The sequence below is a fragment of the Muscardinus avellanarius genome (genome assembly GCF_963383645.1).
Source record: "Muscardinus avellanarius genome assembly, chromosome: 10".
NCBI lineage: Eukaryota > Metazoa > Chordata > Mammalia > Rodentia > Gliridae > Muscardinus > Muscardinus avellanarius.
In genome coordinates, this window is record NC_137796.1 from 1,822,263 (window position 1) to 1,945,965 (window position 123,703).

Consider the following 123,703-nt stretch of genomic DNA (forward strand, 5'->3'; position numbering starts at 1 on the left):
CCCTGTGAGCCAGGCAGGAAGCTGCTGGAGAGAGAGACTTCGGAGTGCAAGGCGTGTAATCCCCAAAGGAAGCCACTGATAGGGTGTTAAGAAGCCAGGCGACAGCTGGGCACGGTGCTGCACGCGTATAAACCCAGTACTTGGGAGGCTGAGACAGGAGGATCGCAGGTTTGCAGCCAGCTTCCACTGCTTGGTGAGGCTCTCAGCAACTTAGCAAAACCCTGTTTCCAAATAAATATAAAATAGGTCTGGGAGTATAGCCCGGAGGTAGAAAGCCCCTGGGTTCCACCCCCCAGTACCACCAAAAAAAAGAAGAAGAAGAAGAAGAAGAAGAAGAAGGAGAAGAAGAAGAAGAAGAAGAAGAAGAAGAAGAAGAAGAAGAAGAAGAAGAAGAAGAAGAAGTCGTCAGCCGGGCATGCTGGCCCACGCTTGCAATCCCAGCATCCGAGAGGTGGAGACCAGAGGATCACGGTTCATGGACAGCCTCAGTTACTTAGTGAGGCTCTTTGCAACCCAGTGAGACCCTGTTTCAAAATAAAGAATAAAAAAAAAATAGGGATGGGGGTGTCTCTTGGAAGTAGAATGCCCCTGAGTTCCATCCCCAGTACTGCAAAAAAAAAAAAAAAAAAAAAAGGGCTGGTGTTCCCGCCCAGCACAGCCCAGGAGGGCCTCTCCCCCTTGGCTGGGCTGCTCCCCTGCCGGCCACCAAGGGCCAGATGAACTGTCCTGCCCCTGTCTCTGGCTTGAGGAGCCTCCCAGTGGCGGCCACCCCTTCCCAGCCCACCGAGCTACTTAACACTTGATAATTAAGGGCCTCCTCCAGGCCAAGGAGGTCACTCTGAAGGCAAGACAGGTGAGAAGGGCATCCAGGTGTGCGGGACGAAAGGGAACAGGCTTCCCCTAGGATAAACCTGGAAGGGAGCAAGTGACAGGAGGGAACCCACAGGGCCAGAAGCCTCCGCCTTGCAGACTGGCGGCTTTGTATGCGGTTTCGGAAGGGGAGGGCAGGAGCCGTCGTGTGTCCTGATCATTGGTGGGCTCCGCACCGGGCCAGATTTTGCTAAGTCTGTGGGCTTGGAGGGGGGTTAGGGGCATTTCTCTCTTTCCCATTTTTCTTGGGTTTCTTTGTTTTCCATCTCCTTGGGCAAGACCTCACACTGCCCACACTGTGGATGCTGGGCGGTCCAGGGCGGCCAGCGTCATGAGCCAGGCACCTGCAGCCCTGGAAGACGGGTGCACCCATATGGCTGGGCAGGGCCACGAGGCCCAAGCAGGATGGGGCGGGGGGGCTGGGGTAGGGGTTTGTGTGTGTGTGTGTTAGGGATTGAGCCCAAGGGCATTCTACCTCCGAGCTACACCCTCAGCCCTATTTTATTTTTATTTGGAAACAGTCTCACTAGGCTGATGAGAGTCTCACTACTTGCTGAGGCTGTCCTTGAACCTGTGACCCTCCTGTCTCGGCCTCCCAATTACAGATGTGTGCTGCAACACCTGAATGAGAGGCAGGATTTTGCCTCAAGGGAGCCAGCCACATTGCAGGAAGTCCCAGCTCCCGAGTGCGCAGAGCAGGGCGTACCCTGGGCAGCAGGAGGAGGACCCTGTGCCATCCCCATGACAGGTAGAGGCAGGACGGGCCGGGACTCACCCAGGCCACTCTGGAACAGGGACGGCTTGCAGCCCCTGCCGCCCAGCCGGGCAAGGTTTCTCCCAGGCCTCGCTGGAGCCAGAAAGTCAGAACACGACAGCGAGCCTCACGTACCCGCGGTTGTAGCAGCAGTGTACAGTCACCAGATTATGGAACCAACACAGGTGTCCATCAGCAGGTGAGCAGATAATAAAACGCACACCGTGGGATTTTACTCAGCCATAAAGAAGAACAAAACTCTGCCATTTGCAGGGAAACGCATGGAAGCAAAGCCTGTGCCAAGTGAGATCATCCGGTCTCAGGAGGTCAAGGCTCATACGTCTTTCTCATATGAGAAATCAGGAGAGAACGCAGGCCAGCCGTAGCAACTTAGTGAGGCCCTCGGTGGCTTAGCAAGATCCTGTCTCAAAATAAAAAATGAAATAGGACCGGGAGTGTAGTTTGGAGGTAGAATGCATCTGGATTCAATCCCCAGTGCCAAATAAATAAATTATGAAGCCGGGCATGGTGGGCACGCTTGGAATCCCCGCGCTTGGGAGGCGGAGACAGGAGGATGGCGCAGGTTCGAAGCCAGCTGCTCTGGCTTAAGAGACCCTGTTTCCAAATAAAAGTAATATACAATAGGTCTGGGAGTGTAGCCCGGAGGCAGAAGGGTTTCCAGGAACCCCAGTACCACCAAAATAAAAAAAATTATGAAGTGTCAGAGGATAGTCCAGTGTAACAGGGTCAGGTGCTCCCGGCAGGCCCTCCTGACCCCCAGCGTGCGTGTAACCATGACACTGGCCCACGCTTCCCCGCCATCTCTCAGGCTGACCGTGAAGCCTCCCTCGCAGGCAACCTGTCCTCGCCCCGCCGTACAGGTGAGAGGCAGATGCCCAGAGGAGCTGAGCTTCCTGTCCAGGTAGAGGGCAGCGGGCTTGACCGCTCACGGCTGGGCCTCCTCTCGTGGTGCAGAGGAGCAGATGACCCGCGGGACTCAGGCCCGAGTTCCGCTCATTTGTTCTCCTCTGTCTCTGTCTCTCTGTCTCTGTCTGTCTGTCTGTCTGTCTGTCTGTCTGTCTGTCTCTCTCTCTCTCTCTCTGTTGTGCTAGAGATTGAACACTGGGGGCACTCTACCTCTCCTGGCCCGATTTAAATGTTACTTTGTTTTGAGACAGGGTTTCACTAAGCTGCAGAGCGCCTGGCTACGCTGCCGAGTCTGGCTGCAGAGCGGGATCCTCCTGTCTCAGCCTGCCAAGTCCTGGGGTTACCGGTGTGCACCACCGTGTCCGGCTAGGCTGTTTATTAATCCATAGTTGGCCCGAGTGAGGGGCAGCGTAGATATTAGCTGGTAGTGGTGAGGCCTCAGGAGACCCCACTTCCCAGGAGGGACAGGAAGATGGCTGGTTGGACCAGGGCTTCCCAGCAAGCAGGCTGCATAAGCCACGCAATGGCGGGACCGTGGATGACGGTGACACCTGCCACGCCATGTCAGGCAGCCCCTGCACGGTCCCTCCTGATCCTCACAATAGCCCGAGACGTGGGGCCTGGTGTCTCCCCCACTTTACAGCCAAGGAAACAGGCTCGGGGCGGCAGCTGTAAGGGCAGCGTGGGGAGGCCACCGGAGTCAGGCCTCACCTGCTGGTAGGGAACGGGGCCGCCAAGCTGACGGGCACGGTGAATGTTCGGTGCTCTGGCACAGGTGGCAGGTTATGTAACAAGGGGGGGAGCCGAGCTGCAGCTCAGGTCAGCAACAACGAAGCAGTCCACAGTTCTCGTCTGGTGGGTAGCGTCCAGCGCCAACGGCCCGTCAGGGCACAGAGCTGGCGGCCACCGGAGAGGCCAGGCTGTGCTGGCCGGAAGCGGCAGCGCACCCTGCAGGGCTGGGCACGTCTGCTGGTGGGGAGCAGCGGGCAGGTGGTGAGCTGGCCCCGGGCTAGGCTCCTCTCCTCCAGCAGGGGGACCACAGGAGGCCACAGCGAGAGGGAGGCGCAGGCTTTGGTCCGGCTTCTCACGCCTGCCCATAAGAAAGTTTGCTCACCAGAACTGGGCCCTGCCTGGCCCCAGGAAAGTTCCTGTAGTCACTTAACAAATGTTTACTGGGCACTGTGATGTTTAATTTTATGTCTTCTAGGAATGGAACCCAGGGACATTCTACCTTCGAGCTAGACCCCCAGCCCTTTTTTAGTTTTCATTTTTATATATTTTTATTTATTATATTTTTTGTGGTACTGGGCGTGGAACCCAGGGGCATTCTAACTCTGAGCTATACCCCCAGTCCTATTTTATCTTTTATTTGGAAACAGGGTCTCACCAAGTTGCTGAGACTGTACGTAAATCTTAGATCCTCCTTTCTCAGCCTCCCAGGTACTGGGATTACAAATATGTACCACCATGCCTGGCTTATTTTTTATTATTTATTTGTTTTTATGTTTGTGGTACTAGGGATTGAACCCAGGGGCAGTCTACCTCCAGGCTATATCCCCAGACCTATTTTATTTTATTTGGAAACAGGGTCTCACTAAGTTGCTGGGGCTGGCTTCAAACCTGTGCGATCCTCCTGTCTCAGCCTCCCAAGTACTGGGATCACAAGTGTGTGCCACCACGCCTGGCTTTTTATTTTTAAACAGGGTCTCGCTAAATTACTGAGGGTCTGGCCAATTTATTGAAGCTGGCCCCAAACCTACAACCCTCCCGTCTCAACATCCCAAGTCCTGGGGTTACGGCCATGCACCACCATACACAGTTGTCCAACATTATTCTGGATGTTTCTGTGAGGGTAACTGGGGCAAAGCTTAAATTTTAAATCAGTGCACTCTGGAGCAACTTCCCCCACAATGTGAGTGGGCCTCACCCGGGCAGCGATAGCCTGGATAGGCTGGCCCTCCCTGTGATGCGCAGGGACCCCCGCGGCGCCTCCACACCTGAGCTGCAGGACCGGCTCCCCTGGGTCCCCCTCCACATCCCCATCCCTTGAGCCAGTCCCTCAAGGAAAGTCTCTCTCTCCACACACACACCCTTTGTGATCCTGCTTCTGGGAGAGCGCTGACTGCCGCGGGTGCGGCTGCCTGAAAGGCTGGCACTTGGGGCCATCTGGGAGCCGGCAGGCCTCAGCAGCCCGGTCTGTCAAGGGCTTCGCGATAGCAGAGCTGCAAGGGGGTTGTCTGGTGAGACAGCAGGCGCCCCTAAACGGCTGCACGCCTGTACCAAGAGATCCCGGCGCTGGGCCTCGTCCTCCGTCTGGGTAGGGGGTAGCCACTGTCGCACCTGGGGGTGGTCCTGCAGGAAGGACCAAAGGGAACCTGATGTCTGTCCAGATCCTAGAGCTGTGCCCACCCATAGGACGCTGAGACACTGCATCTGGACGCAAATCTACGCCCCCAGGACCCCACACAGAGCTCCGCCCTCTGCATGGCAGAACCCACCTCCATGGGGTCACGTCTCCGGGTGCCTGGTGGCACAGGCAGGCTTGGGGACCGGCTCTGCGCTTACCGAGGGCATCTTGGGGTCCTCCACGTACTGGTGGGGTTGCACCCGCTCCACGCAGGCCTCAGCCCTGACGCAGCTCCCAGGTCCGTGAGTTGGATTGGGACATGCACAAACACTGCTTGACAGTGAGCTACCTTGTTACTTCTCAGACTGACACTGCCTCGGCCACCATCTGCCACCCCACCTGTCACCTGGCATGTCCCCACGCTCCTGCCAGGATGGGGCAGTCTCCTCCCTGCACCAAGCACCTGCATCCCACCCCATGGGCTCCTGCTCTCCCACAAGACCCGGACCCAGTGGAGACACAGGGATGACGGCAGCTGCTCCGGGGGCTGGTTCTCCCACCACGGCCCCTGAGCTGGACGTTGAAGACACGTGTATATGTTAGAGCAGTAACGGAGCTGCGGAGAACCGATTTGAAATGGTGCCCCAGGCGCCTGCTCCGCCCAGCAGCTTCTCTCCCCTCCCTTCCTTCCTCCCTTCCTTCCTTCCTTCCTTTTTTTCTTTTCTTTTCTTTTCTTTTTTTGGCAGACGGAACCCAGGGACATTCTACCTCTGAGCAACACCTCCAGCCCTATTTTTTATTCTTTTTTTTTTTTATGGTACTGGGGGTGGAACCCAGGGGCTTTCTACCTCCAGGCTATACTCCCAGACCTATTTTATATTTTATTTGGAAACAGGGTCTCACTAAGTTGCCGAGGCTGGCTTCAGACCTGTGCGATCCTCCTGTCTCAGCCTCCCAAGTGCTGGGATTACAAGCGTGCGCCACCGCCCGGCCTTTATTCTTTATTTTTAAACACAGTCTCACTGAGTTGCAGAGGGCCTAAGTAGCTGAGGCTGGTCGCGAACCGCGATCCTCCTGTCTCAGCCTCCCGAATGCTGGGATGACAAGCGTGCGCCACCACGCCTGGGTTCGTGCCAGAGCTCTGGGTGTGTCCTGGCACCCGGCACAGCTGGGAAGCCATCTCCCAGACTCATCTGCAGCCGGGCAGGGCCACGCAGCCCCGCAATTCCAGGAAGACCGTGAATCAGCGGGGGCTGCGGGAAATGCCCGCCCCTCGGCTGGCGTCTGGAGCCGCTCTCCCGGCCTGGAGGAACTCGCCTCCTCTGTGGCAGGGAAGCTGCCTCTTGTGGCCATGAGGACAGGAGCGGCCGAGGTCACTTTGCCAAGGTAGAACTGCTGCCCAGCCTGGACTGCCGTCAGGACGTCACAGGCCCCAAGAGGAGCCCTGCCCTCGGCACGCTGTGGCGAGCCTTCCCGCCCAGCTCAGCCCTGCCCAGCTCCCGGCACCTGGCACATCTCAGGACACCTGCTTCTCCCTCTCCCTCTCTCTCTCTCTCTCTTGTGTGTGCTCGCGCGCGCGCGCATGTGTGTGTGTGTGTGTGTGTGTTTGTGTGTGTGTGTGTGTGTGTGTGTGTGTGTGTGTGTGTGTGGTATTGAACACAGGGGCATTCTACTTCCAAGCTACCCCAGCCCTTTTTATATATATTTTTTAATTTATTTGTTTTTAGGAACTAGAGACTGAACCCAGCAGCACTTGACTTTCGAGCTATACCCCCAGCCCCATCTTATTCTTTCTTCTGAAACAGGGCCTCACTGAGTTGCAGAGGGCCTCACTAAGTAGCTGAGGCTGGTCACAAACCTGCGATCCTCCGGTCTCAGCCTCCCTGCGCGGGGATGACAAGCTGCCCACCACGCCGGCTCCTTTTTATATTTTTATTGTGAGACTGGATCTCACTGACGGGCTGAGATTCTCGCCATGCTGCTGAGGCTAGCCTCAAACCTGCCATCCTCTCATCTCGGCCTCCCAAGCAAGCTCCAGGTGTGGCCACCACTTGAGTCTCTCCAGAATCCTGGGTGGACTCGCACACGAGATTGTAGGTTGTTTCTCTTTTCCACCAGGTGACATTCCAGGGCATGCACTGGCTGCTCTGCCCCCAATTTCTCACTACGCGATGTGTGTAGACACCGCCCTGCGGGGGACCCGTCTGCAGTGGCTGTGGCCGCCATGCGAGTTCACCTGAACCGCTGGAGGCGGCCCCCAGAGGGACCCCAGGCTGTTTCCGGTCCTGATGAGCAAGTGCTTGGGCCCAAGAGTCAAGGATGATGGAAAGACTGCGCGGCCCTCTGAGCGCCACCGGAAGGGCCAGCGCCGTGGTGGCGGCCATGCCTGTCGTCCCCGTACTTGGGAGGCTGAGACAAGAGGATTGCAGGTTCAAGGCCAGCCTCTGCAGCTAGGCAGACTCTCAGCAACCTAGCAAGACTCTGTTTCAAAACGAAAGATTAAAAAGAGGCCTGAAGCCGGGCGTGGTGGGCACGCTCGTCATCCCCGCACTTGGGAGGCTGAGACAGGAGGATCGCGCAAGTTCGAAGCCAGCAAAGACCCTGTTTCCAAATAAAAATATAAAAATAGGTCTGGGAGTGTAGCCCGGAGGGAGAAGGGCTTCCAGAAACCCCAGGACCACCAGAAAAAAAAAAAAAAGAGGGCTGAGGGTGAGGCTCAGAGGTAGAATGCCCCTGGGTTTCATCCCCAGAACATACACAAAAAAAAAAAACCAAAAAACTCAAAAGCTGCTTTCCTCCATTGGCCTTAGTGCCTTTCTCTTGGGGGCCGCGCTGGGTGCCCTGCTCTTCCTGCAACTATGTGGCCCGCTGGACGCCGCCCTCCCACTAGCCCCGGTGCAGTGCAGGTCGATCACCTGGAACTCCCAAGGAGCCGGCGCGGGCGCACGCCTGCAATCCCAGTGCTCAGGAGGCTGAGACCGGAGGATCGCGGTTCACGGACAGCCTCGGCTACTTAGCGAGGCCCTCTGCAACTCAGCGAGACCCTGCTTCAAAACAAAGAATAAAAAGTAGGGCTGGAGTGTAGCTTGGAGGTAGGATGCCCTGGGTTCCATCCCCAGACCCCCCCCAAAAAACTAACAAAAACTTCCAGGGACGTCACCTCCGGGTAAGGCCAGCTGGCTCAGGGTCCATTCTGCCACAGACCCAAGCGGCTTCAGCCACCCGCCTCTGCAGACGCCTGCCCTGGAGGCGCTAGACGGCCCGAGCCATCCTGCCACACCGCCTGTGTCCTGTCTACACTGCATGTCCCGACCTATGTACACTGCTCTCCTCTCCCTGTCCACACTGCCCTCTCCCCCTCTACACTGCCCTCCTCCCCCTGTCCACACTGCCCTCCTCCCCCTGTCCACACTGCCCTCCTCCCCCCATCCACACCGCCCTCCTCCCTGTCTACACTGCCCCCTCCCCTGTCTACACCACCCTCCTCCCCCTGTCCACACTGCCCTCCTCCCCCATCCACACCGCCCTCCTCCCTGTCTACACTGCCCTCCTCCCTGTCTACACCGCCCTCCTCCCCCTGTCCACACCGCCCTCCTTCCCCCATCCACACCGCCCTCCTCCCTGTCTACACCGCCCTTCTCCCTGTCCACACCGCCCCTCTCCCTCCTGCCGCAGGCCCGGCTCGCTGCTCCGGTGCTTCCTCTGCAGGCAGCGCGGTGGCGCTGTGTGGACTGTGCGGCGTGTTGCCGCGTTCCTCTGGTCTTCTCTTCCTTCTGTAATAATTTGAGGTCAGACTTTGTGCTTCTGTCCCGTAGTGGAGGAGGGGGGCTGTTTGCGTTGCCCCCCGGGCTCAGCACAGGGGACCTGCTGGCTCAAAGAACGCACAGGTGAGCGGGCCAAGGAGAGCAGCGAAGTCCCGGTTTCCATGGCGATGGTGAGCTTAGCCCTGGGCACAGGGATGGAGAAGGGCGGGTCCCGGTGGTAGGACCATCACAGAGTTCGGGACAGAAAGGATCTGGGTCTCCTCTGGGTCAGTCTTCCCAGGGGCCACTGGCACTGACAGGAGGTGCTCCGGATTGACATTTGGTTTGAGGGGTAGGGGGCTTCTGTCACATAGTGGATTGAAGCCAGGAATATTGTAAAACACCTACAGTGTACCAGTCAGCCACACTGTTTATGTGACAAGAATTATCCAGACCAAAATATCAGTAGTGCCATGGTCGAGAGGCCCTGATGGGTTCAATCCCCGTTCCAGTGTCGGCAACTTGGCGAGACCCTGTTTCTAAATAAAAAATAAAATGGGGCTGGGGATGGAACTCAGGCAGAATTCCCGTCGGTTCAATCCCCAGATCCCTTCCCCTGCACACACACAACAACAACAACAGTAATAATAATAAAACAAAAAAAGCTAGGGGTGTAGCTCAGAGGCAGAAGGCCCCTAGAGTCAATACCCAGTACCACACACACGCATGGATGGCTGGATGAGTGAAGGAAGGACGGGCGGATGGACAGGCGGGTGGGCGGACGGTTGGATCGTGGATAGATGATGGGTGGATGGGTGGATCGATGGATGGGTGGATCATGGATGGCTGGTTGGGCGGGTGGAGAGTGGATGAACAGGCGGGTGGGCGAATGGTTGGATCATGGATGGATGGATGGATGGATGGACGGGTGGGTGGACAGGCAGGTGGGTGAATGAATGAAAGGGTGGATGGTAAATGCATAGGTAGATAGGTGGGTCAATAAATGGATGCACTGATATGTAACCAAGCAAATATGGACATTGTTGGTAAAGTCCCATGGCGAAAGCCAAAGATGAGCAGCCAGGCTCTGGAAGGCGGCCTCCCTCCAGGTCGCCTGGCCAGCACAGCCTGGGCCGGGAGTCGGGGGCGTCGGCTGCCCACAGCGCCATGTCCTGCAGCCCCTCCAGGACCCAGGCCTTCCATGTGGTGCCAAGGGCCGCGGTGCTCCCTGCAGCCAGCGGTGTAAAGACTGTGAGGCTGGCTCCCCTAAAAGCAGCACAGCACAGACGCCCCCGTGCCGAAGAGAAAGCACCCGCAGGTTTCCAGGTCCTTCTTGCCTTCTTAACTTCCCTGGTGGCAGGATTCCTTTTGCAAAAAGTACAATTCACCTTCCTCAGTTCCTTTCAAATGTGTACCTTTTCTTTCTTCTATTTTTTTTTCAGTACTGAGGATGGAACCCAGGGCCCTTCTACCTCCAAGCTACCCCTAGCCCTATTTTATTTTATTCTTTATTTTCAAAGGGGTCTCAATAGCTGAGGCTGTCTGTGAACCTGCAACCTTCCTGTCTCAGCCTCCCAAGTACTGGGATTCCAAGTGTGTGCCACCAAGCCCAACACGTATCTTTTCTTAAGACACCATGGAATTTTTTTTTTCAGTACTGGGGATGGAGCTCAGGGCATTCTACCTCCAAGCTACACCCTAGCCCTGTTTTTCATTCTTTATTTTGCAACAGGGTCTCACTGAGTTGCAAAGGCCTCACTAAGTAGCTGAGGCTGTTCGTGAACCGTGATCCTCCTGTCTCAGCCTCCCAAATGCTGGAATTACAAGCGTGCGCCACCATACCAGGTGGAAATTTCTTTCTAACATTCTCCTCCTCTGGGCAGTGGGACATTTACAGCCCTTGAGTCCAGGAGTCTGGGAGGACATCCAGGCTGCAGGTGGCAATAGGCCCGGCCGCCCTGGCCTCCACAGCTCAGGGCTGGTGTTTGGCTTTCTGTTCCACCTGGGAGGGAGACAGGGCTGGCGCTGAGCCAGCATAGGCCTGCCAGGGCCACTAGGACCTTGGCCAGTAGCCAGGCCCTGTCCTGGCAGTTTCTGTGCCCGCCATGTCCCTGGGGTCCAGCTGGCCAGGAAGGTCATGCAGGGTCAGGCTCTGTAGTCACCAGGCATCCAGATGTTTTCCTAAAAGTCCTGTTGGGATGGGAGATAGAGCTGATACCCAGCTGTGCGTAATCACAGCCCTGGCCAAAGCCTGAAAGCGGCCTGGCAGGCCTGCCCAGGGAGGACAGTGGCCCACTCGCCTCCCGGCCCGGGCCCTGGCACCCAGCCCACTGCTCCAGTCTCCTGGAACAGCATGCTGGCCAAGGTCACAACCAGGACAACACTCAGCCGAGAAGGGAGGAGACCCCCCCGAGAAGGAGCAGCCCTCCACGCACACAGCCCGGAGCCCATTCCTGCGGGGGGGGGGGGGGTCTCCAGCTGACACATGGCCCTTCCGCATCTTAGCCATAGGAGGAGACACATGGTCTTAAGAGTTCTTACAGGGAGGGAATTCGTTCACTACATTAACATGTGGAGGCCCTCTGGTCTGTTTCCCAGTTGTAAACCGCGAGGGCTGGGCTCTAGATCTGACTCAACCTCACCTCTCACCTGGAAACAGGCCGTCTCCGGGCTGGCACCTCCCTTTTCTAACCTTAGGTGAGTAAAGAGGCGACCTAGCTGAGGGGCTGGGAGGGCAAAGGGAAACTTGCTAACGCTCAGGGCGGGGCACGTCCAGGACACGTCAAAGTCAGTCACCGAGCCCCACATTGGGGGGGCTCGATGAGTGACCTGTGTCTGGTGCCTCCACCATCTTGTACCTGATTAAGATGTGTGACTACAGTGCGCCAATTAAAAAATAAATAAGAAAGTAAAAGCCATGCTGGGCGTGGTGGTGCACGCTTGTAATCCCCACGCTTGGGAGGCTGAGACAGGAGGATCGCACAGGTTCAAAGCCAGCCTCAGCTACTTAGCGAGGCTCTCGGCAACTTAGTGAGACCCTGTTTCCAAATAAAGTATAAAATGGGTCTGGGAGTATAGCCCGGAGGTAGAAAGCCCCTGGGTTCCACCCCAAGTACCACCAAAAATATATAAATATAAATAAAAAAATAAAAGATAGCTTGTAATCCTAGCATTTGGGAGGCTGAGACTGGAGGATCGCGGCTTGCGGCCAGCCTCAGCTACTTAGGGTCTTTGCAACTCAGTGAGACCCTATTTCAAAATGAAGAATAAAAATTAGGGCGGGGGGGTGTCACTCAGAGGTAGAATGCCCCTGGGTTCCATCCCCAATACTACAAAGAAAGGAAGAAGGAAGGAAGGAAGGAAAGAGAGAGAGAAAGAAGAAAGAAAGAAGAAAAGAAAAGATAGAATAAAGCTGAGGGTGTGGCTCGGAAGTAGAATGAACTTGGGCTCAACCTCCAGTACCAAAAAATTAAATAAATAAAAGCCGTTCGGTTTAGTTTGTGCCCAGCTTGTGCAGAGGGATAAAGTCGCCCTCCCCACGTCGCCCGAGGGCGCCATCCTCTGTGCCCCCAGGGAGCGGCCGCTTTTCCCTGCACGGGTCCCAGCCACCGTGACCACGCCGGGAGCTGGCCTCTTCCCCACTGGACTCCGTACTGCTAAGCGCCATCCACGGACTTTCAAAACCCTGATAAACACCACTTACTCTGGCAACACTATTTTTTATTGCAAAATAATTATTTTTTCTCAATGTGAAAGTAATATTTACTTATTGCAACATTCATGAAATAAAGGAAAGGAGAAAAAAAAACGCACGCTTGTACTTGGAAGGAGGCAGGAGGAGCGCAGGGTTTTTTTTTGTTGTTGTTGTTTTTTGGTGGTACTGGGGTTCCTGGAAGCCCTTCTACCTCCGGGCTACACTCCCAGACCTATTTTTACATTTTTATTTGGAAACAGGGTCTCCTAAACCAGCGCGCGCGGCTGGCTTCGAACCTGCGCGATCCTCCTGTCTCCGCCTCCCATGCGCGGGGATGACAAGCGTGCCCACCACGCCCGGCCGGGAGCGCAGGTTTAAAGCCAGCCGCAGCGACTTCGTGGGAGCCTCTGGGACTTAGTGAGAGCCCGCTTAGGAAATAGAAACGAGACCGGGGTCATCGGGAAGTGAGACTCTCCTCCACCGAGACAAGACCCTGTTTCAAAAGGAAAAGAAAGTAGGGCTGAGGTGAAGTTGGGAGGTAGAATGCCCCTGGGTTCAATAATTCCTGTACCACACGAAGAGGAGAAGGGGGGGGGAAGGAGAAGGAGAGAAATAAAGAAGGAAAGAAGAAAGGAAGAGAAAGGGGGGGGGAGAGAAACGGAGCGAGGAAACGGAGAAGAAAAAATAGTCCTCTAACCTCACTACCCAGGATCGTCACTGTGAAGTGGTGCTGTCCTTGCCAGACCACAACTGTTCTGAAATCTCTGCATAAATGTGTTTGTCTGTGTATTTGCAACCTTAAGATCCTACCAACATCTGCCTGGTGTGTGTGTGTGTGTGTGTGTGTGTGTGTGTGTGTATAATGTAAATTTTCCCGTGGACACCTCCGCCTCCACCAGCCACTGTTTTGTTTGTTTTGGTTTTGGTACCAGGAGTTGAACCCAGGGGCACTCTGCCTCCGAGCTGCACCCCCAGCCCTATTTCATACTCTTTATCTTGAAACAGGGTCTCCCTGAGTTGCAGAAGCCTCGCTAAGCAGCTGAGGCTGGCCACGAACCGCGATCCTCCTGTCTCGGCCTCCCAAGTGCTGGGATACAAGTGTGTGCCACCACGTGAACATTTTTGAGGAAACAAAATTCAGCCCACAACACCCTCTAGTAAAGCCAGGTGGGGCTGGGCGAGGGGCCTGTGAGACCCCAGTGCCTTTCCAGAATGCCTGCACCATCAGCCGGTCCTCCCAGGACCCCCTGTGGTAGAGACGATTTGGACCCACCCCACTTTGTAGAGCGGGAAGAGGCCCCGAGAGGCTCGGCTCTTGCCCGATGCCACACAGCCTGGGTATGGTGGAGCCGAACGGGTGGGCTGTGTAGACCCCACGCCCTGTACCCTGTGCATTAGGATGGGCTCTCTGTGCCCCCTACACCGAGGTGGCAGAGGCGGGGAACTTTGGTCCCCACGAGAGACAGAGGCACCGGAGTGATGATGTAGCCTGAGGCTCGGTGCAGCCCAGGGAGCCTGTCCGCAGGCTGGCTGGGCGGGTGTGTGGTAAGCGCAATGGCTCATGGACATGGTGCGTGGTGATGTTTGATGCAGCCCGTGGGCATGTCCCTCTTCCCCACAGCCACGAGCTTGGGACCGTGGCCACTGGTTTGATCGCTGTGGTTTCCAGCCCCCAGTACACAGCAAGGCCTCCAGATGCAGGGCACTCTGAGGGAGGGGCACTCCAGCCTCAGCCACGCAGACCCTCTGGCTCCCCCCCAAACTGCCCGGCCCCGCCACCTGCTGGACATCCGGAGAAGTGCAGCAGGTACCCAGGTTCTCTGAGAGCCAGGGGGCGCAGGGTCTCAGCCTTGGGTTGTGCCCGCCCCTCAGGGGCAACGACCCCAGGACCAAGGGAGTTGGGGAGCCCCCTCCTGTGCCCACCCAGGCCTGGCTTGCCACCTGTGGCAGGGAGGGACCCAGAGAGGAGCCCATCTGGGCAGTGGTCCAGGAATTGCCTGCATCTGGGGAGCCAGCATCCCACAGCCAAGGCGCGAGTCCTGTCCTCAGCACCCACAAATGCCACACACATGCATCCACACCCACATGCTCGTGTAAACACACTCATCTGCATACACACACACACACACACACACACACACACACCTGACCCTGGCCCTCACTTTGAGGGGTACGCACTCAGGAGTTGAAGGAAGAAGGATGGAGGATGGGGGAGGGGGTGACCAGCTCCCGGTCCAGCTCAAGACCCACTCCTCCGGGGTTTTCATGCTGCCTGGAAGGAGTGGGACCCCATGTTCTGTTCTGGAATTCCTCAGCAATCCTGGTACATGGCCCGTGGCACCAAAGACCCCACAGCACACACTCACCATAACTAGTTATTCATTCTGCTGGTGCCTTTGGTGACAGCGGAGGGGGTGGCCACGGAGGGTCCTGCCCAGCCTCCTGCTGGCACTGCCCCAGAGCTGACCAAGTGGCCTCTTGCCGTGCCCTTGCCCCCTACCCGCCTGCTGGGAAGTGGAGTCCAGCAGAGCAGGACAGCTGCCCGTGAGATACAGAGCACAAGCCCAGCGTGGTGGTGCACACCTGTGATCCCGGGGAGGCTGAGACAGGAGGGTCGCAGGTTCAAGACAAGCCTCGGCAACTTAGTGAGAGCCTATTTCAAAATTAAAAATTTTAAAAATGGGGCTGAGGGTATAGATTCGAGGTAGAATACCCCTGGGTTTCATTCCTAGTAACACACACACACACACGCACACACACACACACACACACACACACACACTATTGTGGCTTGAAGGTGACCTGCTGTTGGCACTCAGGGCCTCCCAGGCAAGTGGCCAGCAGTTCCCTTGGCCTGTGAAGCAGGCCAGGCATCCCGCTCATGAAGAGAGGGCCTCCGTCCACCCCAGCAGGGGTGTGTGGGAGACGCCGAGCCCATGGCAAGCCGAGTCATGGCTGTCACAACTGCCACTGGAACATCTGGGATCACACAAAACCAGAGCTGAGCCGGGCGTGGTGGCGCACGCTTGTACTCCCAGCATTTGGGAGGCTGAGACAAGAGGATCACAGTTCAAGGACAGCCTCGGCTACTACTTAGTGAGGCCCTTTGAAACTCAGTGAGACCCTGTTTCAAAATAAAGAAAAAAAGTCGGGCTGGGGGTGTAGCTCGGAGGTAGAATGCCCCTGGGCTCCATCCCCAGTACCAAAAACAAAAACAAAAACAAAGCTGAACGCGCCCTTTGGGTTCTAGGAAACCAGGACCTTGAGGCCCAAAGACGGTGGGGACTCGCCAAGGATCACAGGATAGGAGCAGAGACAAGCCTGGAATACGGGCCTCCTGACTGGCGTCCCCACGCTAGGGAGCGGCAGGCCCATCCCGGGGCGATGGCAGCATATCGTGCCTGTGGCCCTCCCCTCGAGGGGAGACTAGGTGAAGATGTGCCTGCAGACAATGGGGTGGCATGCTCTGGCTCATTGTACAAGACTCCATCCTAGAAGAGCAGGGCCTCCTGTCTGCAGCCACAGCAAACAGGACATCACAGAGAGCGCAGGTGGCAGGAAACAGGACCAGCCCCCAGGACCAGACGGTGGCCTTCAGCTGACAGCCAGGACCTCATCCCTATAACTGCAGGAAATAAATATGCCAAGAGCCTGAGTGAACCTGGGAGCAGATCCCCCAGTCGAGCCTACGAATGGGAGCGCAGCCCTGTCCCAGCCAACACCGCTTTCGGCCTTGAGCGGCCATGAGCAGCAGGCCCGGTCAGGCATGCCTGCACCCCTGACCACAGAACCCTGAGGTAACACACAGTGCTGTTTCTAGCACTGGGTTAATGGTGATTTGTTAGGCATCACACAGAACTAATCCGCAGGGGATGGCTCCGGGTGCTCTTGAACCTCAAAGAAACATCCCGCTCTTCCTGCTCATGTAGGCGTTTGGCTACTTAATCAGGCACCACCTACTGAGCTCTGGGCCAGGAGCACCAGGTGTTTGGTTTTCCCTTGGCCTCCTGGTAAGAGGACCCTTGGCTTCTAACCAGGCCAGCACTGCCCACAGTAAAGACGTGGTCCCCCAGCCTCCCTCCTTTGTAGGAGGGGACACCACGCACAGCAGGCCAGGATGGGAGGTGGTAGAGATGATCAGGAAGCCCAGAGAGGCCCCCGGCCACAGAGCTCAGGCCGGCACCTCAGAGGACTCACTCATCAGAAGAGCCTCAAACCCTTAGTGCCGAATGTTGGAGCCGAGTTCCAGTTAATACCAGTCATACGTAAGCGCGTTTGTAAAGCTTGCCGGTGACTGGACGGAGTGGTTTCTACAGAGGTGCCTAGTGCACACCAAGGTGGGTCGATGGAGGGAGAGCACACGCTGTCCGAGGGTGGCCACGCAGCAGAGGACCCAGGGCCCATGCCTCCTGGGCCTGTGGCACGGGGCTGGCCCCTTCTGTGGGCGCCCGCTTCTGTAGGGAATGGACCATATGCTGCACATCGGGGCCCTTCAGACAGTCTAGCCCATTTCAGGGAGGTGCCGGGAGACAGACGGGCATTTGTGGACACCGCCCTCAGCCTTTGCCACCTGGAGCCCCAGCTGCGAGCAGCTTCCTACTGGAGGTGGTCAGAGCAGAGCTGGCCTGGAGTGCAGAGCAGATAATGTCCGGCTCCCTGAGGATTCCTGGATCCCTTTTCCCCCATTTTTCTGTGCCCAAAGCTCCGGCACGTTTGAGCCTCTCACAGCTGGCAGCTGTTTTCTGGAGGCTGTCTCTGGGCCCCAGGGAGGCCTCGCCCCTCTCAGGGGCAGAAACACCTGGGAGCCTTAGACCAAGCCAGGTGGGCCCGGAGGAAGGTAGGAAGGCCAGGTCTCTGGGCGGGACAGCCCTGGGCCCAGCTCCCGCCGCTCATTCCCCCAGGGTTGTAGCTAACATCACAGGCTCTGGGCAGGCACAGCAGCCTGTACTCTGGCTGCCCCAGGAACTTTGCATTCTGTCTGGCTTTGTAATGATATTTATTTCTGTGTTTACTTGCTTGTTTGTTTGTTTGGCTACTGGGGATTGAACCCAGGAGAATTCTGCCTCTGACCTACCCCCGAGCCCTATTTTTTTTTTTTTTTTTTTTTTGCGGGTCTGGGGATGGAACCCAGGGGCATTTGACCTCCAGGCTACACCCCCTGCCCTATTTTTTATTCTTTATTTTGAAACCGGGTCTCACTGAGTTGCAGAGGGCCTCACTAAGTAGCTGAGGCTGTCCGCGAACTGCGATCCTCCAGGTCTCAGCCTCCCGAATGCTGGGATTACAAGCGTGCGCCACCACGCCCGGTTCTATTTTTTTAATTCATTTTTGAAACAGGTTCTTGCTGGGCGTGGTGGGGCACGCTTATAATCCCAGCACTCGGGAGGCTGAGACAGGAGGATCGTGGTTCACAAACAGCCTCACAACTCAGTGAGACTGTGTTTCAAAAAATAAAAGACCGAAAAATAGGGCTGGGAGTGTAGCTCAAAGGTAGAAAAAGAAAGAGAAAGAAAGAAACAGGGTTTTATTAAGTTGTGGAGGGCCTCACTAAGTAGCTGAAGCTGGCCACAAACCTGTGATCCTCCTGTCTCAGCCTTCCAAGTACTGGAATTACAAGAGTGCGCCCCACGCCCGGCTCTGATTTTGTGTTTAGAATGTTTAGAAACCAGGGAGCAATGTTAGAAGCAAGGCTTGGTTGCTAAGGAGGGGTCCCTGGGGTGCGGCCTGGGGGATTATATAAGGTCTTTCCCCGCATATTCTCTCTCTCTTCCTCTCCCCCCACCCCTCTCTCTCCTTGCCTTACTCCCTCTCTGCGTTCCACCATGTCCTGAGCTCTGCAGACCCGGCCTGACATGAACTGAAACTCTAAAAAAAAATCTCCAAAAACTGTGAGGAAATAAATCTTCTTTCCTCTGAATAGCCAGGTGGAAACAGCAGCATCTGAGGGTGTGTTCCTAGAAGCCTTAGCACAGGAGAGGAGCCTGAGAATTGCCTGACCCCAGCATACACAGCCGAGGCAGGCAGCTGTATGTGGCCACCAAGAAAACACTGATGGAGCTGCTGACGGGGGGACGCTCTCGAGTCTGGAGCTGCGTGAGACTGCTGCGCCAGGAGTCCCTGCTCCCGGTCTGGGTGAGGAGCGGGGTCTGGGTTATCAGAGGCGTCCTCGGGCTGCTCACCTGAAGCTGTTCTCCCGCACACACCCACCCCGTGACGGAACCCTGCCTTCATCCCTGCGCCTCTGCTGGCCAGGTGAGTCCTGGGCCCTGGTGGAACGGGCAGCCCTGGAGCCCCCGCTGGCCCTGAAGCTGGGTGGCTGAGCCACATCCCTGTTGCCGCAGCAACGCAGACACAATGCTTCTGTGGAGTTCGGGCCTATAAATACTTTCTAGATCAGCCCAGCTGAGATGTGAGTGGGGCGGGCTCCGCAGGGCGGTTCACGGCCCAGACGCAAGGTCTCAGCTCCCAACCCTGACTGAGGCTCTGGGTGCCGGCTGAGCAGGACCACCTGGCTTGGGCGGCCGTTTCTGCTCCTGTGAGCGTCCCACCTCATCCGGCTTCCCTGGGCTGGAGGGGTGGGGGGCAGAAAGCCCCTCCTGTGACTTGCAGACTGGGGAATGCTGGCTGGGAGCTGACAGGTGTCTGCAGTGTCCAGGATCACCAGGAAAGGCTCCCGCTCGGCCTCTCGGGGACTCTGGACGCACAGGACGGGCGGGAGGACCCGGATTCTGGTCTCTGGCTTCTCAGGAACAGACAGCAATTTCTGACCACGTTTTAAGGGTGCCTGGTCATTTGGCCCTCTGAGCCCTCCGCCCCTATTTTCTTGTTCTAACAGCTTCTAGGGAAGGGCTCAGCTCTGCAAATCAGGGGCTAAGAAGCTGAATTTTGTGATAAAGGCACCCGTCAGACAAGCGACCGCAGCGCTTGTCTGACGGGCCTGTGTTGAGCACCGGCTCCTGCAGCGTGCCCACCCGGTCACACTGCATGGCTTGGGGACCCTGAGGCTTCAAGGCAGGAGGGTGCCAGGCATAGCCTCTGGCAGCACAGAGATGCCAGCGCCAGCTCTGGCCCGGCTGTGGCCGCTCCTGGTGCAGCAGTCCTCCTCCCTCTGGGCGGATCCTTTCTGCCTGCTGTTCCTGCACACAGTGCAGAGGCGCAGACAGCCGCGTCCCGCCCCGTTTATTAATAGCGAAGACTGAACAACAGCCTGGTGTCTCCGGCCAAGAGACAAGTAAAACCTGTGTTCGCATCCCAAGCTCCGGGACGCAGTCAGGCCAAGGGGATCCGGGCTGTGCCCTGAACGGAGCTGTCTCCAGAGAAACCCAGGAGGAAGAGGCAAGGGCGCCGGGGTGGGCTGCCGCCGTGTGTTTCTGTGATAGGAGTAAGTATTGTATCCATGCACGCTCAGTGTGCCGACCTGCCCATCGTGTGCATGGGCACACACACACCCACAGCCAGAGACAGGGCCTCCGCTTGCCTCTGGGGACGCAGTGTCAGAACCTGAGGAGGTGGGGTGGAGGGAGGTGGCCGCGTGGCCTCCTTTTCTGTGTTGTCTAGTTACTTTATTTGTTGTTTTACATTTGCACAGGTCAGTCCTCAAATTTAAAATGCGTGCGTGCGAGCCATGTGGTGGCGCACACTTGTAATACCAGCATTAGGGAGGCTGAGACAGGGGGATCGCGGTTTGAGGACAGCCTCAGCTACTTAGTGAGGCCCTTTGCACTCTGTTTCAAAATAGTAAAAATAGGGCTGAGGCTATGGCTCGGAGGTAGAATGCCCCTGGGTTCCACCCCCAGTATCGCAAAAATTAAATAAAAAAGAATGCAGCGTAGGAGGCCGGGACGGGCCCTGGGGGCTTCACCTTGGCCTCGTCCACGTGGGAACTCTGCTCACCAGCTGCTGGTGGACTCAGGAAGCGGGGAAGAGTCTGGCTGGGGAGCGTTGTGGCTACAAGAGCCGGGGAGCCTCTGGGTTTCCTCACAGTTGGAGAGAAGTTTCTGAGTGCCAGGAACATTTTCCAAAATGCTGACGCTGGGCTTCACCACCACAGGGGACGACCCCGGACAACTGGACGGGGTGGGGTAGAGACTGAACATCGCACCTCCACTTGCCCTCTCACGCCCCTCTTTTTATGGCCTGCGAGGTGCTTAGGACTCTGGCACTGGAGGGCAGATATGTGCCAGCCCCATCTGCTTCGTGAGGCCCTCTGCAACTTAGTGAGACCGTTTCCAAATAAAGAATAAATAATAGGTCTGGGGATGTAGCTTGGCAGCAGAATGCCCCTGGGTTCAATTCCCAGTACTGCAAAAATAAATAAATTAATAAATAAATATGAAACTTATAAAAAATATACACCACAAGAAACACCCCCAATCAGAACCACCTCCCAAGTTTCCGCTGCCTCCCCGTAGCTTGTAAATTATGAGCCGGCCGCTGGGCTCCTCCACCGCGCAGATCAGAGCCCTTGTGACTCTGTCCTCTCCCAGGGGCCCCACCTCCGGACACTGCTGTACTGGGGACCCAGCCTCTAACCTGGGAGATTTGGGGGACATCTTGGATCTACACCATAACACCCCCCATCCTGCGTGCAGGAAGATATTAAGCCACGGCTCGGTTTCATTAGTGGTTACAGGCCTGCTCCGATTTTCACCTTCTTGTTGTGTCAGTATTTTGCAGATTCCTTCTTTATTTATTTATTTATTTTTTTGGTGGTACTGGGGGTGGAACCCAGGGGCTTTCTACCTCCGGGCTATACTCCCAGACCTATTTTATACTTTATTTGGAAACAGGGTCTCACTGAGTTGCTGAGAGCCTCACTCAGTAGGTGAGGCTGGCTTCGAACCTGTGCGATCCTCCTGTCTCAGCCTCCCAAGCGCGGGGATTACAAGCGTGGGCCACCACGCCTGGCTTTATTTATTTATTTATTTATTTATTTATTTATTTATTTATTTCCAAGAAGGATTGGGCGCCTCCTTTGGTTTCTGTTTCCCGCTCCTCCCTGGCTTGGAAAAAGGACTTTTCCTACCTCCTTGATCTTGCCTTTCTGAATGGCCGTGGCGTCTCCCGGGATCCCACGTCCTCCCTGCCCCCCGCCCACCTCGGCATTGGCATCGGGGCTGGCAGGGCATTTGGCTAGCGACGGCTTGCACAGACAGTGTCTCCGCCATCTCGTGGAGGCAGTTCAGAAGCATGCGGCCGGGGCTGGCGCGCTAGCACCACGATGCTGCTGGGCACCCAGACTCTCTGCTCTCTGGTTTGTTTCCACGGCGCCATGATGGTTGCTCAGTTCTGGCCATCATGTGGTGTGTGTGTGTGTGTGTGTGTGTGTGTGTGTGTGTGTGTAGGAACATGTCCAGCAGAGAGGCGTCTCCTCCTTCTCATTGCTTCTATTGGAAAGAAAGCTTTATCCAGAGGTTCCCCCGCCTGGCGGATACCCCCAGGTCCTGTTGGCTATGGCCCCACAGGGAGCCAGGGATGGCGAGCCGGCAGTGCCTGCAGACTGGACCTCGCTGTCCGCTGACCCCTCCTGATCCCTCTGGCCAGTTGTCACTGGGCCTGCGTGGCAGAACACGCTGGGACCTGTGGTGTGCTGGCAAATGTTTAACAGCCAGTTCCTGGGGCGCAGGTTTGGGGAGCTGGAGGTTTGCTGACCTCCAGCTCCCAGCGTGGGGTCACCGCTGTGCAGTTGGAGGGGTGGTGCACGGTCTCGGGCGGGCTCGAGCCAGTGCCAGGGCGCCCGACCACAGCTACTGTGGTGTATGTCTGAGCTGGAAGGAGGGCGTCCCTGGTCCTGTCCAGTGCCCGGCGAAGGCATCAGAGAGGCTACCTCCAATGAGAGGCTGTTCGTTGAATACCCACCACGGCTGGTCACCTGCAAATGCCATCTCCGCCCTCCAGCCAGCATGTGTTTGGAGACCTCAGAGAGGTTCAGGCACACCATGGCTCACAGAGTCAGAACCGAACCCGGCTCCATCTTCCCCCAAAGCCGGCATCCTTCCCCCTGGAGCAAAGGTCCAGATTCACGTACACTAGCTCTCGCTCAGCCCCTCTGCCATACATGAGAGGGAAGCGCTGGGCCAGGCGTGCTAGTACACACCCGAGTCCCAGTGCTTAGGAGGCTGGAGCAGGAGGGTCTCGGGGTTCAAGGCCAGCCTCAACAACTTAGCATGACCCTGTTTCAAAATAAAAATAAATAAATAAAAAGGGCTGAGGGTAAAGCTTGGAGGTAGAATTAATTCCCCTGGGTTTCCGGGCGTGGTGGCGCACGCTTGTAATCCCAGCATTAGGGAGGCTGAGACTGGGAGGATCGCGGTTCGCGGACAGCCTCAGCTACTTAGTGAGGCCCTCTGCAACTCAGACCCTGTTTCAAAATAAAGAATAAAAAAAAAGGGCAAGGGGTGTAGCTCGGAGGTCGAATGCCCCTGGGTTCCACCCCAAGACCCGCAAAAAAATAAAAATAAAAAAGAAAAAGAAAAGAAAAGAATTCCCCCTCAGTTCAATCTCCAGTACCAAACCAAACCAAACCAAACAATGGGCCTAAAAGGATGGCTTGTGGGTCCGGCCATCTCAGAGGACACGAGGTCATGACCAGTGCTTGACCAAATAGGTCTGCAGCGGCCCACACAGGCACCTCACTCGGAGGCTCAGAGACCGCGGGGCCCACAGCGTGACTTTCCAGTGTGCTGAACAACTCCTAGTGAGCTTCCAGACAGAAGGAACAATCTTCCCATGGTCACGTGGAGGTCGAAGTATGCGCCAGCTATGCAAAAAGCAAACAGCGGGAGTGGACTTCCAGGTCCATCATTTGCAAGAAAAGTCTGGTGACTTCCAGGCCGCCCCTAGGGGGCAGCACCACCCGCGATCGGGAGCCCTGGTCTCTGCGATTCAGTGTGTGTGGGGAGAGGTAGCTGAGGACTGAACACAGAGGCATTCTGTCTTGGTGCTGAACTGCAGCTTTATTTCATTTTTCATCTATTTATGTATTTTTGGTGGGGCTAGGGATTGAACCAGGGGCGTACGTTCTACCTCCAAGCTATATTCCCAGCCCTATTTTATTATTTTATTTTGGAACAGGGTCTCACTAAGTTGCAGAGGGCCTCACAAGTTGCTGAGGCTGGCTGCAAACCTATGGTCTTCCTGACTCAGCCTCCTGAGTACTGGGATTACAAGTGTGCCCCACCATGCCCAGTTGATTTTTTATTTTATTTTTATTTATTTATTTATTTATTTATTTATTTATTTGGTGGTACTAGGGGTGGAACCCAGAGGCTTTCTACCTTCGGGCTATACTCCCAGACCTATTTTATATTTTATTTGGAAACAGAGTCTCACTAAGTTGCTGAGAGACTCACTAAGTAGCTGAGGCTGGCTTCGAACCCGTGCAATCCTCCTGTCTCAGCCTCCCAAGCGCGGGGATTACAAACGTGCGCCACCACGCCCGGCAATTTTTTTTTTTTTTTTTTTGGTGTTACTGGGGTTCCTGGAAGCCCTTCTATCTACAGGCTAGACTCCCAGACCTATTTTATACTTTTTTATTTTTAATGTGGAAACAGGGTCTCTTGAGCCAGCACGGCTGGCTTCGAACCTGCGCGATCCTCCTGTCTCCGCCTCCCAAGCGCGGGGATGACAAGCGTGCCCACCGCGCCCGGCCATCGTTTTTTATTTTGAACAGGGTCTTCCTAAGTTGCTGAGAGCCTCACTAAGTTTCTGAGGCTGGCCTCGAAACTGCAGTCCTCCTAGGTCTCACTAAGTTGCAAAGGGCTTTGCTAAAAGTTGCTGACGCTGCCCTTCAAACTGCGATCCTCCTGTCTCAGCCTCCCAAGTGCTAGGATTACATGCGTGCGCCACCACGGCTTGTTGGGTAATTTTCAAGGTCCACAAAGTGAGGCTCAGGGAAGGGGACAGTGCCAGGCGTATCACACAGCTGTGTGGTGCGTTACCGTCTCTCTGATCTGAGTATCCTCTGTGAAATGGGGTTAATGTTTGCCCCGCTATGGGGAGTGGCGGTGCTGATGAGGAAGGTGCGTGTGAGCCGCCTACACACAGCAAGGTGGCAGTTGTGATGGAAACTCCCAAGCAGCAAACGGCAGAAGCTTCCATAAGCATCCCAGCCTGGAGGGAGAGGCTGGCGCAAAGAAAGCCCCTTCCCTACGCTCCTCTTCTTTGCTCTGTGTGTTTTCCAAATCAGTGGTTTTTAGTCTATTCACATAGTGGTGCAACCATCACCTCCATCTATTCCAGAACTCTCCCATCACCCCAAAACAAACCCCATACTTAGCAGACACTCCATTTCTTCCTCCCTCCTCCCCCGGCTGCCACTCACTGCCTTTCTGTCTCCGAGATTTGCACATTGTGAACCTTCTAAGCGAGTGGTGTCCCGGGAGCCCTGGCCTCGGAGCCTGACTTGCCCTCTGCGTCACATCCATGGGTTCGAGGTTCATCTACAATACAGCAAGGATCCAAACGTCATTCCTTTTTGTTGCTGAGTAATACTCCATTGTACGCACAGGCCACATTTTGTTTATGCATTCCTCAGTAGACGGATACTTGCTTTCTCCATCTTTTGGCCATTATGAATAGTGCTCATCCTTCCTTCCTTCTTCCTTCCTTCCTTCCTTCCTTCTTTCTGTACCAGGGATTGAACCCAGGGCTTTGCATGCAGAAGAGAAATGTTCTGCCACTGAGCTGTACCCCCAGCTTGGCTCAATGCTCTTTTTTTTTTTTTTTTTTTTGATGGTACTGGAGATTGAACCCAGTGTCATTCTGCCTCTAAGCTATCCCCAGCCCTTTTCATTTTTCTTTCTTTTTTTTCTATTTTTTGCGAGTCTGGGGATGGAACCCAGGGACACTCTACCTCTGAGCTGCACCCCCAGCCCTATTTGTATTCTTTATTTTGAAACAGGGTCTCAGTAAGTTGCAGAGGGCCTAAGTAGCTGAGGCTGTCCACGATTTGGGATCCTCCCGTCTCAGCCTCCCGAATGCTGGGATTACAAGCGTGTACCACCACGCCTGGCTTTTATTCCTATTTTTGAAACAGGATCTCACTGAGTTGCTGAGGTGAGCCATAAACCTGAGCTCTTCCTGCTGCAGCCTCACAGGTGTGGTCACAGGTATGTGCCATTGACCCGGCTTGGGGCTTGTTTTGTTTTACTACAATTCCCTCTTCTTTGGTACCTTTTCTTTATGTTACAGGTAGAGCAGAATATTACTTTTTTGGTGTGTAGGAGAGTTGTTTTCTATAAATTTTATTTCCAAATACTATATGAAGCATCACAAAATATTTGTTATAAAAAGGGCATTAGGCTGGGCTTGGTGGCACACACCTGTAATCCCAGTTTGTAAAATTAGGAGACTGAAATAGGAAGATGACAGGTTCAAGGCCAGTCTCAGTAACTTAGCAAGGCTCTCAGCAGCTTAGAGAGACCATGTTCCAAATAAGAAATTAAAAAGAGCGGGCATGGTGGTGTGGTGGCACACGCTTGCAATCCCCGCTCTTGGGAGGCGGAGACAGGAGAATCGCGCAGGTTCGAAGCCAGCCGCGCTGGCTTAAGAGACCCTGTTTCCAAATAAAAAAGTATAAAAATTGGTCTGGGAGTGTAGCCCAGAGGTAGAAGGGTTTCCAGGAACCCCAGTACCACCAAAATAAATAAATAAATAAGTAAATAAATAAATAAATAAATAAATAAAAGGCTGGTCCTCTGGTCTCAGCCTCCCAAGTGCTGGGATTACAGGCATGTGCCATCATACCTGGCATAGTTCTTAAACAACTACAGAGCCGGGTGTGGTGGCACACGCTTGTAATCCCGGCATTTGGGAGGCTGAGACGTGAGGATCACGGTTTGCGGACAGCCTCAGCTACTTAGTGAGGCCCTCTGGAACTGAGTGAGACCCTGTTTCAAAATGAAGACCCTCTTTTAAAAAATAGGGCTGGGGGTGTAGCTTGAAGGTAGAATGCCCCTGGGTTCCATCCCCAGTACTGCGAAAAACCCACATTAAATAGCACTGGGGAAGGGTAACTTGGAGGTAGAATGCCCCTGAGCTCAATCCCTAGTTCCTCAAAACAAAAAGGAATATTGAAAGCGCCCGGTGCCTGGTAAACGATCGCCTGGCATCCTGGCACCTGAGTCCCTGAGTGCCCCGCGGGAGGTCACTGGCAGGGCTCCTCACGAGGCCGCCCCAACCTGGCTCATTTCCTTTCCCTTCGAAAGAGACAGAAGCCGGCGTCCCAAAGCGAAGCTCTTGTGCAATCTTTGCGCTTGCTTCCCCAGAACGTTTTGTTTTGGGGTTTTTGTAGTGGAAGGGAAGAAAATAAGGATGAGCAGCGTTTCAAGGAAGCCCTGGCTCCCTCTTGGAGGACAGTCCTTCCTGTGGAAGACTCCTCCCCAGGCTGGTCCTCCGGGCCTCTTCTCACTTAGACGCTCCCCACCAGAACGTTCTGGTGGGGCACCGCCTTCCCATCTGCAGGCAGGACACACTGTTCACAGGGCTGGTGTCAGACGGGCCTTGCGGAACTGGAAGACGTGCCCGTGCCGGGAGTGTGGGAGAGCAAAACTCAGAGGGGAGAGGGAGAGGCTCCAGGGGCCTCCATCAAACCAGGCACGGGCAAAGCAGAGACCTCACTTGGAAATAGGTTCTTTTCCGATGTAATTAGTTAAGATGAGGTCAGGCTGCCAGGCATGGTGGCGCACGCTTGTAATCCCAGCACTTGGGAGACTGAGACAGGAGGATCGCGCAGGTTCGAAGCCAGCCTCAGCTACTTAGTGAGACCCTGTTTCCAAGTAAAATAGAAAATAGGTCTGGGAGTATAGCCCAGAGGTAGAAAGCCCCTGGGTTCCACCCCCAGCACCACCAAAAAAAAAAAAAAATGAGGTCAGGCTTGAGCTGGGCAGGGTGGCACACACTTCTAATCCCAGTGCTTGAGAGGCTGAGACAGGAGGATCGCAGGTTCACAGCCAGCCTCAGCTACTTAGGGAGGCCCTCTGCAACATAGTGAGACCCTGTTTCAAAATAAAGAATAAAAAATATGGCTGGGGGTGTAGCTCAGAGGTAGAATGCCCCTGGGTTCAATCTCGAGTAACACACACACACACACATACACACACACACACACACACACACACACACACACGGGTCACAGGTTCAAAGCTAGCCTCAGCAGCAACTTAGTGAAACACTCAGCAATTTAGTGTTTAAAAAAAAAAGAAATAGGGCTGGAAATGTAGCTTGGAGGTAGAACACCTGTGGTTCAATCCCTAGTATAACACACTAGCACACACAGGCAAAAAAAAGAATATAGATGAATATATACCCTACAGTCTAGTACATTAATAACATTATTAATAAAGAGAATGCACATCTTATTTTTTCTGCTTTTATTGGTGCATTATGGTCTCACGTCATAACGTAAACCACGTTGACAGCGGCACACGTGCTCACGCTCTTGGTGCCCCCAGGATATGCATGTTCTAACAGTGATGCTGTCCTTCAAACAACAATTATGTTTCGTTAAGTATTAGATGCCATTAAGTTACAAGATATACCATCATATTAAACACTACTAAAGAATAAATAAAACTGTCGATTAAATATGTCATGATTAAATATGTCATGTATTTAATTATATATTAAATACATGTATTTAATATATATTTAATATATATTATATATTATATATTATGTATATTATATACATAATAATATACATATATTTAGTATATATATGTGTATATATATATATATATATATATATATATATACTAAAAATTAGATTGGGGGTGTAACTCGGAGGTAGAATGCCCCTGGGATCCATCCCCAGTACTGTATAACAAAAGAGCATAAACATGCGTTACTTTTCAACCTAGCTGGATTGCTGAGGTGTTAAAGTGCTGCTCTCAGAAGCAGCGCAGTTGGTGTTGACGTCACCCCGGCTTACGGATAAGGACTTTGAGGCTAAGTCCGCACAGTTATTCAAGGGTAGAGCCAGGATTGCTCCTCCCGGGCCCAGGCACCTCACCGCCACACCATGCTGACTCTCCTCTTGCCTCTCCCTCCCCTTCGGCCATGCCCACCGGAATCACCCAGTACCCATCCTTCTACTTTCTTTATCATCAGAATCTGTGAGCTTTCCGAAGGGCCCAGCTGAAAACTACATTTCCCAGCCTCCCTTGCAGCTAGATGTGGTCCTGGGACAAACTGGACCAGAAGCAAAAGAGTTCAGTGCAACTTCTGACCTCCGACCTTATATTCCCATTTCCTGGCTGGAATGTAAACGTTCTGGCAGGCGCTGGGGCAGCCAGCTGAGATCTTACGATGGAAACCACGTATCGGGGTTGGCTGGCCAACAAGACAAACAACGGAAGAGTGGCTGGAGCAGCCTGTTAGCCAGGATTGCTCCATCTCAGGCTGTTTCATAAGAAAGAAAGACACTTCTATCTCGCTTCAGCCACTGCCAGTTTGGCCTTTGCCCCAGCAGGCAGAATGTCATCCTACCGAACACGCACCATTGTGAGGCTGAGAGCGCCCGTGGCCTCACGCGGCTCGGGCTCTGCGTAAGCATCAGCTCTTGCAGGAGCAAACACTGCGAGTTTGGGTTCCTCTTCTTTGGCTTCTTCCACTCCTACCATGTGTAGTAGGAAAGATAGCACAGCTGTTTGTTCTGGGTTCCCCTTCCCAGCCCCCACCACCCACACCCTAACAAATAAAATGTTTCCTCAGTAGAACAGATCACAGCAGGCTGGGCGCGGTGGGCGCTTGTCATCCCAGTAATTGGGAGGCTGAGACAGGAAGATCGTGGTTCGCGGACAGCCTCAGCTACTTAGTGAGTTCCTCTGCAACTCAGTGAGACCCTGTTTCAAAATAAAGAATAAAAAATAGGACTGGGGGTGTAGCTGGGAGGTAGAATGCCCCTGGGTTCCATCCCCAGTACTGAAAAAGAAACAAACAAACAAACCAAAAACAAAAACAAAAACAAAACACAAAAAACCAAGCAAGCTCTAGATCCGCCGTGGGAGCTGCGCGAGCCGGGGGCGATGCTCTTTCGCCTCCATCTCACAGATGCATTCGGTCTGAGGTGCAGTGTTGGCTCTACCCTTGAATAACTGTGTGGACTTCGATTCCTTATCCCTAGATGCAGAGTGAGGTCAACGGGGGTTTCACTGATTCCAAGGGTGGTGTTTTAACATTTCTAAAGACGTGTCATTACCTGTAAACACAGCCTTATAATAAGTACCTTATACAGGAGAGCACAAGGTGGGTGCTCCTTGTCCTGCTTGGGTGCTCCAGCTCTCTGGTCACCATGACGGGTTTAGGAATGAGTCCATCCCCCAGGCCGGGTGAATTTTTGACTAAGAATTGATATGTGGGTGTCAGGAGAGTGACGGTCGACTTCCTCAACTATAACCTTGTGCTACAGGATGAGAGCGATTGTAGTCACTAGGGCCATGTAACAAATAATACCAAAATTTGGTGACGCAAAACATCCCTGAACATGCTTACGGGTTCTGCAGGCTGGGCTGCAGCACAGTGTGCATGGCTGCCCTGTTCTGCAGCGTCTGGGGACACGGGTGGGAGTCTTGAACAGCAGAGGCTGGAATGATCTGAAGGCTCAGCGTCACACAGCTGCTGCTGGCGAGGGCCCCACCGCCCTCCGCTGTGTGGGCCTCTCCTTGTGGCTTCTCTGCAAAGGTTGGCTTGGGCTTCCTCCCAACATGGCGGCTGCTTTCCCAGGCTAGTGTTCCCATAGGGAGTGTGGCAGGCAGAAGATCCAGTCTTGGACGTTACGTGATGTCACTGCCACTCTTTCTCATTGGTCCAGGAGGTTCCAAAGAACAGTCGAGGTCAAGAAAAGGGAACACAGATTCTACCCACACACACACACACACACACTTTTTCTTTAAACTATACTAGGGATTGAACCTAGGTATGCTCTGCTACTGAGCTACACCCTCAGCTTAATTGCCCAGGCCAACTTTTGGTCCTCCTGTCTCAGCCTCCCAAGTACTGGGGTTACAGGTATGCACCACCAGGCCTGGCCTGAACTCTGCTCTTGAAGGAAGTCTCCTGCCTTTATGCTTTAGATGGGCACATGAATGGGACGTACTTTGATGTGACCAAATCTGGAAAATATAACCTGTCACAAAAACCTACAGCTACCATCCTCCTTCCTCAAGGAAAGGAGCTATCGGTGGCGCTGTCTACTGAGTACTACCTCCACACAGAAGAACACAGCCAAGAGAAGGCACCACTCGGGCCCTTGTAGCCAGACTTTTCTTTTTGTGGCACTAGGGATTGAGCCCGGGGTCATTCTATCTCCAAGCTACACCCCCACCTATTTTTATTTTATTTTACTTTATTGAAACAGGGTCTTGCTACATAGTTGAGAGTCTCACTACTTGCTGAAGCTGTCCTTGAACCTGTGATCTTCCTATCTCAGCCTCCCAAGTACTAGGATTACAGGTGTGCACCACCATGCCCATCTTTCCTGTTTGTGTGTTGGGGGGATAATAGGTACTAGGGATAGAACCCAGGGGCATTCTACCTCCGGGCTACATCTCCACACCTATTTTTTTATTCTTTATTTTTGAAACAGGGTCTCACTAAGTTGTGGAGGAGCTCACTAAGTAGCAGAGGCTGGCTGCAAACCTGTGATTCTCCTGTCTCGGCCTCCTAAGCACTGGGATTACAGGCATGTGCCACCATACCTGGTTCATGGTTTGGTTTTAAGTAGCCACAAAGTTTCTTTCTTACCATCAGGGCAACACAGCATCCATTTTTACAGCATCTGGGGAGAATGCCCAGATCCAAGCAATGGCACCAAGAGAGAGGGCAGCACTCGGGGGCTGGGGCCGTCCTCCAGGCTGGGTCTCAGAAAGGCGCCAGCCCCTGGAGACCTGGCACATCTTTATGCCAGGACTGTCTTCTGTGCACAGCCCTGTGGGGGAGGGGGGAGGCTTGTCCTGTGGTACAAAGAAGGAACCTGAGGTAGGGAGACAGGCACACGTTGCCTGAGATCTGCAGCCCGGAAGCTGTGAGGCCAGGTGTGTGGAGGGAGTTCTTTCAGGCTGAGCTTGGGAACCTGGAGCAAGGCAGGGTAGCTTTGACCTCAGGTGTGTGCCAAGGCCGCACCTCCAAACGGGGGGTTGGCCTTTGATAAGAGACTGCTGGCACACACCTGTAATCCCAGTACTTGGGAGGCAGAGACAGGGGGGTGAAAGCCAGCCTCAGCAGCTTAGTGAAGCTCTCGGCAACTTAGTGAGACCCTGTTTCCAAATAAAATATAAAATAGGTCTGGAGGTGTAGCTTGGAGGTAGAAGGCTCCTGGGCTCCATCCCCAGTACCACAGAGAGAGAGAGACAGACAGACAGACAGACGCACGCTGCTAGTTAGAGATTGCCAGTTAAAGCCTGCCAACTAGAGGCTGTGTGTTAGAGTTTTCCAGTTAGAGGCTGTGGGTTAGAGGCTGCGGGCTGTCTCGTGTGCCAGCCTCTCCCTTTGGCACTCGGCTGGGTGGACCAGTGAGTCATACTCCCCTCCCCCTGACCGGGCGCAGGCGGCCTGCCGCTGCAGCCCTGTGTCATCCCAGCAAACAATTCGTGGCCCCAGGGGTCGTGATCTGGGAGGCAGAGCCTGGGTAAGGTGCTCTGGTGTAAGGGCCTGGTTGCTTTGCAGGGGCGCCCTGGTGGCCTTAGCCCGGTCAGTGCGCCATACTGGCTGGCAGCCTGAGTTCCTCCATTAAAGGGAGCCATGGGTCCCCGCAGAACCGCCTCCCTCCAGGGCGGCCCTGAGAACCTCTGGCCCCCAAGGAGAGCGGAGCTCCAGCTTCCTCAGCTCTGCGAGGCGAACCTCGTTTCAGGACCTGGCGCACTCAGCCAGAGCGGGCTGTGGCTGGCTCCGTGTCACCGCCCCCACTGCCAGCGTCCCTGCCCTAAGCCTGCCAGGGACGAGCTCCGCCTCCTACTCACGGTGCCCCCCCACGCCAGCGCCAGCGCCAGGCAGAAGGAATCCACATTGGGGGCACAGATCCAGCGCGGGAAGGGGCGCCCCAGCCCTCGCTTCAGTCGCAGTGGGCGCGGCCACAAGTGTCAGAGCCGTGGGAGACGCCCGGCAGGATGTGATTAAGCGGGCAGTGGGTGTGACTGCCACACGCCTGCCAGCCCCGGCTCCATTGTTACAGCACACACCCCCTTTCCTTTCACCACCCACCAGGGCCGCCCAGCCCCCTGCGTGCCCGCCCAGGCTCTGCTCCTCCCTCCAGGAGCACCGATCCCGTGCCAGCCACTTAAAAATAGCATCCTGCCTGAAATGTGGGCGCGGAGCGGAACTCCAGAAAAGGAGGCAGCGTTCCTCTTGTGCCTTGGTGCACGGGATTCGCGAGCAATCTGTCCCCGGTGCTGGGAGGAGGGTCTCTGGAGGCGTCTTCTGCTCCCGTGGGGAGGGAGGCCAGAGCGCGGTCAGCGCCCCCCCCCCCCCGCTATTCAGGGCCAGAGAACTGTGCCCCCTTCCTCGCCCTCAGTGTCCCCTCGGTTTCAGCCTGGAAGGAAATTGGAAGGAGAAAGGCTGGCCGTGGCCTTAAGGGAGCTTCAGGTCCCCAGCCTCCACCAGGCCGCCCGCCGCCTACAGGTCCCCAGCCGCCACCAGGCCGCCCCGCCGCCTACAGGTCCCCAGCCGCCACCAGGCCGCCCCGCCGCCTACAGGTCCCGCCAAGCCTTTCTTTCTTCCTTCTTTCTTTCTTTCTTTCTTTCTTTCTTTCTTTCCCTCTCTCTTTATTTCTCTCTGTTTTTCCTTCCTTCCTTCCTTCCTTCCTTCCTTCCTTCCTTCCTTCCTCCCTTTCCTTCCCTTCCCTTCTCTTCCCTTCCCTTCCCTTTTCTTGTTTTACTGTACTGGGGATGGAGCCCAGGGGCATTCTTCCTCTGAGTTACACTCCCAGCCCTATATTTTTATTCTTTATTTTGAAGCAGGGTCTCACTGAGTTGCAAAAGACCTCACTAAGTGACTGAGGCTGGTCGCGAATGGCGATCCTCCTGTCTCAGCTTCCCAAGTGCTGGGGTTACAAACTGCTCCACCACGCCCGGCCCCGCCAGGCTTTTTCTCCTGCCTTGCAGTTAATAGTGCGAGGACAAGGACTAGCAGAAGGGCCCAGAACTAGAGAGAAATTGAGGTCTGGACGGTAGCAGCCAGCAGCTCCACGTGGGCTCACGCCCTGTGCTGTGGGTCTGTGACACCGTCGTTGGGTATCTGTAGTCTAATCCATCACCCCCATGGGGGGAGGAGAAGAAATAGCTGGCACATTTCTTTTGATATTTTTTTTTGTAGTGCTGAGGATGGAACCCAGGGGCTTTCTACCTCCAGGCTATACTCCCAGACCTGTTTTTTAATATTTTATTTGGAAACAGGGTCTCACTAAGTTGCTGAGGGCCTCACTAAGTTGCTGAGGCAGTCCTTGAACCTGTGATCCTCCTGTCTCAGCCTCCCAAGTACTGAGATTACAAGTGTGCACCACCACGCCTGGCTATTAAAATGTTTTTTTTAACTAAAAAATGTATTGCTAGCTGGGCTTTGGCATACTTGGGAGGCTGAGACAGGAGGATTACAGGTTCAAGGACAGCCTCAGCAAGTAGTAAAACTCATTAACCCGGCAAAACTGTTTCAAAATAAAAATAAAATAGGGCTGGGGATACAGTTCAAAGGTAGAACCACATTAGGTTCAATCCCAGTACTGAGGGAAAAAGTGGTTAAGAAACACTGCAAGCCGGGCGTGGTGGCGCACACTTGTAATCCCAGCATTCGGGAGGCTGAGACTGGAGGATGGCAGTTCACAGACAGCCTCAGCTACTTAGTGAGGCTCTTTACAACTCAGTGAGACCCTGCTTCAAAATAAAGAATAAAAAATAGGGCTGGGGGTGTCATTTGGGGTAGAATGCCTCTGGGTTCCCTCCCCAGTACCACAAAAAATAAAAAGAAAAGAAAAAAGACACACTGCAGCTGGGCATGGTGGCAGTGCACGCTTGTAATCCCAAAACTTGGAGGCTGAGACAGGAGGATTGCAGGTTCATGGTCAACCTCAGCGACTTGTAAGGCCCTCTGCAACTTAGTGAGACTCTGTTTCAAAATAAACTTTTTTTTTAATGGGGCTGGGGGTGTAGCTCAGAGGTAGAATGCTCCTGGGTTCAATCTCTAGTACCACAAAATAAAACAAACAAAAACCACTGCCTTGCTGGGCAGGGTGACACACACTTATATTCCCAGCAGCTGGGGAGTCTGAAGCAGGAGGATGGTAAGTTTGAGGCCAGCCTGGGCAATTTTGAGAAACCCTGTCTCAAAACTAGAACAAAAAGAGCCGAGCGTGCTGGCTCACACCTATAATCCCTGTACTTGGGAGGCTGAGACAGGAGGATCGCAGGTTTAAGCACAGCCTTAGCAAGTGCTGCGACTCTCAGCAACCCAATAAGACCCTGTTTCAAAACAAAAAACAAAAAATTGGCTAAAGGTGTAGCTCAGAGGTAGAATGCCCTTGGGTTCAAACCCAGCGCGCGTGCGCGCGCGCACACACACACACAAACAGATGAAGAAAAAGAAGGAAAGAAAATAAAACTTTAACGCACATACACATGTAAACTGTAATCACTGGCCCATGAGCAGGCGGCAGGAAGGTGCACCCTACCCACCGCAGAGGCAGCTGGGAAGGGAGCCTGGGCAGGCTGGCTGGCCCTGGCCAGCTCCTGGCGTTAGAGAGCCTCCGGTCTGCTCCTTTGATTGTCTTTGTGTTTTTCTGATTTCTCGATTTTATCATCGACCACCAAAACGACCGTAGGGACCACTTCTCTCCTTCCTCCGGCGGCACTGGCGCTCAGGGAGGGTGAGTGATCTGCCTAAGGGCACACAGCTGTGCCGGCGCAGCCGGGTTCCAAGCCTGGTGGTTCTGACTCCGGAAGAGAGGCCCTTCACCAGGGCGCAGAGATCACCGCCACAGAGAGGTTTCCTAGGGCCGCCGAAGGGTCCGTCCAGGAGGCGCAGCCCCCGGCGGCCCGAGATGCTGCGTGGCGACCGCGCGGTGCCTCGCCGCTCTCCCCAGAGGCCCCGAGCTGGGGCTGAGGACCTGCAGGTGGCCTGAAGACCACGAGTTTGCTGACCAGGGCCGGGGAGGCGGCCAGGGAGCGGCCGCACACGCCAGCCCGTCGACTCAGCGCTCGGCCTCTCTGGGGCGCCAGCTGCGGCCGGGTACCAAGTGCCGAAGTTCTCCCCGCGGTTGAGTCATGTTTTCCGAAAGAACCCGAGGAGCGATGTTCCTAAGGCCGCAGCTTCCAGGCCAGGCGCAGCTGGGCACCTTCCCCACACAGGGGGGCGCGGTGTTCTGGGCCCTTTACTCCAGGAGACCCCAAGAGCCTGTTCAAAGAGACAAGGAGGCTTCTGGGAAGCGGGTAACCGGGAACCTGGAGGGACTCGGGAGGTCAGCACGGCCTGGAAGGAGGGGACGGCGGCTCCTGGGTCTGGTCCTGGGCACCGCTGCCAGCAGCTGGCTCTGCACACCCGAAACAAGGCCTGTGTGGGCAGACAGTGCAGGTGAGCTGGGCTGCAGGGCCCACCCGAGACCCGGGGTGAGCCCGAATTGCACATGGTTCTTTTTTTTGGACCTGGAATTGAACCCAGGGGCATTCTATCTCCCTATCTCCGAGCTACACCCTCAGCCCTATTTTTTATTCTATATTTTGAAACAGGGTCTCACCAAGTTGCAAAGGGCCTAAGTAGCTGAGGCTGTTTGCGAACTGCGATCCTTCTGTCTCAGCCTCCCAAATGCTGAGGTTATAAGCTTGCGCCACCACGCCCAGCTTTATTTTTAAAAAGTTTTTGTGTGTGTGTGGTGCTGGAGATTGAACCCAGGGGCATTCTACCTCCAAGCTATATCCCCATCCCTATTTTATTTTTTTATTTTGAAACAGGGTCTCACTAGGTTGTGGAGGGCCTCGCTAAGTTGCTGAGGCTGGCCACGAACCTGCGATCCTCCTGTCTCAGCCTCACAAGCACTGAGACTATAGGTGTGCCACCGCACCAGGTGGCTCTCTGCTTTAGGATGACGTGCCCACTGGCATTGCCAGGTGAAATGTACGTGAATTCCGGGAGCTCCAGCCATATTGATGCCCTTTACTAGGAATCCCTGCGCACTCACTGCCCCCTGCCCCGGGCAGGCCACACTTCCCAGATGGGGTGAAGCCCTGTTTCCACCTCTCCAGATGCCCCCGAGGTTGGGAGGTGGCCCCAAGCGCCTGTGCCCTGCAGCAGCATGGTGTCCTTAGAACCAGGACTCCCCCTACGCAGGGGCCAGGAGCCAGAGCCGCCCCTACACATCTGGCCATGAGCTCTGAGACCAGCCTCACCAACTCCCCCTGTGCCTCATCATAGCCAAGAGGGGAGACTCGGGGAGCAAACGCACCCATAGGAAAGTAACAAACTGTGGACGCCCTCTCTGCAGGACAGCCTGCACCTGCCACAGGAGCACAGAGGACTTCATGGCTGCTGTCCTCTTCTACACCCTCTTCTCCATCCCCGAGATGTGCCAGGTGTACGGGCCCAGGACGTGACGGAGCAGAGGCGCGTGCGCTCTGTAGACACCGCACTTGGAGGCTGACCTCTCCCTGGCCAGCGCTGGCCCAGCGGTCCTGTCACAAGAGGCCTGGCGTGCATGCCGAGCCTCAGGGGCGTGAGCGGCACGCTGGGTGTACGCTATTTCGGTTTAGGATGGCGAGGCTGGACGCAGCCTCCTCGGGCGGCTGACTGGGCTTTTCTGGCAGCCAGAGGACGCGAATTCCTTAGTTAATGGTCACTAAGTGTCCTGACCTCAGGTCCCATCCATGAAACCTTGCCAGCAGATGTCTGTGCATCCTTAAAGGTAGACATCAGTGCTCCCTCTCCTGATTATACACGGTCATTAAGCCTTTATAAAAATGGAAATTCTTAAGTGCTGAGTTAAAGATTAGACAAACCCCCTTCTGTAGCATCTTGCTAGGTGTGAAGGTTTCCGTCAGTACTAATAGCTTAAGGCAAAATAGGCATTTCAGGTGAGGATTATAGTTAAAAATAGTGAAATTTCAAATCTCTTTTTCAAGCAGACTTCTTTTATTTTGAAGGGAGAGACAGGAGATTGAACATGGGTATTCTACCTCTGAGCTACACTCTTAGCCCTATTTATTGTTGTTGTTGTTGTTGTTATTGTTAATTATCTGTAGTACTAGGGATTGAACCCAGGGACAATTTCCCTCTGAGCTATACCCCAGCCCTATCTTCCTTCCTTCCTTCCTTCCTTCCTTCCTTCCTTCCTTCCTTATCTATTCTTTCTTTTTTTGGTGGTACTGGGGTTCCTGGAAACCCTTCTACCTCCGGGTTACACTCCCAGACCTGTTTTTATTTTATATAACAGGGTCTCTTACGCCAGCGCGGCTGGCTTGAAACGTGCACGATCCTTCTGTCTCCGCCTAACAAAGTGCGGGGATTACAAGTGTGCGCCAACACACCCGGCTATTCTTTATTTTTGAAACAGGGTCTCGCTAAGTTGTGGAGGGCCTCACTAAGTAGCTGAGGCTGGCCATGAACCTGAGATCCTCCTGTCTCAGCCTCCCAAGTACTGGGATTACAAGTGTATGCCACCTGAATTTTGTGTGTGTGTGGTACTGAGGATTGAACCCAGGAACATTTCATCTCAGAGCTACACCCTTGGCCCTGTTTATTAATTTATTTATTATGGTACTGGGGATTGAACCCAGGGGCTCATTTTACCTCTGAGTATACCACCAGCCCTATTTATATTTATATATATATTTTTTATTTTGCAGTACTGGGGATGGAACCCAGGGGCATTCTACCTCCAAGCTATACCCCCCAGCCCTATATTTTAGTCTTTTTATTTATTTTGAAACAGGATCTCACTGAGAGGCAAAGGATCTCACTAAGGAGCTGAGGTCCACAAACCGCAATCCTCCGGTCTCAGCCTCCTGAATGCTGGGATTACAAGTGTGTGCCACCACGCCCGGCCTATATTTTTATTTTGAAACAAGGTCTCACTAAGTTGCTGATGGCCTCATTAAGTTGTTGAGGCTGGTCTTCAACCTGTGTCTCAGCTGCTCATGTACTGGGATTATAAGTGTACGCCATCACACCTGGCCCTTTTGATTTTTTATTTTGTAACAGGATCTGGCTAAATTGCTGAGGCTGGTCTCAAACTCTCGGCCCCCCGAGGTACTGGGAGTATGGGCATGCCCACTTTGCCTGCCTTCCATCTCATTCTTAGGGAATAATTTGGTGTCTTCTTTCCTAGCACCTTGGTCCTCAGCCGATCAGCTTCTCTGGGGCACGGCCCCACCCGGGGCACCCAAGGCACGGAATGTTCAACACAGACTTACTCACCGCAGCGCAGGCCTGCTCTATACCAAAGCAGCAGTGGATCAGCGGTCCCCAAACACATTCACATCCTCATTCCCAGAGCCTGTGGGCGTGACCCTGACATGGCGAGGGGGACAGTGTAATTAAATTAGGAATGTTTAAGCCGGGCGTGGTGGTGTATGCTTGTAATCCCAGTATTTGGGAGGCTGAGACGTGAGGATTGCAGGTTCCTGGTCAGCCTCAGCTATTTAGGTCCTCTGCAACTTAATGTGATCCTATTTCAAAATAAAGATTTAAAAACAGGGCTGAGCAGCCAGGCGTGGTGGCGCACACTTGTAATCCCAGCATTCGAGAGGCTGAGACAGGAGGACTGCGGTTCGTGGACAACCTCAGCTACTTAGTGAGGCCCTCTGCAACTCAGTGAGACTGCTTCAAAATAAAGAATATAAAATAGGGCAGGGGGTGTAGCTTGGAAGTTGAATGCCCCTGGATTCCATCCCCTGTACCACACACACACAAAAAGAACCATATGAAAAGGATGGCCTGCGTTCTGTTTTGCCTGATCCAGTCACAGGAGTCTACCTTTTGTGTGTGTGTGTGGAGTACTGGGGGTGGAACCCAGGGGCTTTCTACCTCCGGGCTATTCTCCCAGACCTATTTTATATTTTATTTGGAAACAGGCTCTCACTAAGTTGCTGAGAGCCTCACTAAGTAGCTGAGGCTGGCTTCAAACCTAGATCCTCCTGTCTCAGCCTCCCAAGTGCGGGGATTACAAGTATGCACCACCACGCCTGGCTTATTCTTTATATTGAAACAGGGTCTCGCTAAGTTGCTGAGAACCTAAGTAGCTGAGGCTGGCTTTGAACCTGTGATCCTCCTGTCTCAGCCTTCCAAGTACTAGGATCACAAGCGTGTGCCACCATGCCCGGCTGGTGTTTCCATATTTCTGAGCCTCCGGGCTGTGGCAAGAAGCATTAGAACCTCGCTGTAAGGCCTGGAAACAGCAGCTCTTGTTGTGTAGCTAAGGTGACGCAGGGTCCCTAGCGTGCGCACTTTATGATCTGGTGGAGACCTAAGCTCCGGGGAGTAGGCACAGTACCCCAGGCCTCAAGCTCCACCCCACACTCGGCTGCTGATCTGGGGAGACTCTGAGGTTCGCAAACTCTATTAGATTAACCATGGCTGCAACAATACCAGGTTAGTGGTCGCCGCAAGACAGCGGCCGCTGATTCAGCTAGGCTGGCTCCTCGGGACTGGTGCCTCTGCGGGATGCCCCACCAGGCTGGGCGCAGTGGGGACAGCTCGTGGTGTCTCGTGCTCCCCGGGGTCAGAGCGGGAGCGGGGTGGGCACAGAGAGCAAGCCGTCACAGCCCTGGTCGCTGGGGAGGGGTTCCTGAGGGTGTGACCTTGAGGACTGCATAGGCACCCCTCCTGCCCGTGCTCTCTCCTCTGCTCCTAGCCCCACGAGGCGAGAGCAGAGTCCCCTGCTTCGTCTCTCTGCACCCCACCCCACACCCTGAACTTCGCCCAGCTTAAATGACTGAGAACTCTGAAATCTCCAGAACTGTGAGCAAATAAATCTTCCTCTAAGTTGTGCTCATCGGGTATTTTGGCTCACAGAGAACCAAAAGACGATGTGGGCTGAAACGGGAAGCCATTGACACAAGGAAGAAACCTACTAGAAGGCTTCTGGGGAGGGGAAGAGCACCTGCTTTTCCTCACATAAGGAGCAAGAGCTGGTGTCACCTCTCCCTCCCTTTATCCTACACTGAACACAGTGTGGTCTCCAGGGCTTTGGCAGCCGTATTGCTACCATAGGAAGGGAAGAGAGACGCACGAGCACTGTTCTCAACGTGGGCTGGAGGGCTGGAGGTGCAGCTCACCAACAGAGGTGAGTATCGTGGGCGAAGCAGCCCCGGAAACCACGGGAGAAAAATTGAGCTCTACATGTTCATGTTAATTACAGCCAAGGATATGTCTCCCTAAAACCCAGACGCAGCCAAGCAGGGTGGCCCAGTATCTGTGCTAAGTGGACCTTTGGAATCAATCAGAAAGTAGCGCCCTGCATTGCAACCCGAGCCTCACCAGCACTCATTAACGAATGTGCCCTGATTACCCTCATATGCTCAGTCACCTTGAGCAAGCCCAGCCGCCGCCTGACCTCTGAGAGCTCCTCTCAGCTGGTCACACAGACAGGTTCACCTTCAGAGACAGGAGGAGGAACAGTGTCAGACCGTGTACCGCACACGCCATCACAATCAGAACACAAGGGAATTTTGCCAGGTACGTAATTGAATCTGAAAAATCTGAAAGCCAGGTGTGGAGGTGCACACTTCTAATCCCAGTACGTGGGAGGCCGAGACAGGAGGATTGCAGGATTGAGACCAGCCTCAGCAACTTAGTGAGACTCTGTTTCAAAATAGAATAATAAGCTAGGTGTGGTGGCGCACGCTTGTAATTCCAGCATTTGGGAGGCTGAGACAGGAGGATCCCAGGTTTGAAGCCAGCCTCAGCTACTTAGTGAGACCCTGTCTGAAAATAAAGAATAAAAAACTAGAGCAGGAGGTATAGCTCAGAGGTAGAATGCCCCTGAGTTCAATCCCCAGTACCGAAAAAAAAAAAACAAAATAAAAATGGCTGGGAATGTAGCTCGGGGGTAGAACAACCCTGGGTTCAGCCTCCAGAACTAAATAATAATAATTTAAGCTAGGCACTGTGGCACATGCCTGTAATCCCTGTACTTGGGAGGCTGAGACAGGAGGATCACAGATTCAAGGACAGCCTCAGCAAGTAGTGAGACTCTCATCAACTTAGTAAGACCCTGTTTCAAAATAAAAATAAAATAGGGCTGGGAGTGTAGCTCAGAGATAAAACGCCCCTGGGTTCCATCCCCAGTACCGTACACACAAATAATAATAATAATAATAATAATAATAATAATAGTAATTTGCAATACTGAAAAATTGAACCCAGGATCATTCTACCTCCAAGCTGCACCCCCAGCTCTTTTTATTTTGAAGCAGGGCCTCACTAAGTAGCTGAGGTTGGCCGCGAACCTGTGATCCTCCTGTCTCAGCTTCTCAAGTCCTGGGATGACAGGCATGCGTCATGATGCCCGGCGACTCTGTGATTCCTTCTAGACAGTGATGGTTTGATGGCCCGTGCAGCGTCCCAGTGGAAAGCCCCTGAGTAGAGGGGACCGTGTGGAGTGCAGAAGAGATTAGAAGATCCGCACAGGCAGCACGCAGGCCGGCGGTTTAAGAACGCCTTAGGGGCCATGGTGGCGCCTGCCTGTGATCCCAGTACTTGGGAGGAGGAGACAGGAGGAGTGCAGGTTGCAGGCCAGCCTCAGCAGCTTAGCAAGGCCCTCTACAACTTCGTGAGACCCTGTCTCAGAATAAAAAACAAAATGGGGCTGGGGGGTAGAGCTCAGAGGTAGAATGCCTCTGCGTTCAATCTCCTGCATCAAAAAAAAAAAAAAAAAGGAGAGCAATTAGGGGCAACGCCATCACCCAGAAAAGTCTTGAGCTGAAGCCAGAAGCATCCACGCAGGTGTCTACTGTACAACATGCATCCAGCGCCGCTGTGGCTCACACACCAGGGCAAAGGTCCCCGCCCGGTCAGTGGGTTGCCGGGCGTTGGTAGGGGACTGAGATTTGAAAACCGAGGAGACCCGCTCGGTGCTGGCCAGCTGTGAACACTGGGCGGGTGATTTCCCCAGCTGGCTTCTTCATCTGTGGAAGGACAGAAGGATGTTCTGCCCGCAAGGCCTGGGTGTGCCCAGAGCCGCCGGCGCCCTGGCTGTGTGGATTGAGGGCACCGAGCCGTGGGCCCTCCAGCCACACACTGGAACCCCGACCCAGCTCCATCTCCAGCCTTGCTGGGGCGCAGAGCAGCAGGACCTCGGACCAGACCTGGGCCCAGCCCAGCGCTGCACCCCACAGGTGAGCACAATGGTCTATTGATTTCAAAGCATGGCACCGGGTGAATGAGACGGGGAGCTCTGGCCCGCATCGCCGTCCTCCCGCGCTGGGCGCCAAAGCCCTGAGCCGCGGGCCGGGCTGGAGGTGCACTGAGGCTCTTGCTGGCTGCCGGTTCTCAGCAAGACACTCGCTTCTTTCTGCCCAGCATCATCCTCAGCAAACGACGGGAGTGCATGGTGCGGGCTTCTCTGCCACGGAAGCGAGGACCTACTCCCAAGAGACCCAGCTTCAAATAAATAAAAAGGGCTGGGGCGTAGCTCGGAGGTAGAATGTCCTGGGTTAAGTCTCCAGTACCCCCACACAAAAAAGCAAAATGAGAGGGAGAGGAGAGAAGAGAAACAAACGTATGAGTAAACTCCAACTAGGTAAGACATCTAAATATAGAAAAAGAGGCTGGCGTGGTGGAGTATACCTGTAATCCCAGTCAGTACTTAGGAGGTGGAGACAGGAGGATTACGGGTTCGCAGCCAGCCTCAGCAATTTTGCAACTCTCAGCAACCTAACAAAACCCAGTTTCAAAACAAAAAGCTAAAAAAGAAGAGGAGGGTAGAGGTGTAGTTTAGAGGTAAAACACCCCTGGGTTCAAGCTCCCAGTGCTTGGGAGGCTGAGATAGGAGGGTCGCAGGTTCAAAGCCAACTTCAGCAACTTGTGAGGCCCTCCACAAGTTACTGAGACCCTGTTTCAAAATAAAGAATAAAACAGGGCTGAGGGTGTCGCTCAGAGGTAGAGTGTCCCTGGGTTCAATCCTCAGTACTGCGAGAAAAAAAAAAACACCCTCGGGTTTAATCCTCAGTATCAAAAAATACACAAATACATATAGAAAAAGAAAAGCCCGTAAGTAGTCGGAGAAAACCTGGGCTAATTGCTTTACTCTCTCTGTGTAGGGAAACGTTATCTAGCTATGACTCAAAATTCTGATGCCATAAAGGCAAGATCAATACATATAATGATGGGAAAATAAATCTTTTCATGGTACAAGTACCATCCACAGAGTCAAACGGCAGTTGACAAATGGGCATGATTTTTTTTTCTTTTGTGGGTCTGGGAATGGAACCCAGGGGCATTTGACCTCCGAGCTACACCCCCTGCCCTACTTTTTATTCTTTATTTTGAAACCGGGTCTCACTGAGTTGCAGAGGGCCTCACTAAGTAGCTGAGGCTGTCCGTGAACCGGGATCCTCCAGGTCTCAGCCTCCCGAATGCTGGGATTACAAGCGTGCGCCACCACGCCCGGCCCTATTTTTAATTTTTATTTTGAACCAGGGTCTCACTAGGTTGATGAGAGCCTCACTACTTGCTGAAGCTGTCCTTAAACCTGTGATCCTCCTGTCTCCGCCTCCCAATTGCGGGGATTACAAGCGTGTACCACCACGCCGGGCCCTTCTCTTACCATTTTTTGAAAAGTAGGTGTGCATAAACCTGGATGTGGTGGCGCACACCTATAATCCTAGTGCTTGGGAGGTTGAGCCAGGAGGATTGAAGGTTCAAGGCCAGCCTCAGCTTCTTAGTGGGGTCCTCTGCAACTTACTGAGACCCTGTTTCAAAATAAAAAAATAAAATAGGGCTGAGGGTGTAGTTAGAGGTAGAATGCCGCTGGGTTGAATCTCAAGTACCTCCAGAAAAGAAAAAAAGGATATGTGCAGAGATATTTATGAATATAAAAGTATCCAGAGGAATATATTTTAAGATCGGCAATGACAAGCCGGCTGTGGTGGTAAATCCCAGTACTTGGAGGATGAGACAGGAGAATCGGTCGACATCCACAGCTTAGCAAGACTGTCAGCGACCACCCCGGAACTTGTTTCAGAGCAGAGAAGTTTAAAAAGAGCTGGGATGTAAGTTGGCAGTAGAGTGCCCCTGGGTTCCATCCCTAGTCTTTAAAAGGAAGACAGAACTGGCTGTGACTGAGAAACGAGTGTTTCGTTCTTTTGCCTTTATTTTATTTTTCAGTGAGGTATAATCTCTTTACCAGAGAGATCACACATATTACCTCATAAACAAACAGAATGCCGGGCGTGGTGGGCACGCTTGTCATCCCCGCGCTTGGGAGGCTGAGACAGGAGGATCGCACAGGTTCGAAGCCAGCCTCAGCTACTCAGTGAGGCTCTCGGCAACTTAGTGAGACCCTGTTTCCAAATAAAGTATAAAATAGGTCTGGGAGTATAGCCCGGAGGTAGAAAGCCTCTGGGTTCCACCCCAGTACCACCAAAATAATAGTAATATTAATAATATTAAAAATAAACAGAATAATGCAATAATTCAGATAGGTTTTGGAACTCCTAGCTTATTTGCTTGAAAGCACTCTAGAAAGTAAATGTGCGCACACCAGGGCAGCACAGTGTTAGCCACGGATGAAACTGGAAACGGCCGGTGCACATCTGGGTCGCTGCTACTCAGGAGGCTGCTGCAGGAGGATCCTTGAGCCGGGAAGTGGAGGCCGGCCTGGCAGGAGAGCAAGACCCTGGACTTTGGGGTACGTTTGAAATTTTCCAAAATAAAGAGTAAAAACAAGCCGAGTGTGGTGGCAGATGCCTCTAATGCCAGTACTTGGGAGGCTGAGACATGGAGATCACAGGTTCAAGGCCAGCCTCAGCAACTTAGCGAGACTCTGTTTCAGAGAATAAGAACTGAAAAGGGTGAGGGGTGTTCAATCTCCCCCTCAAAAAAAAAAAAAGTAAACCCCAACAAAACCCACAAAGCCCAGCACAGCCGTGGGTTACCGGCCGGCTGTCGGCGGGCATCATATTGGTAATAGAGTAAGCAGGGAGACGGGGACTAGTCCTCAGGCCGCAGGCCGGCGACCTTGGCTGGTGACTGAGCCTCACCAGCTCCGGTTCCCCACCTATAGACAGGCATGCGGACGGCGCACTTCACCCTGCCGCCCGAGGCTCGCCGCCCAGGAGGCCGGAAGCAGGAGCGCCAGGCCCCAGGGCCCTTTCCAAACTTCAGGGTGCGAGGGGGCCACCAGGTTGCTGGTGAAAACCCAGACTCCAACTTGAGCCGGACTTCCCACTCTGTGTTTTGTCTGTTTTGGTTTTTTTTTTTTTTTGGTGGTACTGGGGATTAAGCCCCGGGGGGGCGTTGTACCTCTGAGTTATACCCCTAGTCCTTTTTGTTTTTGGTTTGAAGTGGGGTCTTGATAAGTTGGCTAAATTGTTGAGACTGGTCTCGAACCTGTGATCCTCCCATCTCAGCCTCCCAAGTACCTGGATTACAGTTAGGCACCAGTAGGCGCAGCAGGCTGAGACTTTAACAATATAGGTTTTCAAGTCTCCTTCTAGGAGACTCGAGTGTGAAGAGTGTGAATGCCCCAAGTTGTGGGGCAGGACATCTGTGTTGGGAAATGGTATGGCTTCTTGTGGGTTGATTGGTTGTAGTACTGGGGATCGAACCCACTATGTTCTACCATTAAGCTGCACTCCCGGCCCTTTTAGTGTGTGTGTGTGTGTGTGTGTGTGTGTGTGTGTGTGTGTGTGTTACTGGGGATGGGACCCAGGGGCATTCTACCTCTGAGCTACACCCCAGCCCTATTTTCTTTTTACTTTGACATAGGGTCTCACTTGCCGAGCCTGTCCTGGAATCTGCCATCCTCCTGTCTCAGCCTCCCAAGTACTAGGATTATAGGCATGCGTCACCTGCTGCCCAGGAGCGCAGGCCGAGCTAGCCCAGCACCAGACACTCCAGAGAGCAGGGCCTGGCCTCACGAGGGGACAGTTACCTCGCTCCTGAGACTGTAGGTGGACTCTGTCAGCAGTCATGGTTCAGGGAAAGCCAGCAGTAAACACCTGTGGAGTCTCCAGGTTTAGACATAGCAAAGAAACAATATGTCACAGCTACGATTTCCTTCTGGGAGGGACAGAGTCCCTGAACGACCGACTGAGGTCACACTCTAGTTCTTGTTTTTTTATTTTTTATTTTTGTACTGGTGATTGAACCCTAGGGCATTCTACCTCGGAGCTACACCCCCAGCTCTATTTTATTTTATTTTATTTTTTAATTTTTAATTTTTTGGTGGTACTGGGGTTCCTGAAAAGCCTTCTACCTCCAGGCTACACACCCAGACCTATTTTTTATTTTTTTATTTAGAGATAGGGTCTCTTAGCCAGCGTGGCTGGCTTCAGACCTGTGCTATCCTCCTGTCTCCGCCTCCCAAGCGCGGGGATTACAAGCGTGCGCCATCACGCCTGGCTATTTTATTTTATTTTAATTTTGAAACAAGGTCTAAGTTGTGGAGGGCCTCACTAAGGAGCTGAGGCTGTCCTAAAATCCCCAACCCTCCCATCTCAGCCTCCCAAGTACTGAGATTACAAGCGTGTGCTACCATGCCTAGCTATATTATTTTTATTTTGAAATAGGGTCTAAGTTGCTGAGGACTTCACTAAATTACTAAGGCTGGCCTCCATCCTCCTGTCTCAGCCTTTCAAGTACTGGGATCACAATCCTGGGAGGCCGAGACAGAAGGATAGCAGGTTTGAAGTCAGTCTCAGCAAGTAGTGAGACTCTCAACCTAGGGAGACTTGGTTTCAAAATAAAAATACAGTGGCTGGGGTGTAGTTCAGAGGTAGGAAGCCCCCCCCTCAGTCTCCATTAGCACACACACACACACACACACACACACACACACACACACACACACACGGTGAGGGGGATGCTACCAGCTCCTTCAGCCCTGCAACTTCAAATGAGGAAGGAGGATAGGAACTTACTATCAACGGTGAACTCTAGTAAGTCAGCCACCAACGCGCGGGGCCGGGGGCACCAGATGGCTTCCTGTGGTTGCCCTAATGTCTGACCGCAAAGAAGGGGGGGCTTAGAGAAGCAGCAGTGTGCCTGGCACAGCTCCGCAGGACAGGCAGCCCGCCGGCTCCCGAAGGCCGGCTCCCTCCTGCTCCATCAGCTCGGGGGCCCCAGGCGCCCCGCCAATCTCTGCCTCCCTCCCTCTCTTCCTGGCCTTTGCCCTCAATCTCTATGGGTTCTTTTCTGTCTCCTGTGAGGACCGCCCTGGACGTTTAGGGTGTTTCCTAATCCGTACCTTGATCACTTCTGCAGGGACCCTCTTTCCAAACAAGGCCACGCACTGAGGCTCTGGGCGGACAGGAATCTGGGGGGACGCGTCATCCCAGTGCGGCATCGGACAGCCTAGGGGAGAAGGGACACACATCAGGCCCGCATCGAGAGGCCGGCATCGAGAGGTCACAAGCCGGCCGGGCGTGGTGGCGCACGCCTGTGATCCCAGTGCTTGGGAGGCTGAGACCGGAGGATCCCAGGCTGGAAAACCAGCCTCAGTAACTAAGACCTTCAGCAACTTTTCTTTCTTTCTTTCTTTCTTTCTTTCTTTCTTTTTTTTTTTGTGGTACTGGGGATGGAACCCAGGGACATTCTACCTCTGGGCTACAACTCAAGCCCTATTTTATATTTTTATTTATTTAATTTTTTGCAGTGCTGGGGATGAAACCCAGGGGCAGTCTACCTTTGAGCTACACTCCCAGCCCTATATTTTTATTCTTCGTTTTGAAACAGGGTCTCACTGAATTACAAAAAGCCTAAGTAGCTGAGGCTGTCCTCAAACCACGATCCTCCTGTCTCAGCCTCCCGAATGCTGGGAGACAAGCACGCGCCATCAGGCCTGGCTGACCCTCATCAACTAGGTTGGCCCTGGTTTAAAATAAAAAATAAAAAGGGCATGGTGGCAATAGTTGGGAGGCTGAGACTGGAGGATCACAGGTTTGGAGCTTGCCTACACAACTTAGTGAGACCCTGTTTCAAAATAAGAAATAAAAAGGATTGGGGGAATAACTTAGAGGTAGGATGCCCCTGGGGTTCAAGCCCCAGTACTAAAAAAAAAAAAAAAAAAAAAAAAAAAAGTAGCAAGATGGTGGCTGGGAGCCAGGGGCCTTCACTCCAGTGGTTTCTGCAGCTGGGCCTCTGCTGTCCCGGGTGCCATTTCTGACTACCGTTGCCAGTGGGTGGCCAGGTTCCAGGCGGCCTTTTTCTGTGGCCGAGAGAGGTGGAGTGAATGGGCCGGGTCACAGGTGGCCAGAGCTGGGCCTGGAATCCGGAGTGTGTGTGGGGCGGCCAGGGCCAGCCTGGAGGAGCCTCCAGCACCGGGAGGGGCCCGGGACCCTTCCCTTCTGAGCAGTCTCCACTTCCTCGGGTCTTAGGTTTTGGAACTCAAGGAAATCTTAGGGACCATCTCCCTGGGATCCCAGGAAAGAACGAGACGGGAGGGAACGGGGGTTACTGGTGGGAATGGGCCTGCGGGTGGGGGCTGGCAGGAGGCTCTGGCCTGGGGCGCCCGGGGGTGCGGTAGGGGAATGGCAGCCCCCAGCCTCTCTCCCGGCTCTCTCTCGGCAACACTGGCTGTCAACCTTGAGGGCCAGAGGCCGGAGAACACCGGCGGGAAGTTTTCAGCACCTTGGACCAGAACCTGGAGGCCCATCCTGTTTAGCCAATCCCAGGACCAGGCTGTGAACCCCGCGGGGAGGGTCGGCCATCGCGCAGGCGGCCCGGGGCTGGGGGCTGGGCTCGGCCAACTGGCCACCGACCCGCGGCCCGCGCCTGGCCCGCGGGGCCGCAGGACGCCTTCCAGGCCCGGGGCGGGAGGCGGGGCCGCCTGGCCGCAGGTCCTCGACCGGGACCCGCAGCCCCGCGACTCGGAGCCCCCCCGGCCCGCGCCGGCGCTCCGCAGACCTCCCCGGCCCCGCTCCTCGGGCCTGCGTCCCGGGAGCCCAGGAGGTGGCCGCTGGGAGGCGGCGGGCTGACAGACGACTGATGGGCTCCATCTGGCCAAGACTGCCGAAGAAGGCTGGCTCCACCCACTGCCCGGCCCCGGGCAGGCCGGCCGCCTCAGAACTGCGGGCGCCGGCCCTCTGTGAGCTCACGGCCGTCTCACGAGCCCCCGAGGCCGTTATCATTACCCTCATTTTCTCGGGGAGGTGCCCCGATCGCAGAGAGGCCAAGTGACTCGCCCAAGGTCACACAGCTCAGCCGAGACAGACAGGGGTGGACACTCGGGGCTCCGAGCCCCGCTCCGGCAGCCCTTCCAAGACGCCCGCCGCCTCCCCGAGACACAGCTCGGGAGTAAAGCACGCAGGCCCAGAGCCCGGCGTCCCCCAAAAACAAGGCTCCGCGCAGATCTGCGGGAACAAAAGCGACCCAGAGTCCACCCCGGGTTTTCCGCCTCGCCGACCGCGACCGACCAATCGCGCGGCGCCGGCCGCTGGGGGGCGGTCCCGGCGTGATGGACAGCCCCGGGAAGGCGTGGCCTCGGCGCGGGCGAATCGGACGGCGGGGCCGGAACAATCCGGGGCCGAGGCCCGGCGGCCGGACCAATCAGCGAGGGGGGCGGGCCCTGCCGGCCCGGGCTGTCGCGAGAGGCGGGCGCCCCGCCCACTTGTGCTGGCCGCGGCGCCGTGCGCGGGCGCGCTCTCCTCGGCTCCGACGGCCGGCGCCCGCGCTCGCCCGATCCGTCCGCCAGCGTCGCCCGGCGGATCCCTCCGCGCCCGCGAGCCCGGCGGCGCCGGCCCAGCTCGAGGCGGCTCGCCGCGCGGCCCGGGAACGGCCGGCATGGCCGGGGCGGCTCCGGCGGGGGGCGGCCCGCACTGACAGACCCTGCGGCGCGCGGGGAGATGGGGGCGGCCGCCTCCCGGGCGACGACGACGACGAGGAGCGGCCGCCGCGCCCCGGCCGCCGCTGGGCACGGGCGCGGGCGGGCCGTCTCCCCGTGAGCGGGGGGCCCGCGGCCGCTCGCCGCCCCCGGCCGCCCCGGCCCCGGCCGCCCCGGGCCCCCCCGGCGCGCGCGCCCGCGCCCGCCCCCGCCCCGGCGCGCGCCCGGCCTCGCCCGGCCCCGGCCCGCGCGCCCCCGGCCCCGGCGCGCCGCGGCCGCGGCCCCCCGCGCCCCCCGGCCGCCCCCGCGCGGCCCCCGGGCCCGGGCCTCGGCGCGGCGCGGGCGGCAGCATGGTGGAGAAGCGCGGCCCGCTGCAGAGGGACGGCGTGTACCGCTGGTTCTCGGAGCTGCCGTCGCCGCAGCGCGTGGAGTTCCTGTGCGGCCTGCTGGACCTGTGCATCCCGCTGGAGCTGCGCTTCCTCGGCTCGTGCCTCGAGGACCTGGCGCGCAAGGACTACCACTCGCTGCGCGACTCGGAGATCAAGGCCAACAACCCCGCCGACCTGGGCAGCCTCACCAACCTGACGGACGAGGTGGTGCGCAGCAAGCTGCTCGTGTCGCTGGCGCTGCTGGGCTCGGAGCAGCGGGAGGCGGCGGGCGTGCTGTACCGCACGCTCACGCACATCGACTCCATCATCCACAACTACGGGCTGCAGCTCAACGAGGGCCGCACGGGCGATGAGTTCCTGCTGCTCTTCACCATGGCCTCCAACCACCCGGCCTTCAGTTTCCACCAGAAGCAGGTGCTGCGCCAGGAGCTCACGCAGATCCAGAGCAGCCTGAGCGGCGGCGGCGGCGGCGGCGGCAAGAGCGCGCCCGGCCCCGGCGGCGCGCTGCCCACCTGCCCGGCCTGCCACAAGGTGCGTGTGCGCCCGCGCCCGCGCGGGGGAGGCGCGCCCGTTCTGCACCCCCGGTCCGCGCCCTGCGCGCCCCGTCTGCCCCCCAGGCCCCAAGCCCCTGGGCTGCGTCCCCCCACCGTAGCCCCAGGCCCGCACCCAGCCCGCACGTGCACTCCCAGGTCGGCCGGCAGCGGGAGCTCCGGGCCTGAGCCCTTTCTGGGCCCCAAGCCTTCGTGGCCCACCCGCGCCCCAGTGGGGCTGGAGGCCGGCGGGGCAGGGGGCGCCCGCGGCCAGAGTTCGCGGCCCCTTTGTGTGTCCTGTTTCCACCTCTGTAGGCTGGAAACGCGATAAGCCTTTGTCCCCTTAATCAGCCTCTTGGGTAACAGATAACAATTAAACATTGTGTCGCCTGGGTTTCTCCAAATCTGGTGTTTATCACCAGAAGAGGAAGGAGTCTGGGCCTTGCCAGAGGTCAGGGCGCGGGGTAGCCGAGAGGGCGCGGGGACTTGGGTGGCGGCGGAGCCCTGCCCCTGCACGGGGCCTGCGGGCACAGGTGTCCAAGCCGGGTAGCAGGCCGGCGCACAGGTTGTGGCAGGTCTGCGTGAGCACTGGTGAATACTCCGGAGTACTGTGTGCACTCACAGGACGTGTACGCTGATTACTAGAGTGCATACATGTGTATGTGTGAGCATGTTTGTGTGCATGCTGTGGACTTCTTAAGAGCCAGGCTACTGTCACAGAAATTTCGGGAATCTCTGCTCCTACCTGCGCAACAGTTACTGTTGGCTTTCTCTGGAGAGGAAACCCAGGCCCACCAGGGCAGGATCTCCATGGACGAAGGGCAGCATGGTCACCCGTGGAGAAATGCTAATTTCTCTATAAGTGTTTCAAGAGGATGTGGGCAGCAAAGGCTTGAGGCTCACACGGTTTTCCTCGGCCCCTGGAGCCCAGAGCCAGGATCTTGCTGCAGGAGCCTGGGCTGGGTTGGTGGGGAGGTGGAGGTGCGGCGGGCGCCTGAAGGGGCCTCTTCCCAGTGCCCGGCACTTTGAAGTCAGAACTGTGTGCTCTGCGAGCTGTCGGTTTTCATTCTTTTAAAGGTCTCTCTGAACGCTGGGCTGTGGCTTTTCCTCTGAGAAGTGGCTGTGGTGTGGAGATTGGAAAAAGGTGTCTTACCATTTCGGTGGCGTTTCCACTGGAGACAGTGGTTTTCTTTGAAGTTTCTACTCCCCATTTCATGGTATTTGCTGGGCAGGAAAATGTTTCTGCTGTAAGAGAGGAGAAAGCCGGGCGCAGTGGTGCACACCTGTAATCCTCAAACCTGGGAGGCAGACAGGAGGATTGCAAGTTTGAAGCCCGCCCCAGCAAATTAGTGAGACCCTATTTCATAACTAAGTGATTAAATAAGTAAGGCTGGGGTGTGGTTCAGGGGTAATAAGCCTCAGTACAAAAAAGAGGAAAAAAAAAAAAAAAAAACAGGAGAAGCAGGGCCCCGGAAATACAGTGTGTCCCCAGATTGCCACCTGTCCTCACGCCGTGTGCGGGCGCTTTGCTCTGTGCAGAAGGTGGTGATTGTTGTTATTTCTGTGGGCCAGTGAAATGGACCTTTCAGGAAAGAGGAAGGGCTCCTGGGACCTTGGCCACAGTGCTGCCCCTGCTGCTGGGGTCCCCACGCCGACGGGCCTCCCTGCTGCCTGGCGGTTTCCAGGGGTCTTATCAAGGTGTGTTTTGCAAGATGGCTGTTTGTCTTGATACACGTGTTGTTTTCTACACTTTTTCAGCGGTTGCTTGGACCGGGAAGTTTTTGGTTCATCTTTGAAAGGTCGGGGAATCAGTCCTGCTTGACCCTTAGTAGTGAGGGTGACTGGAATGAGTGACTGGGACTTCGTTTACTTGTTCCAAAAAGATGTGGTCTCCTGCACGCCCTGCTCTGGCGTTGACCAAGCCTTGGCTGCCTGGAGCAGAGCTGCAGCTCAGGTGGGATCTAGCACCCTGCCTGCTGTCTCAGCCTCCACGTCCCCCAGCGGTGGCCTCCCCAGGATCGGTGGCCTCCGGGAGGCTGCCCCACAAGCTCCGTTTGCACGCCTGTTGTAAGCTGTTGTGCTTTGTCTGGAGCTCTTTGAGCTTAGAGACTGTGTTTTGGTTTTTTTTTTTTTTTTTCAAAGATGTGAAGTGCTTCTAAGATTCTTTGTCCTGTTTAGATTTTTATTTCTTTTAACTATGTTTTCTGGGATACTCATTTTCAGTTCTCCAAAATTCCCCTTTGCTATTTACACATTCTTATCTTTTCGAGCACTTCTAGAAGTTTAAGCGTGTGGGGAGATTGGGCATGGTGATGTATGCTTGTAATCCCAGTACATGGAATGCTGAGACGGGAGGATCACAGGTCCGGGGGCAGCCTCAGCAACATAGCCAAGACTCAGCAACCAGGGGAGACCTGACTTCAAAACAGTAAAAAGGGCCGCGGTTGAGCTCGGAGGTAGCCCTAAGGTCTAATCCCCAGTTCCTCCCCGCCACACACACACAAAGTGTAGGGAGTATTAGACGTGTTTTGCTTTAAGAAAGGAAAGTTTTTGTGATAATAAAATTGGTGGTTAATGGGAGTCGTTTTACAGTGCCCAGATCTGCTGTGTGCTCCTGACTCACTGATGGCTCGGTGGCTTGTTCCACACCCCGTGGGGTTTGTGGAGGCTGCTGGCTTTGGATTCACTGCCTGTCTTTGCAGTTTACTTAAGTACAAAGTCGTAGTTTTGGAAATAGTTTAAAATAAGACCTCTGAGCGGGGCATGGTGGCACACGAATCCCAGTACTAGGAGGCTGAGACAGGAGGATTGCAGATTTGTGGCCAACCGCAGCAAATTGTGAGTTCCTCTGCAACTTAGTGAGACCCTGTTTCAAAATAAAGAATAAAAAGTAGGCCTGGGAGTGTAGCTTGGAGGTAGGATGTCCCTGGGTTCCACCCTAATACTGCAAAATAAATAAATAGAATAAGACTTCTGTAAACTTCTGCGTGGGTGGCAGCGTGCCGTGGCATGGGGGTTCCCACACTGCGCGCTCACCGGGCATCGCTGCTGTTGGATTTTCTGTCAGTGCGTACCCCTCCACAGAAGCTCCGTGGCCGAGCCGTCGCACCCTCTCTCCCGCGCCCCATCCCGACAGCCACTGCTTTCTGTCCCTCTACGTTTATTTTATTTTATTTTTTGTGGTGCCGGGATTGAACCCAAAGGTATTCTACCTCTGAGCTATACCCCTAGCCTGATTTTTTTATTCTTTTTGTGTGTGTGTGTGTGGTACTGGGGTTCCTGGAAGCCCTTCTACCTCCAGGCTACACTCCCAGACCTATTTTTACATTTTTATTTGGAAACAGGGTCTCCTAAGCCAGCGCGCGCGGCTGGCTTCGAACCTGTGCAATCCTCCTGTCTCTGTCTCCCAAGCACGGGGATCACAAGCGTGTGCCACTACGCCCGGCCTATTCTTTATTTTTGAAACAGAGTCTCACTAAGTTGCGGAGGGCCTCACTAAGTAGCTGAGGCTGGCTTGGATTTAGCTTTTCTGGTCACTTCGAATCAGTATATTTTCCCTTTTGTGACTGGCTTCTTTTACTCAGCCTCATGCTCTTAAGGTTCTCCACTGTGGCATGTGTCAGTACTTAACTCTCCCCCCCCCCCTGTACTGGGGATGTGAATTGCTTCTAAGATTCTTTGTCCTGTTTAGATTTTTATTCCTTTTAACTATGGTTCCTGGGATACTCATCATATATACAAGCTACACCCCCAGCCCTATTTTATTATTATTATTATTCGTTATTTTGAAACAGGGTCTCACTGAGTTGCAAAGGGCCTCACAAAGTAGCTGAGGCTGTTGGTGAACCATGATCCTCCTGTTTCAGCCTCCCAAATGCTGGGATTACAAGTGTGTGCCACCAAGCCTGGCTACTTTGCTCTTTTTTTTTTTTTTTTTTGTGGTACTGGGGGTGGAAGAGGCTTTCTACTTCTGGGCTATACTCCCAGACCTATTTTATATTTTATTTGGAAACAGGGTCTCACTAAGTTGCTGAGAGCCTCACTAAGTAGCTGAGGCTGGCTTCGAACCTGTGCGATCCTCCTGTCTCAGCCTCCCAAGCGTGGGGATTACAAGCGTGTGCCACCACGCCCGGCAACTTCACTCCTTTTTACAGCTAAATAACTCTCCATTCTGTGGGTACAAACACACATGCTTTGCTTTTTTGTTCCTCAGCAGTGGACAGTTGGACTGTCTCTAAGTGCTTGTTTTTAGGTCTTTTTCCTCTCTACTAGCTTCCTTATGCCTAGCACTCAACAGGGGGACCCCCTTCGACCCACACTCTACAAACGGCTCTTGGATGGCCGGGAGTGTGGGCTCCTGAGGAATGCCGATTGGCCCTTGCCTGACGGGCTGCTGGACAGACATCCGAGCCCCTCAGCATGCTGGGGAGGCAGCGGGGTGGGGACCCCCAGGGTGGGGCCAGGCTGGTGGAGTTGGTCTTAGGCCGGGCCTCCTGTCCGCCCACCTGTGTGTTTCGGCACCTCCCTGTGGCAGTAACAACTACTGTTTCAGTGAATGCTGAAATGAGTTTTTCAGAGTGCTTGGTGCAAAGGACTGTGGTCTCTGGGTGTAAGCCCTCCGTGGCTTATGCCGTGTTGGCCTCGTGGGCGCAGTGTGGATTTACACCATTACTGTAAGCAAACCTGCCAGCAACCTCTCACGCAAAGCCCCAGGGCGCAGGCTTTCCTGCTTTTCCTGAGCTGTTGAAAGTCCCAGTGGTTCAAAGGTGAAGTCCTCTGGCTGTCACGTGAGCTGTGCGTGGCTTCCCTTCGACCACGAGGGCGCAGTGGAAAGCTGCCCAGTGTTCCACGAGAGTGAACAGCGTACGTGTTGCCACCTGCCCCCGAAGCGCGCAGAGCACTGGGGCCGCTCTCTGCAGGAGGGGTCCCATGCTGGTCTGTCCTCGGACACCTCCTGTTTGGCCGCGGAGCGTGGGACTGGGCATCGACTGCCCTTGGAGGTATGTCCACCAGCAGCCAAGCCCTGCGGGCCAGGTGGACTTACCTGCTGGCCTCTGCCCCGCATCAGGCCAGGCTACCGCCGCGCAGCCATCACGTGTGCCCTGTGTTCTGAGGGTCGCCTGTAGAAACCAGCAGTTTTTGCTGGGTGTGGTGAACTCAGGACGGGAGTGTGTCCGCCAGGTAGCAGTCGCTGGCTAGCTGGTTTTGCGGTCATGCGCACTCTGATTCTGGATTTTTATTTTTGACAGTACTGGGGATTGGACTCGGGACGCTTGACGGCTGGTCTACACCCCCAGTGCTTTACTTTTTGGGCAGGGCCTTGCTCAGTTGTCGAGGCCAGCCTGGAGCCTGCAATCCTCCTGCCTCTACCCCCCAAGTCCTGGGATGACAAGAGTGCACTCAGCAGCTGTCCCATGCTACGGGTTCCGAAGCTTTCCTGGGCTTCCTTATGCCTGGCTTCCTGGGTGCTGTTGGCTGGTGGGGCTGGTTTACCTGCCGACACATTTGCACAGGGGTTCACAGCTCTGAACAGAGGCTGCTAAAAGCTGGCAGATTGTGTGCGTTGACTGTACATGTACAGCCTGATAGACCGTGAGGAGAGCAAGCTAAAGTTTTATGCCTTGGAGAAGTGATTTCTTCCTTAGTATCTCACCCGCCACACTTGAGATTAGATCTGACCCCCCACAGGATTCGATCTTAGAGAAAGACCCTTCTCCCGGGAGCCAGGGCCTTGCCAGCCTGGGGGTGGCTGTTGCTGCAGCCACGGGCAGGGTCAGCAGGGGACTCCCTCTGGACTTCAGCCTTGATAGCAGGGGGTTAGGAATTGCTTTCATCGAGGTAGCTTTTTCTCCAGTCTCTTGGAACACGGCCTAGCAAAAGTGAAGAGGCGTGGGTGTGGTGGCACACGCTTATAATCCCAGCGCTTGGGAGGCTGAGACAGGAGGACCACAGATTTCCCACCAACCTCAGCAGCTCAGCGGGACCCTCTGCAACTTATTGAGACCCTGTTTCATAATTAAAAGGCCTGGGAGTATAGCTCAGAGGTAGATGGCTCTTGGGTTCCACCCCTAATATCGAGAGAGAGAGAGAGAGAGAGAAGAGGAGAGGAGAGGGTCACTAACTAGGTAAAGTCTTAGCAGCCCTGTTTTGTTCTGGGTTAAAAGATCTGAGGCTATTTATTTAGTGGTACAGGGGATTGAACCCTGGGACATTCTACCTCTGAGCTATACCCCCAGTCCTCTTTTATATTTCAGTTTGAAACAGGGTCTCACTAAGTTGCTGAGGCTGGCCTTAAACCTGCAATCCTCCTCTCTCAGCCTCCCAAGTACTGGGATTACAGGTATGCGTCACCACACTGGGCTCATCTGATGTTATTAAAAGCAAGGCAGGGACAAAGGTGAGACAGGATGTGTTCCTAGCGATCAGTATTCTAGCAGCTCTGGGGAGCCCTGGACTGGGCAGGACAGGTGTGGAGCGCGGCGTGCAGAGCCCGTGGGAACAGAGGTGCACCTGCACCTGCCACGGCTCACTCGCCTGCTAGCTTGTCTGGGTCCTTTGTGGCATTTTGCAGCCCCGGAAAAATCCCAGCCCCAAAGCATCTTCTGCGCACCCCTGTTCCCCTTGCGCTCTCTTGTTCCCTGTTGCAGGCCAGCCCGGCTCTGTGTGTGGGTCCTGTGCGTCCCCCCCGGGACGTTGTGAGGTCAGATGCCTGAGGTCCACCATTTCCTGTCCCCTCCTCCCCGCCACCGGTCTTTGGCCTCCACTGCTTTCTTTTTGTCCCACAAGCAGGTCCCTGGCTCTCTGGCTGGCTTTTTACCCAAGCAGACCCAGCCCCGCTGGCCACCTCTCCCTAGAGTGCCTTCCCTCCTACCTCCAGGCGTGCGCATCTCAGTGTGGGCCACACTGCCCTTAAGCGCGCAGTCGGGAGCGAGCCCTGCCCAGCCGCTGCCTCCTCCGGTGCTGTCCTTCAGTGGTGCCCAGCCTCCAGGGCCTCCCTGGGCCTCTTCTTTTGTATTGGTGATTGAACCCAGTGGCATTGTCTCTCAGCCACACCCTCAGTTCCACTTTTATCTTTATTTTGAAACAGGGTCTTGATAGGTTGCTGAGTCTCACTACTTGCCGAGGCTGTCCTCGAACCTAGGATCCTCTTGTCTCAGCCTCCCGAGTACTGGGATTACAGGTGTGCACCACCACGCTCGGCTTCCCCTCAGCCTTTCATCTCTCCAACTGGAAGAAGTTTTATGAAAAGATATTCAGTAGAGTCTTAAGAAAAGTTTAAGTGGGTTATAAGGGGGTAAGGAGTTGGAAAGGTGGAGGGGGCCGCGGGAGGGACGGCTGGGCGCGGCGGGTGTCCTTACCTCTCACTTCCCGCGCCAGCCCCTGCGCTCTCCCGGCCAAGCCGGGGGCAGGTGCCGGCCGTCTTAATGCGGGTCGCGGTCAGTCCTCCGCGTGGCCGCGCGGTGGGCGTGTGCTTGGATGGGTCCTGTGCATGGACTCAGTCCGTGTACTGTAGTGAACAGCGTGAGCCACCGCCGTGGGACGTGCAGCCACGTGCCATGCACCTGCGGATGCCGTCGCTGGCGTGGGACCCTGGAAGTGGCGTCCGGGCACCTGGCCGAGCCCGCGGGCCGCCGGCTGGCGGACCTGTGGCCTGCGCATAGCCGAGCGCCCGCCCCACTCTTGGGAGGGCGGTCTCCTCAGGTGGCCGCTCCGTGGTCTGGGGCGAGTTCTCCTCCCGCTCATCTCTGCCGGGCTCGGGTCTCCAGGCATTTAAGTCTCACAGGAATTGTCCTTAGCAGGAGTTGTGAGTACTTACTTTCCAGTGTTTTATCTTCTCTTTGGACTTCGCCGTACAGGTTTTTAATGTCACATTTAAGAGTCAGTTTTTTTTTCTTTCTTTTTTTTTTTTTTTGTGGTACTGGGGTTCCTGGAAACCCATCTGCCTCCGGGCTACACTCCCAGACCTGTTTTTATACTTTTTTATTTGGAAACAGGGTCTCTTAAGCCAGCGCGGCTGGCTTCGAACCTGGGCCATCCTCCTGTCTCCGCCTCCCAAGCGCGGGGATTACAAGCGTGCCCACCATGCCCGGCACTAGGAGTCGTTTTTGTGTGACCTGGAGTTTGTGGCATAAGTAACTCATAGATGCACTGCGCATGTACGTGCGTGGAACCTGCTGTTCGCGCACTGCAGCACACGGACAGTCTCTTGTAACGTCTTCTGCTCCGGGCTTGTGTGGTGCCTTTTTCCTGGGAGACCGGTCCCTCTGGAGTTTGGTGTGAGGTACAGAGCTGGTGTGATACCTTCCAGGTGACAGTCCGTCTGTCCTGCTGCCCTGTGTGGCTGAGGCCCTGCCCTGCGTCTCCAGAGCGCGGGCGCACGTCTCGTGCCCTGCTCCTCGCCCCCTTCCTTTTCCTGGGTCTCCTGCACAGAGCAGAGGGACTGCGGACACTTGGACTTGCCCTGAGCGAGTGCGGCTGCCGAGGGCCTCCCCGGGTGGGGCCATGTGGGTCTCTGCTGCTGCCTTTCCCAGCTTCCCTGGGTGTTTATTTTCCACTCTCACCTGCAGAGTGTGTGTGTGTGTGTGTGTGTGTGTGTGTGTGTGTGTGTGTGAACACCTGCAGCCCTATTTTTTTTTATGTGGAAACAGGGCCTAGCTTAGTTGTGAGGCTGTGAACCTGGCTGTGAACCTGCGCTCCTCCTGTCTCAGTCTCCCAAGTTCTGGGATCACAGGTGTGCACCACCACGCCCGGCTTTCCTGTGTGTGTGTGTGTGTGTGTGTGTGTGTGTGTGTGTGTGTGTGTAGGGGGGTTATGGAGATTGAACACAGAGGGTTTCTGCCTCAGAGCTATATATCTCTAGCTCTGTTTTATTTATTTCATTATTATTGTTTTACTTATTTATATGTTTTTGTGGTGCTGGGCGTTGAACTCGGGCATTCTACCTCCGAGCTTCACTCCTTCCCCTAATTTTTATTCTCTATTTTGGAGCAAGGTCTCACCGAGTTGCAGAGGGCCTCCCCAAGTAGCTGAGGCTGGTGGTGAACCTGCAGTTCTGCTTCAGCCTCCCACTGGGATTACAAGTGCACCATTGAAGCAAGGTGTCACTAAGTTGCTGAGTCTGGCCTCAGACTTCCTATCCTCCTGCCTCCGCCTCCCAAGTACTGGAATTACGGGCTTTTTCCTGCACTTTTATGATGGGATTCCTTGGATAAATCTTTTTCTGCTTTTTGCTTTAGAATTCCTATTTTCGGTTGCAATTTTGTCAGTCTCACTGATGAATCAAAAAGTGCACATGCCCAGGTGGCGCAGTGTGGGCAGAGGCGCCAGCCTAACTTCAGTCCATTTTAATTAGCTCGCCCAGAAACGTCAGTGCCTAACCCCCTCGGAGGTGGTGCCCACAGTCCCTTCTTCCGGGGGGGGGGCGCAGCCTGCATATCACTGTCTGGGTGCCCCAGCGCCTGTAGTCCAGCGCGTGCTCACCCTAGGTGTGCCGAGCGTGTGAGCACGGCTTCCTGCGTGGTCTGTCTGGAGCCAGGGACATCTGTCTCCTCGCTGCTGGGCTCGCAGCAGCAGCGTCGCCGGCACCCACGCGTCTTTCTGCTTCACCTTGCACGGCGGCTGCTTCTGCTGTGCGCAGCCGGGCGTTCTCGTGCACTTTCACATCTGCATTCTACTTTATCTTGGACTTGAAGTCTGGTTTTTGGCAGCTGGCCTGCAAAAGGTCCACTGCTGTTTCCTGTGAGGGCTGGCCCACGCTGTTGGTTGTCTTGAGCAGGGTGAGCGCGCCCTGAGCTGGGGTGCTTGGAGCCGGGTCCTGGAGCCAGGTGCCCGTGTCAGTTTGTTTCTGAGGGTAAATGGTTTGTTTCTTCTGGCTCCTTTTCTGGGGCTCCTGGGGGATAAGTGGCTTGTTGTGTCAGTTCCTTTAGTGCTGACCAGCCTTAACCTGAAGCTACCTGCTGTGGTTGGCTACAGGATGGCTGTCAAAGGCCCGTCGAGGCTTGGCTTGTGCTGGCGAGGAGAAGGCATTGTGGGATCACTTCCTGACTGCTGGGGCCTTTGATGTGAAGGTATCAAGAGTTACTAGAAAGCAATTGCCCCGTCCTCCGGTCTCTTCCTGACCGAGCCCAGGGCGTCTGCAGACCTGTGGATGGGGAGCCACTTCCCCAGCGGTCGTCTAGAAAGCTCAGCAGAGTAGGAGAGATGTAATTCGTGGCGAGGAGAAGCAGCCCCTCCCCAATCTCGTTGAGCGTTGTGATAGAATTTAAAGGCATGGCGGATGCTGGCGCTCGGCAGCAACACCAGAACCCTGTCCGTGCCGGCCTGGAAGCCATGGCGGCTTCTGCAGGGCCGCGGCACTGCCCAGCCGCCCAATGGTGTTTAGTTCAAAAGTACCATGCTCTGGTTCAGAAACACCCAAGTTTACCACTCCTGCCTCTTCCTGGGAGCCTCACTAGCGCAGGGGAGTCTCCTAACCTCCCGAGCCTCTCCTGGCTGCTTGGGAAGACTTGCCTTGTGCTGCCCTCCCCCAGCTCTTCCTCCTCGCCTGGGTCGTGTTTTGTTTCTTTATAGGTTTGGTAATTATGGGCTGCTTTCTGGAGCTGTGCACCTCACGTGGCAGGAGCTGTGGATTCTCTTGTCCTTTGGGAGAACAGCGACGCTGATGTGGGCTGGCTTTAGCAGGCGACAGCAGGCGCCTGGGCTCTCAGGCTTTACTCCCTCCCGCTGGTGGTGGTCAGCGGCTAGGGCCTCCCCCCGCCAGGGTCTGGTCCTGCTTGTTGTCTTGGCGCCTGCTCTGTGCCTGTGTCTTGAGGATCACACAGATGTGCGTGCGGCTCACAGGCAGCCTCACTGTCCGGCTCCGGTGCCCCGGCTCCTGCTGCGCCATCTGCCCCTCTGACGAGGACTGGGCCCTGCCTGCAGGACTGGCCGCACGGTGCTCATCCTCCACCAAGGGGAGCCCGCCTCCAGGCTCTGCCTACTCTGGGCCCTCGCAGCCTGCTGTCCTAACACCTGCAGGAGGACTGGGCCGGCTGCCAGCACTCAAGGTGCATCAGCGGCCGTGCCCACGTGTGGTGGCCACTTGCACGCAAAGAGGATGAGGAATGGCAGGGAAGCCATGGGCTCCAGTGCCTGGACACCCACTCGGAGAATATAAATTGAGCTGGTTATAAGTTGCATGCCCCTTACGGGTGCATAGCCGCGGGAGTGAGTCAGGTATTGGGGTGAACTTCCAGAAGTGGGCTAGCAGCCTGGGTGGATTTATCCATAGTCCTGGGATCCATCCGAGCAGGTACCATTGACCATTTACATTGTGGTGGGAGATGAGTTCTGATTTTGTGACTGTCCCGGACAGTCCAGTGGAGCCCTGTCTGGTCATCTTTCCTGCCCAGCCGACCACGAGAGGTGTGGGCTAACTCTGAGCAGCTTTGGATGTTTGCCACCGTGGCCGTAAGATCCATCCAACAGTCCCGCAGCTCTAGAAACCACGCCCAGGACCACTCCCCTCTTGCTGCTTCGTGCTTCCTACCAGGAGGCCCCTGGAAAGGCTGGGCCAGCTCGTGCTGCCCCCCCCCCCCGCCCAGGTCTCCTAGTCCCCGGCTGTGCACTTCCCCAGGGGCTGCTGTATCTGGCCGTCCCTTCCTCCAGCAGCCCGGCCCGCCAGCACTGGGTGTCTGGGGGACGAGCGCCCAGGCCTTGTCCGGATAGCTGCTGCTCAGCCTCCTGGCCTGCCCAGGCCCTAGCAGGGCCCTGGCTGCTCTGGGCTAGAGGGACAGCCGGAGCAGCTGTCAGCCTGCTTGGTGGGAGCTGGTGTCACGTTCTCTCAGTCTATGAAGGGCTGGGCGTGGAGGTGCACGCTTGTAATCCCCGCGCTTGGGAGGCTGAGACAGGAGGATCGCACAGGTTCAAAGCCAGCCTCAGTAGCTTAGTGAGTTTCCAAATAAAGTCTAAAGAAGGTCTGGGAGTGTAGGCCGGAGGTAGAAAGCCCTGGGGTCCACCCCAGGACCACACACACAAAGTTATGAAGTTGCCATCCTAAGCTCCCTTTTTGGTATTGAGGAGTGAAACTGGGAGTGTTCTACCTCTGAGCTACACCAGTCCTTTTTGATTTTGAAACAGGGTCTCACTAGGTTGTTGAGTCTCACTAAATTGCTGAGGCTGTCCTCAAACCTGCAGTCCTCCTGTCTCAAAGGTCCACTACCAGGAAGACTGTCCTTAGCCCCCAGGGCCCTGACTTCTGAGACCTCGCTGCTTCTCTTTTGTGTCTACACAGTGGGCACCCTGTCTGGGTCCTGCCCCTGATGAGGGCGGGCGGGCGGCCATGCTGCGGGAGCTTTCTCCTTTTCTTTCGCGTGCCCGGCTCTAGGGTAAGAGCAGTAAGAGGAATGTTTTCACGTGGAAAACTTTTTTGGTTAGCGTTGGCTTTCGCTTGGCCTAAGTCAGCAAATAGCTTTCACTATTCAACTATCTATTTTTCTTATTCTGGTTTTTAGAGGCACATAATGACTATTTTAGTAAAATGCTTACAAGTCATTTCTCTTTTTTATTTATGCCTTTTCTTTTTTACGTGACTTCAAAGCTTTTAACAGCTGTTGCTCCTTCCTGTTCATGTCGGGCTCGTGGGAGGCAAACTGGAGCAGGCCGGGCCCACCGGCAGGCCTTGTCTGCGTGCTGGGTCTCCCCTGGACCTGCTGAGCAGGCTGCCACCTGCCCTGCGGAGTGGGCTGGGCGCGGTGAGGCCGGGGCAGTGGGGCCTTCCCTGCAGTGTGGCTCCCAGGAGGGGCTCAGATGGAGCCTTCCAGACAGCTTTTCCTAATTCTACAAGTTGTGAGTGTTGTAGAAAACTTGGAAAGGACACAAAAGTCAAAAAACTACAAAAGTCTCCTAGACAGAAGTCCTCCACTGTGGGAGGTTAGAAATGCCCGCCCCGCAGGGACCCCGAAATGCCCCCAACATGGCCACCCTGCCTCAGTGTCCCAGGTAAAAGAAGTGGGAAATAAGATTCTGACGTAAAGGAAGAATAATAATCTGGAAAAGTTGTAAAAATTAGGTCGGAGGGTTTGCATTCCACGCAGGTGATTGGAAAGAGCTGTTTGTAGGTATCAAAAAAAGGCCTGCAGGTAGCGAGGCCGGCCGGCGCCACCCAACACTGGCTTTGCTCCGCCCGGTGGAGACGCTCACACTGGCCCGCCTCCTGTGCAGTGTGTGCGCAGCCGTGTTGTGTATAGCTGCTCTGAGGACCAAGCGGGCAGAGGCCCTTGGGGTGTTGGTCGAGAGGGCCAGAGGGAGGCCTGCCAGTGCCTGGTGGGCGCCTGCAGCCCCGAGTTGGTGGGGTGTTGCTTCAAGGCCACGGTGCTCCGTCTGGGGCTCTCGGGCACAGACGGGGAAGGCCCGCCGCCTCTTTTCCTCTAGCCTGGAACTGGAAGTGTAGCCAGACCGACCCACATCAGCCCCACGGGTGCCTGTCACTGGGGTCAGCTGTGCGAGACACCGCCGGAGTCCTTAACCACAGTGCTGCTTCAAAGTGACCTGGGCCGGCGCTCTGTCGGGGAGGCCTGCTGGTGCCCATCGGTGGCAGTTTCAGTGCAGTGCCTCTGCTTTTTTTTTTTTTTTTTTTTTTTTTTTTGCGGGTCTGGGGGTGGAACCCAGGGGCATTCGACCTCTGAGCTACAGCCCCTGCCCTATTTTTCATTTTTATTTTGAAACCGGGTCTCACTGAGTTGCGGAGGGCCTCACTAAGTAGCTGAGGCTGTCCGCGAACCGGGATCCTCTGCTCTCAGCCTCCCGAATGCTGGGACTACAAGCGTGCCCACCATGCCTGGCCAGTGCCTCTGCTTGCAGCCTCCACGTTGGTGGGAGGGCTCAGCAGGTGTCCTCAGGCTGCCCGGGGGGTGGCATGCTGCCCACCCCGGCCCCAGCCTCCCGGTCAGCTTTTCTGTTGTGGTCGGTGTCTTCAGGCTCCAACTTAATCTGACTCCCTGTTAGCATGTCTGGTTTGAAAATAAAATATTGTCAAAAATTAACTGTATGGCCGGGCGTGGTGGCGCACGCTTGTACTCCCCGCGCTTGGGAGGCTGAGACAGGAGGATCGCACAGGTTCAAAGCCAGCCTCAGCTACTTAGTGAGGCTCTCTGCAACTTAGTGAGACCCTGTTTCCAAATAAAATATAAAATAGGTCTGGGAGTATAGCCCGGAGGTAGAAAGCCTCTGGGTTCCACCCCCAGTACCACCAAAAAAAAAAAAAAAAAAAAAATTAACTGTCTAAGCCAGGCGTGGTGGTGCACACTTGTAATCCCAGTACTTGAGAGGCTGAGACAGGAGGAGGGCAGGCCCACAGCCAGCCTCAGCTACTTAGCGAGGCCCTCCGTAACTTAATGAGACCCTGTTTCAAAACAGAGTTAGAATACCCATTCATGTTAAAAACATTGCAGAAAATTGGAATAGAAGGAACTTACCTCAACATCATTCAGACAGTATATAATAAGCCCCAAAACCAACATCATATTGAATGGGGGAAAACTGCAGGAATTCCCTTTAAAATCAGGAACAAGGCAAGAATGCCCACTCCCACCACTCCTTCTTAATATAGTCCTTGGGACTCCAGCCAGAGCAATAAGACAAGAGAAGGATATCCAAGGAATTCATATAGGAAAAGAAGAACTGAAATTACTTATTTTCAGATGACACGATCCTAATTTTAGAAGATCCAAAAAACTCAACCAGAAGACTTCTAGAGCTGATTGGCAAACTCAGCAAAGTAGTGAGATACAAAATCTGATCTAAAAAGGATCCTTTCTATATGCCAGTTATGAGTCCACTGAAAAAGAAATCCAGAGAACAATTCCATTCAGAGTAACTTTGAAAGCAATAAAATACCTAGGAATAAATCTAACCACGGAGATAAAAGACCTCTACAGTGAGAGTTATAAAACACTAAAGAAAGTTGAACATCTTAGAAGATGGAAAGCTCTTCCTGCTCTTGATCAGCAGAGTAAATACCAACACAACGGCCATTGTACCAAAAGCGGTGTGCAGAGTCAACGCGGCCCTGTCAGAGTGCCGCTGCCGTTCTTCCCAGACCTGAGAGTCCGTCGTGAGTGTCACGTGGGGACACAGAGGCCTCTGCAGACAGCCAGCGCAGCTCTTGATGGGCACCGCACGGGGGCGCGGTCCCGACCGCAGGCTCTACTCCAGGTCTGCAGTAGTGATAGAGTTTGGGCACAAAAACAGACACATGGACCAATGGAACCGAAGAGAAGGTACAGAAACAGACCGCACGCCGAGAGCCAGCTGAGTTACAAAGGTGCCAGTCACATGCATTGGAGAAAAGACCACCTTTTCAACAAATGGTGTTGGGAAAACTAGTTAACCATTTATAGAAAAATGGAGTGAAGTCCTTATCTCTCACGCTGCGCAGGAGTCAACTGGAGATGGGCCGAAGACCTGGAGAGTAGACCAGAGACTTTGAAGCCTTGGAGGATCGCATAGGCCTGCCTTCCAGCATACAGGCACAGGTAGAAACTTCTCAGCAAGACCCAGAGCTCAGGGAGCTAAAGCAAGAATTAGTAAGTGGGGTGCAGTAAACTAAAGCTTCTGCTATCACAGGAGACTCATCGTGGGTCTAGGGAGAAAGCCTAGAGAATAGGTCTTTGCCACATCCCTGATAGAGAGCTAACGTGTAGAACATACCAAGAACTTACAAGACGTCACACACATACACACGCACACAAATAATTCAGTCAAGAACTGTGCATTTGAACTAAATGGTAACAGACATCACAAAAGAAGAGGTTCAGAGTGGGGAGGAGTGGCGCCGGGACACGTTGGCACCCAGGATGGCTGCCTCGGGTGTAGAGAGAGCTCCTGGCGGTGGTTCGTGCCTGGCCTGCTGCGTGCACTGCCACGCCCGTGGCTGTTACCTTCACCGAGACTGCACTTTGCTTGGAAATAGAGGCATCCGTTTATTCTGGACGCCTTACACCAGGAGTTCGGTATTTTGCCGGATGCTGGCGCCCACTTTGCATTGTGCCTGTCCGCGGTGTGCCTCGTGGAGGTGCAGTGGCTTGCGCGTGCAGGTGGGCGGCGTGCCCACCGCAGCCCAGGGCACTGGGCGGGCGGGCGGCTGGAGGGGCTCTGAAGCCCCCAAGCCGGCAAGGTGGAGTCTGGTCTGTCACTGGAGGAAGGCGCCATTGGGAGCCGTCAGGCCTGTCTCCTCGTGCACATCCAGCCCCGACGGGCCGTGTGGGCGAGCATGAGTCAGAGCATCTGAGTTGAACTGCGCAGGCCACGTGGGCAAATTAACCTAGCCAAAAATAACCCCAAAACAGTATTTCTGGGAACCGGAGGCAAAGGCAGCTCTCAGTGTAAACAAAGGGGCAGAGCAAGATAAAGGCCTGGTGCACTGGGCCTGGGGAGCCGGGAAGGAGCGCCACCGACCTGCGAGCGCTCACTCCCTCCCTCCCTCGGGTCTCAGTGAGGCCGGCTTGGCTTGGGCAGCTCACATTTTCCCTGGCTGCTTGCTGTGGCCACTGCCCAGGGCAGGAGCACCTCCCGCCGCCTGGCCTGATGAGGTGTGTGGGGCCCTGGTGCAGGCGCAGTGGGCCCAGAGCTCCCTTTCCCTCATCAGGGAGGCCTGGGGCCAGCTGGGGCGCTGTAGGCTCGCCCAGAAACCTCCTAGTTAGACATGTTTCTGTTGACCACTGGTCAGCCAGCATTCCTGTTGTTGGTCAGGACAGCCCCACTTCTTGGGACAGAACTTAGAATTCCATGTCACGGTGTTCAGGAGCGTCTGGCGTTGCCAGCCAGGCAGCCAGGATGGTCCCACTGAGGGGAAAGGTCACCTCCCAGCCGGGCGTGGTGGCACACACTTGTCATCCCAGTACTTGGGAGGCTGAGTCAAGAGGATCGCGGTTCGCACCAGCCTCAGCTACATAGTGAGGCCTTCCGCAACTTAACGAGACCCTGTTTCAAAATAATAAAATAAAGAATAACAACAAAAATAAGCAAACAAATAAAATAAATAATAAACAAAGAATAAAAACAAGGGTTGTGGGTGTAGCTTGGAGGTGGAATGCCCCTGGTTCTATCACTAGTACCAAAGAAGAAGGTCGTCTCCCGAGGCGACGCCCAGAACGGTGCCCATGGTTTGCGTCTTACTCGTGACTGTCCTGTTGTCTTGCTTAGTGGAAAAGAAAGTCATTTTTGGAATATTCTAGCTATTGATGAAACATTGCTAATTAAAGGGAAATCACCCAATTTAGTGGCATTACAAATAGGAATACATTTAAAGTTTAACTTTCTTGATAATGTCTTGGTAATGTTACCCAAAGAATTGGCACACTTAGTATCTGGGTTTATTCTGAGGATAGAAACTTCCAGATCACTGACCTGAGCTGTGCTGCTTCCTCAGCAGGTGCCTCCGGGCCGCCTTGGGCACCACGAGCACCGTGCCTCTCTCTCACAGCCCAGCCGGGGCTCCTTGCTCAGGCTGTGATGGCTGCTGCTAGCGCGGACGCAGGTGTGGACTCGTGTGCTCGCTGTCTGTTCCTCAGAGGACGTAGGTCCAATCCTGCACGGCGGCAGCAGCCGGGCCCCTTCCTCCTGCCCCTGCCTCTGCGCCCCGAGCCCTGGGCCAGCCTTTGCATGGCCGGTTACCACCTGCCACCACACAGGGAGAGAGTGGCGTGTCGTGGACACGCAGGCCAGAGTAGCTGATGGTGCCTGTCCCCGCGCACCAGCTGCCCCGCAGAACCGGATGGACAGTGGGTTGTCCTTCCAAGTGCCCCCATAGACCACACCTCTTCTCCAAACTGCCGGTCTCAGGCCTCGCTCTGTACAGTGTGGGGTCTTGAAAGACATTAGACTGCAAAAAACTTTAAACATGCTAATTGTGTTTTTTCTAGATAATCCATTTTGGCTGTAACTTTTCGAAACACCAGCAGGGGGAGAACAGAAGTCACGTGACCTCCTCCTTCCCGCCTGCTTGGGAAGTCTCCCCGCAGCCGCCAGGGCTGAGCTGGGAGCTGGCCAGGCCCTGTGGTCCCTTTCTGTTTATGTACTCGGTCTCCTAAACCCGAGGAAACCAGAGGGCGGGGTGGTGCCTGCGCTTCCTGGCTGGTCTCTCGCCCTGTGTGTTGCGAAGCCATCACGGTCCTGCCTTCTGACGACCTGCCACAGGCCGTCCTTAGCTGTTCTGGGGTATTTGTCAGGTCTTTGTTGGTAGAAATTGAAGGTATCTCGGGTTTTCAGTATTGGGAGATACCTTAGTGAGGGTTCCCCAGCCCCAGAGCCCCTTAGATCCATGCTTCCTATGATGAGTTCCTAGAAATTGCGTTGTGTTGTAATTTTAGAATATGCTTGCTCTAGCTGTACCCTAGATAGATTCAGTGCTACTGTTCTTTACTGTTGGTTTTAGAGCATTTTGTTATTTGAAATTTATAGAAGGGTAGCATTAAGATCTGTCACGTAATTTGTTTTAGAGGGAAGCATTTGGTGTTAAGAAATGCCAAGCAAGGTACCTCGGATGCTGTCTGTAGTCCTCGCGGGACTGAACATCTCTGCGCTGACCTGCGCTCCCGGGCGGGCGGGCGGGCGGCGAGGAGGAGGGCGCCTGTGCTTCTCAGGAAGTGCTCACTGTTAGAGCAGGAGTCGAGGCCAGGCCTGCGGGCATGCCTAGGAAGGAAGAGCATTGCCTGTTAACCTAACGGAGAAAACGAGATGACTGTGTTCTGCCCGCAGATGGCTCCCAGAGCCGAGACCCCCGGCCCCGGCATCGGCAACAGCTTGGAGGAGGCGCTGCACACCTCGGCACACTCCACGGAGGGCTCGCCGCCCAAGAGGCCTTCGGGGAAGCACGGCAAAGGTGGGTCCTGTGGGCGCCGAGGGCGGGGTGGTGAGTGAGGCGTGTTGCCGTTCTGGTTCCACAGGCACGTGAGTGTATTTCTCCTAAGAAATCTCAGGCATTGGTCTTCATTGAGGGACAGCTAAAATACTACGCTCCCTCCCCTCCCACGCCAGAAGAGGTGCCGAGTCCTGGGGTGGTCTCGAGGACATGGTGCCTGCGGGTGCCGCCGAGCCGCTGTGTGGTGGTGGGCGCTCCCTGTGGGCTGCAGCTGGGCCATGCCTTGCGGGGCCCTCGGCCTGCCTGGCTCTGCAGTGTGTGGACGAGTCAGAGTCGAGTTCCTGTACTTGATGGAGACCGCAGAAGGCAGTGGTTCTCAGCACTGGGTGGAAGAGACGTTCCCCTGGGTCTCTGCCGAGGCACTCGGAGGAGATGAGGCTGCGCTTCTGCTGGGTCCCGTCCCGGCCCTTCTGTGCGGACTCTGTCCCCTCTGTCCCTTACTTCTGTCTGGAGGGCAGTGAGAGGTCAGAGTGCACGCTTATCTTCCCCGTCCCCTGGTCCCTGGTGTCCTGTCTCACAGATGCTTGATAAGCCCTGCCTTTCTAGAGAAAGGCCTGTTCCCTCCCACCTTGGAGAGCCAGCTGCTCTGGCTGGGGTCAGAGCTCAGGGGAAAACCAGTTCCTTAAACACTGTCCACGTCCGTGTCTCGAGCTCGTGATGGTGGGTGGTGGTCCTGACCCCGCCGCCCTCGGCACCCGTGAGGTTGCGGTGTCTGTCTGTGCAGGGCAGAACCCAGGCCCTAGTGTATGCCAGGCAAGCGCTCTGCCACCGAGCTGCGCCCGGTCACTGGGCACAGGCACCTCTGAGTGGCCAGCCCTTCTGAGAGGCCAGGACCCTCCTGCGAGTCTTTTCCACCTGGGACCGCATCCTGGAGGAAACGCCACCATGAGCGTGGCTTCCTCAGCAGACAGGGCCGCTCTGAGCCCGAGGCACAGCCACCTCACACCCCAGTGCTTTCCCTGAGGCGTGACGAAGGTCTGTGATTGTTAGGATTGTCAGTATTTTGTATAATTTCAAAGCACGTGGCTGGTGCCCGGGCACAGAGGGCGTGGCAGCGCAGGGCGCCATACTCCCTACAGAGCTGCTTCCGCGAATCCCATGCGCGACTTCTGTGGTCTTTGTAAGCACCTGGCAGCCTTTGATTCTGCCATTCGGTCCCCCAGGAATCCCACGAGGAAGTGGCTGCCCATTGGGTAGGTAGAATGGGGTCACAGGAGCGCTGGGGCCCAGGCCCAAGGCGGAAGGCGCTTCGCCTGCGCCTGTGGCTGCACATGTTCCAGCCCAGCACACGACATCCTGTGGCTGTGCAGCGGGGCCGTGGCGTGTTCAGTCCTGGAGCCCCGCGGAAGTGGCCGGGAGGACTTCAGAGAGGACCACCTCTGTCCCCAGGCCTGTGCTCAGTGCTCACTGCCGCCGAGACTCAGACTGCTGGGGAAACTCAGGCAGCAGGCACTGTCCACTGGCCGCTTCAGCTGCAGGGCGTTGGCAGCAGTGCCCGGTCCTGTAGTCTCAGGCCCCTTTGCCCTCTCAAGGTGCGTTCCAAAGGATCCCTCTGTGTCTTTCTGCACTATATTTGGAGGTCCTGACATAATTTAAAATGGGGAGGTTTTAGCCAGGTGTGGTGGCACACACTTACAATCTCAGTACTTGGGAGGCTAAGACAGGAGGATCACAGGTTCACAGCCAGCTTCAGCTACTTTGTGAGGCCTTCCGCAACTTAGTGAGACCCTGTTTTAAAGTAAAGAATAAGAAATAGGGCTGGGTATGTAGCTCAGAGGTAGAATGCCCTTGGGAATTCCATCCCAGTACCCCCACACACACACACAAAAAAAAAAGCGGAGAGGCTTTTTATTTATTTATTTATTCATTTTTCTACCCTCAGACTACACTCCCAGACCTATTTTCTCTTTGGAAACAGGGTCTCACTAAGTTGCTGAGAGCCTCACTAAGTAGCTGAGGCTGGCTTGGAACCTGCGCGATCCTCCTGTCTCAGCCTCCCGAGTGCTGGGATTACAAGCATGCGCCACCACGCCCGCATTTTTTATTCTTTATTTTGAAACAGGATCTCACTGAGTTGCAAAGGGCCTAAGTAGCTGAGGCTGGCCTCTGAAATGCTGGGATTATTCTATGGTACCAGGTATTGAACCTAGAGGCATTCTATCTCCAAGTGCACATCTAGCCCTGTTTTAATTTTTCGTGTTGAGAGGGTCTCCTTAGGTTGCCGAGAGTCTCTTAATTTCTAAGCTGGTCTTGAACCTGTGGTTTTCTTGTCTCGGCCTCCCAAGTACCAGGATCACAGACAGGTGCTACCATGCCTGGCTTTACTTTTTACTTCTTAAACATACTGCAGTTCTGGAGGTGGAACCCAGGCATTGCTGTGATGCTGAGCAAGTGGTCTGCCAGTTTTTAAACTGCCCACGGCCTTCCCCAGCCAGGAAGGTGTTCTCACTTGACCACTGGACGCTGAGTTGAGTGACCATTTCCTCAATTTCCCTAAAGAGAATGGGAATGAAGTTACTCGCCACATGTGGTCTTCTGGAACAGCAGTCATCCTCGTTGAGCCCAGCTGGAGAGGCACAGGGTTGTGGTCCCCACCTGCTCAAAACTGATGTTGGCCACGTCATGTAGAGTGGAACAGCCTTGCAGCAGTTTGGTCCAGCGGGTGTTGAGGCTGTTCGCACCAGCGCTAGATGTCAAGGAACTTCCTTTAGCTGTGTGACGTCCACTGGTGGCTGGCGAGTGTATGCTTTGGGTGCTGGCAGATGCCGTGAATAGGGGCCGTCAGTGTGGTCCCCCACCCTCTGCTGGTCGTTGAGCACCTGGCGTCTGAGCGTGCGCAGGCCCTGGCCCTGGCCTCCCTCTTGCAGTCTGAATGGCCCCTTTTGTGTCCCGTCCGTTCTGTGCAGCTCTGCTGATCGCAGACTCTCCTAGTCCTCATTTATTTGCAAACGTCTTTGCAGCAAGGCTGGGTGGTGCCTACCTGTAGTCACAGCTACCCCAGAGGCTGAGGCAGGAGGGTGCAGGCGTGGGGCCTTGTCAACTTAGCCAGGCCCTGTCTCGAGGCTGGGGCTCAGCTCAGTGGTAGTTCCTGGCTTCAGCCCCTGCCCCACACGCACATAGACTGCTATTGCTTCACACGGCTTCTTTCTGTTGATTATGGAATTTGGATTGGTTTTTTGTTTTTTTTTTAATTTTTTGGTGGTACTGGGGCTGAGCCCATGAGCATTTTGCCTCCAAGTTATACCCCTAGCCCTATTTTATTTTATTTTTTATTTTGAAACAGGGTCTCACTGGGTTTAGGTGATTCTCACTACTTGCTGAGGCTGTTGAATCTGTGATCCTGTCTCAGCCTCCCAAGAACTAGGATAACAAGTGTGCATCTCCATGCCCAGCGGTATTATTTATTTTTTATTTATTTATTTATTTTGGTGCTAGAGATTGAAGCCAGGGGTGTTCTATGTCTGGGCTATATCCCCAGCCATATTTTATTTTTTATTTTGAAACAAGATCTCACTAAGTAGCTGAGGCTGGCTGGGAACCTGCGATCCTATCTCAACCTCCCAAGCACTGGGATCACAAGCGTGCGCCAGCACACCTGACTGCAGAGCACTTTTTAAAGCATCCTTGAGCCTCGCTATGATAACATTTCCCACCCCGGGCTTGCCTGCTGGTCTCCTCTCTGGTCGCGCAGGGCTCGGGGTGCGCCATGGCCTGCCTTTCCCCTGGGGTGTCCCCGTGCTGTGCATGTCTCACTGGAGACCCTGCCGCTGTGCTGGTGGAGCGTGGCTCCTGTGTGTTCTTGTAGGAGGACGTCCTGCTTAGGATGGGCAGTATTGGCAGGACCAGGGCTGAGCTCCTTGGCTAGTTCTTTGACTGCACCGCGGCTCCATGGCTCTGCCCACGGCAGTTGGCTGAGGCCGAGTGGGGTGGGCAGGGTCCATATGCAGACCTGGGTTGTCTCTTCTGTGACTTTTTGTCGTTTGTTTGCTTCTGTGACTTTTTGTCGTTTGTTTGCAGTACTGGGGATGGAACCCAGGGACATTTTACCTCCAAGCTACACCCTAGCCCTACTATATATATATATATATATATATATATATATATATATATATATATATATCGTATATCGGGGTGTCTGGGGATGGAACCCAGGGGCATTTGACCTCTGAGCTACATCCCCTGCCCAATTTTTTATTCTTTATTTTGAAACAGGGTCTCACTGAGTTGTGGAGAGCCTCACTAAGTAGCTGAGGCTGTCCGTGAACTGCGATCCTCCTGTCTCAGCCTCCTGAATGCTGGGATGACAAGCGTGCGCCCCCACGCCCGGCTGAGCCTAGTACTTGGGAGTTCTGGAGACAGGAGGATCACAGGCTTGTGGCCGGCCTCAGAAACTCTTTACAACTAGTGAGACCCTTTCAAAATGAGAAATAAAATAGGGCGAGGGATGTAGCTTGGAGGTAGACTGCCCCTGGGCTCAGTCCCCAGCACCAAAGGAGAGAGCACGATGTATCCGTCAGTGTTGCTCCTAAGGTGTCTTCCAGAACAAAAGCGTGTGTGCACACCAGCTGAGGGCCGTTCCTCACGGTCCCCCAGAGGGCGCAGCCCACTGTCCTGGAGAAGGAGGACAGGAGAGCAAACCCTGGCTGCCGACGTGGGCCTGGAACCCAGCCGCCTTGGAGACACGCGCCCTGGGCAGCACCTGCCAGGCGGCTGCGGCGCCCCGTGAGTGGCGCCTACCTGCCTCTGCCATCCCGTGGGCTGTGGTCGTGCACCCGAGACCTCTGTGTTTGCCGTGTGTGTGCATTTTGCCTACATACAAAAACATGTGAAGTCGAAGGTGACCACTCCACCATTTCACGTAAGAAGTGGTCTTGCCTCTGTGTTCTCTTGGCCCAGAGTGCGTGTGCACATGGGGCGGGGCCTGGTTTCCCGTCTCCAAAGACATCTGTGCCCCTGCCCCACAGCTCTCGCATCTCTCCTGTGGTGAATTTTCCCTGGAGTTCTAGACGACGCTGCCTATATTGTAAGCGTGAAGATTCTTGCTCGGTGCTGTGTGACTGAACCATCTTCCCCACGTGGAATGCGGTCGGTCAGGCTCCGGTGTGAACACTCGGCGTGCTTGGGTTTGCTCCTGGCTCCGCAGCGGTGCTCTACCTCGGTGCTGGCAGGGCTTCCTGGAGGGACACAGCAGGAGTTTGTGGACCTAGTGGATTCCTGTTGCAAAGTCTCATCGCTCTCCTCCCCTTCCCGGTACTGGCATTGAACCCAGGGCTCTCCCCACTGAGTTTATATCCCAGCCCTTTTTAGGTTTTGTTCCAAGATGCGGTCTTGCTGAATTGCCCAGGCTGGCCTGCAACCTGTGATCCTCCTGCTTCAGCTTCCTAAGTCGTTGGGATTACGTGCATTTGCTATAACACCCGGCTATTTTAAGCCTTTTAATAATGTAAAAACCACTTATCACTCTCAGAATGCACAAAACCAGGCCAGTTTGATGTGGAACTTATAATCTGTGCCCCCTGTTATCTAAACCATGTTAGCTATGAGCAAAGCAGAGCAGACTGTCGGCGTTGGCAGAGCAGTTCCTAAGGACCTTTGAAAACAGAGCAAACCAGATGTAATTTCCAGAAATTACATCAGTAATTAGAGTAACTTTTTTAGAGAGAAGCTTGCTGTAACATTCATTGTGTGATTTGGCTTACTTGAGGCTCAGCCTCCATTCTCCTGCACTTCCGGCTGGGCGGGCCCCAGGCCAAGGTCTTGGCTCAGAGGACTGTGGACAGAGGGGAGCAGAGAAAACCCCATGGAGCATCCGATCACACGTGGCCAGTCAGACCCATGCTGCGCACCCGAGGCCTGTGGTGCGCTCGCCGGGAGGTGGTGCGGCAGCTGCGGTTGGCCTGGTAATTAATTCATCCTCTTATCGTTACCAGAAAACAAGAAGCACTGACGGATGCTTCGGGTGGTCCACACAGACAGAACTCATCTCCACCTTTTGTTTTGTTTTTGGTGGTACTGGGGTTCCTGGAAGCCCTTCTACCTCCGGGCTACACTCCCAGACCTATTTTTACATTTTTTTAAATTTGGAAACAGGGTCTCCTAAGCCAGCTCGCGCAGCTGACTTCGAACCTGCGCGATCCTCCTGTCTCTGCCTCCCAAGCGCAGGGATTACAAGCGTGCGCCACCACGCCCGGCTCATCTCCACCTTTTAAAAACTGGTTCTCACTGGGCACGGTGGGCACGCTTGGAATCCAGCCTTTGGGAGACTGAGACAGGAGGATCGCCGTTCAAGGCCAGCTTCAACTACGTAGTGAGGCCCTTTGCAACTCAGACCCTGTTTCAAAATAAAGAATAAAAATTGGGCTGGGGGTGTATCTTGGAGGTAGAATGCCCTGGGTTCAACACCCACCCAGTACTGTGAAAAAATCAAAACAGGTTCTCTTGGGGGAAAAATAATGATGAAGGGTTGCAGATGTGGTAAGAGAGACTTTCCTGGACATCCTGGAGCGGCCGTGGGCCAAGGTCCCGAGCCAGGCCTTACTTGTGTTTTCTCCCACACGGCACCGCCGTCACCGTGGGCTCACAGGGCGGCGCTGTGAGGAGTGTCAGGCCCCTGCTTGAAAGCCAGGGTGTGGTTCGCAGGAGGGTCTGGGTGGGATGCTCCCCCACTTGGCTCTCCTGAGGAGCCCCACTGCCACTGAGCCAGGTGCAGAGCGGGAGGCTGCCTGGCAGAGAGAGCAGGAGGATGGCCAGCTTGGGCAACTTAGTGAGACCCTGTCTCAAAAAGAGAAAGGGAGCCGGGCGTGGTGGCACACGCTTGTAATCCCAGCGCTTGGGAGGTGGAGACAGGAGGATTGCGCTGGTTCGAAGCCAGCCTTGCTGGCTTAAGAGACCCTGTTTCCAAGTAAAAATATAAAATAGGTCTGGGAGTGTAGCCCAGAGGTAGAAGGGTTCCATCCCCAATACCACCAAATAAAGAAAGAAAGAAAGAAAGAAAGAAAGAAAGAAAGAAAGAAAGAAAGAAAGCCAGGTGTGGTGGCGCACACTTGTAATCTTACATTTGGGAGGCTGAGACAAGAGGATCTGGGATTGCAGCCGGCCTCAGCTATTTTAGTGAAGCCCTCCACAACGTAGTGAAGACCCTGTTTCAAAATAAAGAATAAAAAATAGGGCTGGGAGCCAGGGGTGGTGGCACACACTTGAAATCCCAGCAGCACAGCAAAAAGGAAGGAAGGAAAGGAGGGAGAAACTGGCAGGCAGGCAGAGGGCCATACCTCTGGGTCCTGGGGATCCCGTGGAGGGTCCAGATGGGTCACTGTGGACGGGGCCCTTGCCAAGGGGACCACGCTCACCTCCACATGGAGAGCAGGGCCAAGTCTGTACCCTAGGTTTCTGGGCCCCGTACATCTTCACTGAAGATGCAGGTGGGGTGCCTGGCCTCCTCACCAGCTGGGGGTCCTAGGAAGCCAGCGGGCTGTTTGTGGGTGGGCGTAGCCTGTGCAGCAGGAGGCCCGGCATGCTGGCGCTTCTCCAGCTCCCCTTCAGCAGAACCTGCCCTGCTCTTCCCTTGCTCCACCTCACAAGTGTCCCCTGCAGAAGGAGTCTTGGACTCTGAGGACCCACCCCTGTGCTCTTCTTCCCAGGCCTGGACCACAGATCTCCTGGGAGATGTCTCTGACAGGCTCTAAGAAGTAAAAATGTTGGCAACTAATAAAAAATGTTGCCTTGCAGAGGGTGAGCCTGTACTCCGGTACTTGGGAGGCTGAGACAGGAGGACCTCAGGTTCAGGATAGCCTTGGCAAGCAGCGAGACTCATCAACCTAGTGAGAACTTGTTTTCCAGTAAGAAATAAAATTGGGCTGGGAGTATATCCCTAAGGTAGAATAAGGTAGAATGCCTCTGGGGTTTCATCCCCAGTACGACAAAAATAAATAAATGAATAAGTGATAAGTAGTGCTTACTACTTTTTTAAAATAATTAATTAATTAATTAATTAAATTTTGGTGGTACTAGGGTTCCTGGAAGCCCTTCTACCTCTGGGCTATACTCCCAGACGTATTTTATACTTTTTTTAAATTTTTGGAAACAGGGTCTCTTAAGCCAGCGCAGCTGGCTTCCAACTGCGTGATCCTCCTATCTCCGCCTCCCAAGCGCAGGGCAGGGGATTACAAGTGTGCACCACCACGCCCAGCTAAACAGTGCTTACTTCTGATAGTGAAAGAAGGCTTCGAGATTTAGGCCAGGCATGGTAGGGCACGCTTGTAATCCCGTACTTGGGAGGCCGAGACTAGAGGATCTCAGGTTCTTGACCAGCCTCAGCTACTTTGTGAGGCCTTCCACAACTTAGTGAGACCCTGTTTCAAAATATAGGATAGCTGGGCGTGGTGGGCACTCTTGTAATCCCAGCACTTGGGAGGCTGAGACTAGAGGATCGCACAGGTTCAAAGCCAGCCTCAGCTACTGAGTGAGGCTCTCAGGAACTTAGACCGTTTCCAAATAAAGTATAAAATGGGTCTGAGAGTGTTGCCCAGAGGTAGAAGGCCCTGGCTCCACCGCAGTGCCACCAATGAATGAATGAATGATATAAGAGCCGGGCGTGGGGGCGGGCTTGCAATCCCCGCGCTTGGGAGGCAGAGACTGGAGGATCGCGGTTCTCCACCAGCCTCAGCTGGCCTAAGTTAGCGGGGCCCTGTGCAACTCAGTGAGACCCTGTTTTAAAATAAAGAATAAAAATCAAGGCTGGGGGTTTAGCTCAGAGGTAGAATGTCCCTGGGTTCCATTCCCAGTACTGCAAAAAAAAAAAAAAAAAAAAAATTAGATCAGGAGTTTTAAAATCTGTTGTTTTTTTGCATTTGTAGAAAGGAAAGTACTTTCTGCATGTGTATGGCACTGTTCCGGTGAGCAGCACCCCCAAGCCCTGTATTTTGAAGCAGGGTCTGCCTAAGCTTCTCAGGCTGACATCAAACCTGTGCTCCTCCTGGCTCAGCCATGGACTAGGATTATTGGAGTGCACCACTGCGCCTGGCTTTGAACATTTTTTAAGGCCAAGTACAGATTCATCACCCACCACCAGCACCGCCGGCTGTCGCCGCTCTCTCGCAGCTCCTGTTCCCAGACTCCAGAGCCGCGTGAGCCCCGGTGGGCAGCCGGGTGGTGGGCTGGCACCGGCCACAGCGGGCTGCCTGGCCATCCGCAGTGGGGGCTCCGCCGGCAGCCTCCAGGCACTCGCCCTGTGTGGCTGTTCCCCTCCGGCCCGGGGCTGCGAGCACGCTGCTGCTCTGTCTCGGAGTTCATTGGCATCGTCTGTCCTGCAGCTTAGAGGGCGGTCGCTTTGGCACGGTTTTCAAAGATCTGTTTTGGAAGCACATGAAAGCTGTGGAGTTGCCACGGTCAGACTGGGAACCACGCAGGAATCAAATGCAGGCCCCTTCTGCTTCGTTTGGGGCCGGGTAGCAGTCGGCAGCTCGGCACTGGGCGGCGCGGCCACACCGAGCAGCTTGTCGTCCTCAGGGTGCTCGCTCATGTCGGAGGAACAGTTTTGTGGCCAAGAGAATAAAAGAACCCTTATTAAAAACTAAAGCTTTGCCGGGCGTGGTGGGCACGCTTGTAATCCCCGCGCTTGGGAGGCGGAGACAGGAGGATCGCGCAGGTTCGAAGCCAGCTGCACTGGCTTAAGAGACCCTGTTTCCAAATAAAAAGTATAAAAGAGGTCTGGGAGTGTAGCCCGGAGGTAGAAGTGTTTCCAGGAACCCCGGTACCACCAAAAAGCAAAACAAAACCAACCAACCAAACAAACAAGCAACTAAAGCTTTTTGAGCTGGGCACGCTGGCCCACACTTGTAATCCCAGTGCTTGGGAGGCTGAGACAGGAGGATCGCAAGTTTGCAGCCAGCCTCAGCTACTTAGTGAGGCCCTGTTTCAAAATAAAGGATAAAATAGGGCAGGGGGTGTAGCTCGGAGGTCGAATGCCCCTGGGTTCCATCCCCAGACCCCCCCCCAAAAAAAAACAAAGAAAAAAGAACTAGCGCTGACCCAGCACAGTGGCATCGTAGGACCAAAGCAGCCTCAGCGACTTAGCGCCTGTCACAAGAATAAGGGTTAGGAGTCTGCAGCTCAGTGCTGAGGTGCCTCTCGCTCAATTCCCAGTGCCGCGAAAACGGCAAAGGAGGAACTCTGTAAAGTTTGTTTGTTTGTGGGTCTGGGGGTGGAACCCAGGGTTATTCAACCTCTGAGCTACACCCCTGCCCAATTTTTAAAAAATTCATTTTGAAACAGGGTCTCACTGAGTTGCAGAGGCCTCACTAAGTAGTTGAGGTTGTCAGCGGACATCGATCCTCTGGTCTCAGGCTCCCGAATGTGGGATTGCAAGAGTATGCCACCCCGCCCGGCTCGGTAGAGTGTTTTTGAGTCAGGCGCCCATGGTTCTCCTGGAGCTGTGTTCTGAGCAGCGTCCTGGCCCTGGTGGCCAGGCAGGCAGGGCAGAGGGTTCAGGCCCCACGCTCGGAGGGTGTGCTCTAGCAGCCCCGTGGGGTGGGTGAGCTGGCCCTGGTGGCCGGGAGGTGGCGGCGTCTGCGCCGGCCTCTGGCTTCCGGTGGCTAGGCTGCCCTGTGCGCTGTGCGGCCGCTCCGCCTCAGTGGCGGAGGCCGAGGGGAGGGCGGGCAGGCGTGGGGCCGTGCTCAGCCCGCCTGGGCAGCCAGTGCCTCGGAATCTGAGTGTGTGTCAAGGTCACACTTCCTTCTTATAATTTTGTTTTGTTTTTGTTTGTTTACTTTTACAGTGAGTGTTGAAAAGATAGACCTGAAGGGATTATCACACACAAAAAATGACAGAAATGTTGAGTGTTCCTTTGAGGTAAGACGCTAAGTTTTTTTTTCCTTTCTCCTCTAAGGGGCAGGAAGAAAGCGCTGTCACTTGGTTTGTCTGGTGAAAGCTGAGCCCTCACGCTCCTGGCCGGGCTGGGGAGGGCAGGGCTCTGGAGCAGAGGTCTGGGTCAGGCGCAGCCTGGCTCCGGGCGCACGCCGAGAGTGCCCTGGGAGGGGCCTCATTCTGCAGGGGAAGGCACGAGCCGGCCCGCCCAGGGGCTGCCATCGCCATCAGTGGGTAGAGGGAAGAGCCGTGAGAAACAAGAAAGCCGCTTTGAGACGTGGCCAGAGCCTCCGTCAGAGAGACTGGGGCGCAGTTCCTTTCCCTCCAACCACAGCAAGGGGCCGCAGCATACTGTGGCAGAACCCAGGGCCCTGGCTCGCCCGGGCTGCTCCCTGACACTCCCACCTATGGCCCCGCGCCTCATGGTCCAAGAGGGCTGCAGGAGCTCTAGCACTCACATTTTCATCTGGGCAGCAAGGTGCAGGATGAGGAGGAGAAAGGTGACGTTCTGTCTTTTTTCCTTCTTGGTATTAGGGATTGAACCCCAGGGGTGTTCTACCTCCAAGCTATATCCCCAGACCTATTTTTTACATTTGGAAACAGGTTTTCACTAAGTTGCTAAGGCTGTCATCAAACTTGTGCCGCCACACCTGGCTTTGTTTTAAGACGTGTTCCTGAAGGCAGCCGCTGAACACCTCGGTCCCACCTGATTGGGGAATGTATTCTGGCGGTCACACCGTGGCCTGACGTAAGCGGGTCCCGCTGGCCCTGGGTGTGTGTCAGGTTCCCCTCCTGCCGGCTGGCTGCTGGAGGGCATGCTCAGGAATGGAAACTCTTTTCACCCCTGATAGGTGGACAAGGGTCTTTCCTGACTTCTCAAATATGGCGGCGTAGCACGGTACCCAAGCCTTCTGCCGGGGTCAAGTCCTCGTGTGACTTGAGGCCGCGTGGTGGGTGAGCCCTCTCGGTGGGAGAAGCTCAGCTCCGGAGCCGCCGCCCGCCGCCGCCGAGTGGCCTGGAACGCGAGCACGCTGTCTGCCGTGCTGTCTGTCCTGATCGCGGTGGGCAGACTGCCTAATCCATGGCGGCAGGGCGCGGCGGGCCTCCCGCAGCCTCTCAGGGCCACCTTGGAGTAGGGCTGCGGGCCGCTGGCGAGCCACACGCGCCCGCGGAGCGCGGACGTTTCTTCTGTAAGGGAAGCGCAGGCTGGAGTCCTGAGGCCTTGGAGGCCTTGGCCGTCCGCATCGGCCCTGCCTCTGCAGGAGGCGTGTGCGCTTAGAGACGCTCGTCCTTACTGCTCTGAGTCCCAGCTTGTTCTTTTGGGCTACCGACTCGATGCGCCCTCAGAGGGTCACAGCCACACTGCGTGGACATAGTCCCTGTGATTGAGGCACAAAGGAAGGACTTTGGGTCACAGGTTTAGGAAAAGCCCCGCACTGTTTCCAAGACACCACGTGCATCTGCGCCGACTTCACCTGCTCCCTGGTCCTTGGGAGCGCGTGATGCCACCCGCTCAGTGGTGCCGCCAGGGAAAGCAGAGGGCGCCGGCCTGCCTGGTCGCTCAGAGCGGCCCTCAGGAGCCACAGGCGGCAGAGCGAGGAGGGCTTCGTCATACCAAGTATCTCACCTGGCGTGACCCACAGCAGAATCTCAGTGGGGTTCTTCTGTCGTGGTAAACGGACGGCTTGATGTAGAACACGGAGAGCAGGGGACCAGAGGAGTCACTGCAGCCCCGGGGCGGCGGCCAACAGAAAGGCCGCCTTGGACCCGCAGCACGTGCACGGAGCGAGCACGGCGCACACCACGTGGAGGCACCGGCTGGAGGTCGGCCGCAGCCTGGAGCAGACAACCTAGAAGCTTCTAGAACGCACACGAGGACCTGAGTGCGGGCTGCTCGGTGCGGACGCGTAAGAGACGAAGTGGACAAATGGGACTGTAGCCGAGCTGGCGTTCCGACGCAGCGTGAAGAGAAGGAAAGACTGCCCGAGTCCAGAGGAGACGCTGCGGTCCCATTCCTGGCGGGAGGACACTCAGAGCTCTGTGGTGGGAGTGGGCGGAAGTTGTGGCAGGGTCCCAGGGGAGAGCAGGTACGCTCCAAGCACCTGAGGGTGCCCTGATAAACGCCTCCGTGAGGACCCGCCGTGTGCGAGCTCTGCGCCCAGCGGGAGCCCCCGAGACAGGCTGGCCGCACGAGCCTGGCCAGGGCGAGCTGTGAGCGCTTTGGAACACAGCCTGGCGGGTTTAAGCCGGGTCTACGGGACTGAAGATAGAGCCCGGTGGAGGAGCGCTTGCCTAGCGAGGGCCAGGCTGGGGAGGAAAGAAAACAGGCCTACCGTGCGGCCATCACTCCACACGGAGGTGCCAGCATGTTCTAACAGAGACCCCGGCTCCAGCCACCCTCCAGGAGCCACCGTGAGCGGCAAGTGTCTGTCCCTGGGGGCAGCAGGGCCTGGCAGTGTGTGGACAGAGAAGACCCATCTGAAAAGGGTGTGTAGCAAGTGTGGATTCACTCACTGCTGCCAGCGGCGAATCCTAGAGGTGTGGGCTGATCGCAGCAGGAGGAGGGCACGGGGCTCTGAGGACAGGCCAGCGAGACCTCTGGGCCACACGCTGCCTCTGCTCAGAGCTGTCAGCCCATCACATCGCACACCATGAGGTTCCTTGTCAACTGTAGTTCAGAACTGTTCTGCTAGGCGCGGTGGTGCACGCCTGTACCCCAGGACTTGGGAGGCTGAGATGGCAGTTCCGTAGGTTCACGGCCAGCCTCAGCAAGTAGTGAGACTCATCTACCTAGTGAGAGCCTGCTTAAAAATAAAAATAAGCCGGGCATGGTGGCGCACCCTTGTAATCCCAGCATTCGGGAGGCGGAGACAGGAGGATTGCAGTCTGCAGACAACCTCAGCTACTTAGCGAGGCCCTTTGCAACTCAGTGAGAGGCTGTTTCAAAAAATAAAGAATAAGCTGGGCGTGGTGGCGCACGCTTGTCATCCCTACACTGGGGAGGCGGAGACAGGATTGCGCTGGTTCGAAGCCAGTCTCGCTGTCTTAAGAGACTGTTTCCAAATAAAAAAGTATAAAATAGGTCTGGGAGTGTGGCCTGGAGGTAGAAGGGTTTCCAGGAACCCCAGTACCATTAAAAATATATATATATAATAATAATAAAATAAAAGAATAAGCCGGGTGTGGTGGCGCACGCTTGTAATCCCCGCACTTGGGAGGCGGAGAAAGGAGGATCGTGCAGGTTCGAAGCCAGCCTCACTGGCTTATGAGACCCTGTTTCCAAACTTAAAAAAAATATATAAAATAGGTCTTGGAGTGTAGCTCGGAGGTAGAAGGGTTACATCCCCAGTACCACCAAAAAAAAAAAAAAAAAAAAAAAAATAGGGGTTGGGGTGTAACTTGAAGGTAGAATGCCCCTGGGTTCCATCCCCAGTACTGAAAAAATAATAATAATAATAATAATAATAATAATAAGGTTGAGGTGTAGCTCAGAGGTAAAATTCCTTCTGTGTTCAATCCCCAGTATCACAAAAACAAAACTTTTCCCAGCACTGGGAGCTGAAGCAGGCCTTGCCCATGCTAGGCAAGTGCGCCCCACTGAGCAGCGGTTCCAGATTCTTTTCAGTTTTTATCTGGGGACAGGGTCTTGCTAAATTGCCCAGGCTGGCCTCAAATTTGCCGTCCTCCTGAGTAGCTGGGATTACAGGTCTGTGTCACTATGCCCAACTAGCTCAAAATTATTAAAAATTGGCGTGAGGAGCCGGGTGTGATGGCACACACTTGTAATCCCAGCATTCGGGAGGCTGAGACAGGATCGCAGTTCACAAACAGCCTCAGCTACTTCGTGAGGCCCTTTGCAACTCAATGAGACCCTGTTTCCAAATAAAGAATAAAAAAAATAGGGCTGGGGGTATCACTCAGAGGTAGAATGCCCCTGGGTTCCATCCCCAGTACTGCAAAAAAGGAGCCCTCGGGACCCAATGAGAAGAGAGCGGCCCTGCGCCCGCTTCCCTTGGCCTGGGCGGCCACCGTGGACTACATGCCACTCTCCCAGGAGACAATCGAAGTTACTGTTTTATAGGAAAAAGTGTAAGTGACCAGACTTGGACCACCTCAAGGTGCACACGCCTACTACAGAGAGCAGGGAGATTCCTGATCTTTCCAAGGAATTGGTTTTGTTTTTGCTGAAATCGTAATTGCTAGTTACTGAGGAAACCGAATCAGTCTTTAGGCAGTGAATGACAGAGTACTTTGGAATATAAAATTAGTAACAGCACACGTATGAAATGTCTGCACGATAGCCAACCCTTTCACATTCGCTGTTAGGAAACTAACTTTTCAAGACTAACTTTACTTACTGCACCTGATCAGGCCCAGCTTCTGAAACCCCGTGCAGTGGTGCTGACTTAACGAGCCTGAAGGCTGCACTGGTGGCCTGCCTCACCTGCCCGAGTGATGGCCGTCCTGGCCCGGACGCCGAGCGAGACCCTGGGTCAGAGTAGCAGGGCAGCTCGCTGCCGGTGGAGCACTTACGCAGCGGCCAGCAGCCCGAGGCCCGGATCAGGCCCAGCACTGGGTGTGGGGAGTCTCCAGACAGCACAGTGACTGTGCTGCTGTGTCCCAGCCTCTGTGGTACTGGTGTTTGAACTCAGTCATTCTCCCACGGATCTTCACTCCAAGCCTCTGTGTGTGTGTGTGGGGAAGGGGGGTACTGGAGGTGGAACCCAGGGGCTTTCTGCCTCCGGGCTACACTCCCAGACCTATTTTATACTTTATTTGGAAACAGGGTCTCACTAAGTTGCTGAGAGCCTCACTAAGTACCTGAGGCTGGCTTCGAACCTGTGCGATCCTCCTGTCTCAGCCTCCCAAGCGTGGGGATTACAAGCGTGCGCCACCACGCCCACACGCCCAGCCAAGCCTGTTTTATTTTTAGTGTGTGTGTATACACATGGGATGGAACTCAGGGACATTCTACCTCCGACCCACACCCCCAGCTCTTTTTTTTTTTTTTTTTTTTTTACAGTACTGGGGATGGAATCCAGGGGCATTCTATTTCTGAGCTATACCCCAACTCTATTTTTTATTCTTTATTTTGAAACAGGGTCTCACTAAGTTGCAGAGGGCCTCAGTAAACTGTTGCTGAGGCTGCCCACCAACCTGCGATCCTCCAGTCTCAGCCTCCTGAATGCTGAGATTACAAGGTGCACCACCACACCCAGCTGTGGGTTTTCTTTAAAAGTAAACTTTTCATCTAAAAAGCAATGTTAACTTTTGTGAATATATATATATATATATATATATATTTGCAGGTCTGGGATGGAACCTAGAGGCATTTGACCTCTGAGCTACACCCCCTGCCCAATTTTTTATTTTTTATTTTGAAACAGGGTCTCACTGAGTTGCAAAGGGCTGTCTGCGAACCGCGATCCTCTGGTCTCAGCCTCCCAAATGCTGGGATTACAAGCGTGTGCCACCGCACCCGGCTAACTTCTGTGAATATTTAATCTTATTAGCAAAGGATGAATCTTGGCACATATATTGGTAATTGAGGGTTTTAAAATTTATTTTTGGTACTAGGCATTGAACCCAGGGCATTCTACCTCTGAACTACCCCCTCTACGGCCCTATTTTTGCAACAGGGTGCATTAAGTTGCAGAGGGTCTCACTAAGTAGCTGAGGCTGGCTGCGAACCGCGATCCTCCTGTCTCAGCCTCCCAAGCACTGGGATTACAAGCGTGTGTCCCCACGCGCCAGCCAGGTTTTGTATCAGGTATGTGTGCTCGGGTTGAGTCTGGTGCAGGGCAGGTTTGCTCTGGAGTCCTGGTGGGGGCCCTGTGGCTGGCTGGGGTCGCCGTGGGCAAGTGTGTGGCCTCGGCACTTCTTCGTCACCCAGCGCTGCATCTCCCTGAGACCTCTTTGCGTCGTGATGCGCCCCGCCATGTCCAGAGTGCCTGCTCAGGCTGGCCATGGCTTCGGAGCTCTCGGCAGGCACTTGGCTCTGTCCTGAAGCCTCCCCACTCCCTGTTCCCAGAGTGCAGGCTGCCTTTCTTGTGGGGCTTTCAGTGGGGAGAGTGGGGGGTTGGGGGAGCTGCCCTGGAGGCTTCCTGGGGGCTGCCTGCTCCACTCCCTTCGTGGGCCGCTGCTGAGCCGCAGGTGGAACCTGGTCTGTGCTCCAGGACCTTCATGGTTTCTCGGAGGTGAGCTTGCTGTAGTTGGGTCCGTTCTCAGGATTCACGTCCTCTAGTCCGTTCCCTAGAGGCCTACGCCTCCCCTCCACCCGGCTCGCCTGGGCCGCCCATCTCCTCAGCGGGCGCTCCACTGCCCCGCCCTCCTCGTCGCCTCCCCCGGCACCCCTTCCTGGATAGCGTGGATCCTGGCAGTGTGGGTGGCCGTTTTCCGTGGGATTGAGAAGGCTGCGTCCTCTGAGCTGCTTTGCTCCTCTGACAGCCTCGGCTCCCCTCGGGGCTGCCATGGTCAGGCCCGGGCGCCCGCCCCCAGCGCTTGGCAGGAGCTGAGGCAGGGCTCGTGTGCCGGCTGTTGGTGGAGTGGGAGCGGCTCGGAGGACGGGAGCCACTGAAGGGTTAGACGCTGCGTGGGACACGTCCTGCGGGTGCGTGCGTGGCGTGCGCTTGGCTTTACGTGTGGCACTAGCACCTGCCGTCACTGTACATGTATGTTAAGGCCTGTCTGGATAGGGCCTCGGGCAGGATGTGCCAGGCTTGCCCACCGCATCTTTCCTGGTTGTGTGTGGTGACTGGTGGCTGACGGTTGCTGCTGCCTAGGATCCAGGCAGACACCATCTTGGCCCGGGTGCACGAGCCTCTTGTCCCACCTCCATGACCGTCCATGGCCCGTCCCCTGCTGCGCTGTGGGTGAGTAGGCAGAGTGGTGGAGCGCGAGGCCAGGTGTGTCTGGGACTGCCCGTCACCTGCAGCCTGGGCGCTCGGTGACCAGGCTCCGGCTGTCTACCTCGGCCTCAGACACGGTGTCAGGAGCCTCGGCACCTCCTCATGGCTCTTAGCTGGGCGCGTTGCACCCTGACGGCATTGTGGAGTGAGAGGCGAGGTGAGCCAGAAGCAGGCACAGGGGCCGTGAGGAAGGCCCCGCCTCTCCACAGTGTGGCCCCTGAAGAGGGCCAGCCGCCTCGGTGCTGACCGAGCCCCGCTCGTCCTCCGAGCGGGGACGTGGCAGAGATGGGAGCCTGCTGCTTTTGCTCGCCCGCCCGCCCACTCTTTCTTTCTTCCTTTTTTGTTTTTTGGTGGTACTGGGGTTCCTGGAAGCCCTTCTACCTCCAGGCTACACTCCCAGACCTATTTTATATTTTATTTGGAAACGGTCTCCGAAGCCAGCACGGCTGGCTCCGAACCTGCGCGGTCCTCCTGTCTCCGCCTCCCGAGCGCGGGGATGACAAGCTGCCCGCGCCCGGCGTCTGTCTGTATATTTTTGCTCTTCTAAACTGGGGGTTGAACTGTGAGGGTTCGGCCTGAGCTACCCCCAGCCCTTTTTTGTCTTCCCCTTCACTTCAAAACAGGGCCTCCCTGGGTTGCTGTCGTGCCGGCCTGGACCCTGTGGCCCTCCTGCCCAGCCTTGCATTGTCTCAGCCCTGTGAGAGCTCGATGAGGCGGACCCTCGGTGAGGGACATGGCGCGGCAGGGCCCGTGGACTCAGTGCAGAGCCTCGGGCAGGACCGTGGGGCGGCCTCCGTGCTCACTCTCTGCTCTGAGGGAGGACAAGTGAAACATCGCGGGCTTCCGTAGCGTGCCACGTCTGGTTGCTTTCTCTTCTGCCTTGGAACCCTCAAAGCTTCTGGTTTAGTAGTCTGCCTCCGCGGTCCTCCTCGTTCCTGCCTCCCTTCTTGCTGCGGCAGGGTGGCTCCAGCCCTTCCGCTGTCGGCTCTCAGCGCAGCTGCTCTCCCTGCCGGGACGCGCGCACGCCGTGAGGGCCTGGGGCGGACCCCGGCCACTGAGCCGCCTGGAGTCCTGACGCCGCGCTGGGACGGAAGCGCGTGCCATGGCAGGTGTTTGGCCCACCTGCATGCAGAACTTCTGCCAGCTCGCCCGTCTCATCTCCCTGGATTGCCTGGCCCTCCATGGCGGGCTGCTCTATGTCCTGTGGTCATGGACTTAATCAGATGCCACCGTCCGAGGGCAGGGCCCTGGACTCTCCCATGTATCCACAGCACCTGCTGGGTGTGAGCACTGGGAACTTGATTCTGCATTCAGCGGCTGGGGGCCCAGCTAGGAGGAGCCCCTGCTGGACACGAGCCTGTGTGTACCAGAGGTTGTCATCAGTGCTTTCCTGGGACTTGGAGGAGCACACTTCGACTCCCTGGTGGAGTAGGTGCTGCTTGTGCCGGGCGGGGCAGGACGGTGCAGCTGGAGTGGACGCGCTGCACCCTCTTCTCAGCCAGGCAGCGGCCTCGCCAGCATTAGCACATGTGTGTGCTGTGGGTTAAGAGCGTGGTGTCGGTTTGTAAGGTTTGTTTATTTTTTGTTTTGTTTTTAAGATCTTGTGGTCTGATTCTTCGATAACATCAGTAACCAAATCTTCCTCAGAAGTGACCGAATTCATTTCAAAGGTAAGGTGGTTCAGGATGCTTACAACAGTTTAAAGGCTCACAGGCTAAGCCAGGGCAGTGGCACAGGCCTGGAATCCCAGTACTTGGGAGGCTGAGACAGGAGGGTCGCAGGTTTGCAGCCAGCCTCAGCAATTTAGCAAGGCCCTCTGCAACATAGTGAGACCCTGCTTCAAACTAAACATGTGAAGTGGGGTTGGGTTGTAGCTCAGAGGTTGAATGCCCCTGGGTTCAATCCCCAGCACCAAAAATATAAATAAATAAATAAATAATCAGGCTTGCAGTCCCTGGCGGCTGCCTACACTACAGAGGCTGGAGGGCCTCTTCCCGCGCCGTGCTGTCGGCCGCAGACCAGGTAGGTCTATCAGCCGGCGGGGGTGCGCCGCCACAGCCACCAGGGGCTCCTCTCTTTCCTCTGCTCAGGCTCCCTTGGCGGGGTTGAGGGTGAGGGACACGCTTGGAGGACCGAGTGGCAGATCGCTCCTGGTTCCACCTGTAGCTCTTGTGTGTGGAGTCTCCCTTTCCATTTTAAATTGGTTGCAGCTGATGTTTGCAGAAAGTTCTACCAAGTAAAATCCTCCTTGCCCAAACTGGGCAGAGTGGCCCATGCCTGTGATCCCAGGACTTGGGAGGCTGGGACGAGGATGGCAGGCTTGATGCCAGCCTCGGCCACTTAGTGGAACACTGCTTCGAAACAAAATGAGGCAGGCCTGGGGCACACGCGCACTCCAGTGCTTGGGAGGCTGGGAGCAGGTTCAAGGAGCACGGCGACTTAGCAGAACAGCATCAGAGCAAGTAGGCACAGTAGGGCTGGGGCGTGGTTTGGAAGTTCAGTCCCCAGCCCCAGCGAGTAATTAAATACAGGAACGCCCCTGCGAGTGCACGCACACACGCGTGTCTCCTGTGTGTGGGCTGGGGGCTGTTGCCGCAGCCAGGTAGCGCCTTTCACACGTGCGCCTTCAGTAGTGGACTCCGCCTGACCATTTTACAAAATTACTAGGTTCTGAGCGGCTGTGTTGCTAAGGCTGGCCTTGAACCTACGGTCATCCTCTCGGCCTCAAAAGCACTGGGGTTACAGGTGTGCACCAACATGCCTGGCTCTGTCCTCTTAATTTTTCCTTTTCTTCTCTTTTTCTTTTTTCTTTTGCAATGTTGGGGATTGAATCTCTACATCCCCCCACCCTACTCTTTTTTAATTTTATAATTTGAAATGGTCTCACTAAGTTGCTGAGGCTGGCCTACAACCTGCAATCCTCCTGTCTCAGCTTCCCAATGCTGGTATTAACTACCACGCCTGGTTTAGCTTTCTCTTGGTAGTAGTTTTTCCCCTTTATTTTTCTGTTTTCTATAAGTTTTGACTAAATGTCAGACATCAATGTTTAGAAAACTCTGGAGCCTGGAAATAGCGTTTCTGCGTGCGGTGGGCACGCTCCTCCCCCGCGGCCCTTCTCAGTGGTGCTCCTGGCCCTGGTGCCTATTGTGTGGCGGGGCGCCTCCTCAGCCTGGCCTGCCTGCCCACAGTGACAGGCCTCGGCGAGGCCAGAGGGTGTTTGCCTTTACCCTCTTCCTAGAGCGGTGGCCGTCCTGTGGCGGGGGCAGAGGCAGGGAGGTACAGGAGCAGTTCTGGCCCGCCCCCAGTGGAGTGGGGTTCCAGGGAGATGCCAGGGTCTGGGCCAGCCCCAGTACTCGGCCTCCTAGAAAGGAGGGCCTGGCCGCTGGCATGCTGGCCCTGCTGGCGTGAGACTGTGCCTACATCAGCTTGTGTGGCGGCCACCTCGCTCCTGCTCGGTGCAGGTGAGCGCTCCCAGGTGCTGACTCCCTGGGGAGGCGGTCCCTGTCCCTGTTTGGAAGCAGGTTTAGGAGGGGAGGTGGCAGCTCAGTGCTGATGGCTTGAGGAAAGGCTGGATCTGCCCGTGGCAGCTTGTGGCAGGGAGGGGTGTGCTGAGTGGATGTGGGTCCGCTGGAAACCGCTAGTAAAGTGTAAATCCCAGCCCGCCAGCAGGGGCCGCCCTTGGCCCGCCTGAGCCTGCTGCTGTGCTGATGCCTCCTGCCCTGTCCTGTCTTCTCTTCCAGTTATCTCAGCTCTGCCCTGAAGAGAACTTGGAGAAACTCATTCCTTGTTTGACTGGCACAGATGCATTCTACGTGGAGCGGAACCACGTGGGTCTGGAAGGGGGCCTGAGGTAGGCGAGGCTGTGCCTGGCATGGTGCGCTCTGCTGCAGGTGCCCTCGCCGCTGAGAACTCGTAGCGGTGCCCGGCGACTGAGGGGCGGCTCGCGGTCGCCCTCGCGCTGCTCCCGCCCGCTGAGGCCGGCGCCGTCTGGAGTGCGGCGTGGCGGCCGCGGGCCTGCCCTTGCCTGGGCGCTGTTGGTCACTTACAGTGAGGCTGCGCGCCGGCTGCGGTCACGGCCGCTGGGTGCAGTGAGGTGTCACATGGGTCAGCGCTCACACCGGGCCCTGGCTTGTGTGCATGTGGGGTGAGGGAGGGACGGACGCAGCGGGGACAGTGGGACTCCATGAGAGCGGGGCGAGCCGGTCATGACGCGTCCGTTGACTTTTTTTGTCTTACATCTATTTCACTGAATTGAAAATTAAAACTTTCTGATTGGTTTTGGTTAATGCTATTATAATTCTGATAAAACCGCTTTAATTTTAGGTATTTGGCTTCACTACCTTCTCATGTATTAAAAAATGACCACGTGAAGAGATTTTTCAGCACTTCACCTCCTGCCCAGCAGCTTCCAAGTCCAAGTGAGTTTATAAAACGATTAAAAAGAAATGAAACATTCTGATGCCTATAATTTTTTGTGTGTGTGTGGTACTGAGGGTGGAACTCAGGGGCTTTCTACCTCCAGGCTGTTTTCTACTCCCAGACCCATTTTCTATTTTTTTTGGAAATGGTCTCACTAAGTTGCTGAGAGCCTCACTAAGTAGCTGAGGCTGGCTTCGAACCCGTGCGATCCTCCTGTCTCAGCCTCCCAAGCGCGGGGATTACAAGCGTGCGCCACCATGCCCAGCTTTTTTTTTTTTTTCCTTTGGTGTGGTAGTACTCAGGATGGAACCCAGGCACATTCTACCTCCAAGCTACACCCCCTGCCCTATTTTTTATTCTTTTTTTTTTTTTTTTTTTTTTTTTGGTGGTACTGGGGTTCCTGGAAACCCTTCTACCTCCAGGCTACACTCCCAGACCTATTTTTATATTTTTATTTGGAAACAGAGTCTCCTAAGCCAGCGAGACTGGCTTTGAACCTGCATAATCCTCTTGTCTTCGCCTCCCAAGTGTGGGGATTACAAGCGTGTGCCACCACACCCAGTTTTATTCTTTATTTTTGAAACAGGGTATCATTAAGTTGTGGAGGGCCTCACTAAGTGACTCAGGCTGGCCGTGAACCCAGATCCTTCTGTCTCAGCCTCCAGAATGCTGGGATTACAAGCATGTGCCACCACACTTGGCTTGTTGCCTATAAATTTTTGTTTTCCAACTTACAGGTCCTGGCAACCCCACTCTTCCTAAAGTCGGTGCCCTGTTGGGCGCATCTGGCAGGTGAGAGACCGTCCGCCGTGCCCGGCCCCAGCCAGCTTGTGTGGATGGCTGCTTCTGGGAGTGGGGCGTTCTTGGGCTAAGTTGCCTGGCGTTGAGGAACAGCGTAGATAACGTGGTTTGTGGTTTTCAAGTGTCACCTTTAGCTCTTGGTGGTCCATTTCACCTCGTTCAGTCTGATCTGCAGCTTTGTCCATGGACGTGCTCTCTAGCGCGTGCCCCAGGTGGATACTGCGCGTGGCCACGTGTACCGCTGTCGAGGTGCACCCGCGGCTGGGGCTGTGGGGCGTGTGAGGGTGCACTGGTGTTTCTGGAGCACGTGCAGGCAGGAAGCAGGAGGCCGTGGGAGAGTCCTCCAAGGCGGGGGGGACCACGGCGTGGCCGCATTCGTAGCCAACCATGTTTCTGTGCCTGCCTGTTCATTCCGCAGGCCCGTGTGCGGCGTGGCCGGCATCCCGTCATCTCAGAGCGGCGCCCAGCACCACCTGCAGCACCCAGGCACCGCAGCCGCCGCCTTGCCCCGCTGCTCTCACGCTGGGGGCGCGGGCGCCACACTAGCCTACCGGACCCAGGTGGACGCCTCCCCCGCCATCCTGATGCCCTCCGGTCTGCAGGCCCCTCAGCCCCAGGAGCAGAATGGGATTTTAGACTGGCTGAGGAAGCTGCGTTTGCACAAGTATTACCCCGTCTTCAAGCAGCTCACCATGGAGAAGGTAGGCGTGGTGAGGTGGAGGGGCCGGGTGGAGCGCGCTTGCAGGCGAGGTCCCGAGGAAGGCCCTCCACGCCCAGACCTGCAGACCTGCTGCGGCTGGGGAGCACGTGCAGCTGCTGCCCCTGGCCACACGCCGGCGGCCAGGGCGCTGGCCCAAGCAAGCGGCACACGTTCAAGGGTCAGACCTACAGGGACAGATAGAGGTTGCATTTTTGAAGCTGTGTTACTTGAAATTCGATTTTACAATAGAAAATGTTGATAGCCAGCCTCAGCAACTTAGCAAGACCCTCCGCAACTTAGTGAGAAACTGTTTTAAAATAAAAATAAAATGGGCTGGGGGTGTAGCTGAAAAGTAGAATGTCCTTCAGGTTCAATCCACAATACTACAAAAAATCATTTGTTTTAGTTCAATAGGGCTGGGGGTCTAGCTCAGAGGCAGAATGCCCCCAAGTTCAATCCCCAGGAACGACAACAACAAGAGCTAGTGTGGGTGTGCAACCTGGAATCCCAGGACGCTGGGCTCTGAGGCCGAGGGTCGCAGGTTCACAGCCAGCCTCGGCAACTTGGACCCTGTTCAAAATAAAGAATTAAAAATTAGGGCTGAGGAAGTAGCTCAGATGTAGAATGGCCCTGAGTTCGACCTCTGGTACCCTGCCCCCCACAAAACTCAAGTGTTCTAAGTCTTAATGCCATTTATTAAATGAAACCCAGCTAAGTATTTGAATTCTGAACTCCCCCTGCTGGACAAGATGGCTTGGAGCTAGCATCTGTAAAAATGTGTCTAATGTCATGGTGGTGCACGCTTGTAATCCCCGTGCTTGGGAGGCCGAGACAGGAGGATCACACAGGTTCAAAGCCAGCCTTGCTGGCTTAAGAGACCCTGTTTCCAAATAAAAAATATAAAAAATAGGCCTGGGAGTGTAGCCCGGAGGTAGGAGGGTTTCCAGGAACCCCAGTACCACACACAAAAAAAAAAGTGTCTAAAACACTACTTTGGAATCTAGAAATCAAGTTTTTACTACACAGTAAAAAAAAAAAAAAATTTTTTTTTTTTTGTGGGTCTGGGGATTGACCCCCCCCCGAGACATTTGACCTCCAAGCTACACCCCCTGCCGTATTTTTTATTCTTTATTTTGAAACGGTTTCACTAAGTTGCAGAGGGCCTCAGTAAGTAGCTGAGGCTGTCTGCAAATAGTGATCCTCCTGTCTCGGCCTCCCGAATGCTGGGATTACAAGCGTGCGATGCTGGGATTACAAGCGTGCGTCATCACGCCCAGCCAAAAAAAACATATTTTAAATGGTGTGTTTGTTTGTTTGTTTGTTTGTTTGTTTGTTTGTTTTGCGGTGCTGGGGATGGAACCCAGGGGCATTCTACCTCCGAGCTAAACCCCAACCCTGTATTTTATTCTTTATTTTGAAATAGGGTGCACTGGTGTTGCAAAGGGCCTCACTTAGTAGCTGAGGCTGGCTGCGAACCACGATCCTCCTGTCTCAGCCTCCTGAGTACTGGGATTACAAGCGTGTGCCACCACGCCTGGCTCTGTTTTGTTTTTTATTTTGAAAAAGGGTCTCTTTCCGGGCACAGTGGTGCATTTTTGTAATACCAGGACTTGAGAAGCTGAAACAGCAGGATCACAGGTTTACAACCAGCCTCAGCTACCTAGTGAGATTCTCCACAACTTAGTGAGACCCTGTTTCCAAATAAAGAATGAAAAAAATGGGGCTGGGGATGTTTCACTTCATTGCTGAGGCTGGCCGCGAACCTGTGATGATACTATCTCAGCCTCCCTAGTTCTGGGATTTAAAGTGTGCTTTACCATGCACAGCTTTAAGTGTATTTCTAATAGCTTCTATTCAAGACTTATCATCTAAAAAGTGAGATGTTACTGATCAACTTAAACTTTCTCATGGAATATGAATTGAAACTGGTAGCTGGGCGTGGTGGCGCACGCTTGTAGTCCCAGCATTCGGGAGGCTGAGACTGGAGGATCAAGGTTCGCGATCAGCCTCAGCTACTTAGTGAGGCCCTTTGCAACTCAGTGGGACCCTGTTTCAAAATAAAGAATAAAAAATAGGGCCGGGGGTATAGCTCGGAGGTCAAATGCCTCTGGGTTCCATCCCCAGACCCACAAAAAAAAAAAAGAAAGAAAGAAAGAAAGAAAGAAAGAAAGAAAGAAAGAAAGAAAGAAAAAAAAAAAAAAAAGAAGCTGCTAAATCATAAGCACCTTAAGGGAAGTCTCCGGAACTGCGGCTTGGGCCAGGGTCTGGTGCTCCTCGCCTGTCTAGACTGGTCCCTGTCGTCCAAGTGCAGGCAGTTGTGAGGAAGAGTGTCTCAGGCGGCCCAGGGAGGCGGGCGCCGTGTGCTGGAGCCGGTGGCTTCCGCGGCCACTGGCTGGGTTGGCGTGGCCAACAGGGAGAGGCTTGGAGCAGTGAGCGAGGAGATGCTCTTGCTCCCGGGCCTGACCAGCCAGGGTGGAGCCGTTGTTGAGCCCTGAGTGCTGTTTCCATGGTCCTCCTTCATCTCAGTAACTTTACAATCTGTTTCTTCTCTGCAAGTTTTTGAGCCTTACTGAAGAAGATCTGAATAAATTTGAGTCCCTCACCATGGGAGCGAAGAAGAAACTCAAGACTCAGCTGGAGCTGGAAAAGTAAGCAAGCAACTGTGTGGTCATTGTGGGGGGCTTTGGTGGTACTGGGATGGGGCCCACGGGCGTTCTACTTCTGAGCTACACCCCCAGCCCCATTTCTTATTCTTTATTTTGAAATAGGATCTCACGAAGTAGCTGAAGCTGCCTGTGAACCTGCGATCCTCCTGTTGCGGCCTCCCAAGTCCTGGGATTACAAGCATGTGCTACTGCCTACCTTCGTTTTAGTTTCTTGTGCTGAATAGAGTGCTAGGTCTTAGAACTTTGCTAATACTAGTGTTCAGTTACTTCTTGTTCCTCACCAAGTCTTTTAAGTAATGCTTCTAAAATTCTCCAGTGCAGCCGGGCGTGGTGGCGCACGCTTGTAATCCCTGCGCTTGGGAGGCTGAGACAGGAGGATCAAAGCCAGCCTCAGCTACTTAGTGAGGCTCTCAGCAACTTAGTGAGACCCTGTTTCCAAATAAAAATACAAAATAGGTCTGGGAGTATAGCCCGGAGGTAGAAAGCCTCTGGGTTCCACCCCCAGTACCACCCCCCAAAAAAATAAAAAAATATTATTCTCCAGTGCAAGCAGGGCTGGTGGTGCACCCTGTAATCCCAGTACTTGGGAAGCTGAGAGGAGGATCACAGATTGGAGGATATCCTCAGCAATTTATTGAGACCTTGTTTCAAAATAAAATGCCCCTGGGTGTGATCCCTGATCCCTAGTAACTAACATACACACACACAGACACTCTCTCTCTCACACACACACACACTCTCTCACACACACACACTCTCTCTCACATACACACACATTCTCTCTCTCTCTCTCTCTCCCTCCCCCCCCCACCCCCCTTCCTTCCCTCTCTCTCCCCCCAATGCAGCTTTGTTTGAGAAAGACCCTTTGGGGTGAACTTGGCCAGTCAGGATTATTTCCCAGCCTCAGGAGGACTCTGATGGGGACTGACTTGTGTGAAGCAGGTGTTTGTACACAATTGTGAAGCAGTCAAGGATGTGAGTGCTAACTCGTCCCTGTGCTTTCCTATTTCTCAGGGAGAAGTCCGAGCGGCGCTGCCTGAGCTCCTCGGCCCCGTCCTTGGTCAGCAGCGGTGGAGTGGCCCGAGTACCCCCCAGCAGCCACGTGGGGCCTGTGCAGAAGGCGCGCAGCGCCCACGCTGCAGGTGCGAGGCTGGCCTGCAGGCGTGCGGCTCGTCCTTGTGCGGTGCCACCTCAGAGCACACTCGGTTGCCATTTACATGTTTAATCTTCATGTTTCTTTTCTTTATTTTTTCCCTAATACTGGGGATTGAACCTAGAGGTGTCCTACCACTAAGCTACATCCCCAGCCCCTCTTTTCTTCCTTCTTTCTTTCTTTCTTTCTTTCTTTCTTTCTTTCTTTCTTTCTTTCTTTCTTTCTTTCTTTCTTTTCCAGTACGTGGGATTGAACCCAGGGGCATTCTACCTCCAAGCTATACCCCAGCCCTGTTTTTTATTTTTTAATTTGAAGCAGGGTTTCACTAAGTTGTGGAGGGCCTCACTAGGTAGCTGAGGCTGGCGGCGGACATGTGATCCTCCTTTCTCAGCCTCCCGAATCCTGGGATTACAAGTATTTGCCACCATGCCCGGCTCCTTTATTTTCTCTTTTATTTTAGTACTAGAAATCAAACCCAGGGCATTCTACTTCTGAGCTACCTCCCAGCCCTTTTTATTTTGAAACAGACTCTTGTTAAGTCGCTGAGGGTCTCACTGAACTAAAGAGGCTGGCCTTGAACCTGTAATCCTACTGTCTCAGCCTCCCATGTCCTGGGATTACAGGTGTGGCATTTGCCAGCATGCCTGGCTTGTGCATTTTTCCCTCTCTCACAGTCTAGCACAGGAAAATAGATGAGACAGATGAGCTGCAAGGTGGTCACCGGTGATCGCCTTAAATCACGTGAGCTGCTGTGTAGAGAGTACAGAGCCAAGGCACTGTGCTGACTGCACAGGCAGAAAGTGGCCAGGATGCGGGCGGTGGCTCCTGCACAGCCGCAGGGAGGCCGCCCTCACGCCCTGGCCCTGGCCCTCCCCCTCCCTTCCCCCTGGAGGAGGCCGGAGCACAGTGGCCATGGCTGTGTGGCCTCACAGCAGGGAGCAGGTTTGTCTTCACTCAGTAGCAAGAGCAGCAGGGCGGCAGGAAGAAACAGCCATGACCCCGCTTGTGCATGGGGGCTCGGGCCCACAGGCCAGAGTGCTTGGGTGGCGTAGGGCGAGGGGGAGCTGCTGGGCTGGGCTGGGGGCGGGGCGAGCCAGCGCGTGCTGGACACTGACCTGTGCCTTCTCTGCAGAGCTGCGGGTGGAGGTAGAGCAGGCTCCGCACCAGATGCCGCCCCGGGAAGGCAGCTCCTCCGAGTACTCAAGCTCCTCCTCCAGCCCCATGGGCGTGCACGCGCGTGAAGAGAGCTCGGACAGCGCGGAGGAAAGCGACCGACGTAAGACGCCCGTGGCTCCCGCCGGCCGCCCGCCGGCCCGGGCTGCAGGCACTGATGCTCTTTTTCACTCCCAGGTGTCGACGCGCACTCGGAGGGGCCCGACAAGGAGAAGCCGGTGATGCTGCTGAGCCACTTTGCCTCCGGCTCCGCCAGGCCCACGGCCCAGGTCCTGCCTGTGCAGAACGAGGGCGCCACGGGCGCCGGGGGCCACCCTCCCCCGCCCCCTCAGCCGCTGCCCGCCGCCTCGCACCTGGCCCCGATCCGGATGCTGAGCTCCGTGCACAAGGCGGACAGGGGCGGCACGGACATGAAGCTCCTCTCCTCCTCCGTGCACTCCCTCCTGTCCCTGGAGGAGAGGGGCAAAGGGCCCGGCCCCCGGAGCGGCCTCAAGGTGGACAAGAGCTTCGGCAGTGCCGTGCTGGACTCGCTGCCCCCGCCCGCACTCTCGGGGCTCTCAGAGGGCAGCTCCGGCTCGCCCACCATCTCCTTTGGTCCCCGGGCCAAAGTTGTGCCCACGGCCACGCTAGACAGGGTGCTGAAGACGGCGCAGCGGCCAGCCCTGGCCGTGGAGACCAGCGCGGCCGCCACGGGGACTGCGAGCGCCGTCCTGCACGCGGCCCGGCCGCCCATCAAGCTGCTGCTGGCCTCCGCTCCCGCTGACGCCGCCGCCTCTGGGCAGACCTCCTGCCCCAGCAACGTGCAGATGAGCGTGTCCCCTGCAATGATCAACCCCAGGACTGCCCTGTACACAGCCAACACCAAAGTCGCCTTCTCCGCAGTGAGCAGCGTGCCTGCGGGCCCCCTGCAGGGCAGCTTCTGCGCCAACAGCAACACTGCCTCCGCCAGCAGCCACCCCTCCACGTCCTTCGCCAGCATGGCCACGCTGCCCAGCTGCCCGGCCCCCAGCTCCAGCCCCGCGCTCTCCTCGGTCCCTGAGAGCAGTTTCTACAGTGGCAGCGGCAGCGCCCCGGGGAACATCCCCGCCTCGAGTCAGAGCCACCACCACCACCACCACCAGCAGCAGCCCCCGGCGCCCGCGCCGCCGCCGCCCGGCTGCATCGTGTGCACGGCGTGCGGGTGCAGCGGCAGCTGCGGCTCCAGCGGCCTGACCGTCAGCTACGCCAGCTACTTCCAGCACCCGTTCTCGGGGCCCTCGGTATTCACCTTCCCCTTCCTGCCCTTCAGCCCCATGTGCAGTAACGGCTACGTGGGCGCCCAGCAGTACAGCGGCGGCTCCACCTTCCCCGTCGTCCACGCCCCTTACGGCGGCAGCGTGACTCCGGACCCCGTTCTGGGCGGCCAGTCCACGTTTGCGGTCCCGCCGATGCAGAACTTCATGGCCGGGACAGCAGGGGTGTACCAGACCCAGGGCTTGGTGGGCGGCAGCAACGGCTCCAGTCACAAGAAGAGTGGCAACCTGTCCTGCTACAACTGCGGGGCCACCGGCCACCGCGCCCAGGACTGCAAGCAGCCGTCCATGGACTTCAACCGGCAAGGTAAGCGCGGCCAGCCGGGCTTCGCGAGGCCCCCGCTCCCCCAGTGGCAGGGTTGCCGCCACGGGAGAAGTATGGACGCTTGTTTTTATGAAACTCACAGTAAACTTTGTTTTTGGTAAAGCTGAAAGTAATTTCACCAGTGCTCTTTGACACCACACGATATCTAAACGATCGCCATGACCGCCCAGAGGGCCACGGCTAGTTCTGAGACTTTGCTTCCAGAAGCTGCCCATTCTGGAAGGCCTCTGGAGCCGGCTGTGGAAGGGCCTCGGGGCGGCGGGAGTGGTCAGTGCCCAGCGGCCGCCCCCTGCTCAGCTGCTCCTGGTGAGGCGCTGCACCCCCGACGCACCAGTCGGCTCACGGTTTTGTGTCGTCCTCCTGGCTCACCTTTCTTTTTCCTCTTTTGTCGCCTTTAGTCAACTTCAAATATGTCTGACGTGTTTCTTACACCAGGTTTATTCTTGCTGTTTATTTGGGAAGGACTAAAGTGGTTATGGAAGCCAGGCATGGTGGGCACGCTTGTAATCCCTGCATTTGGGAGGCTGAGACAAGAGGATCGGATCGCGGTTCACGGCCAGCCTCAGCTACTTAGTGAGGCCCTCTGCAACTCAGTGAGACCCTGTTTCAAAATAAGGAATAAAACAATTGGGCTGGGGTGTCTCTTGGAGGTAGAATGCCCGTGGGTTCCATCCCCAAACCCACAAACAAACAAAAAAAAGAGGTGAGGGGTGAGGGGAGAGCTGGCCCTGTCTACCCATTGTGCAGCGCGGACACCTCCGTCTCTAGATCTCCAGCACTTTTTTTCTTTTTTCTTTTTTTTTTTTTTTTTTGCGGTACTGGGGATGGAGCCCAGGGGCATTATACCTCCAAGCTATACCCCCAACCCTATTTTGTATTCTTTATTTTGAAACAGGGTCTCACTGAGTTGCAAAGGGCCTCACTGAATAGCTGAGGCTGCCCGCAAACCGGGATCCTCCGGTCTCAGCCTCCGGAATGCTGGGGTTGGTTCCAAGTGTGCCCCCCATGCCCGGCCCCCAGCACCTTCTTTTGAGGTTGCATGCAGAACTTGTTCGTCCTGATCATGCAGACAGCTTTTTAGAAACCAACACCTCCGAGCCAGGAGGTCTGGTGCGGCCTGCACCTTCCTGTGGCTGTCCCCCATCCCGGCCGGCCAGGCCTCATCTTTCGCCCCAGTGGAAGCACGTTAGGCCAAACCAGAGAGCGGACCCTGAGCATGAACGGCGGGTCGGTGACGCCTCCGCCCACCGGGCCTGAGAAGTTAGCTGGCATCCAGCTGTGGGCGCGTGGCAGGCAGGTGTCACGTTCCGGCCGCGCCCTGACTGCAGGCACCTGGAGGTGACGGGCAGGTCGTGGGCAGCGTACGTCTGCAGGGATTCACATCTGCCTCTCTTTTCCTCTCTTCAGGTACTTTTAGGTTGAAATATGCCCCTCCCGCAGAAAGTCTGGATGCCACAGACTGATGCTCCTCTCTGGCAGCAGAACGTTGCTAAGCCACGGAGGCGTCGGGAGAGTTGAACACCACCGAGAAGTCTGTGGCTGTGAGCGCAGTGTCTCTAATCCAAAGGTGCTTTACTTTACTAGACTGGATGGAACATCTAGAGTAGACGTGCATCAAACCCAGTGTTATTGCCAAATCCTAGGTTGGCGCTTGATGTTGGGACTTGCCTGGCATCTCTGCGGCCGGTGACGTGGCCACGCCACCTCGGTTGCAGTGCAGAGACGCCTGTTTCCCCCAGAGCCGCGCCGCGCCGGTCCTTCTCGGCTCACGTGATTCCAGGGCAGCTGCATGCAGTCCACAGCTGAAGGTCGATGTTCTCCGGTGGACTGCCCCGGTTGGACTCTCGTCCACGTTGTTTTGTCTTTTCCTAAAGTGATGAGGCGCTCATCTCTGGGATCTCTAAGGATCGCACTACAGAGAACGGAGCCTGGTGTAGGCCTCTGGCCCGAGAGCCTGGCGTGTCCAGCTGCTAACCAGCCTCGGCACAGATTCAGAATGTGCTTCCCTCCTGCAAATACTGTAGCACTTCCAGGTCGTTGACTTCCTGCAAATAAATTTAAGCTCCATTGATAAGTAGAAATAGTTCATTCTCGACAACTTCATTTCCAAGGGTCCAAGTCCCAGGGAATCCAGCACAGAGCCCGAGACAGGCCTCTCCGCCACCGGCAGCTCTGACCTGCTCTCCACTACAGACCAGCGCTTGCAGGCCACAGAGCGACTTGGCTTCCGAGTCGCCGCAGCCAAGGCCACTCATCCTTGGCAAAGCTGGCGGGCCGGCTGTGTGTCCGCCGGGCTCCAGGACCCCGGCCCGGGCCAGATGCGGATGGATTCACATTCAGATGGACGTTGCAACAGGAACGATCCTGTGATGATGAGCAAAGGACTGGAAACTTTCTCCTGCCCACTTCTTTTGTAGTACGCTGTGTATTGATAGTCAATTCCGTTAAGATTTGCCTGGAAACCTTCAGTAGAACATGGCAGCACTCCGAGAGCCCTCAGCACACTCGCCCAGCACCGGAGGGTCAAGTCTTCTCTGCGGGTCTCTGCGCTTCAACCACCGGAGCAAACCTTTCTGTCTGAAATTTAGGGACTTCAATCCTCAAGGCTAAAGGGAATTTTGTTTTTTGTTCAAGTAACACTATTTAAAATGCAAAAGCCTTCACTATTAATCTATTGGTTGGCAAGGTCTTGGAGGGACTTTGCAGCTGAATACTTACTCAGAAGAAGGGAAATCACAATATTCAGATCATTCTTAAACGGGACAATCAGCCTCTTGCAAAATTGGTGTGAATCAAAATCCCTAGAACTTGAGGCACTGTGGTACCAGGCTTTATATTTTGAGATCATTTCCTGACTTCGTGGGAGCTAACGCAGAAAATTGTTACATTTTTTTTAATGAAAGGCTTTTAGTAGAGTTTTGTAGTATTATTTTAGTAGAGTTTTATTTCTATGCAAAGCAGAATTGACAGACCTCTGTCTTCTTCTCTATCATGGTACACAGTATTACACAGTTTGAAGTAACGGCGATGCTTATTACCACAGCTGTTAGGGGAATGTTTCATGGATCTCTTACTTATAAACACTACAAAATGTCACATAACAAGAACTGACACAACTTTGCCTTAAAGAGTACCAGGCTGGGATTTGTCATGTTGAAGGAAGACGTAGAGTGTTCACTGATGTTTACGATTTTAATATTTCTGAAGGCCGTTACAGAGGCCTGGATATGTGCTGAGAGCCAAACTTTTAAATTTTTTGGTTTTTTTAAACAAAGAAATATTTTAAATAAATCCTATTTCAACACAGTGAAATTGTTGAAAATTGTCTCATAGCAAAAGAAAAAAATCCTATTTAAGTTTCTTGTTTCTGTGTCAGTATAATAGAGGAATGAAAGTGTCTGTCGTTCCCCGTGTCACTGTTCTGATAACTAGAGGTTAACCTGAGATGCAGCGGGAACTTGAAGTGTGATGTTGGAGTGGAGGCGAGCACTTGGACCCGGACGGCTGTGTCCCGGGCATCACACACCCTGGGCGCAGTCCCGCGTGGGTGAGGGTGGGGCTGGGATGCTCCGCCCGCCGTCCGCCAGGCGCCGCGCCAGGCCCCCGCCAGCAGTATTCTCTCTGAATCTCCCTCCAGAGCAACCAAAGCCAGTACGCCCGAGGAGCATTTCAGATTCATCAGGAGACTTGGTCTTGGGGAGAACCAGAACACTGGCCCTCCGAGCCGTTCTCCCGGAGTGCGCTGGCCCCGGCCCGCCGGGCTGCGCCGCGTGCGTCTGTCGTCTATTCTAAAGTTTCTAACCCTGTGTTTTTATCTCCAGGAATGGGGACAGTGGAATGTACAGATCAAAGTAGAAACAACGTGGGGGTAAAGCAACTATTTAACCTTTTTGTTTTTTAAGCAAAATAGTCCATTTTCTACCTTATTTTCTAATTTTTATTTTATGGTAATATTGAAGGTTGGAAAGTGTTTAATGTTAAGACTCCTAATTGCAAAAGCACTGAGGAAATGGGAGGTAGCACTTAGAGCTGAGGTCAAGATGGGGCGTCGCCTCGCGTTGGTCCCATCGGTCCCACCCCGCAGGCAGCCCCAGCCACCCCCCCGCAGGCAGCCCCAGCCACCCCGCCGCCGCCCGGCCTCCTAGCTAGCGTTCCAGCCTGGTAACATCCTGGTAACCCATGGCATGACCTGCGAAGTCTTGAAGGTGGTAAAGGACTCTCCCTGCTCGGCCTGGCCCCCCAGGGTGGTCATGGGGCTTGGAGCAGGCCCGCCGTCCTTCCATAGCGCAGGTCAGGTGGCCCTGGGAGCCACGGGGTCGGGAGAGGCAGGTGGCAACAGTCCCAAGGGTCGAGTGAAAGTAAGCGCCTCTAGTCCACACTCGCAATACTCTAGAAAACCATATACTGTGCTGGCGGCGGCCCAGGCCCGCTCGGCTCCGGCGGGCTGTGGCGAGCTGCCACGCGGCCGTTCTCATGGGCAGCCACGGCCAGCCTCGGTGCCCAGACCGAGGGCCTTCGCAGCTTCTGTCAGACATGCTTTCTTTTTAGAAATGAAGGAATATTCTCCCATTTTTGAGCCATTCTTTTGTCAATTCTACAAAACTGCATGTAACTTTATAAATATTTTTAAAAGATATAGTTTTGTAAATATTTAATATTCTGCTAATTTGATTTTGAATTGTAAATGTCAAGTATTGTTTTGGGGTTTTTATGTTTTATTATACTTTGTTAAAAAGGAAAAATTGTACATTTTTAGAATGTTTTTATGAGTAAATTTAATGTACTGAAAATAAAAATTTTAAAAAAGTCTCACTGTCTCACTTTACCAAGTCGTCTTCTCTTAGTCGCCCACTCGTCTCAAGCCAGTGCGCGACCTCCGGCCCAGGCTGGAGGCCGCCTCTTCTGTCTTCTTCCCAGATTCCCACGTGGATCCCTGGCATGTCTACTCGTCTAGCACACTGCCCTCAGTAAGAAAGCCACCCTTGACTTTGGGCTCAACAGCTCTTCCAGAGAGGGACCAGCCCTGCTGGAGGAGCGCCCAGCTGGAGTGGCAAGAGCCACACCCTCTGCCGGAGGCCCTCTGGCCAGCAGCTGGCGGCCATCCTGAAGGGGCCGGGCCTGCTCGCTCACGCGGTGAGGTCTTCCCAGACAGCGCCGCCCCTACCTCTGAGCTGGCTCCAGGAGCTTGTCTGTGTGGCTGGGGGTTCTACCTCCACTCCACCCCCAGTTTATCTTTTTATTTTTACTCTTTTGTGTACTGGGGGTGGAACCCAGGGGCTGTTCTACCTCTGGGCTACACTTCCAGACCTATTTTATACTTTATTTGGAAACAGGGCCTCACTAAGTAGCTGAGGCTGGCTTCAAACCTGCGCAATCCTGTTTCAGCCTCCCAAGCGCTGGGATTACAAGCGGGCGCTACCACGCGCAACTGTTTTTTTTAACAGCTGAGGCTGGCCTGGAACCTGCCATCTGGCTGTCTCCTGAGCACGGCTTATGGGCCTGCGCCACCATACCCCGCTTCACAGTTCTGCAGCAAGTGGAGTGGTAGCCGTGGCCGAGCCAGATCGAGGTGTGCTGAACCCAGGCCCAAGCCTGCCCTCCTGACCAGCACACCCTAGGTTCAGGGAATTGTTTGTAAACAAAAGATCTGGGGCTAGGCACTTGACCAGAGTGCCCCCAGCAGAGCCCCACCCAGCAGCGCAGCCTGGATCCCTCCTTGGGCCACAGCTACACAGAGGCCAGCCCCACCCACGGAGGAGCAGGGAGTTTATTCACCTGGTGCACTAAAAACGTACTTTAAAGCTGGGCGTGGTGGCGCGCGCTTGTAATCCCAGCACTCGGGAGGCTGAGACAGGAGGATCGCGCCAGTTCGAAGCCAGCCTCAGCAACTTAGTGAGACCCTGTTTCCAAATAAAATATAAAATAGGTCTGGGAGTATAGCCTGGAGGTAGAAAAGCCCCTGGGTCCCATCCCCAGTACCAGAAAAAAAACCACAGAAGAACGTACTTTAAAGAACTGCGCAGGTCGCCCTCTCAGCGTGCTACCTTTTAAAAAAAGCAGTATAGGGGTCTTACTGATCGCACGGTAGTTACAAGAATCTAGATATAACATAGACCTAAACAAGACAGGCTGATGGGGAATTTGCATGATGTAAAAGCATAGGTTTAAAAGTTAGCCATGTGGACAGACTGCTGCGGGAGGGAGAGGACTCCCGTGGTGGTCGCCGCAGACGCCCGACAGTCTCATGGGGTGTAGTGGCCTGTGACGCTCCCATGGAGCCCGGGACACGGGTGTCTGCCAAGAGCACGTCTCCTTCACAGCGGACACGGTGTCAGGTGGGAGAATCTGGACCAGCGCTGAGCTACCCTCCCAAACGCGAGAACCTTCCAATCAGCTGAGTCACACGCATGACAAAGCCCACCTGTGGCTCTAGGCCAGAGGGCAAAGGGAGCGAGGCGGCCTGGGCCCACTCACCAGAGCGTGGTCTCTGACCGTCCAAACAGAAGAGACTGTTACTCCTCTCTGCAGCCTCCTAAACTAGACCCAAATCACACACACTGTTTGAAGTTCCTGCTGAGCGGGGTGCTGCCCGTGCACACACCTGGCGAGCCCCAGCAGCGCTGGGTGCCCTGCAGGGCCGGGGCGCCTGTGCACGGCGGCGGCCTCTGGCTCCTGGGTGACCTGGCTGAGATCTGCGGAGCCTTCTCTGCTGCAGAAACCTGCTCTGATGGGGCACGCTCCAGACCTTGGAGGAGACCCCCGCCCTGGACGCCTCCAAGCTGCTGTCTGAACTGCAAGATCTGTGGGGAAAAGCATTCAGATGACTCGAAGGCCTATTTTATTGGCAACTTAGGATGCAAAGGGCTTTATTGTTAAACTTCTAAAACGTGAAGACAAGACGCCGAGGTTAAATACTATAGAGCTTTCCAAAACTGCATGCTCGCGTGGAGCTTGGGGTCTGTGATATGAAACGCCTCCGAGGGCTGCTGGGTCACGGCTGCTCTGGGGGCCCGACTGGAGGAACCGTCGGTCCGGGTGGTGACGTCCCTTTTTTTCCTTGGTGAGGGCTTAAAAAACTTGAGCTGCACGGGCGTTCCAGCCTCATGCCGAGCGCTCCCTGCCGAAGGTCTCCTGGGAGGCGTACACCATGTACAGGAAGCCGTCTTCGTCCTTCTCGCTCTCGTACACCTCCGAGATGGGTGTGGACACGCTCACCATGCTGTGCCCATTCACCAGGAGGAAGAAGGCCTGGTTGGCGTTGAGCTGCAAGCGCCGTCTGTGGAAAGGAAATATGGAGAAATATCGACAGCCACTCAGTGTGCAGTGTGCACGGACCCCGCCTCATAAAGCAGGCGCGGTGGCGCATGCCCGTGACCCCAGCACTGGGGCGACCTAGGCAGGAGGACCACAGGCTCAAGGCCAGTGCATGGCAACTTAGATCCTATTTCAAAATTAAAAAGGAGTGTGGGTGTGCCTTAGAAAATGCCCGAGAGTTTAATCCCCAGGACCACATGCAAAAAAATTAGCTATAAACATTGCCAGATTACTTTTACTCCACTTGTAAGGCCCGTTTTAACCTCGCTCGCGGGCTGTCTCAGTAGCTGTGAGTATCTGCTGTGAAGAAATGTACACGTTCCTCGCCGCCGACCACGGCTACCAACCGAGTGTGGGCTTTCCCTCACTGACGCGCTGCACACAGCCTTGCGCGTGCGTGCTGCTGGAGCTGGAACCCAGGGCTGCTCTACTCCAGGCCCCGCCCAGCCGCCCTCCTCTTCGGAATCAGGCCCTGTGGGCCCTGCGGCTGGCCTGGGGGTTACGGGATGCACCGCCACGCCGGCTGCGCACGACCTTCCTTCGTCCACTAGGCATTCCCAGAGGTCTAGCAGCAGGCAGCCTCAGCAGCGCAGGGGCTGGCACAGACCGGCCCAGGAGACAGACGGCGCGGCAGGTACCTGATGATCTTGATGAGCTCGCTCATGTTGACGTGGTCAGGCACGAGGAACTTGGTCTTGTCCAGGACCGGCAGCTGCTTCTCGCCCTTGTAGCGCTCTATTATCACCTGGAGAAGCAGAGCGACTTAAGCCATCCACAGTGAGGACAGACTGCTCCGAGCCGGCCCGCCGGGCCCCGGACGGGGCTGCGCGCACGCTCCCGGGGCCCTCCTGCAACGGCAGGTCTGGCAAGCCTGCACGGGAGAGAAACGAGACCGCCAGGCCAGCAGGGAGACACTATTTCCCTTTCACTCCGTGGGATTTGGAAAAAAGTCCCTCAGCTCCCGCCAAGAGCACAGCTCTCCAGCAGAGAGCTCCTGGGTCAGTCCCCACGCCACCACTGCTTGAGGACAGACCAATGCGTCTTGGTAAAGGTACACGTACTTAGTAATGGTGACAGGCCCGGTGTTTTTCCATACTAGACCATGTCCCTACCTGACGTAAGGAAAATCACAAGGTGTGTGTGGTGCCAGAGACTGCACCTGGGGCGCTCAATCCTGAGACCTGCTGACTTCTGTGTCACTTCCGTGTACCTCCTCTAAAGGCAGTGGCTCCAGAATAAAATAGTGGGCTGGGGTGGCCTGGCGTAGTGAGAGCGCAGGCTCAGCACGCACAGGGCCCTGGCTTCATCCCTAGCACCAAAAAGAGAGGCAAAACCCCACAGTACAGTGCTCGTCCCTCTCTCGGCTACATCTGGCCTGTGACGCGTGTGACCTCAGGGCAGCAAATCAGGCCAGGAGGGACGGAGACGAGGAAACCGTGGAGACGTCCGGCTCTGCGCGTCTAAGGGTGCCTGAAGAAAGCCCTGGCCAGTGGGTGCAAGTGGCACCCTCTCCTGTGTCACCAACACCCAAAGGCCCGGAGCACCTACCGGGATCTTGGTGGGATGCTGCTCTCGGATGAGCCGCACGTCTTCGACTCTTTGCTCTGCAAGGACAGGAAAAGAAGTGAGCGCCGCTGGCCAGGCTTCTTCCCCGCGTGGTCGCCGGTGACGGCCATGGGGCTCGGCTGTTCTCCGCCGTGGCGCAGCAGAACAGTGCGGCACGTTCCCGGAAGCCGGACACGCTTCACACGTGCGGAGGGACAGTGACACACTGGGGCCGACACCAGGCCCGGGACCAGGTGTGCCCGAGCACTAAGATGTTCTGCACAAGACTCCTACCCTTCCTTCCCAGGGCGGCACCGCTCGCCCCGGCGATCTTTGAGTCTCCCGGGCTCAGTCTGGAACAGGAATCGATCATAAGCCATGGACTGCTCGAGGCACCCCCTTTCCTCAGCCCAGCTTGTGGGCATGGTACTGGGGACAGAACCCAGGAGTCGACCTCCTGGTCACACCCTTAGTTTTCGTTTCTGAAACAGGTCTGGCTATGTTGCTGAGGCTGTTCTCAAACTTGCGATCCTGTCTCGGCCTCCGGGACCAGGGATACAGGTGTGTCAGCACACCTGGCCACCTGCAGCGTTTTAGTGTGATTCCCTAAGAGCCTGCTCAAGAGGACTGGCGAGAGCAGAATAAATACCCTGCTGAGGTTTGCTTAAATATCTCTAAGGGGCATTCAACCTCTTTAAGTTATACCCCAACCGAATTTTATTCATTTTGGAACAGGGTCTCACCGAGTCGCAGAGGGCCTAAGTTGTCAAGGCTGGCTTCAGACCCGCGACGCTCCTGCCTCAGTCTCCCGAGGACTGGGGTCGGTGTTCGCACCACGCCTGGCTTACCTTTCATTTTGAAATAAGACCTCACTAAGTTGCGGAGGATCTTGTTAAGTAGCTGAGGCTGGCCTCGAAACTGATCCTCCGTCTCAGCCTCCTACGTACTGGGATTACAAGTGTGAGCCACCATGCCCAGCCCTACTTGAGTTTTAAAGTTTTGCCCAATGCTTAAAAGAAATCAAAGCTTCAAGCACAAAGTCCACTGGTGAATACTTTGCTGAGAGTTTATTTTCTCCCTTTTAACAATAATCACTTGTATTTCCAACACCGGTACTAGGCTCTCTCTGCTATACAGGAACCTGCCAACATCCTTTGGGAAGTGTTATTTACGGAACACTAAATGAACATGGTTAAGGGCTTTCCCTGCCGGGCACCCGGGACCACACGGCAAGCTCAGGCCAGCGAGAGCTCAGCAAGGGTGGGGACACATCTTGCTGTCAAGGGCCCCGTCTAACCCCTAGTGCTGTGGAGGGCACTGTGTGACATCCTCCACCGAAACCAAAGTCGCCTACACCTGGAGTAGGATTCACTCCCACGGCACTTGTAAACACACGATCCGTCTTCAGCTTGGAAGGCGGCTCCAGGAGAACTGCTGTGGCCTACAAACGTGTGTACTTGCTCATTAACTCACTGTCCCTGCGGCAGTGCACGCCTGAACACCAGCACTCTGGAGGCTCAGACAGGAGGATTCCGGGTTCAAGGCCAGCTTCGGCAACTTAGGAAGACCCTGTTTCAAAATAAAAAGGGCCGGAGTGGAGTTTCAAAATAAAAAATGCTTAGAGGGAGCACACCTCAGGGTTCAATCCCCAGTTCCACAGGAACAAAAGTGTTCCTGGTTGAAGTACAGCTATACAGCCGGGCATGGTGGCGCGCACTGGGAATCCCGGCACCTGGGAGGCTGAGACACGAGGACTGCAGCTTCAAGACAGCCTCGGCTACTCAGGCCTCCGCAACTGAGACCCCATTTCAAAATAAAGAAGAAAAAAATAGGGCTGGGGTGTAGCTCGGAGGTAGAATACCCCCGGTTCCATCCCCAGTGTCGGGGGGATACAGCTATATAAGTTCTATATTTTCCCACCCAACATTTTAAAATCTGCTTTAAATGACTTATTAAATATAAACATGTTTGTTATAGACAAGAGTCTCAGACTCAGTGCATATTCCTGCTGAATACACACGCACATCAGCTTGGCTCTTCCTAATCAGTAGCAAGCTTTACCCCGCAGCTTTCAAGCTCAGCCTCCGGCCGGGCATGGTGGCACACGCTTGTAATCCCTGCGCTTGGGAGGCGGAGACAGGAGGATCGCACAGGTTCGAAGCCAGCCTCAGCTACTTAGTGAGACCCTGTTTCCAAATAAAATATAAAATAGGTCTGGGAGTATAGCCCGGAAGTAGAAAGCCTCCGGGTTCCACCCCTAGTACCACCAAAAACAAAACAAAACAAAAAAGCCCAGCCTCCCCCTGCCCTGCGAGGACCCTGACCTCTGCGCCACCTCTCCCAGGCTGCTCTGCCCTAGAAAGGCTGTGCCCATCAGACTTCAGCTACTGCCAACAGAAGCCCCCGCCTGCCAGTGTGAATCGCTTCAGGGTGTGGGAAGATCACACTTAGCTAATTCACTCTAACAAGGAAATAACTTGGGAGGCTGTGACAGGAGGACCGCAGTTCACGGCCAGCCTCAGCTTCTTAGTGAGGTCCTTTGCAACTCAGTGAGACCCTGTTTCAAAACAAAGAATACAAACTGAGCATGGTGGCGCACGCTTGTAATCCAGCACTTGGGAGGCTGAGACAGGAAGATCGCACAGGTTCGAAGCCAGCCTCAGCTACTTAGTGAGACCCTGTTTCCAAATAAATTATAAAAAATAAGGCTGGGAGTGTAGCCTGGAGGTAGAAAGCCCCTGGGTTCCACCCCCAGTACCACCAAAAAAAATAAATAAAAATAACAAATACAAAATAAGGTTGGAGGTGTAGCTGAGAGGTAGAATGCCCCTGCCCCTGGGTTCAATCCCCAGTACTTGGAAAAAAAAAGAAAAGAAAATCAGGTTGTGCATATAACTTGGAGGTAGAATGCCTCTGGGTTCAATCCCCAGCACACACAAAAAAATTCCTAGCCTAAAAGTATATCCCAAACTGGGCGTGGCGGTCTATAATCCTGGTGCTTAGGAGACTGAGACAGGAGGACTGCAGATTCAAGGTCAGCCTCAGCAATGCAGGGAGACTTAGGACCTAGGCAGACCTTGTTTTTAAGATAAAATAGGGCTGGGGTGTAGCTTGGAGGTAAAATGCCCCTGAGTTCAACCCCTGGCACCACTTTTAGTAAGTCTAAAAGTTGAAACCTTCAGGCAGAGAGGAAAGTTTTTTTATACCAGAAAATAGGTCTGTTTCGGTAAGAGAAGGGGGAAAAGCAATAAATATAAGGCTTCAAAGTCAGAAACCACAGTGTTATCTGCATCCTGATTTATCTGCAAAACAAGGCCCAAAAGGAAAGATAAGCGTGATTACAGCATTACTTCTAGGTGGAGGAAAGCAGGCATGACAAGAGGACTTCTGGAGGAGCGCGAGCGCTGCCTATAGGCGCTGGCCTCCTATAGCGGCCTATAGCGCTCTGTGCCTCTGGCGGCCGGCACAGGAGGGTTCTTTCAGTCTGCTCTCCCTCGTGTCATAAGGAGGTATTTATTATTTGTCTCATCCACAGACTGGCTGGGTCGTCAGGGGCCCAACTCTAGCCATCTCAGCATCCCATCCCAGGCTTGTACCAAGATAATTAGTAACCCCAGCAAGGTAGCACAGGCCTGTAATCCCAGGTCTTGGGAGGCAGAACAGGAGGACCCCAGGTCTGCGGTACTGGGGATGGAACCCAGCGACATTCTACCTCCAAGCTACACTCCCAGCCCAGCCCCCCCCCCTTTTTTTTTTTTTTTGAAACAGGGTTTCACTGAGTTGCAGTGGGCCTCACTAAGTAGTAGGTGAGGCTGTTCTCAGAACAGTGATCCTCCTGTCTCCGCCTCCCAAATGCTGGGACTATTAGGGTGCGTCACCACTCCCAGCTAAGGATCTAAGGATCCCAGTTTTGAGGCCAGCCACAGCAACTTAGCAAGGCCCTCTGCTTCAAAATAAAAAAAGGACTAGGGGTATAGCCTGGAAATAGAATGCTTGTGAATTCAATTCCCAATACCAAAATAAATAAAATAGGGCTGTAGAAATAGCTCAGAAGAGCCGGGCATGGTGGCGCATGCTTGCAATCCCAGCATTCTGGAGGCTGAGACGGGAGGATCATGGTTCACAATCAGCCTCAGCTACTTAGGCCCTCCGCGGCTTAGTAGACCCTGTTTCAAAATAAAGTATAAAAAAATTGGGCAGGGGGTATAGCTTGGAGGCCAAATGCCCCTGGGTTCCACCGCAGACCTGAAAAAAAAAAAAAAAAAAGAAAGAAAGAAAAGCTCAGAGGTAGAAGCCCTGGGGTTCCATCCCTAGTGCCACAAAAGAGAAAAAAGAAATCTGGGAAATGAGCTGAGTTACGCGTGGTGGCACACACTTGTAACCCCAGTACTTGGGAGGCTGAGACAGGAATATCCAGGTTCGCAGCCACCTCAGCTATTTAGTGAGACCTTCTGCAACTTAGAGAATGCCCCTTGGTTCAAGTGACAGCACCACGAAAAAAAACCCAAGAAACAAAAGAAATGAGCTGCCACAAACCCGTGTCAAGCTCTACCCCAGGTGCCTTTCCTATGGCCTCTTAGAGTTCTGAGAGCGCAAGCAAGCAGAGGGTAGAGGGCGGAGATGTGTCTTATTTTACCAACACACTATTTACCAAGTTGTTTTGGGATATGCTATGGCATTTTAAGTTAACTTCTGTCTCCACACATTTTCCAGGATTTCAGAGTGAAATGGAAATGTAATCCTCCATCCATGAGCTGCATGTACTCCAGCTCGCCGCCGGGCGACGAGGCTGAGGTTCGTGGAGGGCCACGAGTCCCAGCACGACCCAGCTCTCCAGCCTCCACCGATGGAGCTGGAGCTGCTCATCTGGACCAGCACGCCCAAGACCTAAGCCCTCAGTACAGTCTCAGCAGAACAGTGCTGGGAGCAGATCTGTCACTGAATTCATTTTCCAGAAGGAAGTGGAGAGGTTACATTTGAGAAGACCTGACCAAAATTACTTGCTCAGATTTCATTCCTAAAGTTTGTAATGTTGTTCAAGAAGCCCGCAAGGAACTGCGTCTCGACTCGGGCCTGGTCCACTGCATCCCGGAGACGGGCCGCCTCCTCAAGTGGAGGGAGGGCTGTGTCCGAAAGACTCTGAGCTCCACCTCTGGGCCACCCAGCACCTTCAGCTACAAAAGGAGGGTTTGGGGCGGGCCCTGGATCCACCAGACTTCATGAATCCTCTCATCCAGGTAGGTCAGCAGAGCTCTTTGCAGTTTTAAAAGAACCTTAAACTCACTCACTGGGAAAATAAGACTGCTCTTAAGTCCTCTGGAGGAGTGCTCCCCAAAGAACTGATGTCCTCTGCTGAGCTGCTGCAGGTATCAGAAATGTCAGTGACCATCCCAGCATCTGGGAGGCTGAGACAGGAGGATCCAAGTTCGTGGACAGCCTCAGCTACTTAATGAGGCCCTCTGCAACTCAGTGAGACCCTGTTTCAAAATAGAGAAGAAAATATAGGGCTGGGGATGTCGTGTGGAGGTAGAATGCCCCTAGACTCCATCCCAGTTACCGCAAAAAAAAAAAAAAAAAAAAAGTCAGTGCCCAGTTAGAGTACCACAGAAGCAAGACAAAGCAGGAGTCAAATATCTGACACTTTTCAAAAATGACTTCAAGCTGGGTGTGGTGGCAAGGGCTTGTAATCACTGCATGTGGGAGGCTAAGAGAATCACAGGTTCAAGGCCAGCCTAACTTAGGCCCTGTTCCAAAATAAAAATATAGGGAGCCGAGCATGGTGGTGCAGGAGGATCGCGGTTCACAGACAGCCTCAGCCACTTAGGCCCTTTGCAACTCAGTGAGACCCTGTTTCAAAATAAAGACTAAAAAAGGGCTGAGGGTATGGCTCGGAGGTAGAGTGCCCCTGGGTTCCATCCCAGTACTGCAAAATAATAATAATAATAATAATAATAATAATAATAATGATATAAGCATATAAAAATATAGGGTTGGGGGTGTAGGTCAGAGGTAGAATGCCACTGGGTTCAATCCCCACTGCCAGTGGGGCAGAGAGGAGAGGGCACTTTAGTAGGGAGAGAATAAGCAAGAGGGCCCCCGGACGTGACGAGGAGGGAGGAGGCACTCCTGCTGCTTTCCCCTCAGGGCCACTTTTAGGATCCAGGCCAACTCCTTTAAATGTGCTGGTCTCCCATTTCCTGTACTTACAGATTGTTCCCGAATAACTTAAAAATACTTTCAGCAAATGGGAAATAACCTTAGTTTCCATTCTGAGAAAAAGGGCATCTCTGTGTCCCCAGCAGCCCAGAGGCCAGGGTCAGGGACAGGAGCCAGACCGGCCTGCTTCCCGCGCTGCCCCCTCGGGGCTCCGGGGAGCTGGAGGGCACGGAGTGCGCTGAGGTCGCCGCGAGAGGCTGCTGAGGCAGAGGCAGGCCGCAGACTTGCTCTCGGGCCGTCTGAGAGGCGCAGCCCGGCCGGGCGCATCCAAGCCCAGGCTGTCAGACAGCTGTCAGGCAGCGGGCTCGGTCCTTCGCCCGGGCTCCGGGCATCCGAACAAAAGTGGCCGCCGCCGCCCGCCACGCCCCGGGCCGCAGACCGGGGCTCGGCTGCCCCGCCGGCCCCGACGCCGGACGGCCGGGCCGCGGCGGCTCCGCGCCCCCGCGGGTCTCCACGCGCGCCCCCGCCCGCGACGCCACGCCCCCGCCCCGGCCCGCGCCCACCGAAGCTGCGGCGCTGCTTGAACGTCTTCTCCGACGGCATGGTGCGGGAGGCCCTCGGGCGGCTTGGAGGGTCCGACTCGGGCGACGACGACTTCCCTTGTGTCGCCTCTGCCCGCAGCCGGGTCAGGTGACCACCGTCGCGTCACCGGGGGCGGGGCCAGGCCGGACCCGGGCCGCCGCCATGACGGGCGTGGCGGAACCTGCGGCCCGGAGGGGTCGAGCTGCGCATGCGCCGCAGTGGGGGCGTGGTCCGGCGGCGCCTGCGCGGCCGCGGGAGCCCAACTGCGCCTGCGCGGCCGCCGGAGCCGCGCCCCGCGCATGCGCCCAGAGCCCCGAGGCGCCGCGGTGGGTGTTCGGGACCCTGGGGCCCCCGGCGCACGGCCTTTCCCGCTCCCGGCTTTGAGGGTGCTGCGTTCTGCTGACTCGTGGTTTCGGGGTCCCGATGGCCGCTGGGGTCGCCAGCGTGGATGCTGCAAAGCCGTGGCTCGCCGTCCCAGCCGCCCAGACCGCAGAGCCCTCGCCCTCGGCTCCTCTGCAGGCGGCGGCCCTCCGCGCCGCGTGGCCCGCGGCAGCCTGGGGTGCTCGGCTGGCTCTGCCCCCGGCTCCTGCCTTCCTCTGGACTCTGCGAAAGCTTTCTTAACATGCGCCTTGCTGAGCAGTTGCGTTAGGCTGTGCACACTGCGGGCGTGCAGGGTACAGAGCGTTCTGTACGTAAACAGTGCGGGAGGCCGATGTTTGCGAGGAGGATGCAAGGCAAGCCCGCGTCACTCAAGCCGGAGTTCCGGGTCTTACTCCAGAGTAGGTTGTTTATCCGACCTTGGAGCAACCAGGACCAGGAGAGCCACCTTTCCCAAAAGGTCTAGTTCAATTAACATGACAGCTAGGCGGTCCAGCCTCAATCCTTACATCCTTTAATCCTGTCAAAGGACCCCTCGATGTGAAGCAGTGTATTTTTAGAGACTGGGTTGCCTGGTCACCTTAGATTGCCAGGCTAGTCATGAACTCGTGATCCTCCTGCCTCAGTCCCCTGAATCATCGGAGTGACAGGCGTGCACCAGCTGGGCAAAAGAATGGTGTTTCTTTTTTTGGAGGAGGGGTGCCGGGGATTGAACCCTGGGACATTCTACCTCTGAGCTACACCCCTAGCTGGCCCTATTTATGTCTTTGTTTATTTATTTATTTTGGTGCTGGGAATTGAACTCGAGGGCATTCTACCTCCAAGTTTTTTATTTTGTTTTGAAACAGTCTTGCTAGGTTGCCGAGAGCTTCACTACTTTGCTAAGGCTGTCCTTGAACCTGCAAGCCTCCTTTTTCAGCCTCCCAGCTACTGAGATTCCAAGCATGCACCATCACTCCAGACTATTTTTATATTTATGTATTTTTGTGGTGCTGAGGATTGAACCCAGAGGCATTCTACCTCTGGGCTCCATCTCCAACCCCTTGTTTATTTTGATTATGAAATAGTGTAAGTTGCTGAGAGCCTCATTACATTACTGAGGTTGACTCAAACCTACAATCCTCCTCAGCCTCCCAAGTACTGGGATTACATGCCTACACCACCACACCCAGCTCTTGTTTTATTTTGTTGTTTTTGAAACAGTCTGGCTGGGCATGGTGGTGGGTGCAGGCTTGTAATCCCAGTACTTGGGAGGCTGAGACAGGAGGATCACAGGTTCAAAGCCAGCCTCAGCAACCTAGTGAGACCCTGTTTCCAGATAAATAAAATTGGGCTGGGATGTAGCTTGGAGGTAGACTTCCTCTAGGTTCAGTCCTCAGTACAAGAAAGAAAGAAAAAAGAACAGTCTGCCTAGGTTGCTGAGAGCCTTGCTAGGTTGTTGAGGGTGGCTTCAAACCTGCAATCCTTCTGTTTCAGCGTCTGTGATATTAGATGGTCGCAGGTTCAAGGTCAGCCTCAGTATCTTAGCAAGGCCCTGTTTTTTTGTTTTTGTTTTTCATTACTGGGGATGGAACCCAGGGGCATTCTACCTCGGAGCTACACTCCAGCCCTTATTTATTTATCTATTTATTGCAGGTCTGGGGATGGAACCCAGGGTCATTCTACCTCAGAGCTACACCCCAGCCCTTATTTATTTATCTATTTATTGCAGGTCTGGGGATGGAACCCAGGGGCATTCAACCTCCAAGCTACACTCGCTGCCCTATTTCTATTTTTTTATTCTTTATTTTGAAGCAGGGTCTCACTAAGTAGCTGAGGCTGGCCCTGAACCGGGTCCTCCGGTCTCAGCCCGGTCTCAGTTTCCCGAATGCTGGAATTACAAGCATCTGCCACCATGCCTGGTTTTTTTTTTTTTTTTTAATCTTTGTTTTGAAATAAGTTCTCACTAAGTTGCAGAAGGCCTAAGTAGCTGAGGCTGTCTGTGAACTGAGATCGTCCTGTCCCAGCCTCTCAGGTAATGAGATCACAAACATGTGCCACCATATCCAGCACAAGACCCTGTTTCAAAAGAGACGGGCGTGGTGGTGCACACTTGTAATCCCAGTTTTTGGGAGGCTGAGACAGGAGGATCAATGCAGGCTCAAAGCCAGCCTCGGCTACTTAGTGAGGCTCTCAACAACCTAGCGAGACACTTTTTCCAAATAGAATATAAAATAGGTCTGGGAGTGTTGCCCGGTGGTAGAAAGCCCCTGGGTTCCATCCCTAGTACTGCGATTAAAAAAAAATAAAGCCGGGTGTGGTGGCGCACACTTGTAATCCCAGCACTTGGGAGGTGGAAACAGGAAGATCACGCTGGTTTGAAGCCAGTCTTGCTGTTTTAAGAGACCCTGTTTCCAAATAAAAATATAAAATAGGTCTGGGAGTGAATCCTGGAGGTAGAAGGGTTTCCAGGAACCCCAGTACCACCAAAAAAAGAAAGAAGAAAAAAGAAAAATGAACACCAGGTCTGATGTCCCATGCTTGTAATCCTAGTACTTGCTTTTAAAAAATAAAAGAAGCCGGGCGCGTTCAGGAATCCCAGCATTCAGAAGGCAGAGACTGTAGGTTTGTGGTTTGTGGACAGCCTCAGAGACCCTGATTCAAAAATAAAAGGACTAAAAAATAGGGCTTGGGGTGTAGTTTGGAGGTACAATGCCCTGGGTTCCATACCCAGTACCATAAAAAAATAAAAGCTAGACATGATGGCCAATGCTTGTAATCCCAGTACTTGGGAAACTGAGACAGAAGGATTGCAGGTTTGCAGCCAGACTCAGCTACTTAGGCCCTCTGCGATTTTGTGAGTCCCTGTTTGAAAATAAAGACTAAAAAATATGTCTGGGAGTGTAGATCAGAGGTAGAATGTTCAATCCTCAGGGCCACAAAAAAAAAAAAAAAAAAAAAAACACAAGTAAATAAAAATAGGTCTGGGAGAAGAGCTCATTGGGAGGACGTCCCTGGGCTGGGCTCAGTCCCCACTACCACACACAAGAAAGAGAAGGAGCTGGGCGTGGTGGGCACCCTTGTAATCCCAGCATTTTGGGAGGCTGAGACAGGAGGATCGTGGTTCATGGACAGCCTCAGCTAGCTACTTGGTCTTCTGTAACTCAGTGAGACCGTTTCAAAATAAAGAATAAAAAATAGGACTGGGGGTGTAGCCCAGAGGTAGAATGTCCCTGGGTTCTAGCCCAGTACTGAAGAAAGAAAAAAAAAGAAAGAAAGAAAGAGAGAGAGAGAGAGAGAGAGAGAGAGAGAGAGAGAGAGATTGATTGTGCCAGGTATAGTGGACCCCAACCATAATCCCAGCTAATGGGGAGGTTGAGGCAGGAGGAATAGATCATAAGTTCAAAGTCAGCCTCCTCAGCTTAGCAAAACCATGTCTCAAAGTAAAAGAAAATAAAGCTGGGCTTATAGCTCAGAGCAAGAGTCCCTGGGTTTCCGCCCCAGTGGGTTAGAGGACGCAGGGTCGCTCTTTCCTGGACTTTTGTGACAGTAAGTATTGACTGGTGAGAGCCTTGGCTCAGCGGCTACCTGTGAGAAATGGGCTTCTTTCTCTCACTGTTCCAAGTGCAAGAAAAGGCTGTGTTGGATCCTTCGATCCCTGGCCTGCCCCGCGGCCTCGGGTCTGGGTGGGGTTGCTCTTCTCTGTTGGCTTTTGTGAGGAGCTCCCCGGGTTGGAGAACTCGGCTCCCTCCGGCTTCTCCCCTTGGCTGTGTGCCAGAAAAGGATTTTAGCATTTCGGGTCAGAGAGGGAGACAGAGGTCTATTTAGGAAAATGGGGGTTACACGGTCAAGGGAAATGCGGGCCACCCTGAGAGACAGAGGTGTGTGGGGCCCTCACAGCTGTCTGCTGGGAGACTCCCGTGAGGGGTGGGGAGGGCGGGAGCAGATGGAGGTCAGGTTTTCCTGGAATCCCCAGGTTCCTGACCTCTGATTGGTGGATGGCTGGTGGCACCGGGCTTACCAAGTGTCAGCTATCCCTTATTTGTCAACATCTTAGAAACTTCATAGGGCACCAGGCCTGTACATTTTAAGCTGTCGTCTTCTGAGCCTGGCGTGGCGGTGCACGCCTATAGTCCCACACTCGGGAGGCTGAGACAGGAGGAGTGAAGGTTCATGTCCAGCCTCAGCCATTCAGCAACACCCTCAGCAACTTAGGAAGACCCTGTTTCAACATAAAAATAAACTGGATGTGGTAGCCCATGCCTATAATCCCAGCCTGAGACAGGAAAATCTGAACCAGGAGGATCTCGGGTTCAAGGACAGCCTCGGCAAGTTGTGATACTCCCATTGACCTAGCGAGACCCTGTTTCAAAATAAAAACAAAAAGTCAGGAGTGATGGTACGAGTTTGTATTCCCAGTACTTGGGAGGCTGAGACAGGAGGATTGCAGATTTGATATTTATTTATTTATTTTTTTGTGGTAATGGGGATGGAACCCAGGGGCATTATATCTCCAAACTACACCCCGTAGCCCTAGTTTTTAGTCTTTTTATCTATTTATTTTTATTTTTTGGTGCTACTGGGGGTGGAACCCAGAGGCTTTCTACCTCCGGGCTACACTCCCAGACCTATTTTATACTTTATTTGGAAATAGGGTCTCACTAAGTAGCTGAGGCTGGCTTCGAACCCGAGCGATTCTCCCGTCTCAGCCTCCCAAGCGCAGGGATTAAAAGCGTACGCCACCACGTCCGGCTAGTCTTTTTATTTTTGAAACAGGGTCTCACTGAGTTGCAAAGAGCCTCACTAAGTTGCTGAGGCTGTGTGAGAACTGCAATCCTTCTGTCTCTGCCTCCCAAATGCTGGGTTACAAGGTGTGTCACCAAAGGTGCGCCACTACGCCCCGCTTGGTATAATTTTTTTGATGAATAATATAATACTTTTTTCTACAAGTATTCATATGCAGAAGAAGGGAGCACAGCTTTCATGGGGGGCGGGTTACTGGAGATTGAACCCAGGGGCATTCTACCTCTGAGCTACATCCCCAGCCCTTTTTAAATTTTGTTTTGTTTAGAAACAGTCGGCCTAGGCTGCTCCCTGAGTCTATGTTGCTGCCGTGTGTGGTCCCAGGACTTGGGAGGCTGAAACAGGACGTTCACAGGTTCCTGGGCCAGCCAGCCTCAGCCTCACTGAGGCTGTCTGCAATTTAGTGATACCCCGTTTAAAAATAAAAGAATAAAATAAGGCCGGGGTCTAGCTCAGAGGCTTGGGTTCCATTCCTGATACCACACACATTAAATAAATTTATTTTTTTCTTTTCTTTTTGGTGGTACTGGGGGTGGAACCCAGAGGGTTTCTTCCTCCAGGCTATACTCCCAGACCCATTTTATATTTTATTTGGAAACAGGGTCTCACTAAGTTGCTGAGAGCCTCACTAAGTAGCTGAGGCTGGCTTCGAACCTGCGCGATCCTCCTGTCTCAGCCTCCCAAGCGCAGGGATTACAAGCGTGCGCCACCGCGCCCGGCCACATTAAATAAATTTGAGGCTGGCTTCACCTGCGTTCCTCCTGTCTCGGCCCCCAGATCGCGGGATTGCAGGCTGTACCGCGGCTCAACTGGCCGCACCATTCCTTTGAACTTCCCCAGTCTTTAGGACGTCTATGGTGCTTTGAACTACCAGCGAATGGCTCACTCTGGGCAGCGGGCAGTGGCGGTTCTAACCCTCGCTCTATGGCCTTCTCCACCCGCGGCCACCAGGTCGGTGAGATGACGTAACCGCCGCACCCCCAGCGTCGACGCCGGGAGCCCGGCTGCCGCCGCACCTGCCGCCGAGGCGCCACGCTCAAGATGGCGCGCCGGGCGGCCGGGCGCGGGGCGGGGCCTGCCGGCTCGCCCCGCCCCCGCGCTCTGATTGGAGGCGGCCTGCGCCGGCGTCCGGGCGGCCATTGGCCGGTTGCCCCATCAATCCGGCGCCGCCCGGCTCCCTAGAACAAGTAAACAAACAGGACAGTCCCGGCGGAGGTGGCGGGCGCGGGCGCCGCGGGCCGGCGGGGGGACGGCGCCTGGCCGCCATGCGCCCGCCCGCCCGCCCGCCGCTCTCCGCGTCCCCGGCGCCTCCTCCCCGTGGCGCGGGGCCAGGCCGCACCTCTGGGTTCTGAGAACTGGCGGGGTCGGGGTGACGTCCCAGCAATACGGCCCGGGGTGACCTTCGAGGCCACCCAGGGAAAACCGCGCCTGCCCTTCATCCCAGGGCTCCGGAGCCCGGGCGCTGGCGGGATGCGCCGCCTCTCCCCGGTGCTTAATTAATTAATTAATTAATCAGTTAGGCAAGTGCTGTGTCCTGGGGATCGAACCCGGGGCATTCTACCTCTGAGCCCCGCCCCCAGACCTGTTGTTGTTGTTGTTGTTGTTGTTTAAACAGGGTCTCGCTGGAGTGATGGCAGGCTCCCCACTGGCCGAGGCTGGCCTTGAACCCGCGGTCCTCCCAGAGCTGGGTTACAGTCCCCGCCTCTCCGCGGTCACTAGCGCCCTGCGCCGCCTCTGCCCCCACTGAGCTGCTCAAGAGCCTGTTGCCACATGCCAGCTTCCCTGGCACTATTGCTATTTACCGTTTCTTTAACAAATGACTTCTTGAAAAAAAAATTTTGTGGTACTGGAGATGGAACTCAGGGGTGCCCTACCTCCAAGTTACACCCCCAGCCCAGTGTTTGATATTTATTTATTTAATTAATTATTTTTTTTGTGTGTGGTACTGGGGATGGAACCCAGGGGCATTCTACCTCTGAGCTACACCCCCAGTCCTATCTTTATTTTTGAAACGGCCTCACTAAATTTCAGAAGGCCTCACTAAGTAGCCGAGGCTGGCTGTGAACTGCTAGCGACTGACTTTTTAAAATATTTTATTTTGCCGGGCGTGGTGGCGCACGCCTGTAGTTCCAGCGCTTGGGAGGCTGAGACAGGAGGATCGCGCAGGTTCGAAGCCAGCCTCAGCTACTTAGGCTCTCAGCAACTTAGTGAGACCCTGTTTCCAAATAAAATATAAAAAATAGGTCTGGAAGTATAGCCCCAAAATAGAAAAGCCTCTGGGCTCCTCTTCCAGTACCACACACACTATATCTATATATCTATATACATACACACACATATATTATTTCTTTTTGTGGTACTGGGGATTGAAGCAAGGGGCGGGGCTCTACCACTTAACTACATTCATCCAGCCATATTTTATTTTTATTTTGGAATGGAGCTCACTAGGTTGCTGTGGATTGGTTTCTAACCTGTGATCCTCCTGTCTCAGCCTCTCAAATACTGGGATTACAGATATATGCCACCACACCTAGCTA

General features: G+C 54.8%; 2 protein-coding genes across 2 annotated transcripts; one reads left to right on the top strand and one right to left on the bottom strand.

Moving 5' to 3' along the window:
* Window positions 1-50,642: 50,642 nt before the first annotated feature.
* On the top strand, window positions 50,643-101,872 carry ZCCHC14 (zinc finger CCHC-type containing 14; the record flags this gene model as incomplete). The annotated part of the gene is made up of 13 exons (XM_080702706.1): window positions 50,643-51,212; window positions 69,947-70,070; window positions 80,884-80,957; window positions 89,479-89,550; window positions 91,621-91,730; window positions 92,204-92,298; window positions 93,037-93,091; window positions 93,519-93,801; window positions 96,357-96,448; window positions 97,481-97,608; window positions 98,752-98,895; window positions 98,970-100,391; window positions 101,817-101,872. The coding sequence occupies 13 exons, from the start codon at window positions 50,643-50,645 to the stop codon at window positions 101,870-101,872; spliced, it is 3,225 nt and encodes a 1,074-aa protein (XP_080558832.1).
* Window positions 101,873-107,378: 5,506 nt separating this feature from the next.
* On the bottom strand, window positions 107,379-116,068 carry MAP1LC3B (microtubule associated protein 1 light chain 3 beta). The gene is made up of 4 exons (XM_080702905.1): window positions 115,988-116,068; window positions 109,272-109,327; window positions 108,362-108,468; window positions 107,379-107,685 (listed from the first exon to the last, which is right to left on the bottom strand). Exons 1-4 carry the CDS (start codon window positions 116,025-116,027, stop codon window positions 107,511-107,513), a joined length of 378 nt encoding a protein of 125 aa, XP_080559031.1. The 5' UTR covers window positions 116,028-116,068; the 3' UTR covers window positions 107,379-107,510.
* Between the last annotated feature and the right edge of the window lie 7,635 nt (window positions 116,069-123,703).

Excerpts from the sequence above, each read along its gene's own strand:
- MAP1LC3B (XM_080702905.1), bottom strand. The coding sequence starts at position 116,027 with ATGCCGTCGGAGAAGACGTTCAAGCAGCGCCGCAGCTTCG. Across the intron at positions 108,469-109,271 it reads AGCATCCCACCAAGATCCCG|GTGATAATAGAGCGCTACAA; the intron begins GTAGGTGCTCCG and ends CTGCTTCTCCAG. Across the intron at positions 107,686-108,361 it reads GAGCTCATCAAGATCATCAG|ACGGCGCTTGCAGCTCAACG; the intron begins GTACCTGCCGCG and ends TCCTTTCCACAG.